Below are 114,712 nucleotides of genomic sequence, written 5' to 3'. Positions count from 1 at the left end.
ATCTTTCTGAAGGTCAGGCGTGGAGAACACTGCCATCTAGCGGCAGAAAGGTGGAACTGCCGGGTTCCTCCTGCAAGGTTCTCACTGTCTTCAGGACAGAGGGCTTCCATGTGGTACAAATACACGGTAAATATAGGGATCCAAGCTTTTTGTGCGTTTTATTATATATATATATATATATATATATATATATATATATATATATATATATATACATATATATATATATTTTTTTTTTTTTTTTTTTTTTTTTTTTTTTTTTTGTCGCATGTTCCACCAAATGATTTCCTTCCAAGATCATGTAGGCTGAGGTTGGAGCGTCTGCTGCTTGTGAAACAAAAGTCCTGCTGTTTTTGTGACGATAAATCAGAAAGGTTAACCGTGTTATTACACCCCCGCCCCGGCGCTCCGCATACTTGTCCGGCCCGGGCAGAGCCGAGGAGGCGCCCGGGGCCCCTGCAGACAGACAGACCGCCCGGCTTGCATTGAAAGCCTCTGCAGCGCAACTTCTCTGCACCGCGCAGGATTCCTCTGCAAAAAAAAAACATCAGAACGAACATAAAAACAAAAAAAAAAAGACATACGGAGACTCCATGGCGGCGGAATCAGGCTCCCTGCTGAACCCCATCCGGTTCCGAGACCAGGACTTCGAGACTCTGCTGAAGGAGAGCCTGGAGTCCGGGGAGATGTTCGAAGACCCGGCTTTCCCCCCCGAGCAGAAGTCCATCGGCATGCCGGAGGAACCGGAGCCCGACAAGGCGATCAAGTGGCTGCGACCCAAGGTAGGCCGGTACTGGGTTCCGATCCGCAGATCCAAGACCTCCCTCCACACTGGCTGTTTGTTTGTTTGTGTATTTCCCTCCACCTAACAAACCTGACTTTTGCCGTTAAGTATATCAGCTCTCACCGTTTTATTGTTCAATTTTATTTTATTTTATTTTATTTTATTTTATTTTATTTTATTTTGTTTGCATTTTAAATTAATTTAATTTTAATGTAGCTTAATTTAACTTTATTGTGTCAAATTCATTTTATTTTATTTTATTTTATTTCATTTTATTTTATTTTATTTATCATTTCATTTCATTTTATTTTATTTCATTCTGCCCACTCAGTGGTTTATTTCGCCTGAGAAAAGGCAGAGGCTTCCTCATCTGAGCTCGGGGGTTGGACACAGGTGTTAACCTGACTCATCCAGGTGTGGTTGTGGGTTTCAAACCGAACTGTGGGATGTTGACAGACAATAAGGAGGTGGGACACGGAGAACGGTTGAAAATGCGTGTTGCTTAACTCCAGCTAAGCGGAGCGTTGGACGCTGAGTGTGTGTGTGATCTCGATGCCTTTGCCTTGATCCTGTTTGTTTGGACACGTCGCCGTGACGGGGCAAAATGACAAAGAGGCGGTTGGTGATGTTTCAACGGTTCCCGCTCACACCTCGTCCTCCTCTCTGTCTTATCTGAAGGAAATCAGTGGGAATGCAGTTTTCGTGGAGGGGACGACCGGCACCACAGACATCTGCCAAGGCCAGCTGGGTGAGAGACAACGGCCCGAACGGAGGCCCGGGGGGGGAAACTGGATCCTACCATTGTGTCCTCCTGGCTTCTTCTACTTCTTCATCATCATCTCCTTCTTCTCGGGATGACACATTGGCTCGACCAAACGCAGACTCCCTCACACACTCAGCAAGATCTGTAAAAGACCACGACTATATTTCTATATTTTAATCCCCTGAAGATCTGGTGGAAAGAACAGGAACGCTGTCGTTTCCAGAGAATCATTAGGGCCGTGAACGCATCGTAAATCTCATTTTTTAATGAAAGATTAGTTGCAATACACAGGTGTGTGTGCGTGTTTGTGTGTGTCAGGGTTAAATACCTCCCTCTCTTTAAAGTCCCTCCACCAGTTTCGACACACACACACACACACACACTCACACACTCACACACTGTATCGTTGCCAGAGATGCAACATGAACCAGATGTTTGCCTCTGGAGTGGAATGTGGCTTTTTGCGTTTTTACGCGTGCGGCGGCCTCACCCCATGGAAAAACTCAGATAAAAACAAAGCTGAACTTGTATTACATTTACAAAAAGAAAGGGATTTCTCTCATTGTCCCATGTTCTCGTCTCCCGTCAGGAAACTGCTGGCTGCTGGCGGCCTTGTCCTGTCTCACCATGCACCCCGAGCTCTTCGTCAAGGTGGTGCCTCCTCAGCAAAGTCTGAGCCGCCGTTATGCGGGAATCTTCCATTTTAGAGTAAGTGCAGGAAAATTAGATTTTGCCGAAGCAGCAGCAGCAACATCCTCCGTCATTTTGCTAATGGGAGACACTTAATTACGTCCCTCGCTCCAATCAAGCCAGCTGAGACACACACCTTGTTACGCACTTACTGAAACACGCACACACATGCATGCATAAGCAAAAAAAAAAAATTTTTCCACCATGTGACCGCGCTCTGCCTGGACATGTCGGTTTTGCAGACACAACCGAAGCAAATACTCCTCCTAAGAACCAATGCGGCCGCGGGGACGGACCGTCACCTGGCCGCGGAGCCAGTCGCACAAACCTTTGACGTTCGCAGGAAAGGGGTGGAAACGCACAACAAAAAGCAGAAGTTGTATATGCGGCTTCTTATTGTAGTTTTAACATACACTGCTCATAAAAAAATAAAGGGAACACTAAAATAACGCATTCTAGATCTGAATGAATTAAATATTCTTATTTAATGCTTCATTAAATTCATCATTGAATGTGCTGACAACAAAATCACACAAAAATGATCAATGGAAATCTAACATATCAAGGTCATATTGGAGTTGCACTTATTTTGGCTGGCAGGCCTCATTTCTTATTTAACTTTTATGCACGGGCATTTTATGCGCAACTAGGTACCATGTAAATTGAACAAAATGAAAATTGCAGTTTGAATATTTAATTTTTTTGGCATTTTATTTCAACTTTAAAATCATTAATGATCATATATATGTATTGACATTATTTTGTATGTTATCATCCATACAAAATTAAACAAAAGGGAAAAAAATAAGGACTTTCTAAATTCAATGCTGATTGAAAATACTTCAATATACTTAAATACTTAAAATATTCAAAGAAAATAGTTTTTCGGGCTGGATAAAAAAGCAAAACGGGCCGGATGTGGCCCTCGGGTCGTAAAATGCCCCGGTCTGATATATACCCTATTTTCTGGACTATTGAGCACACCTGAATAAGCCGCACTGGCTAAAAATAACAAAATAAATATATGTGTGCATATATTATGTACATATATTATACACATATATGTAGGCCTTAAAAAGTTGTCAGGACCAAGAAAATAGATAGTTTTTTGAGGAGATAGACTAAAATAAATAAGTACCGAATTATTGAATATAAGCCGCACCGACTAAACTAAAAATAACAAATAAATATATATATATATACATGTATTATTATGTACATATATTATACACATATATGTTGGCCTTAAAAAGTTGTCTGGACCAAGAAAAAAGAAGGCTTTTTGGGGAAATAGTCTAAAATAAATACGTACCGAATTATTAAATATAAGCAGCACCGGTTAAAAATAACAAAATAACAAATAAAATAGAAAATAACAAAAAGATAAGACAATTCATATTTCATTGTATTCTTATTCTTCCTCCTTTCTACTATTATCTATTACTGTTATATTTTTTACTTGAAACTCTGGCACAACAATTTCCTTTTGGGATAAATAAAGTTGTTCTGATCTCATCTCATCTCAAAATAAATATACGTGTACATGCACTTGTCTAGAAGCCGCAGGTGTCCATGTTATAATATGAGATATTTACACTTAGTTTTTTTTTTTTTTTACTTTTAATGAAAAACAAACTGGTAACATCCACAAATACTTACTGGAAATGCTTTTTTTTCAGAACAGACACAAAGATTAATAATAAATAACAAAAAAAAGCCCATTATCCATCCATTTTTTATCTCGGCTTTGTCCATCTCCATCTGATCGCTCTCTCTGCGCACTAAAACCATTAAAATCCTCTTCTTCGGTGTCGGAATTGAACGGCCTCAGAATTTCACGCTAATTTCATCTGTGCGATGTGACGAGGCTAAATGTTTTGGCGGCGTGAAGCTTGTTAGCCCCCCAAAAAAATCCATAAATTAGCCGCATCGCTGTGAAAGCACGTGAAAAAAGCAGCGGCTTTTCGTCCGAAAATACTGCACATTCAGTACGTCCAGGATGTATAATATACACACATGCAAGTACGCTCATCGACAATACACAAAGTCGATGGAGACGATACACTTATAATGCTACTGGGCAATGCAGGAAAAATGTTTTAGTACGGGGAGGTTGGTGGGAGACCGTGTACATTCAGAAAGTCAAGCTTGTATTTGTAGGGCAGCTCAGGCCCCGGGGAGGCCTTTCATAGGACTTTCACTAAACAGGTCATTGCTGATTCATAAACTGCCGCTCTGTTACGACGCTGAGCAGTCATGAGACGGGAACACGTGACACGGCAGACTATACATCGTTTTATTTTATTTGTGTTTATTTTTGCTTCGCCGTTATCTTCTCCCTTCTGACCTTCCGAGAAAATGTGACATGACTTGACACGCAGGTCGACGGGACTGGAACTGCTTTTGCGCCGTAATAGCGAGGAGAGAGAGGTCCAGACATGCAGGCCGTGACTATCCCTCCCCTGGGACGGGGACACACACACACACACACACACACATACACACTTCTACAGCCCGACGCAGGCCTTTTTAAGTCATGACCAACAACCACCGCAGGGGAGGGTTTCATCCAATGGACTGAGAGAACCCAGCTTTGATTATTTTATAACTCGGCCATGTGACGGGATCATCCTGAACGACGTTCTTGCTCAAGGAGAACGAGTTAATGTTTAAAGCAGACTTCCAGTCAGCAGGAAATCAAGTGGTATTCACCCCGATGGATAATTACAAGGCGCCTGTGTCCACACACACACACACACACACACACAGAATATTCCATGACGGAGGAATGAAAATACACATATATAGATGGATGCCACAGCACAACTGTTTGAAGCGGCCTATTCCGTCTAACGCCGATTTTTTCCAATATGCATTTGTACATATTTTTCTATTCATACATGTGCATATATATGTATTTTTTTTTGATTATTTTTTCATTTATTTATTTTTTCTATTTTGTCACTGTTATTGTTTTTATTTTCACAGTTTCCTTTAAATCTGTATTTTAAGGATGTGTCTGTATGGTTTCCTTGACGGTCAAGTAAGGCGCCTTCAATAAAATGTATTATTATTATTATATTGTTGAAAACAAGAAGCGTCTCTCTCTCCCCCTGCAGTTCTGGCAGTATGGCGAGTGGGTGGAGGTGGTGGTGGATGACAGGCTGCCGGTCCGCCAAGGCCGTCTGCTCTTCAGCTACTCTCGCACCCGCAATGAGTATTGGAGCGCCCTGGTGGAGAAGGCTTACGCCAAGTCAGTTGCCACAAACGGCATATGCTTCTGGGTTGAAATGTCTGAGATCACACACTTTTTTTGCTATGAGCGTTTGTGCACGTGTGAGATTCCTCACCTCTCGTGAGTAGATTGGTGGGATCCTATGGGAGCCTGAAAGGGGGGAACATCTCCGAAGGGATGGAGGATTTCACCGGCGGCATCGCGTACTCCGTGCCCGTGTCCACGCGCACCCCCCGCGTCCTCTGGAGGGTCCTGACCGCCGCCCTCGCCCGGGGCAGCCTGCTCAGCTGCTTTATCCAGGTGGACACACACTCCGGCGCGCTCCACACACACACACACACATATGAGGACGCTAATGGGGTCCCCTCTTTGCATCTTCAGGCTGGCAGCTACGCAGAAGTGGGTAAAGTGACGGGAGACGGGCTGATAAAAGGTCACGCGTACGCCATCACCAACACCGAGCAGGTCAGTTACACACACACACACACACACACACACACACACACACACACACTGTGGAGGGCTGTCCCCATGTTGTTTGGGTGTGTGTACATCTACATCTAGAAATAAATGTGATGTAAATAAACTGCTCTCCAGCAGTACAGATAAGAAATGAATGAATGTTACTAATAATATATGATGCTGGATTTATCTATTAAAGAAAAACTCATAAATATCTCACATAACCTCATCCCAGCTCTTCCAATCCAAGTCCAACTCAATCACATTCCTCGTGCTCTCATCTCGCCGGTAAACAGCCTCCTATTATTTTCAGAGTGCTAAACGCTGGACGCACACTTAAATGTTCGCTTTTGGTCATCCATCCATCAAAAGTTAGCAAATACAAAACTCATCCAACCAAAGGTAATCTAGATTACTTATGATTTAATCCAACCTGAAGAAATCTGCAATTAATCCATACATAGAATCAAATCTTGTGGAATAAAATAAAATAAAATAAAATAAAATAAAATAAAATAAAATTAAATTAAATTAAATTAAATTAAATTAAATTAAATTAAATTAAATTAAATTAAAAAAATGATATTAAATATCAGTTTTTGAAAGTCATGATGTAATGTTAAGTGCTTGTTAGCTAGTAATATTATAATACTTACATACAGTGTGGTATTGAGATAACACTGAATAAAGTCTCTGCGTGTTTGGGAAGTTTCAATTTTAACACCAACATTCTCTTGTCATTCCAGCTGAAGAAATCCTTGGATGAGGTTCTGTTATTGAGGCTGAGGAATCCCTGGGGCTTTGTGGAATACCGCGGACCCTGGAGCGACAAGTGAGGGACCCTGAATTGCACCGCACCGCAGTTTGTGCGAGACGCTTCGACATTGTGTTTACGTTTGTGTGTGACTGCAGGGGGAAAGAGTGGGATGACGTGAACGAGGAGGAGAAAACGCGGCTTAAGATGAAAACTGTCGAGGATGGAGAGTTCTGGTAAGAAGCCTGCTTTGAACCAGGACCTCGTGAAAAACGTGTCAGGTCCATTTACAACCTCGTGGCGGATCTTGTGCTTCAGGATCAGCGCCGACGACTTCAGCGGCCGGTTCGACATCGTAGAGCTCTGCAGTATCAATCCAGATCTGCTCCTTGGAGGAAACGCCCCGTCCAAGTGGACCATTCGGGACCACGAAGGCTCCTGGGTGTCGGGGAGCTCCGCCGGCGGGAGCCGCAGATACAACCGTACGAATCAGTCGAATCACAAGAATGGAGGCAACCTCGTCGTCTGTGTCATCTTCAACTTTTTTTTTAAATCCCCTCAGGCTCTTTTTGGAAGAACCCTCAGTTTGGGTTAGTTCTCACAGAGCAGGACCAGCCAGACGAGGACGACGAGGACGACGAGGACGACGAGGACGACGAGGACGACGAGGACGATGAGGAGGAGATGAAAACGGCCCAAACAGAGAAGCAGAAGAAGCGGGAGAAGCAGTGCACGGTGCTGGTGGAGCTTCTGCAGAAAGACCGCAGGCAGAGAGATAAAGTCCACTTCCTCTACGTGGCCTTCCACATTTACAGGGTGAATCCAAGTTCAGCCGCTGAGTCGCATCATTACTGACATCTGCACCAGAAACTCACCTGTCCTTGTCCTTTCTGTCCCGCGCAGGTTCCTCCTGAGGTGATTGTCTCTCGCGCAAATACGTCCATTTCTAACCTCTCAAACTACCACCCTGACCTCTCTCTGACCCGAGCAGCTCCGGGGAACGTGTCTGGACCACCAGTTCTTCTTGAAAAATCGCCCTGTTGGGCGTTCTGGAAAGTACAAGGCTCAAAGGTAACAGCAGAATCGAGCTGTTCACTTGTTTCCTGTTTTTCTTTTAGATGCAAGAGTGTCTGAAATTAACTCACGTTTACATGCTGAATCGAGTAATACCACTACCTGCACGGCACCATCACGCATCCTTTAAAAGCCCTGCATGAATAAGCGGGTGGTGCATAAAAGCTGTTGATAGTTTCGTAATCTCAACCGTTATCTGATTCAAAACAGTCGGCCGGGTGCTCGGGGAAACCTAGGTGGATTTATCTCACAACATTTTACGTGATCTTTTCACGACGTGCTGCACACGCAGGATGACCTGCCTGGATTCGTATCAATAAAAATTATAAAAAAAATCCACACCAAAGATCGAAAATAACAATAATAAATAATAAATAATAAATAATAAATAATAAATAATAAATAATAAATAATAAATAATAAATAATAATATGCAGGGGTTGAACACAGGTGTTCATTGCAATGATAATAAAGATAATAATAATAACAATAATAACACGATTACATGATAAGGAATCATACACATGTTAACAATAATAATAATTACTACTTATTTCTTCATATGTGTATGTATGTGTTTATATATTTATATTTACATAAATGTACATATATATATTTCTTCCCTCTTTGTCACTTTTTTATTTTTATTTGTCTTGTATATGTCTTTACAGTATCCTTGCTTGTCAAGCAAGGCATCGTAAATAAATTATTCTTATTAATAATAATAGTAATGATAAATAATGACGAAGGTGATGATAATAGTAATAACAATAATCATAACTGTTTTTAGTGTCATTACATTATTCTCGTCGTCATATAGTTATTATTATAGTTATTATTATTGTCATTGTCATCATTATTATTTATCTCCTTTTACGACTCATTATCATGTCATTGTATCGTTAGCAGTATTGTTTTAATTTGTAACATCGCCATTATTACTATTATTATTATAATTATGGTGCCTCCTGCTGGGCGGAGGAACTAACATTGTACTGTAACTGGGATCCACGTGCTCTGGTCCTCTGAAAACTCCACAGCATTAAATCTACTCGTGACTTTCACTCTGAGTCACAGCATCAGGAAACAGGAAATGTAGTGTTTAACGCCCGGACGTGCTGCTCCCCGCCGGGCCTAACACCACCCTTTCAGATTCGGCCCACCGTGTCGATATAAAATTTGGTGAAAAAGTGCGAGTTCTTGACGAGCCTCGGCGTGACGAGACAAGACGGGGTGAATTTCACATTCCGCCAAACACCGCCGCACGTCCGCAGCTTCACTTTCTTCATCGGATCTTTGCTTTACTTCTCACATCTAATAAGACCCTTGACCCGATATGAAAGACATGATTCATCTGGACTTTAAATATCATTGGGTTTCTGATGTTACTGAAACAACGTGAGGGCTCATCGCTGTCACGTGATTATCTTCTATGTGAAAGTGGAATTCTCCAAAACACCTCTTTGCACACAGAGGCGTGTGGAGGAAGATGCACCTGGACCCCGGTCACTACGTCATCGTGTCATCCACCTATCGGCCCAACCAGCCCGGGGAGTTCTTCCTGCGTATCTTCTCGAAGACCGGAAACATTTCTGGGTAAGAAGTTGTGATGGACACAGCGAAGGGCCTGACGCCGCAGCGAAGCCCGGCATCGGAGGCCGCCTTCGGGTTGGGCGGATAATATAAACGTCCTCGCGCAAACGTAAAGAGTGTGAGCGACCATCTGGTAGCATCTTCTGCCGTCAGGGCTGTTTTGTTACAGTACAGACCCGTGACACTTCCTAAGGGCTCCTCGGCGAAAAACACCCCCCTCCGATCGCCTCCCACGGCGCCCCCGCTCGCCAGCCTGGTTGTCATCGTCCGAACCCAATGTTCCCAACACTGTTTCACACTTTCTCCTCTTCCCCGCAGACGAGGAACTCTTATGCCTCCAGGGGAGCAACAACAACCTCTCTGTTCACCAGAGAGGACGGTTTTAGTGTCACTATTTACTGTTACTATGACAACTGTATTTTTTTTCTCCTGGAAGCTCTTCACGCATCCAGCAATCTTGAGTGCAGATGGGCTTGAAAGCAAAAAAAAAAAAAAAATACAAACAAAAACATTCTACAGAAGAAAAAACTCACCAAAAATATATGGATCCACTCTTATAAGAATTATTGAGCTGCCAGCTGCTCATGGTTCATGCATGATGGGTTAAATTCAGAGACGGAATTTCCTGCAAGGGATTAATAAAGTATTAATTATTATTATTATTAAATATTTAGCAAAAATAACACATCAGAGTTCATACTGAATTTGCAATCCACTCAAAATGTATTTTCAAAGCATCACGCTGACATTGTGTTTTTGTTATTCCAGCGCTCAAGACTTTACGTGCACGTCCCAATTTCTCCCAGTGAGTGAAGAAAACATTCTTAAACCTTCGTGGCCACCGGCGACGGCAGGATCAGTGACTGGTTTTGATTTGTCCCGACAGCTTCTGGCTGCCCCTCTTCCCTCCGAAGATGCGTTGAGAGTCCGGAGGGCTTTTGACGAAGAGGCCGGACCAGTAAGAACAAGCGCGTTAGCGTAGAATCGTCCTAATAATAATAATAATAATCACGCCAAAGCTAGCGAACCTTCTCTTTCCGCTGCGCAGGATGATAGAATTGATGCCAAGGAACTCACCAAACTGTTCAACTCAGGTAAGTCACATGCTCTTGCTGCATCTGACATCTCCACAGGAAGAAGCAACACCACACCAGCTTCCCTGCTGATCTTTGACTCTGCAGTACCTAAAACCACCGCTAGATGGCAGCAAAGCGTCAGTTTGCTTCCAGGGGTCGGAACAGTGGAGTCATGGAGGTCACTTGTCTAGACGAGGCTCATTGCTTCCAGTCAGGAAGAGTAAACTGTGCTTGATTAAGTAATAATAGTGACTAAACTTGTCCTCGCCCTCACCTCGTCACCGGCCTGACCCAATTAAAGCTCTTCTCCTTTTATTTTTATCTCGAATCAGCTCTGGACAAACATTACCATCTGCCACTGGAGACGTGCAGACAGCTCATCTTTGGAGAAGAAGTATCCTTTTTTTTTTTTCTTTATTCGTCTAGTTTTTGATTCTTTTGGCTGTCGTTGCACTGTGTGACATATTTTTAGCTTATAACCCACACACTTCACCGGCCCATGACGTGATTTGACTCCATAAGGACTTTGCAGATTAGGCGTCTCTTCAATGTCCCCTGCATTCTTAAAACGGTGCAATGCAGCGGTTTAAAAATACTTTTGCATTTTTGATACGAAGGAGGGTTTTGCAGACGGCGACCCCCTCGCTGCTCATTAGCTCCCTCCTGTCGAGATGTCCTGAACTTGGCTGACAGACAAAAGGCCGGTCGAGTCTCAGCCGCAAACAAGCAGAGAGTTTGCTGTCCACTCTGCGCAATCTACAGGTATGATCCTGCACGTGTGTGTGTGTGTGTGTGTGTGTGTGTGTGTGTGTGTGTGTGTGTGTGTGTGTGTGTGTGTGTGTGTGTGAGTGTGTGTTGGCAATTCAAATAAGTCATTTTAACTCTCTTTGTCAGTCCATCTTTTTCCAGTTTGATGAGGATTCTTCTGGAACCATGAGCCCTTTTGAACTGAGTGCAGCTCTGCAAGCTGTCGGTATATATAAGCAAACACACACACACACACACACACACACAACAATCTGCTACTGTTTGTCTTCACACCTTTGTTTACTCTGATGTTTCCAAGGAATTCAGTGTGACAGAAAGGTTGTCCAGCTGTTGACAGAGCGCTTTGCATCTGGAGAGCGTCATCTGCCCTTCCATGGATTTGTGTCATGTGTCACCAGGCTGCGCAAGCTTTATGGTAACACACACACACACAGACACACACATTCTCACACACACACACACACACACAAATCCACAAATAATATATGCATTGCCAAGTTTTTATTTATCCGCTATTTTTCCTCACCCCACCACCAGGTGCTTTGCTTTACAACTAAAACTAGAAAAAATACCAGCATTGTGAATAATGTTTGTAAAAGAATGAGCTGATTATCCTTATCTAACGCGACCATTTGAAGAATTAAGAGAATTAAGAAAGCCTGGGTTAAGTGGGAGTCCATGTGTCTGAGGAGAAGCGCCAAACCGCCCTTTTCTTCCTCGTACCCTCAGCTCTGCATCAAGCGGAGGCCAGTCAGGAGGTGAAGGACGCCGGTATCAATGCTGTGAGTATCCGCGTGTCTCGGCTCTTAGGTATCCGAACACGGACTCTTTTTCCGACGCTCCCTTTTTCTTCATAGTGGCTGCTTCGGTTTCTGGCGCTGTGATGAAGGTCTCCACATGAACCCTTCACAGCAACACTGAGACTCAGACACTTTCCAGATGTGTGGCATCTAAAGAAACCCTTCCCTAAGTCCTGTTATATATAACGTGCCTTTAAACAACAGGTTTTGTAGCCATTTCTAGTTTTTATCTTCATTAAACACTATTTTATTCCTCCTTTTTTCATCAATAAACTCCATATTAATAAGCTGACAGTGATTGTGCTTTCTTTCCTTGCTGATTGTAAAGGATGGAAACGCCACATTGATGTGTATTGATTTAAATATTTGGTATTTACAATTCATTTGATTATTCATCTCTACTTTCTTTTCAAAAGGATTAGTTGACGCATCACCAAGATTGAGATGCACAGCTCTTTAGCCTGGTGTGTATCGGGGAGGTGTTTTCATAAAAGGAAACGATGCTAATGTTAGATACGGATTAGGACAGAAAGGGAGTTTCTAAATAAAAAAATGTAAAAACTGGAAGGGATTGGGATGCAATTATGCAACTCAAAACAAAAAAAACACTGCTGCCCCAACAGTTTACTCATCCATGTATATATGATGGCACACACACACACACACACACACACACAGAGTGGGTACCGTCTACCTCAGTGAGGGTGCGAGGGTGATGTCTCAGCAGCTCTATACGCAAAATCTCTATTCTTATCGCACTGACGCCACGTACAGCGTCAACACGTACTCACCCCCTCCTCCTCTATGTTCCCTCGCTCCCTCCTTCCCTCCATCCATCCATCCATCCCTCAGCCTCTCTCCCCCTCCTGTCCTCTCTAGTAACTGAGTCTCACAATCTGCATTCACTTCCCGCTAGCTCCCTTACACACACACACACACACACACACAAGCACTTAGATGTGGGCACACGCTCACACTCATGCACACACACACACACACACAAACACACAAGTACCAGCAAACAAATGTCCTTTCTACACATGCCGCTATTAATAGCCCCTTGGCTCAAACACCACCTCCTGTTCATCGTTAGGTGAGTACACATAGGTTGCCCTCGGCAACCATCCATCCACATTGTGATGGAGGGTCGAGGAGCGACAGTAAATGGTTTGTGTCATTTCTCCCGGTGCCTGGTCACTTCAGTCCGTATTTCCCTTCATTTGGTCTTCTTCCGCAGCCCTCTGTGCTTCCTCTTGCCCACAGATGTTTGATAAAGTACTTGATAAAGTACAAAACCAGCGATAGAAGCGCGTTCAAAGGGCAAAAACACACATCGGGTCGGTGTCGCTCACGTGGAGTGAATGATTTGGATACTTCAAAATATCTCTCACGGTAGCGAAGGAGTGAATAGGGTCAAACGGGGTCGATACATTTTGCTTCTCGTCACTTAAATCAGAAATTTCTGTCTTTCCTGAAACATATTCAGGAACTCTTTAATATTTTCAGTCCTCATTCGCACTTGACTATTTTAAGTCAGACAAAAGTGCAGTCCTCCTCTTTATTTCATCATTCCAGTCTCACAGAAGCGTGAATATATTTGCTCCTACTGACTCATGATATTTTTCGCTCTATTTTTGTTCTTATTTCTGCTTTGTTAGCGATAACAGCAAAGTCCCCGGGGCGCACTGCTTAAACTTGCCTGATTTAACATTAATATGTGTAAGAATGAATGGAATTAGACAGGGACGGGGGGGTGAAATCTGTGGACTCGCACGGTCCAGATTTGCAATTTCAGCCAAAAGAAAGCGAGGTAACAGTGAAGTTTACCTCCCGAATAGGAAATGCGATAAATTACGCGGGAGATGGAGACGGAGCTGGCTGATGCAGCGCGACAATATATCTTTCCAAGAGTGTATGAACAGCTACGATAAACACCTAGCTGAGAGACATCATTCATCAGGTCTGGAAACCTCACACGTAGTCGTGCAGGGCTGAGGCCCGACGTCACCCCTTCGGCAAACAATTAGAAAGGAACAAATTGGCATTCGTGACTTGATTACAATTATTCGGAAAAAAAAAAGCGGTGGATATGAAGCAGGGTGGACTCTTGCGGTCCGACGTCTGAACATGGAGAAATTACTGCTCGCGACTTGGAAATTGGACGGGACAACCGACGCCGGTTGTCTCTTTTTTGGCATTAAAATCATCAAATGTTTGGACGTACCTCGTTGTGAGATCTCAAACGTAAAAAAGATCATTGACAGTTTACAGATACAGAGGAGTAGACGAGAGTAAATCATAGATCTGAGTGCCTGGGATGGGAGGGATAACCAGCAGGAAAAGAAACCACTTGAAACAACAACAAAAAAAAACCCAAACCCAGCTTGTCAAAGTGGACAGTAATGGACACAAATAATTTGCAAGGGGCTATTTTTACCCAACCAAATGGCGCAGGGAGGAGATGAGAGACCGAACAGACTTTTAACCAGCAGGGGGGGTAAATGTAACTAACTTACTGGGACTTGCCAAACAGTGACTTGATCCCCTTCTGGGGGCCTCTGCATCAGCACAGCAGACGGATCTCCTCCATTGCTTTGTTGAAAAGTCCAAGAGCTTTTCTTGAAGGGAGAAAATATCCAGAGTCAGACGTCCAATAATTTCATGAGACGAAAAACGATGACTCGAACTTGACGGTTCTATATTTTACATTTATGCATAAATGTCGGTGATACGTAACAGCCGGCCTAAGAGACGAATACCTTGTGTGACACAAAACTGTCAGTGTGGAAGTGACATAGATTTAAAAAGAAATGGTGCCGTGGTTTATGCGTGGTTTTTGTTTATTTATTTTATTCATTTCTATTTATTTATGTCACTCTATTTATGTAGTTGTTTAATTCTAGTTTTTCACCCTCACTGTTCCTCGATGTTGCCCATTGTCATCCCTGATGTTGTTGTTGTCTGCTGTCTATTTAACTGTGGATTTTTTTTTTATTTGTCTCGCTATCATCTATCTTCTGCCTTTCTATTATATTTATATCAATATTTATTTCCCTTTTTTTTGACATTATACAGGACTGTCTCAGAAAATTAGAATATTGTGATAAAGTTCTTTATCTTCTGTAATGCAACTAAAAAAACAAAAATTACTTTTTCATGATATTCCGATATTTTGAGATAGGATTTTTGAGTTTTCTTAAGATGTAAGCCATAATCAGCAATATTAAAATAATAAAAGGCTTGCAATATTTCAGTTGATTTGTAACGAATCAAGAATGTATGACATTTTTGTTTTTGTAATTGCATTACAGAAAATAAAGAACTTTATCACAATATTCTAATTTTCTGAGACAGTCCTGTAACTGTTTCGCTGCTGTGACAAAGGAATTTCCCCAATGGGGGATCAATAAAGTTTTGTTTTTTTTTGTATCTTTCCACTATGCTGATCATTTATCGCCATGGTTCCCATAAACACAGCGATGTGCCACATGTCCCCGGGCTTCCTCACATCACATGAGGCCCGACGGCAGGGATAGAACTAATCTGTGTCCCTTCACTCAAAAAGAAGCCTCTTTATTCCCTCCCTGTCTGTTGAGTCCCCCTTCCTCCTCCTCCTCTTCATCCCTCCACCTGCTCCTCCCTCCTCACACCATCCTCTTCCCCCCCAGCTGTCCCGTGGGATGTGATGATGCTTTGACAGGACCCGGTGTCTGTTCTTGGAGGTTCTGGTGTATTTGTTGCAGCAGAGGCGGGGGCTGGCTACAGGAATAGCGGCGGAGTTGTAGCGTACAGTGTGGGGGTGGGATCTGTGAAGGGCAGGGATGTTTGAAACTTGAGGGTTTTTTTTTTATTTAATAATAAAAAATAAAAAATAAAAAATACACAGCATTGGCCGAGAGAGGGGGGGTTGCGTACGCGGCTGCAAATTTAGCCCGGTTCTGCTCACGCAAACATCTGATGAGTTGTACCACCTCGGTCGTCAGAGCGCGGGCAGTTGAAGATGTGTGTATTCTGGCATGGGCTGAAAACATGGACATGACGGATGAGCTTTCGAGTGGCGTCAGACCGATTGATTTTCTTTAACTGAGACAGAATCTGCAACTTTCCAGATTTATGTCATTTGGAACATGTTCAGAAGCTGAAGCTAAATGAGTTTGTTTACTTGTAGACTTTATTTTTCCAATCCGCATTTTATACTTGTGTGAGGAATTTCCAAAGCATTAGTTCGTTTCTTTAAACCACACTGCGTTTGTCAGTTGTCTTTCCTAAACCTGTTCAGTGAGTCAAGTTTTGACAGGAAATTTGCTTAATACTATACTTTTAGTCCTTTTATTCCACATGGAGCCATTTGCATGAGTGGGTGTTTTACACTCTGTGCAATAAAAAGTCAACCTGTGCACCAGAGCATGTGTAGATTTATCGTGTAATCACAAAAAATAGGAGGATATGGAAACTAACTGCACAAACAGCTTTATAGAGGGACCTAATGGGCCACTTTAAAAATGCTCCTGGGAAGCCGTGGTCGCAGCAAGACCTCGAAGCTCGGCGATCGTAAATTTTTAAAAACAAAGAGAGCCGGCGGAGGATGAAGAACCTCGCTTCGTACCGAATATCTTAGCTTCAGCTTTTTTCATCTTGTCCGGTATCCCGGTCAGAATTGTCTTCGATCAAATTGAATATAGAAATACAAATTCAAATTTTTACACGTCAGCATGCTTTTTCAGAGTCCATGAGTGAACACATCCTAGTCTTGGCAAGGTAAATATTTCAAAGGGAACTGATGTCAGTGGAGAGTTTCACTGCACACTTTACTCAGAGTAAACCCTTTGAGGCAGGTTTTAAAATCCTCTACAGCCTCTCCTTTTAAATATCGCAGACTTGACCCTGGCAGAGCAGACTGATTTCATCCTGGATTCATCTTGACATGACCCAGGTCAGCGCAATATGCAAATAGAAAAATACTTTACTGATCCCTGAGGGCACCACGAGTCAGTTGTATTTCTAATGTTAGGGGTAAATATACAACTCATATGTAAGGATAAAGAAATATGTTGAATTAAGGGAAAAAAAAAGAGAAAAAAAAAAGCTGTGAACATTTTGGGATCAAAATGTTGGGATGCAAAAGGGTAAAAAATTAGTAATCGCCTCCCTCTTAGTTAATATGCAACAACTCTTTAGTTTAAAAAGTTTATGCGTGTAGAAGGGAATGGGACGGTGCACTTGAACTGGTTGCCTTCACCGAACATTGTTCGATGAACTCTTGAACGTTATCTCTGTCACTTTCAGCAGATTCAGGTTGAGACTGAAGCAATGTGAACTCTGGAATATATATACTGCTCATCACTATGCTTTTGTAAATCCCCTTAAAAGCCATGTCTTAGCTGTGGATTAGCAATATTCAAACCTGGGAATTTATAATGAAAATGTCTTTGGACTTTGTTTTGAGCTCAAACTGTCATCCCTAATTGTCTCCACATCTGCACGTGGATCACCGAGCGAAAGCGAAGGCCTCACTCCTGCTGGCGCTCGCCACCTTGGATTCATCCGCAAAAGGAGATGCAAAAGCTCCCTTCCAATAAGTGTGGTGTTTTCATCGGGATAACAGGGCTTTCATTATTTCTTACCAAAAGGTTTTGCATACCGTGGTGACAGCGCCGCGTTAGGGACGGTTTAATTCATGAGGAACCTGAATGGGTGAGCTGTCACTGTCGATGTAACACAGACACGCCTCCGGCACAGAACATGTAACCCATTGACTGCTGAGCAATAGGTCGTTCTGTGATTGCATGTCTTGAGAAAAGGTCTTGAGGAGTGACACATGAGGTCTTATTTTAAATCAACCCTCAGAGGTGACAAATGGATACAGACATGTAACCCTTTTTTTTCTGGTTGTTGCCAAAGTAATAACCTGCAGAGATGAATCGTTACTTAAAAGTTTGGAAGTGAAATTAACGGGGAGGAGAAAAGTAATGTTTCAAGGCATCACATAAGAGTAACAGATGTGTCTTTTCACAGCATGATCATTTTGCAATGAGATTTTGACAAAGATGATAGATAAAAATTAGTGTATATCACAAAAACACAGACAGATAGATGGGACATAATCCATGCAAGTGTTGGTGGAGCAGGAAAGGATGAGGATCAGAGGCTGAGGAGTGAGAGAGCATGTGTGGGCAGCAGGAGCCCTGCGAGGTGAAGGGGATGATGGGGACACATGCAGCCTTGTATTTTCTTGGCATGTGCACCCTCCATCAGTCCCTCTCCCTCGCCTACTCACTCCTTTCATTCCTACCTCTTACTGGCTCCTGAAAAATAGGGCAGTCCTTATGTAAGGAAAAGAGGAGGGAGGCAGCAGGGAGGGTAATGGGGGGGGAGTGATGAACCTCACATCCGTATGTCTTAGCAAGGTGGAGGGAATTTTCAGATGTGTAATATTTTTTTACAAAGAGTGACTTGGGTGCTCGTCACAGTCGGGAAAACATCGTTTTCCGGCCGTGACAATTTATGTCAAAAAAAGTTTTCAATTTATGTCTGTGGATACAAAATCACGGGGTTAAATGCGGCACATTGGATTTGGTGGATGGTGCATCTGAAGCTGCTGGATATTAACTGACACCTCGGATGAAGCGTCACCATCAAGTGGCAAGTGAGTCCCAAATCACTGTGCTGAGAATCAAGCAAGCCCAGTCAAGTCCCTGTTAAAAGTCACAAGTCAACCCTTGTGAATTTCTGAGGATCCGGTACACATACAGTTCAATTCAGCAACAACAAAAAAAAGAGGTGAAATGTTCCTGTCTCTTTATCCACATTATTAATTTGCGGGTAGAAACAATGAAGTTAGGGGACTATAACATTAAAACAGTTTGATGACCTCAAAAGGACCCTGAAAATACATAACAATGCTAATTGTCCTCCTCCCTTCAGGTTCATATTGGATTTCCCCTTGATTTTTATCAGGCATCTGTCGACAGCCCTCCATGTAAAACTGAACGATTCTCCGGTTGGATACCATACCGAAATCGGAATATTCATTATTGATACTCGGAGGCAGGAAGACACTAGGCCGGTCACCTGTCAATCCCGGGGACACATGCTATCATTCACACCTACGGACAATTTAAAGGTCTGTGATTAACCTACTGCATAATTTTCCGACTTTGGGAAGATGCCCACACAGCCACGGGGAGAATACTGACTCTCAGCACAGGAAGATCCTTGTCAGCCGCTGGAGCTGAACCAGGAAACCTTCTCGCTGCCATGCAGGAGTGCGAACCATTTCGCTACAGTAACGCCAGATCAGAGTATAAACAATGAAAACATATTCCAAGTAGTCATGTGGTTTTCTGCATCATAAACCATGTATTCAGCGTTGTAGTTTCCTTTGGCTCATTCATAATACAAGTGAGCTGAAAGAAGGAAGAGTTTTAGCAAGCAAAAGAAGCAGCCAAGTGATGAAATTGTTTTTAGGAAAAGGCATTTTAATGGAAGATAAAGGGATATGGTGGCATGTTGCGAGGAGGAGCGAAGAGAGTATAGAATTCACAAATGTTTGAATGTTTAATCTTACACGCATATTAAAAAAATCTAAGAATAAATGGTCATGCCATCTAAGGAGACAAGAGAAGAATACATTAAAAAAATGAATTTTTAAGAGTGTTTTTTTTTATTACATAACATATTCTATTCTTGTTATCTGGAACCAACAGAATTGTAATTATATTTGATTTTTTTGTTCTTTGCAACAAAAAAACATTTAATCTTGCATTGATCTTATGATACAACACAACTTGGCAAATATGTAATCAATGGTTCAATTTAACAAGCTACTTTTCGGCCTGACACAAAATTGAATTTGAATGAAACACATTTTTGAACGCAAACCTGTTTTCTCCTCACATTAACTTTACTTTCTATTTCTATTACAGTACCACTGTAATCGAAAAATGTATACAGTTATGACACATGTCACATTTATTTAATAATAAGCACTTGTATTCTGCAAATAAGAATTTCTAAGTTCTACAATGTTGCAATCGAATTCTTGGACTTGTTTTTCCACAATTTAATAATATTTTAAAAAGATGATCTGACCACTTTGTGTTTATCCTTGAGGGAATGAATGTGAGAAAGGCAACAATCCCTCTGTAGCTCGTAAAATTAAAGCTGACAACACTCACTTAAATTTCAATTACGGGTTTTTGAATTTTTTAAATCCGAGGATAGAAGGGAACAGCAAATGCACATATTAAATCAGACTGCGCCAGGCATTATCATACTGTTATACAAATGAAAATGCCTTTTCCGAAGCTTTTTGACAAGTAGCCGGGGAGAAGAAAGGGCACGGGTAAATAACATGTAATCTCAGCCTTTACTGAGACGTAATAATGTTATGTGATTTTTGACAACTTCACGTTTTCGGCTAAGACATGTCAACAGCACAAATGTGCCATTTAGTAAAAGACAAGGGGAGGAGGGGTAGGATTTTGTTGGAGTAACAATTACAACTAAATCTATTCTCTGCACTGAATCCACTCTATTCAAGGGACTGGAAGTCGTTTTCTACATAAATGCTCAAAACGTACATAACTGAGTCAGTGCCTCAACAATGTATTTAGTTGACTTAATGTACTGAATTATTTTCCACCTCTGATCTCATCCCCATTCTCTCTCATGCTCTTGCATTGCTCCCTCCCTCTCGCTGGCACTTTGCCTTACTGCATGGCAGTGAGCCTGTTGAAAGTAGGCCAGGATTGACGCTCTGCTTGTGTCAAAGATCCAACTTGGGCCTTCAAGTGAGCTGATGGCATCTAGGGAGTGAACCTGGGATGCTGGGATTCACTGCTGAACTCTCTGGAGATGTCGTGGGCCAATCAGCGAAACATCCATGAAGGAGAGTGCTCTCTTGACAACCCTACGGAAGCCATCACTCTCTTGAACCCCACAGAATCTCATCGTGCCTTAGGTATGCTTTTATCGAGGGATATCAACACCTAGTCCTACACAACAGATCTGAGTCACACAGAGCTGTGAAGCACTGAATCCCACTGATTGCATTCAACTTCAGGGGTCCAACTCCCAAGCACCACGTACTACAATAAAGCATCCACTCTGCTTCCTGCTTTCCAATGCCTCAAAGTTGCAGACTTGAATATCTATTTAATCCGCATCTTTATATCAATATCTGGCCAAGTTCTTGGAAAACATGTAACATATTTGTACCTTTGATATTGCTTTTGATTACATCTAAAATAGTGATCTAATTTGCCACACAACTGATTACTGAAATATGCAGGATTATTTTTCTTAGTCAATCATTGAAAGGCACGTATGTAAACAACTTACTGCTTTGTTTCTTTTGTGCATATGTAGAGAGATATGGATATTTCTGTTCAAAATGGTGTCCTCATGTGGTCAAAAGTCCAGATTCAGTTATGACCTCACTCAACTTTCACGCTGACCAAAAAATGTACAAAAAATGTAAGTGGCTAGATACTTTGGTGGTGACATAAAATGCACATTTTTGTCTCACAGCTTAGGCTATGACGCATGCACAATTGAATGTTTTACTTTCTCCACAGAACCATTGTAAATAATCGCTGTGCTTGTGCAAGAATGTGTGTAAACACAAAAGCTTGTTATTTAACTGGAGAGCCACAGGGATTATACCATATAAACACAAGTGCATTAAGATAAACAGAAGAGAGGGGAGCTGCGTGAGAGCCATGTTTCAGAATGGAACAAGTAAAACTGGAAATTCAAAAGTTAAGTGATGTAACTGCCTCCTCGCTCTCAAAGACTCTGAGAGGGTCATGGGAATCTTCCTTTGGAATCAATACTGGTTTTTGGTGATCTTACTGTCCTGTAGAAGCCCCTGAGAGTCTGTGGGAGTCTGAGTATGAGAGCATCTATTCCTTGTAGAGCTGATGCATCAGAAAGAGAAAACACATTACACAAGCAAAAAGTCAAGCAGGTTTTGAGTTTGACAGTGTGTTGCCGTGTCAAGCCGGAGAATGAAAATGTCTTTGAATCTCATTCACAACACAATGGGTAGGACAGGATGGTCAAATGTTCAAGCTAAAACGAATGAATATTTCATCTTTGACAGAAGTCCAGCGTTTAGCTATTGTAGGTGGATTTTGTGAAATTACCATGGATGATATATTTGAATGAAAAGAGTAAAAAGTGTGCTGTTATATTGTAAGGAGTGGATCTGAACTTTAACCTAACAGATCATGTAGAAACAAGTTTGCCATATTGAGCCAGAGGACCACTTGAAAGTTTTTCTATTGAAACAACAGTCTTAGCTCACACAAACCTCTTACATTCCGTTTTATTTGTTGTAAATCTTGAAATTCTAACATGTTAGTGCAGCTCATACACATCAAATTGTGCTGGCTGACCCATAATTAATAAATGCCCAATATCCTGGTGAAGTAACATGATAAAAAGATATCACGGACAAATACTTTGTTTCTGTTCCTCTCAATCGCTTTGTAGAATTATTTAAGCAACATAAATTTTCAAGTCCAACAGAAGGTCTCATGAAACTGCAATTGGTGAAGCTGTTTTCATTTTTCGTGATTGAATTGTTGACTACGACCTGTTGGCAATCTCTTGTGCTCACTGAATGCGGCACCAACAAACATCCTAGATATGGAACTTACAAATCGATCACCTAGTTAAAAAAATTGTCACATGCTTACTTACTGTATTAGTGGAAACACACGTATTCAAATTGGACAGGACTACGTGGTTTAAGTGTTGTTCACACTGTGGCACGCGTAAAAAATGCACAGGAAGTGGATTCTTCGTAAAGGAATTTTATTACAAAACCTCACAGCACTACATTACACCATAGACCGATTCCAATCGTAAGTGTGTACAATTTCCACGCCAACATGCAGGGTGTGCTACATTTGTTCCTCACTCTTAACCAGTGCTTGCCAGTGTGGAAAAACGCTAGCGTTTAGGAAATAATTCTCACATCTCGACACGATTTGGTACACAAGCACTGACCGAGATACTGTGTCCTTCATAAAACCAAAAAAAAAAAAGCTCATTTTACACATTAACATTCCCTTTGTTCGATGATTGCAACACAGCTACCAAGTAAAAGTATAAATTTACATATATGTTTAACTACCCAAATGCATCGTTAGAGCAGAGCTAACACTACTAGCTTCCACAAACAGGAAAGAAACAGCTGAAATGTCAAGTTAGCTAATTAGCCTGACGTCTGCTAACAGAAAAGCAAACTTACTTCAGAGGGGAATCACAGACTTTCACTGACCAAATTAACCTCAGCGGCCTGGCTATTACCGAAACGTCTGGATCGGCTCATACTGTTGCGGCAAAATAAGAAACTTAACAAATATCAAACAAATGTCGCATCTCAGAAAATCCGTCCGGGGCCGGTGACATTTCGACTGAACTCCGCTACAATGGAGACTAATTGACAAGCCATGTAGCCAATAGAAACATAGTGTGGGCGGGTTTTAAGTAGAAAAGGCGGAAAAGGACATGAGGAATATTCTGGAAGTGGAGACGAATATTCTTATTGTTACGTCCCGGCTCGGAAAAACAACCTATAACCAAATGTAATATCTGTTTAAAACATTTATTATGAAAGCTCAGAAATTGCTCAAAACAGTCTTCGCAAGAATAATGCAGCACCGAGGTGTCTGCAAGTAGAACAAAGGTAAACAATCTCCTTGTTAGCTGAAACACATCAGAATCAGCAACCCCAATACCCTCACAGAATTTTGCCTGGTATTTGGGCTCACAAACCACATTAAAAATTAAATCTAACTCGTCATTGTCCCCTGACAAATTATATTTCTTTGAACTTTTGCACCGTGGGTCTTGGAGTAATGCTATTTCAATGCTCTGTATGTGTGAAGGTATGGCAGTATTGACAATAAAGTCGACTTTGTATTGGCCTTAACAAATCGTAGGCCACATTGTGTGTCGTCCGCTCTATCGTGCTGCACGTCAGCAGCCACCTTGAATTTAATAAATCACACAGCCTCAACAACACACATGGTATCGGCTTTCGCAACCCACACGGTAGGACATAGCATTTAGGCTCACAGACCACACAGTATCAGCCTTAGCCACCCGCGCAGTAGGACATGGCATTTAACAGTGTGTAGGCTCTCAGACCACACAGTATCGGCCGACCACATGGTAGGCCACAAAATATTTCTCCCCCCGCCCTTGGCGTGCTGCACATCATTCGCTCTGAAAACTAGTTGTGTCCGACTGTAAGGAAGTCAGCAAACAGTGATTGGTTTCGGGTGTTCTGATTGACAACACAGAACATCTGCAAGGGAATTGCGGCTGTTCATGCACCCCCAATATGGGGTGCAGGCACTGGCCGTAACACTTATAGTCTTGCATTTTCACATATGAAGCCGCTGAAATCTCTTCCTTTACCACAATTGTTCTCACTGTGCAGTTTTGGACTAACTGAACTTGATACGACACATAGATAATGTTACCTGCGTGTATGACCTGTGTTGTGGTTTGCCAGGGTCGGAAAACCTCCATGCTTTTATGGTATTTGCAGTCAGACGCATTGCGTTTGATCACTGATCAATGACAGGATGGAAAAAATATGCGAGCAATATGATTTCTGGTGTGTGGTTTGTTGTGTGGTTCTACTCTGTCTTTGGCCCACGTGTGCGCTCCAGCCCAGGACGCTTGAATAAACCACATATTGAGGGGAAGAAAGGGGGAAAGAAAAACACAATGCACTTTTCCAAACTCGAAGAATATGATTCGTCCCGTAGCCAATTTGAGCCAAAGACAGCTCTGAAGGAAAGTTTGGCAGGACGTGAGCCGAGCAGACAAAGACCAAGAGAAACTATGGCATGAGGAGTGAGACATTTTGTTTGGCTCGGGAGAAAACGGCCGATCGAGTTTCTCTCACTGATGTGGGGAAAGCCTGTGAGAGTTATGTAAGGCTGTTGGATCTGGAAGGGGTGTAAACAACACCACTGTAAAGTGGGACAGGCCAACGCGTTGCCTAGTAACAAATATTTTGGGCAGGGAGGCCAGGCAAACACGGCCCGCCTTCCAATAGGAAACAGGGGCTGGCCTCATGAGCTGAGTGCAAGTTAGTGGCTTCCCGAAAATATGCTAAGAGACAGAGGCAAGCAAAACAAAGCACACGGTGGGATTCAGACAACACTGTTTTATTTTGTTTCACCTGTCTGACTGAAGCCCTGGACCACCAAGAGTTTTAAACAAACAAACTCTCTAGGAAGAACTTCTCACGGGGTGGGGCGTATGTGCTTTGCTCCCCGTGGATATCTCGTATTGTATTGCTGCATAAAGAGAACTTATTTTAAAATCAAAAAACAAAAAATAAAACCATACATTTACACACGTTTTAAAGGGATACGTCTCATAAATAGCGGTACACTGTTAGTTTAAGACAAGGGGGGGGGGAGACAGGAAGTATGGCGGCGAAGCGCTTCCGCAAAACTTACCGGAATAAACAAACAAACGAGCAAAAAATATCCCCGCGAAAAAAATAGTCTGAAACTGTGCATAAAAAACACACAAAGTGCCCCTGTAGCGTTCGCCGGGTGAGCGACCGCCGTACAGCCAGCGCCGGTAACCACGGAAACCGGTTGCTAGGGGGAATAACAAAAAAAAAAAGGCGAGTGGTATCCATGGCGACGGAACGCTACACACATGCCGCAGCCCCGTGGACAGCACATGGTCTCAGCCACGCTGCTTTTTATTTTATTCAAACCAGCATCACTATCGCCTATTTACGGGGAAATAGTGATTCTTTGTAATGTAATCGGGGATTATCTTGTCATTCTGATATGTTACGCTTTTAAGAGAAATAAACGCGCACTAGTAAATAAGTCTGTTTTACGTCAAATCCGGTAGCCTTCAATGCGTACGGGTGGACGAGGAGTCATCCCGGCGGCCGCTGCAGCCCAGACGGGGCCACAGACACCGCCGTGGTTCTGACTAATAACGTGTGATCCACAACTTGTCCCGTTTTCACGGCTGTTCGCCCCGGTGAGTGTCTCAGACGCCCGCCCCGCCACATTGTTTGACATCACGACCGTAAAAAAAAGCTGTTGTATTTAGGGCTTTTTTTTCTTCTTTTTCATTCATCATCATCATCATCTCCACAAATGTCATGTAGTCTATAATAATGAATCACGTTCAGCTCGGTGATGTTTGCAACGGCAGCCGCCGGTTTCCGTCACTTCTGCCCACTGCAAGTCAGAGCTAAAAAAAAAACAAAAAACTGCTTTCAACTAATTTGTATTTGCTGTCTCGTTTTGGGGGTTGTGTTAAGTCTACTGCTTCTGTTTTTTCTTTTTATGTCGACATGATGTCATAAAACCCATTCACTTCAGTAACCCATTTCTCATTTTATTGGCCCTATGCCTGTCATACGAGGTTTTAGGAGTGTGCACACACACAAATGAAAGGCTTCCTCCTATTATGAAGCTTTTCGCCTCCATAGGAGTCCCGAGGGCGTATCCTGAGAAAGCTCTTTGCTAGGATTTCCCCTCAATCCAGGGCGGGATTCCGAAGTTATGACTCGAGGTGTTGCCCTATAAAATTCATTAAGAAGGTTCTAGTTCAACATCATCACCCATAACAAAAACAACAGTAATAATAATGATAATCATATGACCTCCTGACTTTTCCACACGAGTGAAACTCATGATAAGATAAGATAAGATAAGATAAGATAAGATAAGATAAGATAAGATAAGATAATTTAAGATAAGATAAGATAGTACTTTGATCTCCAATGGGGAAATTACAGTGCCACATTAGCACAGGGCAAAGCTATCAAATAGACAGACAAAGAATAAACAATAGATTTAATATGACGGAGGCAACAACAAATGATATGTTAAATAGGTTAACAAGATCAATTCTCTCCACATTTATCACTCGAAAAAAGTTTCTTAAAATTTCCTCTCCGACATTGTCAGACGGTGAGAAATATCTTTCGCCTGTGAAAGTAGTGAAGAAGAAAAAAAAAAAGGAAAAAGAAAAAAAAAGGCTATTATTATCCGTCGGCGAGGTGAGGTCCGTTTCAGTGGGAGAGGGATTCCCTCAACGTCACCAAGGATACCAAACACAACAGCACAAGGACAAATATGGGCATGTACGTCAGCGGAACTCCGAGGCGGGACTTAAATGTTGGGGTTGTAAGCTCGGAGGATGGATTCATTCATAAGACAAGATCTGCTACTGTGCACGGTAATAATTAGTTACGAGCGGACTTTATGGATGTTTCGCCTCCGACCCGACGCGAGGAGAAAGTCGAGGATTTAACCGAAAACCCGAGGACTTCTTAGCGAATTATTTGGGACGCTTCGCCGCCCCCTTCTTCCAAGCAGCAGCAGCAGGAGCACCGGCAGCACCGCCACCCCTCCATCCCCTCCCCTGCTGAACACGGGGTTACGGATTAAGCGGCTTCATGCAACTTTTTTGGAAAGACACTAGGAGCATTTCACCCGGACATAACAAGAAAATCAGGATCGGTGAGTACGCGGAGTGTTTTCATTCTTCGCTTGTATTTTAATATCACTTAAAAGTAGTCTGCGTAGTCCGCCGGCGAACTCCAGCAGGAATTAAAAAAACAACTTCCTTGTCGGGTAGATTTTATACAAACTACCCGAGCAGTGTCTATCACCAGAGGGAAGCTACATTTCAATCGTGTACCGCTTCAGGTGACACCGAACACACTCCGGTCACTGCGGGTGTTACGTTCACGGTCGGCCCCTGCGGGGAGATGTACCAAGGGTTCCCCGGCGACCCGGACAGCGGATCCCGTGGAAGCTCGTCTCCATCCATCGAGTCGCAGTACCTTTCCTCCGTGGACTCCTTCGGGAGCCCGCCGACCACCAGTGCTCCGCAGGTAGGACGCTTCCGGTGTGAGCCGCGACGCTGAGAAGACGTGTCACATTTAAACGGGATATTCATACGATCGATCGAAAACGCACAAAAAAAAAAACAAGAAACATAACTTAAAAAAGATAAGATTTAAAAAAAAAAAAGGAAAAAAAGAAGCTCTAGCTTTGACAACGTGCTCGCTTTACGGCGGAGTGGGTGACACTGGAACTCTCTTACGTCAGCACCGAAGCCCCGCCCCCTCACCACTATTCCTCCACGCGCTCTCGCCCCTCCGCCGTGACGTAAATGGGTGTTCTATTTTGGAGCGCTACGTCGCGTTGCCAAGGGGAACACCGGGGGTGTGACGGGGTTGGAGGAAGAAGGGAAGGGGCGGGGCCGACTCTCGCGGGATCTGATTGGTCGAGAGGCTTGTCCGTCTCGACGCGCTGTTACAAAAAAAAAAAAAAAAACAGAATAATAATGGCAGTCGATACTTTTGTCCTCGCACAAAATGCTGATTTGGACTTCCTGTCCGTGTTGTGAGGCCGACACGCCTGCTGCACGGCACAGAGAAGTAAACAGGATCCAAACTAATGAATTCAAGACGCCGCTGGTTCTCTCTTCACCAGAATGCTCCTTAAAACAGAGCTTCTCTGTGTTTTATTTAAGAGACATCCCAGTTTTAAACTAGATTAGTCTTCTGTACAAACATCATTGTACTCAATCGCGAACATCGCCTGCTCTCATTCTGTCGGTTTCACTATATTTTCCAAGCGTGTTCCGACGCATTTATTTTATCTCATCAAAAGCAATCGTGGGCAGATGTTCTCCACGATGTTGTTTTCGCAACCTTCGGATCTGACAATTCAGTCATGAAGTAGTCTGTAAGCTTTTATTTTTTGCTCGTGGAAACATTATTCAATCAATCCACCCCCGTTTTCAACATTTCTGATCCACTATTGTATACACAGCCACCCCAGTATGCTTTCATTTTGGAGTTGCGCGCTTCAGTTTTTTTTTTCATTTTTTATACACGTGGTGTGTCTTATTATATTCCAGTTTCTATTTCTTATTTGATTGTGTGTTTGGGACTGTCCTTATAAATGACACACCTCTTCCACCCACATTTGTAACTTCTCCATGAATCCATGTACTGCAATCCCCTGAACAGAACATTTAGGGTTAGAACATTTAACATATCATTTATTTACATGTGTGAGCGTTAGTGAGCGGCCCATTTGTTATAATCGACTCTGTAACGGCTGCAATAGATTTTACATCCTCCTTTTGCCACCTGCGGTTAGTAAAAAGCGTCCAAAATGGCAAACCCGTTGGTTTTGTTTGTTGTCAGATTAACGCAGCGCGGAAGAATCAAACCGTTCATGTCTTTTGCACAGGAGTGTGTGTCAGCGGGAGCTGGCTTGAGCATTGCGGGCAGCGGGCCGGGAACCAGCGGCGGAGGTGAAATGCCCGGGTCATTTGTGCCGACAGTCACGGCCATCACCACTAGTCAAGACCTGCAGTGGATGGTTCAGCCAACCCTCATCTCCTCCCAGGCGTCTGGGCAGAGCGGGTCCACCGGCACCTCCACCATGACACAGTCGGTGTCACTGGTTGATCCATATGACATGCCGGGCCCCAGTTATTCCTCCGGGTCTGGTTTCACCCCCCCGAGCTCAGAGACACCCGGGCCGGCGCCGGGCCCGATCCGCCAGTCCAGAACCCGCAGTCGCCGTGCACGAGACGAGTCTGTGAGTGAAGATGGAGATGTTGGTGTGTTAGTAAGTGTGTGTGCTCGAATGGTTTGTTTGGTGGCTCTCTCACATTACACATGCAGTGCAGGTCTTTGTTTTTTTGCACGTCACTTTCCTGAACTGTACACAGAAACTGTCACGGGCGCAGAGAGAATAGACGGTGTTGCTTATGAAACATAAATCTACTTGACAGGGAGAGCAAGACAGAGAAGGTGAACAAATCTAGTTCCTTTTTTGCAAAAAATACATCATTTACCAAAGGAGAAATCTTTTACATCCACATATATATATGTTTATATGCTTCTTTCAATGGGAAAACACACACACACAAACACACACTAGACCTAGATTTAGAGCAAAGTTTAATTTCTTAAAAATCTACACCACTTCCACTTCACTATTTCATCCACCCTTCTTACCAAACCATATTACAATATTATCACATTTCCCAGTGCAAAGAAAATAGGCTTGTTTTCTAACTCTGTGTTTGGTTCTCCTCATCCCAGCTGACGCCAGAGGAGGAAGAGAAGAGACGCGTTCGGCGAGAGAGAAACAAGTTGGCCGCCGCCAAATGCAGAAACCGTCGACGGGAGCTCACAGACAGACTGCAGTCGGTGAGCTTGGCCTAGTTATAGGTGCCACACAGAACAATGAGCATAATAACATACTGTACATTACCCCACATAAAGCGGAGGTTTGTGTTGAGAAATGTGTGTGTGGGTGTGTTGAAGGGGAGGTGATTACAATAATGGGCTGTTTAGCCGTAGTGAAGCCAATTATAGAGCTCAATACATACAATTACTTAAAATATTTATGGTATAATTAAGGGCCACTAATATAAGCCGCCTCACGGATCCAATTATAGCTGAAGAAGGTGTTTGGGCCTATAATGTACACTGAGTGACAGTAAAGATTTTGTGAAATGGGCTTAAGAACGACTCAAATTTCAATGCAAAAAACAGAATAATGAGAATAAAATATTTCATTTTATTTATTCCTTAACTGAATACGTTGTGAGCTTTTTATTTCACCTTGTCAAAAAGAGCTGAGCACAGATCGCAACCCATCTCAGCTCTAAACATATTGGTGTAGAAAGAGCTCCGGCTGAGTGTGTATAGAACTGTTAATGACACCAGGCGTGGATTATCTCAAAACAGACGTGCTGAAAACGCACACGTGCACCTTTACGATCATGCCGTTGTACGTCAGCTCGGCCGACATGTTAATCCATCGGCGGTCCATCCACTCGGCGAGTGCTTCGTCGATATGATGTCACAACTTGCCATTTCGCAGACATGTATTTTTTGATCACTTTTTTTTTTTTTTTTTTTTTGATGACATTTCTTATTCAATGTTCAAATTGCTCTGGAATTCCTCTTAAACCGTCACACACATCGTACTATACGCTAAAAAGAAACATTTACAGATAGTCTAAAAATAATTTTATATCAAGGTGGAACTTTTGTGAGAAAAATTTGGCAAGCGGCACTTTTATTCTTATCATTTTTTAAGGTGTCTTTATCTAATGCAGTTACAGGACTGTCTCAGAAAATTACAATAGTGTGATAACGTTCTTTATATTCTGTAATGCAATTAAAAAAACAAAAATGATTTTTTCATAATATTCTAAGAAGATAAAAGAACAGAAGATAAAGAACTTTATCACAATATTTTGATTTTCTTAGACAGTCCTGCATATATGAATTGCACAGGATAAGTGCATTAGCGTACTTTGAACGTAGCGGAATAGAACTGGCGGTAAAGACCCGTATCCTCTTTGTCGCTGCCGCATTGGTACTCTTGCCCCGCGCCTCTGCCCGTAGGTTTTGCTCGTCCCTTTCCCTTTAGTTTTTCATTCTCTGTTTCCATCCACAGGAGACTGACATCCTGGAGGAGGAGAAGGCGGAGCTGGAGGCCGAGATCTCTGAGCTGCAGAAGGAGAAAGAGCGTCTGGAGTTTGTCCTGGTAGCCCACCAGCCGAACTGTAAAATCCCATACCAGGACCAGCCCCAGCAGAGTTCAGCGCAACTCCCACCCCAGACCTTACAACCTCCTGCCTCCATTGTGGGCTTGGTGGTGAAGGAAGACTCTTTCTATCTGCCTCCTGCCTACACAGCTCACCCGGCCTCCACACAGTCCCAGCCTCCGGTTCAGCAGCAGCCGCAAGTCCAGCAACAGCCAGGGATAATGCAGGAGGTAGAGTTTTCTAGTTCTTTCTATGGCTCCGGTGAGCCAGCACCTGGTGGGCCTTGCCTCATGGTCAGCGACAGTGGTGGTGGTAACCATGACGATGCGGCCATTGGCAGCCACAACACCTCATACACATCTTCATTTGTGTTCACCTACCCAGAGGGAGCCTGCGGGGTCAGTGCCAACCAGCGGAACAGCAGTAGCGAGCAGTCATCTGATTCCCTGAACTCGCCTTCTCTGCTGGCGCTTTGACTGACCGACAAAAACACACACGCGCAAATCAGCACACACGTACCTTATACATGCTGGAGGTAGAGACCGATCCGACGCTTAGCACGAAGCGGTCTGGCAGATTGAGAAAAAAACAAAAAAAACAAAACGACGACAAAAAGAAGCGACGAATGACATGTTTCGAATAAACTTTGCACAAGTCGGACTGCGTTCCGGCAAAACGGCCACACAAACAGTGATTGCTCGGGACTACAATTTCACGGCGAGCTCAAAAAAACTCCAATATTTGTCCATTCACGTGGATGCAAGCACAAGCAGATAAAGTTGCCAAACCCAAGTGTTCAGAATTGAACAGATGAATTCAAAACGAATAATCTCGTTCGCACCGGTGCCCCCACCTTGTTCCCTCTGCTGGTGGCCCCTTCTCCAGTGTTCCTCTTCTCATCCGTTTCCATTTCTTTCTTCCTACTTTTTCTCGCCGAATGTATTTGTGAAAATCAGAGATGGGAGCAATGGACATATCGATCAGGGTCTTTTCCTGCGGGGGGACAGACTGCTGATGTCTCACTCACCTCTAACCCTCCATCCGCTCGGCTTCCCCTCGCTTCTTCATCCGCTGCTTGGACTTGGCAAGTCGGGGATCCGAGAATCGCTGCCTCCACGTAGTGTTGTGCTTTCCTCTCTCGTTTTTACGATTCCTCTGCCGTCCGCGACTCATCTCCACCCATCTCTGTTACTCCTCTTCTGTCTCTGTTTTTCCCTCTCTGAAGTCCTCGACCCCCGAGAGCCCGAAGACCCCTTCCAGCCCTTGGGACCTTGAGTGAATCCCGGCACAACTAACACCCCCTTTTGCACCCTCTCACACAAGGAAAATGGACACAACAATACAGAAGATCTTTTTTTTTTTTTTTTTTTTTCCCCCAAAGCAAATGATTTCAAAGCGGATCCTCAAAGTGAGCAGCAGCTTCATATTTTTGCAAAACACACATACAGAAACGTACACTCTCACACACACACGTACACGCACATAGATGCATAATTGATGCAAAATGCAAGACGGACGCCACTGTCTTCTGCTGAGCCATTTGTCAATGTTCACATGATGAAGATAAGACACATCTAATGTGATGAGGCTGATTAAGATCAAGGATGAAGAGCGGGTTAGCGGAACGGGAGGCAGGAGGTCCAAGATGGACTCAAATGGAGGTGCCTGACAAAGGATGACTCCCTCCCTAGCCATAGATGTTTGCAGTTATTTGAACACCACAGGGAGAAAAGCCCAAAGTTTATTGCAAAGCAAAAAAAAGAAAATAATAAAAAAAAAAAAAAAAAAAAACAAGTGACAAACTCCTGCTCTTGCTGACCATGAGGAGGGGCGACCTCAGTAAAAACACCTTCACCCCACAGCGACTCATCGCCCCGGGCCTTTGTGTGCATATTCATATCATCGTTTTCAAGTCCGTGGACTGAAGATACAGATGTTTCGTGTTTTTCCAGCCTGTTTGCTCTCGGTCCGTCGGATCCGAGTCGATGCCTTTATTTAGAGGAGTTTTTTTGTAGAGATCCAGACAACCTCTAAACATTGGGCTCAGCGGTCTCCGCACCTCCCCATGTCTCTCGGCGGAGACGGGCCGGGGGTGCGTTTATTATGAGTGCACCCACTCAGAGGCGCCTGGCCTGTTTATTTCTTTCTTTAGTGAGGTTGAAATGGCGAGACAGCACAAAGCAAGATCCCCAAACAGAAAGGGAAGAACAAGTGGGCTGATGTCGTGGAGTAAGCGTCCCTTTATTTGCCTGTGAATTTGTACAATTTGTTTTTCCTGTGTGTTTGAGTGAGAATTGTTATATATTTTTGACGTTTGTGAGTTCAATTGTTTTGCATTGACCTCTGCTTTTACTTGTACTGTTGCCTTTTTTTTTTAACGTTCATTTGTTCTTTTTAATCTGGACATTTGCTCTTAACTGTTACTCTTATTGTTGCATTGTAACTATTGTTTTGTTATTTTATTGTATTTTTATTTGGTAACTTTGGAGGCATGTTGTGCACTACAAGGTTTTTCTGTTTCCAAAAAAAACAAACAAACATATATAAGGCTAATCACATACACGTATATACAGGTAAATTGTATATATATAGGTGTATGTTGCAAAGTATGAATGTTTGCAGATCCAAAGGGGATATTTTTGTCAATGAAGAACTTTAAAATCAATATTTTTCTAAGGTTACAAATACATATATATATATATATATATAAATATATACGTAATAGATTTAAGATAATTCCCTGTCCCTCAACATGAAGCACGATGTCACTGCCTCTGTGTGTGCGTATGTGTGTGCGTATGTGTGTGTGTGTGTATTTGTTTTATAAACAGTATAAAGCACTATCCAAGACAAAGTAAATGTATGTCTATAACTATGATACTAGAAGGTTGTATTAACACCTCCGTTCTGTGTTTTCTCTGTGAGGTCTGTCCCAAAGCTACTGACGCCGCCATTTGGCCCTTTGCAAAATGCAAAATTGTCAAAAAACTGACAAGAAAAACCTCCAAATGTGAATAAAATCTAATACACCCATTAAAAGTGATCAGGCAACTACACAAGGAACTGTTTAATTTAAGGATGGAACATGTTCTGTATGAATTTCTGCCAGCTATAAACATTTCATTTGATGATATCGTCATTCCCTGGCTGAAAGGTGTATTTGAGGATGATCCTGTTCATGTACTCCTATGTGTTGTTGAATTTAGAGTATTAAAAAAAAACAATACGAGCCTGTGTTTGTCAAAGAGAATTAAAAAAAAACTTTATTTTCACTAAATAAACACGTTTAATCCAAGCAATGGATAAATACATGGTATGATTTTGCTTCAAATGAGACTCTGGGTGGTCAGAAAATGGGCAGACCTCACATTGTAACTGGTGAATAAGGACTGTACTTATACAGATGTTGGAGACGCCTTTTGATTTATCTCCAAAAATGCAAATGTGATGAGAATATGTTCCTGTGTCATGAACATATAAGCATAAAACATATTCAATAGTTCTCATGTACATAGTCTTTTGTGGTGCTACTAATAGTTTACAATAATGATGACGCGGCAGTTACACATCGTGTGGTGGAAGTTTTGCTGAGGCTACAGACAAAATAAACTGCATGCTTATCAGAACGTTTCGCTCTGATCAGCGGCGAAAAAAAAGGTGAATTACAAGCAGAAGGAAGCCCAGTGTTCACATCGCATTTTCACCACTTCTGCAGTTTGGAGTGTGCTATAGGCCTCGGAGGGCCCTCGTACTGTACATGCACCTCGCACCTCCGCCCCAGATCACCACACAACATGCTAGACTCATTCTGTCATCGAACATCAGTTTTTTTTCATTTATCGCTGTTGATTTTCTTTATTGCGCCGATCACTTGTGGGTTGCCAGAAGGCAGTAGGTGGAAAAGGATTGGTATTTACCAACCAGCCAGCCTGCACTCGCCTCTACTGTAAGATGGTTATCATGGCTTAGAACTTTCCTATTTTTTTATGAAGGCTGGATTCTTATTTTTCCACAAGTCTCCTCTTGCTCTTATCGATGTTCTCCTTGGTATGAAATGCAATACTTATTATCCTCTTGGATAAACAAAATGTAGCAAATCATGCAGTGATCATACTGACTGCTACTTTATGTCCAGTGTGATGATGTATTGCTATGCTTATCACTTTTTTTGCTGTTGTTTTTTTTTGTTGGAACTAGTAGAGGGTATTCATTACTTTCAATAAGTGACTTTTTCACAACAGCATCGCAGTGATTTGAAAAGAAATATTGTTTCTTTTCTTTTTTTCTTTCGCAATGATGTGCGGAGACCCATCCGAGGCTTATTTCATTCCTCGTAAGTCATTTCTTTTTGTCGATGTTCATTCCCGGTGTTACATCTGTTAATCCTCATCAGCTTAAAATGTATCCTTGAGGAAAAGGCTGTCATTTTATCATATTCATAGCCAGAAGGAAATATGACGTATTAACTTATCACATATAGCCCCTTCTTATCATGGTGCTCTGATATAGACTTTGCTATTTTTCAGTGCATTCCTACGTAACTGACTAGATTCCTGCACATTACTATAAAGTGCTCTTTGCTTATTTTTATAAGTTGGATTTCAATGTTTCTAATGCTTGAAAATGACCAAAGTGTGTGATAAACTCGCCAGTTTCTGCTCTCTGATTATCTCTATATATTTCAGCCTCTGGCCCTATTTTGTGTCAATGTTACGATGTTCCACGTGATACAGTCTCAATTTTCAGACTGCAAAAGATGAGTGGTTTGCCTCTTCGTGATGTTATGACCAAATTTAATTATTTTCCAACATGTGAAGAAACTGTATCAATAAACATCATATACCAAAGTGTCTCGTGTGTATTTTCTTCCGTGAGCCGTTGTCACATAAGATCCCGCTTACTTGTATGTTCAAAGAAAAGAAAATTGATTGACATATCGATCACTAGATTTTAGGTTACAGGTTGACTGTCAGGTTTCAACAGGGTTTCAGTTAGGAGGTTTATATATATAGTACAGCATTTTGCAGCAAGTGAAAAGTCTATCCTGGAAGTCAATGTGTCGGAAGCGGGCAAAGTGGCCGAGCGTAAGGCACTGAGTGATTTCGGGAAGGGCAAAATTGGTGTTACAGAATCTCCAGAACTGCAGCTCTTGTCGGGTGTTTCCGGTTTGGTGGCGGTCAGAGCCTCCCAGATGGGGTCCGAAGAGGGCAAACTTGGTGAACCTGGTGAACTTTGGTCCATGCTGACCACTGTTCTGTATTGAAAGCGCATACAATAGGCATCGGAAGTGGACCGCAGACTAATGGAGGAAAAGGGAAAATGGCCTGGTTTGATGAATTATAGCTGCTTTTACATCACTTAAATGACCGTATGCGCTTGAGCCGCCTACCTTGAGAAGATATGGCACCAGGATGCGCTATGAGAAGTAGGGCAAGCCAGTGGGAGCACATGGAGGCTTTTGACAATGCTCTGACGGAAACTCTGGGCCTCGCAATGTTTGTAGAAACTACACCCTCGTGGAAATGGTGTTTTCGCAGCACCTACACTGCTACACTGTTTGAGGAAGCCAGCAATGAGCTGGGGGTGTTGACTTGGCCTCCTAAATCTGCAGAAGTCGATACAATGGAACGCCTGTGGGATGTGCTGGTCAAGAAGGTCTATCGACATATGCACCTACTCAGAACCTCCAGGATTCACTGGATGTGTTGCTAATGTCTTGGTTCCAGCTACCAGCACTGCAGGGCCTCCCCCCATTGCCTCTGAGCTGCAGACTCACTCCTCCTCCCATACGTTTCACCCATTGGTCCCAAACATCTAAAGGCAGTGGGGGCAACAATGGAAACGCATCTGTACCGCCCCCTGGAGCTGGCCCTTGGTCAATTGCATGTTCCACTTCTTTCCCACTGAGCAAAAGCCAGGAACTCGCCTGCTCCGCCTCTTTCAGTTCTTAGAATGTCTTACTCTGCTTCTGCCCAGACATCCGAGAGCCTTCTAGAATCATTGGGCGTGTTTTCCAACAAAGCCTCCGCAGCCAATTTCCATGGAGTAGTTGGATGCTTCCACTCTAATTCTGTACATGCACAGTCAACTCATTTGCAAATCTGCTTCTTTCTCACAAAGTCTCGCACATTCGGTTTACAATTATATGAAACCAAAAAGAGAAACAAGTTCTCATTCAGAAACTAAAAATTGATTTTGGATCAATTAGTCTGATTTCCACCACCGTGAATTTCTGTATTAAAAGACCAATCGAATAATGTTAATGATTATTTTGACCCAATCAGGCCTATTATGGTTCAAAGATGATGTATTCGCTTTTTTTTCCAAAGGGCACATTCAAGACCGTTCATATAGACAACTTGCATGTTTTATTATGCAGGCTACTGGCATAATATAATACACCCAGAGAAAATAAAGGGTATTCATAAAGTAAACGAGGCTATAGTAGAATAAAAGGTTGCATTTTGACTTCTTTTCAGGGAATGGTTAGAAAAAGCGTGACGTTTAATGCCCCCTTATATAGTTACATTTTTCCTAAGCCAAGCGCTCAGGCTTTGCGTCCTGTGCCTGTAACGCCCTCTAGCGTTCAAAGATTCCGAAGTAAAACCTTCTGAGCGGATGTGACGTCGCTTGAGGATGTGACGTTACCCAACGTCTGCGTTAACATGGCGTCCGTGACAACAGGTGAGAGCATAAAGGCCCGGTTACCGTGTGTCTATATTTTCATTATTTCCATTCATAAATTCGTCCCTTAGACGAATTGGAAGAAACGTCTCGTTGGTACCCAACAGGCCGCTTCTCGAAAACTCAGACCACGGCAGTTAACAGTTTTAATTGGTAGCTCTGGGTACCGCCAAGTGAGGCTAACGCAGGATGCTAACACGAACCGGCTTCCATTCGCGTCTGAATGACCGTTATCACGTTTACTGACAAAAAAAACCCGTTAACAACGAACCTCAAAATTTGTTTTTGAGAATGTACGTCCCTTGGAGGAATTCAGCGTGGCTTGTCTTTGCGTTGCGCTTCCGTTAGCCAACCGATTTGAACTGATTTGGGGAAGAGCACCATGTCCCACTTTGATTGACAAAATGAATGACCTTAAATCGAAATCGATAATCGAACATTAATGTGCTTGGATTGATTTACAACTTCAGGCACCGCATGAGTTTAACCCGAGTCGGTCATTTCATTCAGAGTCAGCGGGGCTGAGCCATTGTTGTGGCAGCTGTTGTGCTCCCGTCACTCTCGATCCTGTACTTCAGCCACAAGACGTGTCATGATCGCTATTAAAAGTAACGTCCAGCTGGCCCCGGTCAGCCTGTGTTACCGCCCGGCATGCTGCTGTCTCATCAGGTTCACGTCTGCAGCCTGCCGGAGCTCCATCATCACTGGAGCTGTGTGTTTACGTAAGGCCACATTACTCTGACTGTGGTCACAAATAGAGCAGAGGCCAGACCGACTATCTCCACACATACCAAACTTACAAGACCAGTCAACCTTGATCACTCTCACATGAGTATATTACAGTTTAGTTATTAACTCTTTTGTTAATACCCTGATGCGGTCAATGTAAGTTTGTCTCATAATTCATTTAGGTGTTGCTAAACCTCACAGAATTTCTCATTAACCATATAAATATTGCTCTTGTGGTCTGGTTTCTTGAAAGTCATTTGAACTGAATAGTTTCTGAACAGTTATGTATCGTGTTTCTCAAGTACAGTGAGTTTAATGACAAACTCTTTAACAAACTGTTTAAAGTGTAGATTGCAACATAATACCCGATTATTCTCAGGTGGTTTCTATACTGAAAGCTGAGAAGATCTTAATATTTTCACTTTGACTGAACAGTGCAACGAGAAGATGCATATCACTTGTTTGATTGGCTGGTATATTTCTATTTGTTTTTTTCATTTATAACTGCACAAATTAGTATGGGGAAAAAAGGGCTTTGCCCATTTTTTTGTGTTGCGAAACTTGTGATTAACATTCTAAAATGTTAAGGCATCAATCAATACATGTCCGCAATGCAATTGGTCTTAAATATGCTGAAAGTTTGACTTTTTTTCTTCAGCCACCTCAGAATGGATTCAGTTTTTCAAAGATGCAGGGATCCCACCTGGCCTCGCCGTCACTTACGCTGTCTCCTTCGTGGACAACAGGTAAATTGGGGACATGTTTTGACACCAACAGAGCGGTCGACAGTCATTTTTGTGCTGAAGGATCAATATTTTAGTCACATAAAAAATAAATAAAAAGAAAGTTTGTGCAGTACCTTACTTCTTTGATGCGAAGGAACACGGGTGCACAAACTGTTGTACATCTTCTCTCCATCCCTGCAGAATTCAGAAAAACATGCTCATGGACCTGAGTAAGGACATCATGATGGACCTCGGCATCACTGTCATTGGAGACATTATTGCCATTCTTAAACATGCCAAGCAGGTCTACAGGCAGGTGAGACACGACTTTGAAAGGTTTGAAGTGAAAAGGCTGTCTTATGAAGTGTTCAGGCATGTACAAACCAAACACCCCTGAAGACATGGGCTATTGTTTGTTTATGCCCTCGCACTGGCCTCAGCGGAGCTCATTGATGTGTTTGAATGTGCACTGTTTACTATCAATTAAACCTTAACCCTTGTCATGCACGCCTTTCCCTTCATCTTCAGGACATGTGCAAAATGGCCACAGAAGCTATCTCTTTAGGACAAACCAGTGTTCAAGCAGAACTCAGGAGAACGGCCAATACGCGTATGTTCAATTTAACTTTCCTCCCTCCTCAGGACTGTATTTAGATCATCTTTAGATACCATTGGCACATTTTGTTTTCATTTATTGTCAATGTTAAGGATCCCATCAAGCATTTCTTATAGAGTGGTGAAGCTACGGGTGAATGGCAGTATATGGTTAAACTATTTGAAATTGTTCTTGTTATTCAGCAGGTAAGCTTGTTTATTGATACTCTATTTCATAACTGTGATCTAAATGATATATGTGTGAATGAAACACATTTGTTTGAAACATTTATAGCATTTTTCAGAACACATTGAATAGAAAAGCCCGTCTTTATCACTCATGGAAATCCTGCTGTTCGAAATTGATGGTAGATCTCATGGCTGTTTTTATATTTTACTGCAATGTCTCATAAGTTATACTTGTGTGATTTGGATACATGTCCTGTGAAAAAATAGTGTTAGATTTAAACTGTATTTACTGCAAAAGAAAAGAGTTGCCTGTGCTTCCATACTAGTCCAAAATCAGCCGAGGTCCTATGAAGTTTACATTTCATATTGTGAGATAAATTTGTTTATGTCCACAGAACAGCAGCTATTATTTTTAAAAGTGAGAAAACAAGGTCAGAGAAAATTGCATATTTGAGCCAAAGGATGCATTTTCCTGTATTTAGAACCACAAGTTAAATCACAGCTGGTTAAGACAATTTCTGTTTCTCCCCAGCTGCTACTCGTATGATTGCCAACGCTTTGAGCCACGACTCCCCGCCGGCCACCCCAGCCCGTCGCCCTGACAACCGCCTCTCTGTCACTGTATCCAACATGCAAGCAAACAAAAGTTGCAAAGCAGGTATATGTTTGCCCTTCGCCTTGCACACGTCGTGCCCTCTTTGTTTATCGGGCGTTAACGTCGTGTTCGCCCAACCCTTTTCCAGTCACAAATCAGCCGGCCGATGAGGGGAATGGGTTGCCATCAGTGAAGCGGCGGCGTGTAACAGCTGAGATGGAAGGCAAGTACATCATCAACATGCCCAAAGGCACCACGGCACGCACACGCCGCATCCTGGCCCAGCAGGCCAAGAAAGGTAGGCCTGACCTTGTGGTTCGGGCGCCTTGCTGATAGTTCACGCCATGATGCTGCTGCCCATCCCGACTAATCAACACTAAAAAACTCTTCCTGGCTTCTGTTATACTACACCTGCATCAGGACACTCACCTGTCTCTCTGCTAGGCCTTCATTTATTTACCATTTGATTTCACTAATATTTCACATACTGATACTCCTGCCCTGCTGTCTTTGCTCAGATCAGCTGCCGTTTGCATACAATAAAATCCGTCACAATATGAAACTGAAAAAAGTGTTGTCCACATATTTACTAACTTAAATAGTTCTTACTAGCATATCAAAATGAATACGTCACACATGATGTGTAAATAATGCCATGGACAGAGAAGTAAGCAATAAATGATGCTATTATTTTTTTCTCAAATCTTTTTTTTTTGGAGGTGCTGCTATTTTTTGAGAACGCTGTAATATTTCTACATTACAGAAGTCACTTTCAAAATTTGAAACCAAATAGCAAGTATACAGTGCTTTGCAATTTATTCGAAAAATGACATTATTACTACTTTCAAATACACATTCTGGTCTCTCAAGTCTATTTCAAATCATCCTTAACTGAAACCAGTTGAAGCCCTTGTCATCACTGCCAGGGTTACTTTGGCTCATCAAGAGAAAGACTCATTTGGCCTTTTACATAAACATTTTACATTTTATATAAAGTGTTTCCACCATTCTGCTGTTAGCATGTTCATACAGTGACAAACCAGCTTTCCGCTGAGAAAGGGTTAATAAGCAAATCAAATGATGAGCGCTGTAATTGTTTATTGCCAAGTCAGTACTGGGGCAACACGGGGCCTTTGAAGAAACATGTATGTATTTTTAATCAGTACATATCCTACTAATCCTGCATGCACGTGGTATGATTTCATCGTGTCTGTCTGACTGTGTCCTTTAGAATCAGCAAGTATGTGGTTCATTTCCTTTTTTTTTATGTTGCCTTCTGCACATGAGTTGTCATAACAGGAGCCAGTCATATGAAACCCAACTTTCTTTCTCTTTTTTTTAATTTAATAAGGTTTGAATCGCACCTCAGTGTTTGCCAGACTCGGGGCCGAATCGAAGGCTGACACGACAACAAGCAACAGCAAGGTGAGAGTCATCGGCGGGTTTCAATGGCTAGAGAAAGAAAATGGCTTCTTCGCTTACAGCGCTTGTGTTTTCGGCAGCCCACTGGTGTGTTCAGTCGTCTGGATCAAGCGAATGAAGAGGAGGAGGGGCCCAGGACAGGAAACGTCCAAGTGGATGAAGAGGACAGTGATGGCGAAGGCTCGGTCCTGCAGTACGCTGGTGTTCTCAAGAAAACCGCTTCCGCGCAACGGAAGGAGCCTCCCAAGAAACGGGCCCCAACCACCCTGCGGCGGCTGGGAGGCAAATTCAAACTCCCCCCCAGTGACACTCCAACCTCCTCCTCCTCGTGTAATGGCCTCCCCCCTGCCAAAATGAGTGTGCTTCAGAGACTGGGCAAGCTCCCAGCCACGCACCAAAGTGCGGCCGTGGCCCCTCAGCCCACCGACACACAGGACAACAGGGTGACCAGCACCAAGCCCAAGGCCCAGGAGAAAGTCAGCATAGCAAGCCCAAAGGTGAGCAGCAGCACCAGGGCTGGAGGAGCAGCGGGAGCGTTAGCAGGAGTGCTAGCGGGAGCAGGAGCGGGGGATTGTGGACTCGGGGCTCAAATGGACTTCAAGGCTGTCAGTGTTTTTAAAAGACTGGGTAGCAAGAGAACCTAGGACCTCCTGTGAAGTCACTCAGACTGTTCCCCGAAGTTATTACTGAAAAATATGAACACAGCCTTTTTCGCATAAACCCCTGTGAACCGGCAGGGCTGCAGCTTGTTCCCGAGTGTATGGAAGCTTCTGATGCTGGCCTGGGGATTCAGGCTTTTCCTTAGATAGAACTAAACCTCACTGAGAATCACTTCCTCATCGTGTGCAATTTTTCTCTCACTGTTGTGTTGCTTCACCAAATGCTTTTTTTTCATGTCACCAATATCATATCTGCCAAGATTTTAAGACTATATATTATAGGAAATATGAGCTTAAGGCATGAGCATGATATCAACCACACTGCCAGTGATGGTGGTTTTAATTTTTTCCCTCAATCCCCACATAAAAAGGTATCTCCTGCCTAAAAGTCCCTTCATTGAAATTCCTCCTTAGCTGGAATTAATGGCCTGTATGTTAAGGTGCTTTATGTTGACATTTTATCAATATTTGCTTAGAAGTTCCTCTCAAAAATAAGTAACGGAAGAGCAAAAAGGACAAGAAAAAGGCAAAATGTCTGCATACTTCCTCTGCTTCCAAGCAAGGAATCTATTCTTATGACAGAAATTTTATACATATATTATGTATTACATTGTTGCATAACTTCAGAGAATAAGTTTTTCTTTAAAGGGGAGCAAAAGCAGCGTACGGACCCCCATTTTTTCCTGTACAAGTGTTCATGTTTAACTATGGGTCCTTTTTCAGAGATTTTAAGAGACCTCAGGCCATCTAGTTCCAGTGTTTGTCGGTTAAAGAAACCAAAAATCCTACTTTATTTATTGGCTAAGAGTCCAATCAGTATCACTAATGGGACTGTCAAAAATGTCTGTTCAAATAGCCGAAACGTCTTTTTTTAAAAGTCTAGTTTGCACCTTGTTTTAAAAGCAACATAGTAACTTGTCGATAAATTACTTCTGAATATCTGCCTCAAAAACACGTGTAGAAGAAGACATTAACACAGCTCCACAGTGACCTCTTCTCACCCTCCACAAAGCAACGTACTTCTTTCTCCGTACTTGTGGAGTTGTAGTTTACCCCTCTGGACGCCCGAGTCTCACACATACATACACACACACAGACACACACACACACAGACACACACACACACAGACGTGCATACACTTGCACGCTACTGCAAAGCTGAACACTTTCTACAACCACCTACTTGAAGGCTGCATCCGTAGAATATTGTGATTTTGAGATGCAATGTATAGATTTGGTAGACTTGATCTCACACAGAACCTGTTCTGTTGGATATTTTTCTATATGAACACTTGTATCATGTATCGACGTAAAAGAGATTGATGCCAATTGACTGGTTGTCGAGCTACTACAGGAAGGCACACCAGACCTTTTTACAACTGTTAATTGTTTATAATGTTTAAAAATGACCTTGAAGAACATTTCTTTTTTTGAAGGGAAAGTAGATTGAACATATGAACCTTTTTTAAGTTCTGAATCTGAAAAAGAAAAAGAACAATGCCTGGTAAAACAATTAAAAATATATTTCCCAGTGTCCTTTGTCGTCCTTATTCTTTCCTTTTTTGAAGGCACCGTATCGATACCGCATACTGCACTTGGCAACTCTTTTAGTGTTGACATTACGGAATAATCAATATATTCCCCAAAGCATAATAGGAGGCTAATTTATCAATAAACCTGTTGGAAGTGCTCCTCACAAGCTGCATAAATCTGTCTGAATTGCAAAGCGTCTGTATAATCAGACGATGACGGCTTTGTGAAGCTGCGGCCTCTGCCTCGCATTTTCCTTCATATTTTATTGACGGTCTTTACTTTGCACTGTTTGTCTTATACTCCTCAGAACAAAGATAGCAGACTTGCTAATTTGCGATATATTTAACTCGAGGCTAATCTCCCAGAATCACATATTAATGACGCTCCATAGTCTCCATGAATAGAAATAGTTCACACAACGGAATTGCTGGGAGATAAAATTTGGCTAACTTGCTATTAATAACATGGTGACACCATTTGATAAGTGCCTTTTTTTCTTTCTATAACCTTAAAGATATGGCTACCTGAAGCTTTTGGGTCACAAACATTTAGCACAACTCCTTTACAAATACAATTGAGGATAATCTGTTTATACCCTCGCTCACCCGGAGCATGGACACAGCTCGGAAGCGGCACTGCGAGTGAATTGTGAAAATGTTTTTTTGTGTGTGTGTGTGTGTGTTTACCTCCCCTCTCACACCTGTACCTTCAGTTGTGCCGTGATGAATTATCCATGAGTGCTTGTAGAATCTGTTGTTGAAGTATAAAGACAGTGATAAATCACATCAGCAAATATTTACCGACCGTCAGACAGGCTGCGTTCAAACTGAAAGCCAAAGTGCTCTGATCTTTTTTGTTCTTTTTAATGCCGTAACATTTTTTTACATCCGTGTGGCATATTATGTAATATCTGATTTTCCCTGTGGTGGAGCCCTGATTTTTCTTACAATTTTCTTAGATGTTTTTGGTAATTTTTGGACCATTTTCTTCTAAATTGTCTCCTTTTCTGAATTCTTCTATCCAGTCCCATGCTATTGTTTTACTTTTTATTTTTCTTTAATGATTTTAACCAATATCTTACTCATCTTTGAGATATTCTTGCTCATTTTCGGGTCTCTTTCTTAAAGATGCCACAGTTCAATGATACAATTGTTGTCTCGCAAAATTTGAGGGAAATTCTCCTTGACTGGGGTTTTTCTGTTCCACTAGACGTATTTGTTTCATTTCAATGCATTCAGAAAGATTTGAAACAAGAGCAGCACCTTCTTGACTCGCATCTGCCGATGACCTCACTGCTGTTCTTTGGGATGATCTGATGAGAAAAAGATTCCACGGACACACATTCAAACTGTTCTTGCAGTCCTTCCTAAAAGAGTGGAAGCCGTGCTGGTAGCTAACATGGAAGGCCATTAAATAAAATATCCTTTGAATGTTAAAACCAATGCCTTTGTCCATGCTGTTGTGGGGAGATTCCACAGACTGCAGGTTAACTCCGCATTACATCAGAAAGTTGTGTAATTCACCTTATGTCCACCAGAGGTCGCTGTTTCACCCATCCGGCTCCCGCTGACCGTCTACGTCTCCTTGAATGCCCAGCAGCTGCGAAATAACAACCGAATTAATAAATATCAACCTATTTAGTTGGTGTCAGCGCTTTTCTACATGGTAGCTAAAATCACCACCAGGGAGAAATGTAAATAAACGTTTGAGTTTATGTAAAACACGTGATATAGCCGTTTAGCTAGCACAAAAAAAGAAAAAAAAATCGATTGTAAAAAAAAATAAATAAAAAAAAATAGTGATACTGCCAGTGTAAAACAAAGTAATAATAAAGAAAATCCTCTTCGAATAACGATATTTTTTTTCTTTTCTAATTGTATTTTTTAAACCACCCCTCCGCCGGACTGCAGTAACGCCTCACGACTCTCTTACCCACAATGCCGCGCGGCGGAGCGGTCGCGTGAGCGCTGTCCGCGGTGCTGAAGCTGCGCGTGCCTCCCGAGCTCGCTCCGGCAGCGCGAGCATCCCTCCGCTAGACCATCCGCGCGCGTGTGAGTGTGTGTGTGTGAGTGTGTGTGAGTGTGTGTGTGTGTGAGTGTGTGTGTGAGAGTGAGTGTGTGTGTGAGTGTGTGTGTGTGTGTGTGTTATTGTTTTGATTCCCCTCCTCTTTAAACTCGCGTTGTTGCCGCCGTGCGGTTTATTCACGCGTGTGTAGCTCCGGAGCGTCTCGGCAAAGTTGCTAGGAAGGAAACGGACGCAATTTCCGTGTCCGTGTCCGTGTCCGCGTCCACGCCGGGTCCACGCCGCGTCCACGCCGCGTCCTATATGCACAGCACGCTGCTCCGGTCCTCCCCGACGAAAACACACCTTCGTGTCCGAGCACCATGGCCCGCTCCCACTGAGAGACATGGAAGCCAAACAACACCCCATAAAGAGCCTGAAGAGCTACCCGGAAACCGGCGGCCGGAGTCTAGCGGCGGCCGCCGGGGGGGACGGCGGCCACCGAGCCGCTGACACGGAGATGGAGACCAAGATCCAGAAAGCGATCAACTTCAAGGCGGAGGGTCACCGTTGCTACAAGGAGAAGAAATTCCGGGAGGCGATCGGCAAGTACCACCGGGCGCTGCTGCAGCTCAAGGGGGTGCACGTTGTCGACGGGACGACGGGCTCCGAGGTGAACCTGCTCAGCCAAGCCGCCGCCAAGCTGACCGAGGAGCAGCGGAGAGCCGTGGAGAGCACCGAGATCGAGTGCTACGACAGCCTGACAGGTGAGCCGCCACCCCGCATCCCGCATCCCGCATCCCGCACCTTTTGTTTTACCCGCCCGGGTCATCCGGTTCACGCCGTCCCTGCAGGTGCGTCCCTGGACGGGATCACGTTGTAGCCTGGTGGAAAACGGGAGATGAGATAAGATTTTTTTTTTTTTTGGTCTTGCTATCCCCTGTCTTCTGCCTTTCTATTTATATTCATATTTATTTTCTTTTTTTGACATTATAACTGTCACGCTGCTGTGCCAGGAATTTCTCCGATGGGGATCAATAAAGTTTCCCTTCCCCTTTTCCCTTTTCCCTTTTCCCTTTTCCCTTTTCCCTTTTCCCTTTTCCCTCTTCCCTTCCCTTCCCTTCCCTTCCCTTCCCTTCCCTTCCCTTATCTTATCTTGAGATGATCTTTACTGAGCCCGACCATGAGGACATTCAACTGCCACAGCAGCGTTACAGGCTAGAAAAAGTGTGCAAATGGTAATCATTGGAAAAAAAATGCATGTAAGCATGTAGATACCAATGAACAATTTACAACATAAGGAGCAGGAAAAAAAAAATATATGAAAGACATAGACATAGGGGGTGTGGGTAGTAAAACAGAATGAGTAAGGTGTCCCGGAGGATGTGTAAATATAATACAGATATAAATATTGCACGGATAAAAGCGATACGTAGAGGTGGAGGTAGTGCAAAAAAAAAAGGGTGATGTTCAAACCCTGGTGCTTGCGTGTCATTTAGCCTCTCACACACACACATTTTGTAAAGGAAAAGTGGTTGTGATTCAGTCACACAAAGATGTGGGGGCTCAGTGAGAAACACAAACATGATGAATTAACAAAAAAGATGGGATGCCCTGACAAATCCTGAGGTGAGAAGACACGCACCATCTCACGGATGGTGTCGAAGGGCGCCTCAGAGGGTTTACTGAGCCCCCGCAGATCAGGCAGACAGCTAATTTTTCCAAACTTAAATCATCAGTTCAGATGGCAGACTTCAAATGCAATTGCTCTCAGTGGAAATAATTGAAAATTATATTTATAAATTGGTGTTGCACCAATAACCTATGGAAATCCACCACTAAATACGTATAATTTTTCTGCAAGTTCAAATGATTACCACCGACTCCTCGCTTTTCAACTACGTCACATCAGCGGTCCTTCTCAGCCACACATTTTGAAGGGATCACTGTGCAGAAGAGGGCCTCGATTTTCACACACACACACACACACACACACCCTCAAATACCCAACGGCACAAACAAGAGGGTCCCTGGTTGCTCTTCCCCCAGTCTGCACCGGTTTCCTTCAACAGTCCAAAAACATGCATGAGGTTGCATGGTTGCATAGGTGTACATGTGGCCCCGTGATCCGGGCTGAACCCCACATCTGGCCCGATATCAGCTGGGACATGCTCCAGCCTTCCCGTGACCCTGAGTACAGGATAAGCGTCGTGGATAATAAATGAATGAAATATTAGTCATTAAGGCAAGGTTCTCTTGCTATTTTCCTGAGAATTACAGTGCACTTCATCACAGAAGGATATGTAGATGCGCACAATTTTTTTCAAGGCTAAAGATGTTGGTATGAAGGGTTACCGGCTTAAAGTGCCAGTTTGGGGAGGATCATGTTTTTGTACTGCAAAAGCCTCTCCTCCATCCTTTCACTTTGTCTTCCTGCGTTGCTTCTGCTGTGTCAGAGTAGACTGTTAAACCACCCACTAAGAAATAAACACAATCTCATTGCACAACAAGATCCTTGTTAACAGCGAAAAACATGTGACCGTGACAACAGCACGTGCTCACTGTGAACGGCAGGTCACGGTGAATAATGACATGCTGGTAGAAACGGTGATGGTGCGTTTCCATCGCAGTCACCCGCATGAACGCCGCGATTCGAGCTCGCCAGCCAGCCAGCCAGCCAGCCGCCGCGACAAGCTGAAAGTCGGCCTTGTTCTGAGCAACATTCAGAGCCCACGGGAGGGGGGGGGGGGGGGGGGGGGGCTGGGAAAGATGGGGAGCCTGTGGGGAGCAGGGTGAAGATGGACAAAAAAATATTTAGGGGATGAAAGTGACGGGAGATAAGGGGGAGAAGAAAAGGGAATTGGTTTGTGGCTGTCAAGAAAAACACGCCTGAGAGAAAGAGTAGAGGAGCACTGGAAAAGGATGAGGGTAGGGGGGGAGGTGGGGCTGCTAGCACGCGACAGGGGGCCATATTTACCATGGCAACCATCACCGGGCCTTTTCCCTGTTGTTGTATTAATACTGCTCATACCCTCCCCTCGCTGCTGCATACTGCTACGTATACGCGCACACACACACACACTCACACACACACACACACACAAAGAGACCTCGCTTTAACCTGGCTTTGCCTCAGTGAGCTCATTTCCATTCAAAGTGTTTGCTGGTGGTAAAACATATGCATAGGTTGCCTTTTTTTTATCATGTTACATCATATTTATGTTTATTTACCGACAATTTAATGGCGCACGTACTAAGCCTCCTCTGTCTTGTTGTCATATTATCTTCATGCATTCCACTCTATCAATAAATCTAAAGAAAATAGGCTGCCAAATGTTGCATAAGACGCCGCCCTGTTTCTGTTGCATCTTTGAGTCTGTTGCTCCAATCCAGTGGGTGTTTCTTTTCAAACGAATGCTGGCCGTATTCCCAAAGCGGCTAAGAGGAGAGGTGACGGTGCAAAGGTTGCGGAACATGAAGTCTTACTTTGCAGGGTAGAACCGCACATCTGAGGTGATGTCAGGGCACTCTCGCAGGCGCCGCTCCGACTGGAGCCATACATTATCTGTTGAATAATAAATCGTTAATTGTGAATGGCTTGAAAAAAACAGCGTTTAAATGCAAAGTTGAATTATATGTGCATTTCTATCTACTGCACAGACAACACTATATTGTATATTCTATATACTCTCAATTCTGTGAATATATATCTATATTCACTTGGTGTCCGGCTAATACAGTAAGTTAACCCATAGATCTGCAGTCTAAAGGTACATGTTGATGTTGACGTGTTATGAAAGCAAAAATGCTGCCACGCCAGGCTTTTGTCTCCCTCGCCGTTCCACATGCCGCTACCTCCTCCTCGACGCGAGTTTCCTTGAGTAATAGCCGGGATGATCAGCTCTCAGGCTGCTGCCTGCCGAGTGCTGACTCAGTGGGAGGTGGAGTATGGAATACAGCAATCAGTTTACAATAATGCGAGGCGAAAGAAATGACTGGTGTATTAAATAAAAGTTTGGTGTTTCTGTCAGAAACGGCAAGTTAATTTCATGCACATAGTGATTTCAAAGAACGCATTGGCGTTCCAATCAGATCGCAGATCTTTTTTTTTTTTCTTTACCAAATAGGAAGAGAAGCTTCAGGCAGAAGGAATGCTCGCTGTCTTTCTGTCTTAGTGGCAGAACCTGACAGTTAGCAAACAAGGAACTCATCAAATCCCACATAGACTTTGACCATCAGATAAACGGTGCAGGATCAGGGGTTCAATGCCTTTGAATGGAGGTTAGATGGCAGGATATTATCAATATTATTGTTGTTGACCCTTAGAGAGAATTGAACAACCTTGGATGACACAGACAAAACAGATGATAAATGAAATGAAAATTAGCAATAAGTCATGAGGTTTAATGACAAATGCTACAGGAAGTCTCCATCATGCATCAGCTGCCTTGAGCTGCCCTGTGATTGGTCCACAAAGACGCACCATTGGAGAGCAGAGGCAAAACCAGAGTCTGCTTTGTGTTTGAGTCTATGTATGCAACTGTGTTTGTCGGAAAAAAAACAGCTAGCCAGGGGCACGAGTGTGTTTGTTTGTTTGTGTGTGTGTGTGTGTGTGTGTGTGTGCGCAAGAGAGAGCGATTGCTCTCGGCGCTGCTCATCCCTGATGTTCTTTGCGTAGCTGCTGCTGACATTGCTGATTCTCTTTAAGTGGGGTGTTTTAGTGGGACTATGTGATCGAACACAGGCTCGAAGCTGCTAACCTGATGTTTTACCATCTTGCTGACCTTGTCGTGTTGAGAAAAACTCCCGCTGTACCCGCTTTCCGCCATACCTTAGCATGTAAATCTACTTAAGTACATTTTGAAGCACTTGTTTAAGGTATATATCATTTTATTTGCGCGACTTCATCGGCAGCGAGAGGGAAGCATTACTTTTTATGATACTTCAAATTAATATCTCTTTACAGTGATAGTAACTAGGGGCTTAAATCATCACAATCCAGCCACCTATTCATCCTTCTAGCAAACCTCCCAGTGATTGTCGCTTCCTGAAATATGACTGCGATGTAATTCAGTTTGTCAGTAAGGACTCCAGAGGAAATTGAACCTTACAACCGTACGCCTTTCAGCCTCTTCCATTTCCATAAAGTCAAAGTAATGCAACTGACATATCATTGAACATTTTCTTTGTGAATGTCAAATGCAGCAGTCAGAAGTACACCAACCCAAGTTATCACTGACTAGCATTACCACCACTGACTACCTCCGTGTCTTCACCAAAGGAAGACACCAACAAACATCCGGCTTTGGATTTGGATGGAAATATCTTTTGTTAAAGATTTCTAGAAAGCTCTCTCTCAAGCGTGCAGGACATTGTTCAACACGAAGGTGCCTTCAGAAAGACAGAAATGACATGAAGGATGCATTTTCAATCGCGGTGGTTGGACTCTCTGTGCCAAATGTCTTAGATTTGATAGCACCAAGTATAAAGACTGGTGCTGAGATGCTCCTCAAGAGATGCAGGGTTCTTTTCAAAGCAGTGCTTATGGTTCTGGGCTTTGGGTAGAAGCTTTGGACAAAGCCAAGGCCGTGAATCCTTCCAGATGTCACGCCGTGCGTGCTGATCATTTTCCAGCTGCTCCGCCGCTGATGCGAGCTAACACGTGACACGAGGTATCCTCCCGGAGTTGTTCAATGCCCTTGAATTGGATCCTTGAAATGGAACTCATCCGTTATGAAATCGTTGATCTCCGAAGGGACTTTAAACAACGGCAGCGCTTTTGCCCTCGGTGGCCTTGATAATTATCCTCCCTGCGATGTTTTGATGATGTTCTCCCAGACTTACTTCGCTGAAGGGGGTTGTTTTTGCTGTTGTTTGCTGCCCATACTGAGGACATCTTCCTCATACGCTCCATTTTTAAGCCTTTTCGTGATGAGTCCCATTGCCATGTCGAGCCGGGAAGGACCATCCAAACAACCGCAGTAGGTTTTCAGTCATGAAGCTGTGTGTGAAACTGCCTGAATCCACCCAAGCCTGTGACACTTGATGCAGAAGTGTTTTATCGTGAATGTTAAAATTGCAAGATGACATGTTTGCATGTCAAATCGAAGTGTCGTGTCTAATTTCGGGGTGGTTTCCTCACCTCGGTGTGGCGTCTTTTCAACCGCACACGGGGCCGAACAAGAAACCCGTCAAACTCCATATTATACAACTGGAGTCAGATAAACGATCGGTCGGGGTTCGATGCCTTTGAATGGAGGTTAAATGGGTTCTTAGTGGGATATCATTGCTAATATTATTGTTGCCCCATAAAGAGTATTGAAATGGAACAGCCTCGGGTATTTTATGTTGACAGATCAGGTCGTAGGCCGATCCTGGTTTTGGCTCGCTAGATAAACGAGACCGTCAAAATCCTTTTCCTTCTTTTGATGCAGTTTGATGTGAGCTTCACGTTTCTCTGGTGGAATTCCATCATGGCATTGCACCGATGCTGATCTTGGCTCCTCCGCCTCGTTCTGCTCGGAAGGGCCGGTGTCAGATGGCTGTTGTTGGGCTGAGGTTGGAGGAAGAGTGTTTTCATTGCTCATCAGTGTGAATGTTTTCTGAAAAGTTCCTCTGATGCTTTTCATGCCGCCCTTTTTTTTCCCCGCTTGTTTTTCTCCTCGTCTTCCTCAAGGCCTCTTCTTTTTTTTTTTTTGACAGGTGGTTACATTTCCTGGAGACGACACCGTATCTCCCCTGACTTTTACCTTCACTCCTGTTTCACCTTTCTGTAGCAGTAGACTAGGTCACCCATCAACTCCTGAAAGTATCTTTAAGAAGACACCAAACTTGTACGTGCAAACGCTGCATTCTGATATAAACCAATGTTTTCTTTTCAGTTCATTTTGTCGTTATCTGTACCGCTTCTTCCACATGCAGGAGGTTCTGTACCACCAATACAAAAACATTTCTTTGAGTGTTGAAGCATCAGAATTTTTTTCGCACTACCCCACTACCTCCAAGTCTACTTGCCACTCTCATCCGTGCAATATTTATATTTATACTATATCTATACATTCTCCAGAACACATCACTTCTTAGCGTGTCATTTTTACAAGCCACATATCTTACTGCACGCCCGTTATTTCTATAACCATTCCCTGCACAAGGTATTTCTTTTCATTCTTTTTATGCATATATTGTACAAAGTCTTCGCATATTCTTTCTGTAGTTACCATTTCACACTTTTCTACCCTGCAATGCTGCTGTGCACATAGAGAGGCGTACAGCCATTCACACGTCTGGACAATTAAGGCTCACCAGTGAACCTCCTGCATGTTTTTTGGAGACTCCACATAGAAAGGTCCGACCGTGGATCTTCTCACTATGAGGCAGGAGTGCTAACTACTGTAATCATTGAGAATTTCTCTATATATGCTGATTCCTAAGCTGCTGTTGATAAGAGCAACCTTGTGAACATCGACGCGGGGCGTCTGTCTAAAACACAAGCGATGAAAACGCAAAGAATCAAAAGCAGAGCGGGTGAAAAACAGGTGGAAGAAAAGAAACAATAGCAATCGTACGGATGTCGGGAAAGAAATCGAACGGAATGGGAAGCGGAATCAACAGCTGCCTCGTTCTGTCTCAGACGGAGATGGATGACAAATGTCCTACTTGCTGGCCTTGTTAAGGAGACAGTCTGTGTTCCTGAAATGGGTTACACCTCCACTCCTGTCTGTCTGTCGCCTTCCGCTCCGCTGCAGCAACCTGTCCAGAGGCAGACGGCCTCCCGAGCCGCCTCGCTCACCCACCGTCACCCGCCACCCACCTCCGAACCGGGAGCACGGAGAAACCGCAAATGTCGGGAGTCGTCTCGGCTTTAAATAGAACCGAGGTTAAGTTGATTTATTTGTTCCAAATGTAAACCGGAACGAATGAAACAAGAGGGGCGATGACGACGGAGATCTTTCCCTCTGCTTTTTCATTAACTCCTGCCTCGCTCTTTGTTTGTTCCCCCTTCCCGGCTCGATTCTCCGAATGAGTCACGGCCTTGGTGGAGACGCAGCGGGAGGGGAATGGTGTGTTTCGTAACACGCACCACCTTTTGGTGCAGCTGCTGTGTGACTGCCTGTGCTTTTTTTTTTTTTATGACTGTAAAAAGATATTACGAAAGATCACCAGTAAACTAACATGTTTTTTTTCGCAAGTTCAGCTTGCCTGTTTTCACTTGAGAGGCAACCTGATGCCTCATCCAGTTTGTCCGGGGCAGATGTTGTGACTTTGGACAAAGTGTCCTTTTCTAGCTATCAGATCTGGTTCAGGATGCCATGTTGACTGCAGCGTTTTTGAACTTTCAGAGATTTCGTGTAGTGTCTGAATTCCACGAGCGCATAAAATAGATGATGTGGAAAACAATGTCAGACTGAATCTGGCCAAGCGGATGAAAATGAATGACCGAAAAGGTTTGTTTTAGGCCGATCCCTAAGAACACCGGCCTGACGCCGGCAAGGGACCTCTGACGAAGGTCACGTTAGAAAGACGGGCGACTCCTCTGACTCCCAACGAGAAGGTCCGCGGTCGGACTTCAGCAGAGATCCTTTCTGTATGAAGTCTCCCTGTCAGTGGCGGCTCCTGACAAAGTTACCAGCAGGGTCAACTTCAGCGGTGATGACTAAGGAGACCCATTGAATAGATTAATTAACAGATGACGAGACAATTGTCGCAATTTGCATGGCGCAGGAGGTAGAGCAATCGTCTTTGAGACATCCCTGGTTCGATTCCCAGCTCTAAGTGTTGTTGAGCAAGACACCGCGCCCCTGCTCATGGGTCATCCATGATGGGTTAATTGCAGAGACTGAATTTCCCCAAACAAAGTATAAATTATTATAAAAAAAACCTAATATTCAAATCCTCTTACATTGAGTGTGACTAGACGGAAGTGATGGCTTTCTTTTGCCTGAGCAGGTTATGTAAAGACGAAAGCACGAATGTGCAAGTCCGCCTGCAGTCCCTAGGGAAAGCAATGAAGTGCCCGTTTTATGGAAAAAGAAAGATTTCACATGAGAGTCTCGGGGGATTTCAAACCTGACTGAAAATCGCCCCGAAAGGGTCGGCTCTCCACCGAGCTGATCGGACATGACGTTCAGTGGCGGCTACAATGGTCAGAACTGCGATTTTTAAATTCCCCTCCTTTGGTGGTACGTTGCGCAGATTGCCCTTGTGAGCAAACCGTTCATGCACAACTTCCACAAAGGGTTGGAAGCCACGAGGAGCTGAATATCCTGATATCAGTGAGATGTAACACCACAGAAGGCTCGGTTTTAGCGAACCGCTCAGACCACTGCTGGCGCTCGCGCGAACGCCGCACAGATCAGAAAACTCCTCCCTTTCATCTCCGGGCAGCTTCATCATCGGGGGACGTGGCGAAGGCGATGATGAAAAGAGCGATGAAAAGAAACCGGGGGAAAGAAATGTATAGATGAGGGGGTTATGAGAAGGAAGGGTGGCGTAAGCGGTGGGTGGAAGGGAGGGGCGGTTTGCCCGGTGACTTGGGAAAAAGAAAAAAAATGAGTGCGCTATGCTTGCAGGAGGCTGAGAAGAAAGCAATGCCATGTAAGGGTGAGAAGGGGGATGGGGAGGTTGGTGTTTGTCGCTCCTTCTGTGTGCGTATGTCTGCCGTCGGAGGGACTGGACGCCGCGCAGCCAAAGCAGAGGGAACGTCGTGTGCCAGGCCTGCAGATGGCGTGGCTACGACTGGCACTCCCTCTACTGTACCGCTTCCACTGTACCGTCCTCTGCGGAGACCGGAGAGAGATTTGCAGGATGTGGGGGGAGGAGAAGGGTCAGCGAGGCGGGATTCAGATTCCGGCGGTCTAAGAGGCTGAACGCCGCTTTTTGTGTGATAGGAAAGGTACTGCATCGGCAGAGTGGGCGGAAAGAAACAGCTTCATGACCTCAAAAGACTTGAAAGGACGGCGTCCGGAGCCGCGTTTGAGTAATCCCGTCCGGGCCGAAGCGCTTCGTATCACAACCCCGACAGGCCTGCAAGTGTCACGGAAGTAAATACGATTCGGTCGGCTGTCAGGAAAGAGGGAGTTTGAGCGTGTATGTTTGAAAACAAAGGGCAAAGACGAGTCAAATTATAGCAAGATCATCAGTCGATAGCGCTTCGGGGTAGAATATTAAAACTGAATGGTTCAACTGGCACAGCGTTTCCACACCTTTCAGCCTCAAAGCACTTCAGACTTGGTTATATTCAAACATTCAGGCCAACAGAGCTGCCCTGCAAAACCCTTTGACACTTTGGCGCGCAGACAGAAGGAGCCGGGAATCGAATTGGCAACCTTTCGACGGAAGGGACGCCAACCGAGCCGCAGCCTCCACATTGTTGACGCTTTCACAGCGACGACATGAAGATGTTCTCGGAGTGTAACGTTTCTCATCCAGCACGTGCGCGTGTGACATCAATCGTCCGTTATGGCATTTTGAAATATACCTGACAGATACGACGTTGCAGATTGACAGCACGAGCGATTTATCAAGCCAATAAATCGGACCCGGGCATTATACGGCCCGAGGGCCACATCCGGTCCGTTTTGCTTTTTTATCCGGCCCGCCAAACTATTTTCTTTGAATATTTTAATAGATGTTTTCAATCAATATTGAATTTAGAAACTCCTTATTTTTTTCCTTCTGTCTAACTTTGTATGGATAATTACATACAAAATAATGTCAGTACATTGAAATGATCATTACCGATTGTAAAGTTGAAATAAAATGCCAAAAAGAATGTCAATCTTTACATTTCAATTTTCATTTTGTTCACTTCGTATGGATAGTTACATACAAAATAATGTCAGTACATTTAAATGATCATTAACGATTATGAAGTTGAAATAAAATGCCAAAAAGGATGTCAATCTTTAGATTTCAATTTTCATTTCGTTCAATGTCCATGATACCTAGTTGGGCCGTGCATAAAAATTGGAAAATTAAAAGTGGCCCGCCAGACAAAATAATCGCCCACCCCTGAAATGAATAATAAGGTCAATTCTTGTTTTAATTTATTTTGTTTTAATTTGCTCCCATTTAATTATATAAGTTAGAAACACCAGGAAGTCCTGGTCACGTTCTACTGACAGGCTTTTGATGGTGTCTGCGGTGGCCACGCGTGGCAAGCGTGCGGTTTTACTTTTCGGAAGTAATTCCCTTTGTGTGTCAACCCACGGACAAAACAATAAATAAAATGAACGCGTCTGTCCGAGCTATTTTTAGCGCGCCAGTGTCAGTCATGACAGCTCAGCCGAGAGGAGGCCGAAGCAGATGCCTTTCCTTGACATCCCGAGATGAAGCCAGATCCAAGTGCGAGCAGAGGACAGAGAAATAATAATATTCGGCCTCTGTAAGCCGTCGGTAATGAAAATTCGCCGAGGCTATTTACGCGTATCTAACACCCCGAGCTTCCGTGGACGATGCAGAGTAAACCAATTGGCTGTTTATATTTATCCTCAGAACTGCATGCTGATAAAAAAAAAAAAAAAACAAGCTCTTCCTGGCGCTGAGTGCTCAATCACATGCCCCGCATGCCCGGGGGTCACATTGAAAACAGCCTGGATGCGATGGTGTGCAAATCGACCGGACCCGTTTTGCTGATCCATCATCGCGGGTGATCCTCTCTGAGAGAGGCTAATCTCTGAAATTGGACTCTGACGTTAAATAAAGACACGGGGGAAATTGAAAAACGTGGAGTGAAGGTGCGCATGCTGTAAGCTTCTTCATTCATTCATTCATTCATTCTCTATACTGCTTTTTCCTGCACTCAGGGCTGCAGGGGGCGGCTGTAAAATCGTCATAGAAAGACATACAACCATTCATCCGCTAATTTGCGTGCCATGTAGAGGCAAACAAACATTCACTGTCTCGTTCACACATGGAGACATACAGTCATTCAAAGGTGGAGGTCGCAGAGATGAAGATGCTGAGGTTCTCTTTAGGAGTGAAGAGGATGGATAGGATCAGGAGTGAATCCATCAGAGGGACAGCGCATGTTAAACGTGTCGGAGAGAAGGCCAGAGAAGGCGGACTGAGACGGTTGGGTCATGTACAGAGGAGGGACGGTGAATATATTGGGAGACAGATGCTGCAATTGGAGGTGTAGAGGAAGACCTAAGAAAAGATTTATGGACGTAATGAGAGAGGATATGTAGGTAGTTGCTGTGAGAGAGGAGGATGCGGACAATTGGGGTTTGATGGAAAAGGTAGTTTTACTATGGTGACCCCTGAAGGGAAAAGCCCAAAGGAGAAGAAGAAGAAGATTCACTCATTCACATTTCATATTGAGACATCCAACCATTCACTCACTCATTCTCCTGTAATATATTGGCATACAAACATTTAGCCTCTCTTCACATGTCTTTTAGAAACATACAACTATTGCCCTTTCATTTTCACCTCACAGAGAGGCATACAAGTCTTCAACTTCCTGTTCACACGCCATACAGGCATGCAGATAATCCCTCTGTCTGGACAATTAAGGGTCTCCAGTGTATCTCCTGCATGTCTATGGAAGGTAACCTCAGAAGGAGAACACCCAGAGAAGGCAGAGACACCACACAAGTAGGAGTGAGGTGGTGTGCTAACCTCTGCGCCACCCTGCCAGCCCTAAACGTCTTCACCGTACAGCATGCACAACATACAGTAGCTGTCAAATGAAATTCCCTGCAGCAAGGACACTTTAGAAACATTTGCAGAGCCAGTTTGGTTTTGTTCAGAAACAAATGTTTTATCACATCCAGAGCGCCACGTCGCCCGCAGCCTCACCGGGGCTCAGACGAACGCCCGCGTGCCGCCGAGATTTACCGCCCCGCCTCTGACGCTTCCGTCCGAAGCGCCATCTGTGTGATATGAAGAGGCTGAAAGTCAAACGCTTTTGTTTCCCCGTCACATCCTGATGGGTTTGAACGGCTGCCGAGCGTCGGGTTTGTTCTCTCTGACTGACGGACGTCGGCTCCAGTAAATGTCCACAAAGGAAACATTTCCGAGCGCTCGGTTTGCACTAGAGGCTCACAAAAAGCATACAAGGGCGGTTCATGCGAAAAGTTTGTACAGCGCAGAATATCTTAGACCAGGGGTGTCGATTCATTTTCATAATGGTCGCCCTCAAAGGGCCACAAATGGCACACAAATGGTAATGTTAACAAATGCAACTCCTCCTCATTCAAATCCAAAATGTTACATATGCATTTGCATAAATGTAAAAGAAATAATGTTTGCTAATTGCTATGTTACAAAGCTAGCTTTCAACGCTGCCGTGTTTTTGGATGCGGCTTTCGTGAACACATTCTGCTGTCATCGTAGTTTGGCTTTCAATCCTTGGACAATTTCTTCGTTTTTCTGGAAGGCTAATATTGGCATACGTAGCCTCGTGTTTGGTGTCAAAATAGCGACGTCGATTGTCCTCTTTGACTACCGACGCTGCCTCATAACACAAAAGACATACCGCATTTTCTCCTCGAAGCACAAACATGTATTTGTTTCCCAACTTTCTTGAAACAGCCTCCCGTCTGCATCAACGTTTCTCTTCCTGGACATTTAGGCATCATTTGTATTTCTCAATTCCGCTTGTTAAAAATGGTATTGATGTGGATATGCTTCAGTCTAATGGAGGGAAGCCGTCATTTCGCAGCTAACATATTCGGGAAATGTAGTTTATGGTCAACGCACCTTTTGACTTCTTTGTTTTAAGACAATCGGATCTTTTAAGACGTTCTTGCGGGCCAAATAAAATGACGTGGCGGGCCACATTTGGCCCACGAGCCTTGAGTTTGACACACGCTTTAGACGTTTTTTACATCCGCTGTCTTCATGGTAAGGTTTATTTTGTGTGCCAGTGTCCTGTAGTCCGGCACAGACTGCCATGACACTTTGGAATAATGAATTAATCACGTCTTTAACAATGGATTAAAAATGACATGTTTAATTTATTTAATTTATTCAATTTTCCATGTTGCTCGTTTGCAAACGAAGCCAGAGCGCATTCATTATCGTGCGTCATTTTCAGCAAACAGAGACAAACATGACCTCTGATGCCCGCTCACATCCCACAGGATTTGAAAATAAGCTGTTGTTCTTCTCCAACGCCTTCAATAAGTTCTTGGATTTTTGCTGCTTGGCCCAAGATAACAACATTTGTTTTTGGTCCGTTACATGTTTTTCTTTTCATGTTTTTCATTCATTCTCTATCCTACTTATCACGCACCCGGGAGCCTATCCCCGCCGTCATCGGCCGAGAGGTGGGGTTCCCCCTGGATCCATCTTAGGGCCACAACCGTGCACCCTGTCATTTAAACGACATACAGAAACTCAGGGTCGTACAGATATTTTACGTCTCACGCTTTGAGATTATGCGCCCGAACAAAGTGTCGTGTTTTTACCGGTGATGCAAAAAGCGTGTTTCTGCGCTTGGGCGGCATCCGGCCAGACCGAGCCGGTAGAAGCTGTGCGTCGGACAGACGCAGAGCAGAGGATGTAGCCGAGGGTCCTCTGAGCGAGAGGCAGGAGTCTGACCGGCGTCCGCAGATGAAATCACCCATCAGATAGCGGCCCGGCTAAGAGCCGCAACAAAGTTATGTCTCTGCCAGTGATTTCAAACACATATGACCTCAATAAACGTCCGCTTTGAGCTTTATTAAGCTCCATTTATGCGGTTCGAATGCCTGCTTTTACTCACAAGACTAAATGCAGCACAGAAAGTCCTGGATCCTGTTGATTCTTGGGCAGCAGGAGAAATAGAATCATAACTACATTTTCATGGACTGCTTTCCATCCTCCTCAGAGAAACTTGAGCCTGACACAAGACCCACGAATGCATCCTGAAAGCGGAAGTTTTATTACATGGAGGACAAAAAAAAAATGCCGGTAAAATGAGCAAAGGGGGAGTATTATGGGGTTTCTTTTTGTAGCTTTCTAGGTTACATAAATATTAAAGCGGACGAACATGATCTCGAGCCTGCGACTATTTTAGGAGGGCAGAGTGATGGAACATTTGTAAATTGATGGCGTGATTTAGAAGATGGTCACGGCCAGGATTGATCGGCTCCGCGTAGGAGGTTAGGCGGTGCCGATTCAGGCAAATCTTGGTGGAGGAGTGAAGCGTGAGCAAATGAAACACCTAAGAACAGGGGTGTCAAACTCATTTTCACAGAGGACCACATCACCATAATGGTTGCACTCAAAGGGGCCACATGTCATGGTAACAGTATAAATGTAACTAAATATAACCAAATGGAGTGGAAAATAAATATAACTACTCCTCAATGTGAAATAACTGACTTTATTACTCATCCAAATCCAGGATGTTACATAGGCATTCCCATCTTTCTTGAAACTTTTCTCCTTCTGGACATTTAGGCATCATTTTGGATTTCTCAATTCCACAAATGTAGTTTATGGCCAACGCACGCATTTGACTTCTTTGTTTTAAGACAATCGGACCTTTAAGACGTTCTCGCGGGCCAAATACAATGACGTAGGGGGCCACATTTGGTCCGCGGGCCTTGAGTTTGACACGTGCCTTAGAATTACAGCCAGGGTCGGCAGCAGGAGATGCAAACCCAGTTAAATTCTTCTCCTTTGTTATAACTGCAAGATCGGGCCGCTCAGCTCCAGCTCCGGGACCGTGTCATCATTATTGTTGCTTAGGAGGCAATCGCTTGTTAAAACTAGAATAATCCCCTAATAGATGATCTTTGTAACCTCCGGAAGGAAAAGCGCATCTCCCGCGCTGGGAGAATACATCATTAAGAGCGCAATTTGTCGCTCACACATATCTGACTCCTAATGAGTAGAAGCCCCTGAGAGTTCAGGCTGCCCACCCCCCGGGAAGAAACGCTCTTATTTGTAGATTTACTTTTCTGACGCTGAACTCTAACAAGAGATGTTATCGCAGGGTGAAAATTACTTCGCCGGGTTTCTTTTCTTTGCATTTCTATGTTGGTCGCCATAGCGCGAGATGGCTGACTCTCTGACCGCACAAAAGCCGGTTACTGCGGCGAGCCAATCTCGCTCTCACGCCAATTTCTTTGGAAGTATAAGTGTTTGCCATGATCCCGAAAGCAAAAGTAATTGCTTATGTTGGCACAGTGGTCTCTAGATTGTTAGCCTACCTCCGCGGAAGTCACCCCAGGCTCGTTCCGTGCTGCTTTTAATAAAGTCGATCAAAAGACGGAAACCCTCAATCCGGGGATCTGATCGAATGAGAGGGAAAACACGACGAATCAGCATAACACTTTTGTTTAGGAGGCTGAAAGTTACCCCGCCCCGCGCCGCTGTCACATGAATATGTATCAAAAGCAATCGCTTTAGATGATTAACAACCCCCGAAGTGAACATGGAAGCCTGTGAGACACACCGCCGAATGAGAAGCACTCAGGTGTGTAATTATTACTTTCTGATGTTTACTGGCGCTGCTTGAAGCCTCCCCGGCATCGAACAGTCACACCAGTTCTTGCTAATGTTAATTCACTGCGGTTGAGTGCGCCGTATTTCGCAGACTATTGAGCGCACCTGAACATAAGCCACACCGGCTTGAAATAACGAAATAAATATACGTGTACATATAAAGACCATGGGTGTCCACGCTGTAACATGAGATATTGACGGAAACATTTATCTTTTACTTTTGATTAACTACATGGCTGTAACATCCCTAAATACGTCCTGAAAATGCTTTTTTTTTTTTTCCAAACAGTGCCTGTAACACGGCTGATGAAAAGATGAATAATAAATAACACAAGGAAAAGTCCATCCATCCATCCATCCATTTTCTATCCCCGCTGCGTCAGACTCCAGCCGATCGCTATCTATGTCTTCCTCCTGCGCACTAAAACTATTAAAGTCGTCTTTTTCATTGTCAGAATTGAACAGCCTCAGAATCTCACCGTAATTTCATCGGCCCGACGTGACTAAGCTGAATGTTTACGCGGCGTGAAACCCGTTAGCCCTCCAAAAAATCCATAAATTAGCCGCCTCATTGTTTAAGCCGCAAAGCGTGTTAAAAAAGTAGCGGCTTATAGTCCGGAAATGACGGTAGTTACTGTATCTCTTCCACAGCTTTAGACGCTGCAGAAAGACCTTACCGACACAGATGTAGTCACCCCGCAACAGCCACAAAGAACTTCTGGCCTTTCTGTTTAATCTCTATTTACGCACATCTCTGTAAACTCCTTTGCAGTTGCCTTATTTACAGACTCCACTTATGAGCGGAGATGTCCTCTTTCAACGTGTAAAGCGATGTTACAAAGTCATGTGAGTAAAGGGCAAACGTTGAGTTAGTTTGCATAAATGAGAAGTGTTGGTCTCTACCTGATGGGGAAAAGCCTTTATCAGTAACTCACCGTGACTGAGATGTAGGAAGAGGTTGTTGCCGTCGGCGATGTGCGCTTTCAAAGAAGCTGCAGTCAAAACGCGCACTGATGTGGCACGACGGCAGAGGTGTCTCGGAGCTGCAGAATCTGCTCAAAGGGCATTTTTCTTCATGATAACGGTCCTGTTCGACAGGAAGGCGGGGGGAAGATAAAATTAAGCGTCGACACAGAAAGGAACGGCACAGTTCGACAACAAGTCCCCGAAAATACAGCGGCGCTATGTTAATCAAGCCCATCAAACGGTGGTTTTTAATTGCGCTGCAGTCCTGCGGGTCACATCTGAACTACGCATTGAAACAGATGCTCCGCAGTGACCTCACTGTGAAACCATAACCTATTTAACAAGGCCCTGACAGCCCATCAGATACGCCTCATCTTCCTCCATCAGGTTTTACGGTCACTGGCATCCACGGAGTGGCATTACCGGCTCTCAGCTACCCTCGCGATCGTCTGCAGAATATGAATGACATTTGATGAGCTTCGTGTTGAGCAAAGACCCCTTTTTGGGCCGTTTCTCTCAACTCCTGGAAAATTCCCTTGTTCTGTCGCTGTATTAAAAACACCCAAAGGGATCTAATGTCTGTCATTATGCCTCCATCTCTTGCTGTTCTAGTCTTTCTTGAATTTCTACTTCCCACTCTTAGTTTTAAATATGTATATATATACTGCTCAAAAAAATAAAGGGAACACTTGAACAGCACAATGTAACTCCAAGTCAATCACACTTCTGTGAAATCATAGTGTCCACTCAGGAAGCAACACAGATTCATTTTGACTTGTTTTAAGGACATTACATCAAAGTTGGATCAGCCTGGAGTTTGTTTTTACACTTTAATTTTGAGTGTGATTCCTAATCCAGACCTCCATGGGTTGATACAATTGATTTCCATTGATCATTTTTGTGTGGTTTTATTGTCAGCACATTCAACTGTGTAAAGAGCAAAGTATTTCATAAGAATATTTCATTCATTTAGATCTAGGATGTGTTTTTTAAGTGTTCCCTTTATTTTTTTGAGCAGTGTATAAACCTAGGCCATCATCTGCACAGCACAGTCCTCTTCCAGATTATGCTAAGACTGCATGCTAACTAGTTGCAAGGCACCAGAAATTAGTTTAGTGCAAATTTACCAAACCAAGAAATGCAACGTGACTCTCAAACAAATTCAACCGGTAGGTTTTCTTTTTTTTTTTCTTTTTTTTTTCTGAATTGAAACAATCTGCAATTACCTGCCGCTTCTGGTGCAATGGATTACCTTTAACCGCAATGTAACCCAAAGCTTTATTTTTTCCCAAATTAGTTTAAGCAGACGCACGACCTGAAGCGCTCAGTATTAGAGCGTAAACTTGACGGTGAAGGGAACGGGAGGCGAAACAGAGAGGCCGAGGAAACGGGTGGCGGCCGGACCGGACCGCTGTGTCACGTCAGCGCAGACGAGCCGGCGTGATGAAGCCAGCTCGGGAGTTGCGGCCCTGACCCTCTCAATTAGCACAAACGGCATTCACTCTGGGCGGACCTATTCTTAGCTTCCGCTCCGGCCGAGAACCGTGACATCGGCGCGTTGAATCACGTCGCCGATGACTGCGGGAACCGTGTTCGAGAGTGACGTCCGCGGGAGGGGGAGACGCCGAAACCCGGCGAAAGGTGAGAAGACGGGAACCGACATCTGACGTGTTGGAGAGGGGCGGCCGGGGAGAAACGGAGGGTGAAGGACGAGGGCCCGGCGCGGAAATTAGGAGTCCGCCATGTGAGGAGGCATCACGGAGACTGATGCGCCTCTTCGTTTGCCATTATCTTCCACAGAACTAATTACAAGGTGATGGACAGCGGGCTAATCACCAGGGCCGGGAGTGGCTTTAAATCGGTGTGATGAGCCTGGGGGGGAGAGCGAGGTGACCGGGAGAAAGAAAAGGAGTTACTACTGCAAAAACGAGGGGAAAGATTGGGCTCACTTTTTTTTTTTTTGCTTCTTAATTCCTTTTTTTTTTTAATCACAGCGCCAGACGGGCCGGTGCCCGGCGGCGTCCACCTTCGAGGGTCAAACCCGTGCATGGAAAAGGGTCTTACTGATGTCATGGCGTTCAGTTCGGTGCTTCTTATGTTCCAAAACCGGTCTTCCCTTATTTTCTGTTTGGTTTTGCCGTTTCAGTCTCGCCTTATCTGTCTCGTCTTGTATCACCATCCTGCCTTTCTCCCTCCTCTCTTTCTCTTTTCCCTCTCTATCCCCGATTCCCCCGGGCTTCGGAGCTCTTTCCGCTAAATGAAAACGAGTCTCGATGCAGGATCTGTTTTTTTTTTTTTTTTTCCCGAGACATGGCGCTTCAGGCGATCCGGCGAGGTTCCTGAGCATGTGTGAACCACTCCCACTCACTGCACCTCTCATTCAGCATTCATGCCACGGAGACACGTATGCAATTATATAGCGATCGGCAGACACACACACGCACACACACACGCGCAGGTGCCCACGCTCACATGCACACCGTTGACAGCTGTCACTGCATCTGGTGTGTTTTCTTAAGAAGGCTCAGCGATCCATTTACATCATACAATACAGTCTGTGCCGCTTTCCTCCCACTCTCTGTGTTATCGTGCCTCCGCCGAAATTTTTAGAGCCCGAAACACCGACGGCTACTTTCCGCGCTGAAAGCCAGTGTTGCGCCGTCCCATTAAACCCCCGATCACTCTTCTGTCCCTGCCCTCACGTGAGGCCTCTCATTAAGACAAATCTATCTGCCTTGTCCGCGCCGCTTGTTCCCTTTGTGCGGCTTCACATCTCATTATTCTTCCTCATTCATCTCCGACGGGCTCATAAAAAGCTACATTATTAATGAGAGAAAAAAACGGATCGGCAAACCGCATTTGGTATTATGCTGCTATTAAGGAGATCATCTACCTTTTATCCAGGGGTCAAAGTCTGAGCTAAGCCAAGCAGCAGATCTTGCTTCTAGATGCAGCCATGCATTATAGATGTCAGATTTTCCAACTTTCAGCTTGTGTCGCTGGAGGAAATGTAACTAAAAACTTTCATTCATTAGGTAGAAAAGATAGACAGACGAGCATCCGCCCGCTAATTCACACATCTGGGCGGTTCAGGGTCTCCACTGAACCATGTTTATGGACAGTGAGGCCAGAAACGTAAAGCAGAACCGCTAACCACCGCGCTGCCCCGCGACTCAAAACATTTACTCAATCACCTGGTAATCGAGTCACAAAATAATAGCAGTCTTGATAGCCGTCATTGAGGAAGGGAAAATCAAATTCTAAAAATGTAGGTGTGAATGTTGAGCAGTTTGGACGATCTTCTAATTATCACGATGGGGGCGTCGCAAAGATTCCTGAGATGCAAGTTGAACTACTGAGGTTTTGCGGTGGTTGCAGTCAAAGTTGAATCAATATAAAACAATAATTACATCTATATTCAAAAATAGCTGATATATATATATAAGAATAAGAACAACTTTATTTATCCACGAAAAACTGACATGTTGAGTAAGAAGCCGATTCAGGACAGAAAATGTCTCAGTTATTACAAAATTATAAATTTATGCCTATGAAGACAAACAAAATAGGTGATAATGTTCAGTAAACGTGATGAAGTCGCATCCGTTAACGGTTGAATTATTGATTGAAATGTAATTAGATTTAATTTAGACTCACCGAGCACCTCGGTTGAATAATGAACGCTAACTTCTTGCTTCTAGCCAGACCGCTTTGTGTAGAAAGTGCCCGGATTGCTTTACAAATAAACTGACGTGGTCAAAGTCAAGGATAAACAAGAATAAGTCAAACTGCTCCACCGGCCATACCCATTGATTACCGATCATATGGTGACATGTCAATCGTCTGAGAGGATTTTGGCAAGCGCGAGGGACTGGTGTCAACATGAAAATACCAGCTGCGGTGAGATTTCAGCCTCTCTGGCAGCCGTGAGCTTGTCAGCATCGATGCATCCCGAGGGCAGATTCTAAAGTTGGATTGCTGCATTTATTTGCAGCGTCACTGCTACCTTTGTGCTTCCTTACTGCCGCTACGCTCTGATCACCTGCTCAGCTCTCGGGCTGTTTGACTCCCACGCCATCACTCCACACACCTCGTAACAACTCCCAGCGGCTCGAAACCTGAATGTCTGGGACAAATCGCAATGAAAAAGACATAGAGAGGAAAAAAAAAAAGATAGACGCCCTTCTGGAATTGTATGCACTTATATTGTATAAAAAAAAAAAAAAAGAAAATATATACACATGAAATAGATTAATCCAGATCACAAAGAAAGGGACGAATAATAATAATAATAAAAATAATAATAATTATTATTATTATTATTGTTGTAATTTATAAAATGCTAATACTACTACTCCTACTACTACTACTATTAATAATAATAATAATGATAATGATAATAATCATTATTATTATTATTTATAAAATTCTAATACTACCAAAACTACGACTACTACTACTACTACTACTACTACTACTACAACCTACAATAATAATAATAATAATTTTATTATTATTATTATAATAATTGTTATTATTACGATTATTATTATTATTATTGTTGTTGTTATTGTTATTATTATTGTTATTTATAAAATTCTAATTCTACTTTGACTACTATTACTACTGCTACCACTACCACTGCTACTACTACTACTGCTTGTATTAACAATAATAATAATGATATTAAGAATTATTACTATTATTTATAAAATTCTAATACTACTACAACTTCACCTACTGCTACTACTACTACTACTACTACTACTACCTACGATAATAATCATAATAATAATAATAATCATTTTTTTATTATTATTATTATCATTATTATTACAACTGTTGGACATTATTATCATTGATGAAAATAAAGGGGAAAAAATCCAGTCTGCAATGACATCATCTGCCAATACGTGAAGAGACCTAACCATTTCATTTCCAAGGGAAATAAAATGTCCTCTATTTTTTCATTAGCTTTATTCATAATGTTTACAACAATAAAACCGTCAAGTGAGTAATCGACGGCAAGAAATGAAGATTTGGCGACAGAAATACATTTCCTCGGAGCTCTCCTCTCATGTTAATCAGTTCAGGACCCCATTAGATTTATTGGCGAGCGCTTGCTGGGGCAGGAGAGGTTGGGAGTGTCTGCCAGGACTCAGACCCCCAGACTGCCCGTCTCCACGGATGGGACACCTTAGGTCAAGGAATATTGCTCGGCCGTATTCCGTCCGACGTCCCTGCCCGGCCCCCCCGCCCCCGATAATCCTGTCATTATCGCACCCCTAATGCATCTCACCGCATCGCGTTTCCTCGGCCGTACCGTCATCCATCTGCCTAATGTGCCTGCAGGGCGCGGCCGGCCAATCGTCGCCCGCGCACAACACTTTCGCGTCTGAATTAATGCACTCGACTTCATTTTGAGTCCCACCCGAGTCTCTTCAGCCTGCTTTTAAACCAATATTTGTCTGTTTGACCCACGAGTTACTCAAGTGAAACGTCACGTATCGGATCGGATCGACGCGAGACGCCGAGCAGCACGGGGCAGAAATGTTCGGCAATGAGAGGCGCGTCAGTCACAATCAACTCTAACTGCATCAGCCATTAGGCCATTACGGCCCGTAACTGGATCCTCCTAAAGCTCTGCTCACGTCCACCGCTGAAGGGCAGTGATGGATGGGCGCGCGTCGAGATGAGAGACCCGTGACGCGGCTCGACGAAAACAAACAGAAGAGCCCGTCGAGAGGGGGTTTTAGCCGAGGACCCAACGCGAGCGGCGTCCCGGACCTAATTGCTTCTCAGGTACTTGGATTTTCCCTCCAGCCATGTGGACAATTCTGAAAAACTGGAGAGAGGAGCGTCTTACTCACAGCTGACGGCTGCTCCGTATCAGCCCTCTAAAATGACTCGTAAGCGGATGGCTGAACATCTGATAATTTCCGTCCCTCGAATAAAGATGTCCGACCCCCCGGCTCTATTTCCACGGTTTTTCCATATTTGCACTCCCTTCCTCTCAAACCCTCTCCTGTCCGGTACTGATACAAAGGAAAACTGATTTTATTTTGAAATGGGTGGAACATCCACACACAAAAAGTGCTTCAAAAATAAAGATAACTTATTTTACAAAATGTAAACTCGCATGACGTTTCGACCAAATAGGCTCCTCCTCAGACGCTTAGAAGAAATATGCGTTAAAAAGCATATTATTGCTGCGCCATTTTTTAAGGAGATGATCATGTGATTGATTCCCTACCTTTTTTTTGCACCTCTTACGGGATTTGTCAAATTAGCAGATTGTTAATATGATATATTTAACAAATGTCATGCAAGTTTTCTGTATGTAAAATAAATTATCTTTATTTTTGGAGCACTTTTGGTGTGCAGATTTTTTTCAAACCTTTATACTATCAACTTTTTTTTTGATCAATTACCCATCCCTAACCGGGCAGCGGATGTGCGTATTTTCTTTTTTCAAGCTCTTGGATTCTGTTTGACCCGCAGCACCGTTTTGGACCGTGAGTCACCGTGAGTCAATGACTTATCATGAGACTCTGACGCCACTTTTTGATAATGCATGTGAATCATCATCAGATTAATATTTTACTTCAGAGCCGGTAAACGCTGTGGAAACTTTTAAAAGCATCCGGTTCAGTATTTCGGACAACAATTGGGATAATATACCCAGGTAGGGAGATTTTCCCAGCTCAAAGCTGCAGGTGTGCTGTTTTCAGCATTTACCGTCGCAGACAACCGGGTCGTGGATTAGAGCAAAATCACCGCCGAGGCACAACCGAAGTGACGCGTTGAAGATCAGACCGGCCGCTGGCGCCAGGGAAAGCGGTTAAGATGACGCCGGAGCTATTAGAATTATCTATGACTGTCAGGTTCGTGGCGATACGCGCACGGATGGGTTCACCTGTCCATCTAAAAGTCGCGCTGAAGGTAGAAACACTCATATGTTCAAATCGATAATGTGGAGAGATGTTGTCTTCCGTGTGGAGTTCAGACCCCAGGCTGTTCCACTGCCAGACAACACTCTGAGCTTAGAGTAAGAAATAGCCAAACACATTGATTGTTCTCCAACGGCTCCGTCCCCTGACGCCCACCATGAATTATTCAGTGTTTTGCACTCGTGTTGTTGACAGGGTCTGACTATCTTCACGAGCAGGCCTCCGTCGTGGGGCGGGGGGCGGTTGGAACGCGGGTCCGTTTGTCCTCGCTGCGCCGCGGCTCGGCCGCAAACGCGCAGGTCTTTTTCACGCGTGATCGTAAATCCGTTCACATCGCGAAGCCGCAGGAAGACCGGAAACAAGCATTGAGCCGTTAAGCTCCAGTTCTGCGCTTTGGCCTTCACTTTTTCATTTTATGGGAGTCGACTTATTATTAGACTTTCCACGCCCTCAATATATTTAATGAAGAAATATGGCGCGGCGTTCAGCGCTCTCACCCCGTGGGGAGGAGGCTCCCTCTTCGATTCCAGCGTGAGATCTCCCCCGTCCTTGCAGACGTTCTCAAAAGCCTCCTCACTCTGCAGCTGACAAAAAAAAAAAAGGAGAAAAAAGACCCGTGGAGATCAAAAATATATCAGATTTTAACAGATTCAACGTCAACTCGCCTTTCGGAGCCGAGGATTTTGAGGATCGGGCCTCATCTATTAGAGTAGAGTAGTAGAGGGAGTGTTGCTTGACCTGTGAGGGGTTAAAGGTCAAAGTTAGAGGTCATGGTAAGTCAACGGGACGCCGTCATTTCTGGACTAAGCCACACAGGCTAAAAATCTCATCTTTGTTGTTGTTCACTCTGCTGTCTGTTTATTTGTGGATGTCTTTTGCTATCTTTTAATTGTCTCTATTTATGTTTATACTCATATTTATTGATACTTAAATTGTTGCTTATCTTATCTTAAATAAACAATTAGTGCGTATATAAAGCCCGCACTTATCTGTAAGCCGCAGGTGTCCATGTTTTAATGTGAGATATTTACGAAGAAACCTTTGTTTCTACTTGGAAATGCTTTTTTTTTCCAAACAGTGCCTGTAACACGGCTGATAAAAAAGATTCATAATGAATAACATAAGGAAAAGTCAATGCATCCATCCATTTTCCATCCCCGCTTGTCAGACTCCAGCTGATCGCTGTCTCGGTCTTCTTCCTGCGCACTGAAACCGTTAAAGTCGTCTTCTTCTGTGTCGCAATTGAAAGTCCTCAGAATTTTACGATCCGATGTGACGAGGCTGAATGTTTTGGCGTCATGAAGCTCGTTAGCTCAAAAAAATCCATAAATTGGCCGCATCACTGTTTAAGCCGCAAAGCGTGTTAAAAAAAGTAGTGGCCAATAGTCCGGAAATGACGGTAGTTACTGTATCTCTCCCACCGCTTTAGACGCTGCAGAAAGACCTTACCGACATCCACTAACATCTGGCAGTCGTCACAGATATAGTCACCCCGCAACAGCCACAAAGAACTTCTGGCCTTTGTGTTTAATCTCTATCTACGCACATCTCTGTAAACTCCTTTGCCGTTGCCTTATTTACGGAGTCCACTTCCGGGCGGAGATGTCCTCTTTCAACGTGTAAAGCGATATTACTAACGTACGTGCGTAAAAGGGCAAACATTGAGTTAGTTTGCATAAATGAGATGTGTTGGTCTCTACCTGATGGGGATGCTTTTATCAGTAGCTCACCGTGACGGAGCTGCGGGAAGAAGTCGTCGCCGTCGGCGATGTGCACTTTCAAAGAAGCTGCAGTCAAAACGTGCACTGTTGCTGCCTGACAGGTAATAAGAGGTGGCATCATTGTTTAAGCCGCGAAGCACGTGGGGAAAAAAAGGAGCGGAAATTACGGTCGGTGCACCGGACGAGGAAACATGACCTTGTGTGACTGACGGCTCCGTCGCCCATGACGATCTTGACCTTTTTCTGTTGGCACGCACACAAAAAAACCTATGTAACGCCTCTGAGTCAGGGCTTTTAGCAGACTCCCCTCCCCTCCTCACCCTCCGGCCTCCCACCGGTCTCACCTCCTCTGCTTTACGTTAACCCTCAGTAACGCCCCCGCGAACCCCCTCCACACCACCGCCTCCCACTCCTGACTCACTCTTCCTCCCGGCTCACAGTCCCTGACTCATGTTATCACAGAGCTGTCTGTGTGTCAAGGGCAGATTCAGAAAGGGGGAGGGTCGAGGCGGCCGCGGTAATTTACGCGTGCGCTTGCATCTTTACTAATGAAGTTATTCACGTTTTAGCCGCGGGCGCGTCCCAGCTCGGGAGAATAGCTGGAACTAAAAGAGAGAAAAATAAGTGGGGAGACAAACAGCGTGGTCCCGCTTGGCCCGGCAGACTCACGCTCACATCCCGAAGGAGTTACGCCGTGTTTTCTTTCACCACACACCTGCACAGGCAGCGAACCCAGCGCCACCCCCAGATGAATTCCCTTTCTTCAATCCCTCTCCTGTTTCTTTTTTCCGTTCGGCAGCGGCACGCCGAGACGCGGCTCTCCCTCCCGGAGGCTCAAACCGCTTACACAACCGTCCGGGCCTTATTTTACAGCGCCAGCCATTCAGTGCGGGGTATTTATAGTCCGGGAAAAGAGAAAGCCGGACACCGGGTTTTGCGGGTGTGAGATGTCAGCAAAATGTGTAATTCAATCCTCGCTTAATGAGCTGAATGTTATTATCTGCGGGATTAGCATCACTATTCTTGCTATTTTGTGCAAGATGCTAACCCCCTCCCTCCTTCTTCCTGCCAGCGTGTCTGTTGCAGTCTGAGCTGGTGAACTACGAGCGGGTGAAGGAGTACTGTCTGAAGGTGCTGGGACACCAGAGAGACCATTTCAAGGCCATGTACCGCGCCGGCATCGCCTTCTACCACCTGGGTGACTACGAATGTGCCCTGCGCTACCTGCGCGACGCCAAGAACCGCGAGCCCACAGGTGAGGATGAGAGCGAGGAAATCCGTCGAGGAGGCAGAAACGAGCACCGGAAGCGCTTCGTTTGGCCGTTCGACAAGAACCTGATTATCAAAATGAAATTTTCCTCGGGTTCTCGGACGCAAATTCGGTCCTCAACTTAATTCTTATGAACGATCTTGGCACCGCGCTCATCTCTATTACCCTGGAATAATCTTGAGAATCAGGTAAAATGCAAGAGAAATGTCTCAGAGAGTCTTAAAAGCAGGCGAAGATCAGCTTTGTATTATATTGTTACCGCTATTCTATTTTGTTAGCGCTTCCCTTGCACAGCACGAAGGTCCCCGGTTGGATTACAAACAAACTGAATGTTATTGTAATGTGACGGTTTACAAAGGTGGAAACGATCCCTTCCTATATTTCTCTCCGTGACTCTAAATAAATGATCATATTTAGAAACAAAATAATACTTGCGCTTGGAGACATTTTTTTTTAATATATACCCTCTCAGCTGGAAGTCCATCTTGCACCCCGGCGACGGCCGGGCCGTTTTCGCACAAACAGCAGAATTCCCTGTCGGCGATGAGCGTCTGTAAATCATAACAGATGATCGCGACGGCGTGCGTGAAGCGGCGACCGCACAGAAAGGCGCGATGTTACTCGGAGCGAAGAGAGTCCACAGCAGAATCTTAAAGTGCACGATTTATCTCGGATTGCTTTTGTGGGGAAGATTTCAAAACCTCACCTTCATCGCTTTCAACACCTTCTCCACCCTTTTCTTTCAGACACCAACGTGCTGCGGTACATCCAGCTGACCGAGATGAAGATGAGCAAGAGCGGACAGCGGGAACGGGAGAGCGGCAAAGAGACCCAGGGCTAACCTTTGACCTTTTCACCCTCCCAGCTCCTCCCAGTCCCGCATCCACCCCTGCCTCCTCCTCCTCCTCCTCTGCCGATCCACGCCGGAGAGCCGACCAATCGCCCGCCGGCGATTTGCGGGAGACATATCAAGCGCCGTCTGCAGAAAAACACCCTCCTATTCCATTCCCTCTCCCCCCCCGTCCTCCCATCTTCTCCCTCAGGTGCTGCGGTTCCTCTTCCTCGACTCAGACAGCCGAGAAAAATCTGAAAAAGAAAAATAAGAAGTCGCCGAAACCTGCTGTATTATAGTCGTAGAACGCCGCCGGATTTAAGATTCAAATCACAGAACCGATTAAGGGACGCTCACATGGTTTAGTAAACGTTTGCTACGTTCTGTTTCCGCCTCCGTCCTCTCTCTCTCTCTCTCTGTCTGTTTGGATCTCTGGGAGAACGCCAGGGTTGCGTGGGTCAGCAGAGGATCCTTAGGGGTGTGTGTGTGTGTGTGAGACACATATCAAGACCATCGCCCAATGTGATTGTACACAAGACTGTGGGATTAATGAACACCAGTGATCTTTAATTAAGTCCAAAAAAAAAAAAAAAAACGCAACAAAAAAAGCCGCCTCTTTACTTAACTTCTCTTTTTCTTTTCGGTGGATCTCCATTTCTGTTTCTTCAATCCAAGGGCTAATTCAATGTTCGTCATTTGTTACCGAGCTTCTTTTCCTTTTGCTCCCGCCGTCCTCAAGAACTCTTTAGCTGCTGAGATCATTCTCAGCCGGTAGACAAGCTCCTGCCGTTTGTGGAAACTGGTGTGTCCTTATTCCGTCTGAAGTCTCTCTTGGGTCGTGTGTCGTCGTCCTCGCTTTCCGAAGCCCCTCCTTCCCTCAATGATGTCACAACGGAAAATAGCCACTGGAATCGGAGTCCCGTCAGCCGCCCTTTACGAGACGGGAGGTTTCTAGAGCGGCGTTTCTCTCGAGGAAATCCTAGCTCCTGTCCGTTTAGCGCAGGGAAAACCATCACACCCGTCCCTGCACTTCAACACGCCATCCCTCCCCGCCGAGGAGCACGAGCCTCAGACGTCGCCATCGGTCGTTCGTGGACGTTCAAAACCGGGCGGCGAAGGGGACATCCATCGTTCGCCGCCGCTCCTCTTGTGACTCGTGAAGCCCGCTCGTCGATGACGCCGATATCGCTTTCCTTGGTAGCTTCAGCATCGGCTCGGACCTTTTTCCCCCGCAGGCGGTCCAACCGCCGGTTTGCGCGAGCATGACCTGAATTTCCCTTGTCTCGACCCCGGGAAACCTCGCCTACCGCTTTTCCTGTGTACAAGTCCCATCTCCTGCATGTAACGCGTGGCTCCGGAAAGTTTATCCGAACGTACGGGACGGGGATCCGATCTATTGCTTTCTGTCATGGCATGTGGCCAAAAGAAAAATGAAAAAAAAGAAAAAAAGACAAGAAACCGTCTTCTTGTGCCGCTGTTTCGTCCATTCTGCCCGTCGCTAAACACATGGGACGGATGAGAGGGTCGTTTCGTGGATCGGCCGCAGTGAGAATGTGGAAGGAAAAGGAAGATTTCCCTTCCCCCGACGGGCTCCTCGGTTCTGGAGAAACCACGTCATCGTACGGAGGAGGCCGGCATGATACGGAGAGGCCAGCGCAAGAAGTAGGCCAGATTGTCTGACTTCAGACATCAGACTTTGAGTATTTACCCAAATGTAACTGCGGGGCGTCTGATTTTAACCCCAGATGGGCCGCTAATAAGCTTGAGGCCAAGCGAAGGGGTCACAGCAGAACCAAAAGTCTTCGGGAAAAAAAAAAAACAACACAATCCGACGATCCTCGGGTTTAAACTTCGAAGAAGAACAAGAGAGGAGGCGAAAGGGGAAAAAAAAAAAACAACACAAAAAAAAAAAAAAAAGCTTGACGACCTTTGAAGCAAAGATACACGGACGCTTTTTCTGGGGCGCTGGAAGAAACCAAACAGTAATCAAACACCCGCTGAGCTCTTTGAGTTTCACGCTCTGGCAACACTGTTTCGTCAACGCCGCTTTCAAGTCTGGGACTAATTGGACCGATAGTATTGCTATTATCACGCGATGAACAATAATGTGATTGTGAATCATTTGCTCGGCGTGGAAAAGACCATTGATCTGCGACGATTCCTTCTTCGTTTTTGCTGCCGGATCTCGTTCATTACTTGAGATCTGCCGGCGCACGTGTTTCTTCTTTTTCCGCGCAAACAAACCCATCGCCTCGGGTTACTCGTCCTCGGCTCTTTATGATCTGCCGGCGTTCGATCAAATCGCCGCGCAGTAACGTGGAGATCTCAAATCCACAAAAAGAAAAGTCCTCGCGGTTAATATTTGATTTGTTGATACTCAAAGTCCAACACGTCTCCAAGGTAAATCGTAAGATCGGTGCGGTCGACCGCTGCGCCGGCCTCTCGGGGATCGGCCTCCTCCCGCAGCCCTCTCTCCAAAGCGCCAATCCGCCATTTTGTTTATATGTGTGTATGCGTGTGTGTGTGTGTGTGTGTGTGAGGGCGTGCTAAGTCATTTCAGCTCCACGTGTAAACGCAGTCTAGGGGGGAAACTAGTTGCACGGCGAACGGCCCGTGCAGGCAGACACGCGGTAGGGACGGGCGATCTCTGCCTCGGTGTAGCTTTGAAAACAAAATAAAAAGCACAACTATAAAAAAAATGAGAAAAAAAGGAAACTTTTAATTACTGGCTGTTCTTTTTTTGCAATTTTTTTTGTTGATGTCATTTGAGGTAAATGTCTGTCAGATGTCAGAGTAGTTTTCTTTTTGTGGATTATATAATACATATGTACAAAAAAAAAAAAAAGTTTTATGGTTGTGAAAAGCTTTACTGAATTACTTTATCGACAGTGAAAAGAAAACGCAAGAGGTAGAAAAAGAGAATTTTAAAAAGCTCCTCCGCGGAGCTGCTTCGTGACAGTGTCTGTATTTGTTGGTGTTTCTATCCTCCCTTTCTCTGCGGGATCCGGGGGGCGGGCCGCTCCCGAGCCGCCCGACCTGCTTCGACCAGAAACTCCAGATTTGTTTTCGGGTTGTTTTGTTGTTTTGTTTTTTTTTTTTTCTTCCGTTCCACGTCCGAACACTTACGGGCCTCCATCGCCGGTTTTACCGAACTGCTAGCCCGGGGAATGCACTATCGATTGGAAGATGAAGATTATGAATAAAGTTTCAAACAAACCCGGATGATGTGGTCATTCAGAACGGAGAATTAGATCTCAACCGTTCCAAGACGGAAGGACGGGGGTTCGATTCCCGGATCCTCCCGTCCGACGCCGAAAGACACCGAAACCCCTCCGCTGACCCCCGATGCCTATTAGACTCCATAAGAATGCGACGCTGCAGAAACTGTGCATCGAAGCGGAGGGTGGGGGGGGGTTTGATGACCTCATCGGGGTAATGTTCTCTGACAGGACAAAGCTGCACACACACACACACACACACCGAGGTGGATTTACAAGCTGAGCTGCAAGATACGAACCTGCGGTCTTCACATCTGTCCTGGGATTGGATAATGACGGCGTTGCAATGCAGATTTAAACTATCCTTTAAGTATTTAATGGGTTTACTTTAGGGACTTAATGAAATCAGATTCAGGCTAATATGGAGGAGGCGAGGGGGAGAGCTGGGGAAACACCGATCCAGGTCTTCACCTTCATCAACATTTACGCCCGCTCGATGAAAGAATGGCAGAAATACAGTTCTTGGGCAACGAGAAAGGATGGATGGATGGATGGATGAGATGGGACGCCAGCAAGACCTTACCACTGGAAAGGAGTGTGTGTGTGTGTGTGTGAGCTGTGAAACAACGCTACCGATTCCTCTGCGCGAGCTCTTTTAACGCCTCTTTCTCTGACACACTTCATTTCCAGGCCCATCATCATCTCCCCCCCCCCCATTTTTTTTCTCTTCTCTTTGTTGTTGCTTTTAATAGCATCGCCATGGAAGTGAGGAGAGGTTGCTAGGTAACTGGCTGGCGTCTGGAGGGGTGTTTGATTGGTGGTCACACTGACAGACACAGCAGTTGGAGTGTGTCTGGATGTGTGTTTGTGTCCGCCGATTGTCGCTTGTGTCAGAATGCGCCGTTCCACCTGAGGGTGCAAACGCGGTGCTTTTACGATTTTATCATTTCCTTACAAACACCGGGCGACGACGCCTCTCCGTCTGCTTTCTGACGGTAACGGCAGTGTCAGGGAATGACAATCGGGATGCGAGGGGGGGGGGGGAGATGCACACAGCCGGGGAAAAGGTATGACATCATAGGGCAAAGCGACGCCACCTACTGGATCCCTTCTGCTACTGCAGCAGGGATCTTCTCTGCAGGTGACATGCATCCAATCTGCTAACAACCCGGAGCAACGGGCCGCGTTTCCCGGAAGCGGGGTCGGATTTACGTTAAAGAAGCCGATGCAGAACCGACAGCCGAGCATCTTTCTTCGTTTTCGTTTTTATTCGCCTGTCTGGTAGATCATTCATCACATGACAAACTCCTCATTTCACCCCGAAGAGTCACAGGTCGGGACCGGAGACGACAGGGATGTTTCATCGAGCTGATTCATTGCCTTTTCCTCAAATTTTCCTGTTATATTAACAAATATATACAGATATCCCAGGAAAAAAAAAAGAAAACAATATCATAATATTTCATTATTTCCAATAATAACATTAAACTTAATAAATACTCAGTGTTTGTACCCACATGAGGAGAATGACTTTGGACTATCCGTGTGTGGGATAGTCACGATCCCACACAAATAATAACACGCAAACGCATATCTGCACGCACACACACACACGCACACACATATACTGTCACACACACACACACACACACACACACACACACACACTCACCAGGAGAAAGTGAGGTTAAACACCACCTGCGGCCAAGATTGACTTTTCCTTTAGCTGTTCGCTGCAGTAAAACCACTCAGGAGGGGAGAAGGTGTGACCGGAGGTCTGCAAGCCGGGTCCAGGCGCTTAAAGTCCAGCCGACGGTGCAAGCAGCAGGCGAGGAGGAGATATCCAGATTTCCTGAATGAAAATGAGGTCAAAGTTGTTGTTTTTTTTTTCTTTTTTTACCCAGACATCAGGTAGAATTTACATCCCCGAAGTTCGATGAGTGACTTTTGCATCCCGGGTGAGGATCCTCCTGAAGCAACACGGCGAGGACTGCGAGAAACCAGAGAAACGGACAGAAGAGTGTGTGTGTGTGTGTGTGTCTACATGCACTGGAGGAAAAAAAAAAAAAAAAAAAAAAAAGCACCGGCCCATGTAGTTCATCCACATGTTGTAGTTAAGACACACATTCATACAGAGATACACACCTGGTCTGTCGACCCCATAGAAAAAAAAAAATTTTTTTTTTTTTTTTTTTGCAAGGAGATCACAGCGGGGATGGTGTGAGCACTGAGAAAATAAACTCTGTTTTTTTTTTCTTTTTTTTTTTTTTTTTTTTTTTTGGACTGTACAAGGCTGAGGAAACAACCAGTGCACCGAAAAAGGCTTTTCCCCGCCTCGGCGTAGGAGGGGAAGGTGGGGGCCGGAGAGGAAGTAGAGAAGGATGACCCCCATCGGAGCAATGACACATTAAGGATGAAGGTTTTACAGCTGATGTGTTACGGAGCTCTGACTTTGGAGTCGAAGGAGACGTTAGTGCGCCGACGGGAACGATTACAAGGACACTCTCGTATTTTGAATAATTCAGCTCCTCCTGTTTCACCGCCGAGACGACGGGCCGGAGCCTCTTTTTTGGGAGCTGGACGCCGGGAGAGACGCCGCTCCGGAGGAAGTTAGCAAAGTTTCAAAAGTACTGGAATGGCTTTTCGGATGTTTTAGAAGGAGACGCCTCCTGGGGATGATGGGGGGAAAGGGGCAGGCAGCGGCGCTTCCTGGAGGAGGAAAGCGACTGGGTTGCATAGGAAGGGGATGGGGAGAGGCGAAGCGTCAGACTTGTCAGTGAGCGCGCTCAGAAGCTCCAGCCTCCTCCTCTCTGCACGTGGCTGCAGAAAGCACTACGAGTACTGCTGTCCGCAGAGAGTGGCGGGCTGCAGCTGCCCGCACAGAGGAACCGTGTGGTCCGAACTCTGGCCTTCCACGTCCATGTCCATCAGGTTGGGCCGCGCGGCGCTGGCGCCGCTGTCCCCCGAACCCAGGGGGCTGTCGCAGCTGCTGCCGGGCGATGAGCTCAGGGTCCGGGAGAGGGAGCCCAGCTTCCAGGGGTCGGGTCGCATCTTGGCCGGGGTGGGTCGCGGCCTGGGGGCGAACTCCAGCGTCTTGGGTCGCTCCGGGGGGCTGATGAGGCACGGCGGGGCCGGCTCCGGGATCGGGGGAGCGGGGGCTTTGCGGCGATGCGGGACCGGGAAGATGGTGGAAGGGTCGGGGAGACGAGGAATATCCAGCATGTCTTGCCCTCCTGGATGACAGCAGATCATATTAAAGTGTTTGAAGCATCTCTATATATAATACACTGCTCAAAAAAATAAAGGGAACACATAAAAAACACATCCTAGATCTAAATGAATGAAATATTCTTATGAAATACTTTGCTCTTTACACCGTTGAATGTGCTGACAACAAAATCACACAAAAATGATCAATGGAAATCAATTGTATCAACCCATGGAGGTCTGGATTAGGAATCACACTCAAAATTAAAGTGTAAAAACAAACTCCAGGCTGATCCAACTTTGATGTAATGTCCTTAAAACAAGTCAAAATGAATCTGTGTTGCTTCCTGAGTGGACACTATGATTTCACACAAGTGTGATTGACTTGGAGTTACATTGTGTTGTTCAAGTGTTCCCTTTATTTTTTTGAGCAGTATATATATTTACTATTTGATCTACAAATCTCTCTGGAAAGAAAGAAAGAAAGAAAGAAAGAAAGCGAACAGTACGGTTTTATTTCCTCTCAAAAAGCAAACTCTTGCCATGTCGTGTTATTTACTTGGCTATTCCCAGACAGCGGGATGAGCAAACTCGGGACGGATTCCGTGAAATCTCGGGTCCACGCGTCTCCTACCTCTGCCGGCCGTGATGCGCGTCGCTCCTGGCGGAGGAGGCATGGGCATGCTTCCGTCCGACGGCGACCGGTGGTGCGCGAGGGTCTGGGCTCGGGGCCGTATGGCGCCGTCGGAGGGGGTGCGCCTGTGCCCCCTGGTCGTGGCCATGGCCGCGGACACGTGGGTCGGGGTGAGCGACTGGTTGGGCTCCTTCTTGAAGCTCTCCGCCCGCAAGTCTAAGAGCGGGTTCAGGGAGGGGGCCACCTGCGCCGCCGGCGTCATCGGCGTCAGCGGGTACTCGTCGGGATCGGAGGGGAGGAGGGACTTTGTGGAGTTGCAGTCGGACAGCGAGGACAGAGAGAGGAGCGTCACGGAGGGGGAGGGGTCCAGGCAGGGGAGCGCCGAGTCGTGGTGACGGGAGAGGGACAGGGACAGGGTTCGGCTGGGCGGAGACGTGCTGCGACGGAAACGTCCCGTCCGCTGGAAAAGGCTCTCCTTCTTTTTACGCTGCTCCTCTCGAAGGTCCTGCTCGTCCTGGAGCACCTGCGGGAAATGGCGGGAGGAATCACACACCGCACCTCCAGTCGCACGCTTCACTTTTTTCCCCTAAGCGGCTAGCTTCTACAAACACGCTTACCTTAAAAGCTAACATGTGTGTGTGTGTGTGTGTGAGAGAGAGAGTACCTTCCTGCAATGGCTAAGTGGCTAGCTTCTACAAACACGCTTACCTTAAAAGCTAACATGTGTGTGTGTGTGTGTGTGAGAGAGAGAGTACCTTCCTGCAATGGCTAAGTGGCTAGCTTCTACAAACACGCTTACCTTAAAAGCTAACGTGTGTGTGTGTGTGTGTGAGAGAGAGAGTACCTTCCTGCAATGGCTAAGTGGCTAGCTTCTACAAACACGCTTACCTTAAAAGCTAACATGTGTGTGTGTGTGTGTGTGTGTGTGTGAGAGAGAGAGTACCTTCCTGCAATGGCTAAGTGGCTAGCTTCTACAAACACGCTTACCTTAAAAGCTAACGTGTGTGTGTGTGTGTGTGTGTGTGTGTGTGTGTGTGTGTGTGTGAGAGAGAGTACCTAACTGCAGTGGCTAAGCGGCTAGCGTCTACAAACACGCTTACCTTAAAAGCTAACGTGTGTCTGTGTGTGTGTGTGAGAGAGTACCTACCTGCAGTGGCTAAGCGGCTAGCTTCTACAAACACGCTTACCCTAAAAGCTAACATGTGTGTGTGTGTGTGTGTGTGAGAGTACCTACCTGCAGTGGCTAAGCGGCTTGCTTCTACAAACACGCTTACCCTAAAAGCTAACATGTGTGTGTGTGTGTGTGTGTGTGTGTGTGTGTGTGTGAGAGTACCTACCTGCGGTGGCTAAGCGGCTAGCTTCTACAAACACGCTTACCTTAAAAGCTAACATGTGTGTGCGTGTGTGTGTGTGTGTGTGTGTGTGTGTGAGAGAGAGTACCTACCTGCAGTTTTCCCAGCTGCAGCAGGTCTTGCCCGAGAGCCACAGACGCCAGCAGCGAGGCGCAACCCAGCAGCAACGTGTCGCTCTTCTTCCTCTGGCTGCAGCGGCGCAGCGAGTCCTGGTAGCCCACGCCCGACCCCAGGCCCGAGGGCCCCTGGCTGGACATGGACAGGCCCAGAGCGGGGCCGGGCCCCAGGCTGCTCCACAGGGAGCCGGAGTCCTCGGCGGCCCCGTTGCTGCTGGTCTCCGAGGGCTGCAGGGAGCCCGGCGACTCTTCGAACTCGCAACACTCCTCTGGCGACAGGCGGGGAAAACGGCACGGCGGTTGGGACGGGATTTCGAGCCCGAGCTACGGCTTGAAGCGGACGGGTCGCACTCACCCATCTCGTTGAGGCTGGAGAAGCCGGCGGTCATGGGTGCGTGTTTGGGCGACTTCCCCAGGTTGGGCGCGCTGGAGGACCACACTTTGCATCCCTCGCCCAGTGACTTCAACCTGAAAAACCCGCGTTTGATTGATCGTCAGAATCAAATGATGTTTTTCGCAAACCACCGCTTCTCCACGGCTTGACCGGACACCCGATAGATCCTAGAATTCCCTAGGCGAGTTTTGACCAGGTGTGAAATAATGTCGAGATATCTTTTCTCAACTCCCGACAATGAGAGGTGGCAAGGCAGTGTTCTGGTCACAGAAAGCCACCCTTGATTTAAGATATTTTAACACTCAGAAGATCAGAATGTGAAACCTGCATAAATCATAAACACCTCAGCCGTGAAATTTGACAACATCTGTCTCATTCACAAAGATATCATTCACCTCATTCAGCCAAAAACATGATTACCAAAGAAAACTGGCATTTAAGTCTAAGTTCAAGAGCAGCTCGGGGCGTTAAAATTAAAATGTATATGCAAGCAAATTGCAAAAATGTCACTTTATACCCCAGTCCAGGACATGAGACTCACAGATGACTCCATGTGTTGTAAAATAAATCCGAACAGAATTGCAAAACAAATTAAATGAAGCGCTGCCGCACGTACTTGTCCTCCCCGCCGACCCGCTCCCTCTGGTGGGTGGAGCTCGGCCCCCAGGTGCGCCCTTTCTTCTTGCTGGCCGACAGGTCTTCCTTCTTGCAGACGGCGCTGCGGCCCCAGGTCTTGCTGCCGTCGTTGGGCGTCACTGCATTTACAAAAGAAAAAGAAAAGAAAAGAAGGCCGTCGGTGGAAGATTAAAATCCAGAGCGCTCTGTTTGACGGGGACGCCGACGCTCACGTCTAATGGCTCTCAGCCGGGGTATGACCCCCGGGCTGGCCGGCGGGGTGGTGCTCTCGCTCCCCTGGGTCTTCCTCTTGTCCACGCTGGGCGATGCCTGCACGGTGATTTTGTGTTCAAATCCTAACGGAGAGAAAACATTGTAGCTCAAATAATCTCCCGCTAATCCCAGATAAGTAATGACACCTTCCCGAATTAAACTCTGTTTCTCTTCCTTACGACGGGATGATGGGCCGATTTAACGTCTAACAATAATAAAGATGTAAAAAGACAGTTCGTGGGTCTGTCAACGTAAAATCCACCTAATTCGAATCTGTATCTTCCATTGCGTGGATTATATTAGTGACCGCGAGTGTGTGAATCTCCAATCACACACACGTTGAACACATTGAACACAAGGATCCCAAGAGCTTCCCCCAACTTGTGTGAGATGATCTTTCTTTTCCAGAGAGCATTATAAATAAAAAAAATTGGATATGATATTGAGGTTAATTTTACAAAGTCTCAGCTTTCATCTTTCCTTTCAACATAACCCATCAAATTGAAAATAATAATTAAAAATAGATATATATAATACATAACTCCATCAAAATAACTTGAAATTAAAAAATAGATGTCCTGCAGTTCCCCTTTCCACCCACCAGAGGGCAGGCTGATGCAGTTGCTGTCCCTGCCCAGCTTCAGCAGCCTGCTCTTCTTGAAGTGGCCCTTCCTCTTCTTCACACTGGGTTTCTCCTGGTACATCTGGTGGATGATGATGTTCAGCTCCCGCTCCACGATGTCGATCTCCCTCTCGGCCAGTTCCTGCTCGCGCCTCCTCAGCTGCTCCTCCTGCTCCCGCTGCTCCTCGGCCGCCCGAGCCAACGCCTCTTCCCAGGACCTCAGCTCCTGTCGAGGGAGCGACGGAGGCGAGGGGGGGGTTGTTAGCGTCGCAACACCCCATCTGACACCTCTCCCCGCGAGGGGACGGTTGCTAAGGTAACTCTCATTAGCGGAAACACCTCAGGTTACGGGTTTGTATCAACCGGGAGTCGACGAAACGCTTTCTGGATTCTCACCTTTTCTTTGGCCCGCAGCTCATCGAACATCTGCTGGATCTCCAGCCTCCAGTCTTCTTGTAAGGAGTGGAAGGACTCCAGGGGCATCTGAAACATGGCCGACTGCTCGATGGCCAGCAGCCGCCGCAGGATGCTGATGAAGGAGGGTCTGCTGTGAGGGATGGGGCTCCAGCACTCTGGAAAACAACAGAAAGAGAGCGTGACCCTGCTGTTCAGAGGCAAAGTGTGCAGTACTTTGTGCCGTGCATGCAGGACATTACGCCAATAAATTGGAATAAAAGTTTTTTCTGTTTGCAATCTTGTTTTGAAATCGTCTGCATTTTAACTTAAAGCTCATTTTATTCTGCATGGAAAAAAAAAAACTAAATATGTATCTGAATATAAGCCGCACTGGCTAAAAATAACAAATATACAGTATTTTCACGACTATAAGGCGCACATAAAAGTTAAATTTTCTACAAAATGTGCAGCGCGCCCTATAGTGCAGTGCGCACTGTGTGTGCTGTTGTTATAAGGCGGACGTAGAAGAGAACATCATGAGAACGTTAAAGGGGGAAGTGTGGGCGTTGATTGTATAAAAAAGAACGGGTATGTGCGTTATGCAGAACATCGCTGTTTTAACAACTCTGAAAACATCGCCGACAAACACATCCAGCTCAGCCGCATCACTAACATGGACTGGGTGCCGCTCACTTTCGACGTCCCGGTGAGTCACGCTGTGGAGAAGAAGGGGACCAGCACGGTAGCGATTCGCACAACGGGGTACTAAAAGTCTTCTTGGAGACCACGGTTTCACTAAGAGTGGAAGGCAGCGCCGGGCGAGTTACGCCGCAATTTTGCTCGGGCTAACGTGTCTGCCGGCACTGTTGTTCCGGCATCATTTCCGAGGAGCCGCGCAGCACGGAAAGCGACTCTAAGAGTGAAGAAAGTGAACCTGGCATGTTGGATGGAGATTTAGCGCAGCTGTTCAAATCAGAAACAGAGGATGAGGACTTCGATGGGTTCGATTGATGACGATTACCGGTAAAAAAAATGTGAATACCAAACTCAGTTTTGCTCCCGCTCTATTTTTAAATACGCACACTTGTAAAGGGGAAAGTGTGAGCGTGGATCGCATATAAAACCCGCGCCCTATAATCAGGCGCGCCTTATGTGTGTGTTAAATACAGTAATGCCACACATCACTGAGACTGTGCCTTTAAGTGCGATGCGCCTTATGGTCGTGAAAATACGGTATGTGTGCATATATAGGACACACTTGTCCAAAAGCCACAGGTGTCCATGTTGTAACATCAGATATTTACACGGAAACTAATTAAATACATACCGGTAACATCCACAAATACATACTGGAAATGCTTTTTTTCCCCCAAACAGTGCCTGTAACACGGCTGATGAAAAGATGAATAATAAATAACACAAGGAAAAGTCCATCCATCCATCCATTTTCTATCCCCGCTTTGTCCGACTCCAGCCGATCGCTATCTCGGTTTTCCTCCTGCTCACTAAAACCGCTAAAGTCGTCTTCTTCTGAGTCGGAATTGAAAGTCCTCAGAATTTCACGGTCATTTCATTGGTCCATAAATTAGCCGCATTAGCTGTTTAAAACGTGTGTAAAATGTAGCGGCTTACAGTCTGGAAATTAATGATAGAATTTACATTTACAAAAATACTTTCCCTGAAAATCAGTGTCATTCATTTGTTTTGACCTGAGTTTGTGTTTTTAGTAGACGTGGAAACGTCCAGCTTGACTGTTGATTCATACGTTTGTTATCCAGACGGCTGAGCCTATCGCAGCTGTCAGATTCCACACGGTTTACATTTAACCGATCAATAACTAATCAATTTAGTTGGTGTGAGAGAAGAGGATAGAGAGAATAGTGCCGGGTGGAGGAGGTTGATTCGGTCTGGCAACCCCAGAGGGGATAAACCCAAAGTTAAAGTAGAAGAATAACGAATCAATACACGACAATTCAGCTAATGAATCCAGCTTTTTTTTTTTCCTTTTTCCAGTTTTATTCCTGCCTCTGCTGTTTCACTGGCTATGACAAGCATAAGTGTGTGTGTGTGCGTGTGTGTGTGCATTGCGATGGAGGCCATTTAATTGCAAGAAGTACTATGTGTTGTCTTTTATTTTCACATTGAGGGCGATTATGTTTGTCTTTTTGTGAGATTTGAAGTTCAACAGGTTAAATGATGCATCTTGCAGGCGGTCGTCCGCGTCGTATTAAATATAAAACCCCATCCTGGCGTCGGATGAGGAAGGAGGGGAAGCGGTGGAACATATGGCTTCGACCGCCGGCCAAACTTTGAACGGCAGCGTTGGACAAAAAAAAAATGACGTGCACGTCGGCGTCGGCTCCCAGCTGCATTCGCAGCCACAGACAAAACTAGGATAGCACAAAAATAAGGTGCATGTTCAGTGGTTGTTTGTACGCTCGGCCGCTTACCTCCCAGAAGCTGAGCGAAAGGCTCCGGGCAGGTGGAAGGGACAGGAAGCGTCAGCTTGTTCATGGCGACGCCGTAAGCGACCGCCAGGGCGTCGATCTCCCTGTAAGGAACCTCGCCGGTCAGCAGCTCCCAGAGCAGCACGCCGAAGCTGTGGCACACAGAAACACACCGTTGGAGGGATTCATGGATTTCACACGGTGACAGCGGACGCAACGGCGACGGCCGCTCACAAGGCCTGAAAACACACACACACTTTAGGTTTTACTCCAAAGAGGAATTGGTCATTTGAGGTTGATATGAGACCAGGGTTCAGTGCAGGGGAGGCATCACTCACCGCAAAAAGATGGAAAATCAGTCAGTAGAGACTGAAAGTCATTCTGACACTAAAGATAGACAATGAGTCAGATGGACAGACAGGCCAGGATTAGGGCAAAGCAACACAATAACAACCACAACAACAATAATAATAAAAATGCTAATCTTCTTTTTCCTTTCAGCTTTTCCCTTCATGGGTCGCCACAGCAAATCAACCTTCTCCATCAAACCCTATTTTCTGTATCCTCCTCTTGCACGCCAACTACTTTCATATCCTTTCTCGCTACGTCCATAAATCTGCTAATAATAATAATAACGACAATGATGATAATAATACTTTATGTTTAAGGCACCTTATTTAACACTCGAGGACACCGTACAGACATATATGCAAAATTCAGATCCAAAAGAAACAGTGAAAATAAAAGCAATAAAACAAAGAGGTTGAGAGAAAAAAAGTGTGCCTGTGAGAGGGAAGGGGCCGTGGGCGAGGATCTCCATCTCTGGAGGAGAAGCATCACATCAGGAGACGTCCTTGAGCACTTATCAACACGCGCCTGACTTTCCCTGCATCGGACACGCCGCCCGCCGCCGTCTCCGGCCAACAGCTCCGTATTTCGGCGCTCCTTTTTTTTTTTGTGGTGTCCCTCGAGGTTCCTACCTCCATACGTCGCTGCTCTTGGAGAACAGCGAAAGCTTGATGACCTCCGGCGCCATCCAGGCGTAGGTGCCCGCCGCGCTCATCTTGGTGGTCTGGTGCCACTCCCTGGCCAGGCCGAAGTCGGTGATCTTCAGCGTTTTTCCGCCCAGGTCGTCGCGCTCCACCGGCTCCAGAATGAGGACTGAGGGGGAAGAGGAGGAGGAACGTTCAACTTCAAATCTGACATCTGCTGCTCAATCTGCAGGAAAAACACCAGAGCACAGCTTCCGCACTCGGAGGCGCATTTGTTTTCTCTATTTGTATCACATGCAGTTTCTGTCTTATTTACACAACTAACAAATGTATTTCTATGTAACTCAGCCGTGAGCTACATTATATGAATGATGTGGTTGTTAATTATACATTTTATTCCATAATTCAGGGTCTTTTACTTTCACACATTTCACTGAACCCCATCTGAATGAGTTACTGCACTGACTGCTCTTCTTTTTTGTCCTCTACAGCAGATACATATCGTTTCGGGGCAATTCTGCCTATACATATGTTTATTATTAATGTCTCCTTGCTTTGGGCAAGGTTACACTGCTGCTACTTCTACTGGGAATTCAACAACAAAAAAAACAAAAAAGGTTGAAAAGATGGATTTCTTTAACTGACACGCTGCATGGCGAACACGTGACCATGTTCTTGCCGTTTTGGGTTTTTCCCCTGCAGAGGAATATCCGTGTAATTCATGAAGGTGTCCCTCTCCTCCTGCAGATGTCACCTCCAATCAGAACGGCTATCTTTGTGCGCCGTCGACCATTCATCCTCTCATTAACAAAAAAATAAATAAACATTCACTCTCATTCACACAGCTGGGTAATTCAATGAACCTCCTGCATGGTGCATTTAAAGTGTATTCAGTGCCTCACCTGCACTGCTAACACAGTTGATATTTATGATCATGTTTACACTACCTATTTATTGTCAATACAAATCCAAAGTGCTTATTGTCACATGTACAGTGTAGAGAGGTGTTTCCCTGTACAGTGAAATTCCTCTTTTGCTTTCCGCTGTGCATTTAGGCTGGTAGAAGAGTGTAAATATGATTATAAATAGGATTATAGATACGAATATGAACATTGCATGAGAAGAGTGAGTAGAATAAAGTGCAATAAGACGTTTGAGTGCAGCTTGGTGTGCAACTCAAAAAGTGCAGGTACAAGGATGAGTGCAATTTGAGAGCAGATTTAGTGGCATTAGACTTTACATGTACAAAAAATGAGCATTTTTTCCTATTTCCAGTTTTATTACCGTCTCTGCTGTTTCACTGGCTACAACAAGCATGTGTATGTGTGTGTGTGTGTGTGTGTGTGTGCATTGCGATGGAGGCCACTTGATGCATGAAGAACTACGCGTCGCCTTTTATTTTCACATTAAGGGCGGTTAAGTTCGTCTTTTTGTGAGATTTGAAGTTCAACAGGTTGAATGATGCATTCTTACAGGCGGTGTACAGGACAACCGGGCCGTATTAAATGTAAAATCCCTTCCTGGCGTCGGATGAGGAAGGAGGGGAAGCGGAGGAACGTCCAACAGCCAAACTTTGAGCGACAGCGATGGACAAAAAAAATGATGTGCACGTCGGCGTCGGCTCCCAGCTGCATCTCAAAGTGCAGAGTGCAACTCAAAGTGCAGGTGCAAGGATGATTGCAATTTAGTGTCAGTAGACTTTACAGTTGCAGGGGGAAGAACGAATGTCAGTTGTTTACGTGTCTGATGCCAGTCGGGTAGAATGAGTTCTACCCAAACGACTTCACATGTCAATAAACATTTTGAATCTTGAATGTTTTTGGACTCTGGGAGGCACCTGGAGGAACCCCACGCAGGCACGAGGAGGGGCCTCACAGAAAGACCCCCTCGCCGCCCCCTTGGGAATCCAACCAGGAACCTCCTTGCTGCGAGGCGGAAGCGCTAAACGCCGCACCGTCTTGTTTGAAATATAATTTTTCACATTATCTTTCCTCCACGTCTATATGGCACTTCCTCCTTCGTTTCTTTGTGAGCGCCGGCTATGGAAATATTTGGAGTGTACACACTGGGAGGCAGGCGGGGGGTGACTCTCTCTTTTTCTCTGTCTCTGTCTGTTATCTATGGGCATATGCAAAGGGTGGCTGGGCGACACACACAGGAGCGTCTTTGTTTACACACATCCACTCCAGAACGCACGCACACACACCTACACACACGAAACCCTTCATGCGACAAAGGTGTGTCTCTTCACGTTCGGCCCCGGTCTGAAAGTCTGACTGGATCTGGAGCCGCCGGTCCACAGACAGATTTCCATACGGAGAACAAGCACAAGCACTCAAATTAAACAGCAACAGCGACGTCACGGATAAAAGCAATTCACGCACTGACTTGCAGCATCGCCCTTTCCGGTCATTACAATGTTATGATACTGATTTGCGGCGGTGCACTGTGGTCGGGCTTAGTGAAGTCGAGCGTTTTTGGATAATCGTCGGGGGGGGGATTACATCTCCACACTTATATCACCCGTAGGTGACACACACACACACACACACACATATGTGCAATTCAGGTTGCATGGGAGTTTGATGCTGCAGAAAATCGCAGTGGGTAAAACATACAGTCATTGTATCAACAGAATGTATGTGTGTGTGTGTGTGTGTCCTTCCTCTAAACAAGTGGGAGATGGTGAATGAGAGCAGGATGCTGAGAGAAATAATAAACACTGCCATCCTCCGGACATCTTTTTTTATCCAACCCGGGCTCTGAGGGACAGCCTGAGAATCGCTGGCTTCCCCTCTTCTCTGCAGAGGAGAGAGGAGCAGGGTAGTGTTTGCATGCTGGGATGGGTGTGTCCGCCTCGGCTGGTTTGTTACGCCATCGCCGCCGGCAACCGCAGAGCACGCAGAGGATCTGCTCCGCAGGCCCGGCTGGAGACGCCGACGGAAGCCGACGGCAATTTGTCGACAGAAACCGAATGTGTGAGTGAAGCAGAAAGTCCACCTGCTCCGCTCCAGATATATCATGGAACACGCCCTCCGTGTTGTTTTTCACACCCCTTGGAACATCTCGAACGCAAACCCGCGCACGGTTATTCACGTCGCCGCTGCTCAGTCACTTCGGCTTACACGTTCAAGATGTTTCGTGCCGAGAGCACGAAATCTGGGATGTAACGACACAAATAAATAAAAAAAAAAAACAACCACAACAAATATCCTGAGTGTGCCAGTTGCATCAGAGCGCATTTGCAGAAAATACATCCTGAAGGATGATGTGGCTTTTAAGAGCTGTTGGAAATGTTATCCACAGCGCGGAGGGCTGTCGGAGAGCTCCGTGATTATTAAACAACCAATCGCTTCACATCCTTCACCTACACCGCATCGCATCGAGACGTTTCGTAAAGGGGGAAGCTCCTGAAGGGCCTGTTTGCGCTCCTTTCCAACCGAGAAACCGAAAACAAAACCGCTAAATCGGTTGCGTGAGATTTGCGATTGCGCTGTGAAAACACATTCGCGGTGACGATGATGATCAGGGAGATGATGACGAAGAAGTTCACGCATGGAAAGCAGAGGGAGGGACGGCCTTTCGAAACAACCTTTAAACACCAGACGTCCGTTCCTCCGCCCTCGGACCCTGAACCGGGTTGAGAAACTCACCTGACTCACTGTTCAAACACCGAGCAGCCAGACTTTAACCTGACTGATGGCCCTCCGGGCGGGTTTGTGAGTACATTAAACATGGGCTGCACGCCGTCTGCAACTCCAGGAGGAATGCCATCAAACACCCTGACTTCTGATGGACGCCATTTCCATCAGGCCCACTCCCACCTTTATTGCAGAGCAATAAAGGTGCATTTGCTGTGTTTAGTTTGGGGCAGGGGGGCTTGAAGAAACATAGAATCTGCTTTTCCCACGTGAACTAAAAGCAAGATACACGTATTTAGAGAACAAGGAAAACCAAATATAACAGCTGAAGTGGAACAGGAGGGCGAGGAGAGACAAACAAACAGTCTGGGTAGGGTTTATCGTTAGTGCTAGGCTCGTCTCTTGGTTTATCCATTTGGATATCCCATGATGCACCTCTCTCATTCCTCCCACTCGTCCCATCACGGCCGCGTTCACGTCCCTTCATCGGCGCGTGATAGGAACCCGAGATCTGTCGCAGGTTCCCTGGGGGCGGGGCTTGATCTGTTGCAGCATCTCGCCAGGCGCCCGCCATTGCTATTTCTTCTATGAATATTGCGGCTGTTGATGTATTATTTCGGTTATTGCCGTTCGGCTGTCGGCACTGCGGCTGTTATTAATAAGAGATGACGTGCGTCTGTCCCTCCCCGACCTCATCACATTCTGGCTTTCTCTCTCTATGTCCTTCTCTTTCGTTCTCTCTCTTTTTAGCCCAACCGGTTGAGGGAGAAGGTCGCCAACGCTGAGCTGCGATCCATCCAAACTTTCTGCACCGATAAAAGACACCGGAGGAATGTTGGATTTCTGTAAGTCAGCGTGGTCCAGACCTGCTGGATATATATATATATATATATATATATATATATATATATATATATATATATATATATGCTTTATATACATACATATACACACATATATATGTATACACAATATATATATATACACACACACACACATACATACATATATATATATGTGTGTGTGCGTGTGTGTATATACATATACACACATATACATATATATTTATATATACACACATATATATACACACACACATATTATTCATATATATATACACACATATATATTTATACACACACACACACACACACACATATATATATATTCATACAGACACACACACACAAATATATATATATATATATATATATATATATATATAAGCACACACACACATTTATACATATATATTTACACACACACTTATATATATATACACGTATACAGACACACACACACACATGTATACACACATATATACATACATACATAATACATACATAATTAAGTTGTTCTCATCTCATATATTTGTGTGTATGTATGTATACATACATATATATTTGTGTGTGTATACATATATACATACATATATACACATACATGTATATACATATACATATATATATACACATACATATATATATATATATATATCATCCACGCTCCAAGATTCTAAAGCTGAGTCTGTGAACAGCTCACGCATTTCCTGCCTCAACTGTTTCTCCGAAATCCTGTTTTTCAGAGACGCCGCTGTTGACAGTTCATTTCATAGTCATATTTCGAGTCTCATGACGACCGCATTATGAGAAATTCGGGATAACTGGTAAATTTCCCACCGTGCAGTAGTACCACCGCCGCCATCTGTTTTGGTGACTTACGTGCACAGTGGGTTCTGGAACAGCATGCAAAGCGGAGCAGCTTATTTTGATAACACATTAGCGACTGAAACCCACTTTTGTGACATTTTTACGATTCACAATTTGAACAGTCGCATGTGTTTCAAATCGCAGCTACGCCTGCCATTGTCATTAACCATCTTGAGCTTCACCTAAACTAAGACAGCGCGAGCTTGGAGGAGCCCATTTCCACTGCAATTCTGTTTTGCAGCAGGAGATGTTAAGGATGAAAAAGGCCGGAGCGAAATCAGCTTTGCTTTCCCTCGAAGGAGTGCCTGTGAAACGCGTTCGCTTTCCCCTCATTATTTGCAGAGTTTTTTATTTTTGCCGCTGAGTCTCACCGTTCTCTGTGTGGTGCCCTTCCTTAAATAAACCGCTTTACTCGAGGCTGAGTGAGTTTCAGGGTGGGGTCGTCTGAGCTGCGGGTGGCGCGGCCTGTCAGCTTCAATCGATGCATTTCTCTTGAAGGTGCAATTTTAGCATTTTGGTTTAAGGAGGAAGGGAGGGTGACAGGATGCAGCTCGGAATAAGCGTGTGACCAGAAAATTCATTTGGATATAGAGCTGAATTTTGAATTTTAGGAGGAAAAGTGTTGCAAAGACAACATTTATACATTTCTGTAGTTCATCTGTACTTTTAGGCATCCGGGAAACACGGCAGAAAAACAATTTGGAGTTACAAAACTCACAATAAGAAGCGTTGCGAAGGCAAACGGTGTGTTATTTCGGTTCGAGCATTCGCCGATTCATATCTGCTGTGTTATTTTGGTTAAAGCTCACCTCAGTCTGCTGCGCCACTGACTCGTTCTTATACTAACAAGGTCATAAGGTCAGAGCTTTAGGAAAGAACAGCCACATCCGAGAAGTAAACCCTCGGTTTTAACCCTTTATTGCCCTTGATTACTCAGAAATTCTATTTCATTTGGTAATAAATCAACTATTACAACAGTACCCTGATGAAACACTTATAGCTGCTTTATCTTGGTGAGAAGAGGAAACTAAAAAAAAAAAACACTAAAAATGATTATGGAGCAACAGACCAACTGTAACCTGAACTTTTACAGCCCATGATTTAATTCAAATGTATTACCTGCATTAAAAACCTGATGCTGCGCCCTTTTTTTTTCTTCTAGACACAAACAGGGCGATGGAAGTGAACCGGAATATAAAGCAAATTGACGACAAGGTACTCGATGATTTCCGGCGGCGTTCTGTTCGCTGACGAAGCCCGATCTTTTTGGATTATCTGATGGCAAATGTGTCGATGGAAAAATATAAATGCTCGGTTTGCTCTGATGTTACTACGCCTGCTGCTGCAGAGACAATACAACATTCATGTCACATGTTGCACGCACCGTCACGAGACATTCTCAGGTCATCTGGGGGCATTTAAACCAGGTTTAGGTACTCGGACTGCAGCTTAGCAACCGCTATCAAACCTACTGGACATGTGAAACTAGCTATAGGGTATAGCGAAGACAATTTTAACAATGAAAATGGATGTTTGATTCTTCTGGAGCACCCAGACCGGACCAGTTTCTTGACACCAGAAAGGTCAGGGAAGATGGAGCTGCAGGCTTGTTTACGCGCAAGGTTTGGTCGGCTAAGCCTCTGCATATGAGCAGACACACGAGTATGCACCTTGAAGACCTGATTTCTCTATTTGTTTTCTTCTTATTTAATGTAATTCAACCCAGCTCTGCTTTCAGATGCTGAGGGCTCGTCTTCAAAAAGCCTCCGTTCGAGGCCTGTTTTTTTCCGAACTAAAATTTGCTGGTGTGATTTTTGATCAATTCAAAAAACATCACTTGCATGAAAACATTTGTTTTCAGCACGGCATTACGCAAAGTTGCTAGGCATCCACGGTCGTATCAACACCGTCCTATACTACCCTGGACAAAAATCTATTGCACTCTCCTGGATAACTACTACACCAAAGGACTCTTCCAGGACACCTTGCAGGGTACTTTTCCTCCCTTGTTGGATTATTTTTAAAATTATTTGTTATATTTTTCCCCATGCTAAGTGACTGGTTGTATGTATGGCGATGCGTGCAATATATGTGATATGTGCAATGTGTATTATGTGTAGGCTGCTACACACCGTCATTTCCTTCGGGATCAATAAAGTATCTCGATTCTACGTACAACAACCCAGATTTTGCTCCCGTTTACGTCACCCGGCAACAAAATACAATTAATTGCTGATGCTAGCGATTAGTTCTAAGGTGTAAGAGAGTTAAGAGCCCAAAACTGGACACGGGTGCACTAATAATTCCTCCAGGTCAATGTAGTTTCTGTCACGAAAAGGCTGATGCCAAGGTTTAAAATCTACAATGTCCCCACTAGAGGCCGCTTCCCACCCAGCTTTCACACTTGAGTTAAAAGTAAAAAGTAGCTAGCTAGCTAGATATATACAAAAAAAAAAAAAAAAAAGCTACATTTACCTTTGCATCAGGTGAAAATGTCAAGCGAGTTCAGTTTGGACGTAACACACGGTGAGATGTGGGTCGAGAGCAAATCAATGGTGTTTAATTATTCTGATCCGTTCTTTGCATTTTATTACATGCACAGATAAATAACTTATGCAACTAAAGTGATCATCGTCTGCGTTCTGTGGCCAACCTCAATACGTATATATTGCGTATTCTTTCACTGTTGTTCCAGGTTCACTCTGCGCTAAAGTAATAATTCTGGGCAGATAAACAGGCTTTGGTGCTTTTAATCTTTTTCTTTTTTTATTTCGCATTTGACGATAATCTCTCTGACAGAAACTGACCATGTGGAGTTGAGGTCTTCACAAGAACCCACTCTCTTTCACCCTGCAAAGCAATTCATCCTTTTTACAGGAGCAGGTGTTGCCATGGTAGTAAAACAAGGCATCAACCCTCTGCAGCCTCCTGCTAACGCCCAACACCTCCACACTTGGAGGTGGTGACGATTATGATTCATCGGCAGCCGGGAAAATACCTGCGAACGATTTCGGCTGAAACTGGTTTTGGCACTTGCCACGCTCGCGATGCCGGAGGCAACATTTCAGAAACGAAAGACGCCCGCTTTTATGTCTCTTAGCTATCCTGAAACGCAGATCTGAAACATCCAGGGTGGGTCGGCCGATCGGACCGCTGCAGAGACGTATCGGGAGTTTGAAGCCTCGATGGGATTTGTTGAATGAGCAACACCAAGCAGAATTAAGAGCGGTTATGCTGGGCTTCCGCCTAAAGATTTTCACTGTCGCAGGCTAAAAAGTGAAAGTTGGAAGAAAACATTAGGAGTTTTGCTGGAGTCACAGCTCCTGTCATCTCAGGCGGTAATCTGAGCTGTTTTAAATCGGTCTTTTCGTCGTCTTAGATGTTAGATGAACTCTAACAAAACCAGAAACGGGAAACCCGATAGACAAATAGTCCCCAGAGCGGTACTGGCGGCAGAGACGGTATTTGTTGGCGGTATGGATGAACGCCGGGAACAGCGAAAGACGTCCCGATCAGGAGGGGGCGTACAGAAAGACGAGCGGTCGGTGACCCGGTAAGATTCACGGTTTATAAAATCTCAGTCTGAAACGGCTTGAAATTCTAAAAACTACCGTAAATTCCCGCATGTAACATTTTTCACGTGCTTTGAGAACTACGGCTTTTACAACAAAGCGGCTAGTTTATGGATTTTTATAGGGTTATTTAAGTAGCTTCCTTCGGCCAACACCGTCACAGTGGACAAATGAAACAGTTTCGGCAAACCCACTCGCATTTATGATCGTTCTTCAAATCGCTTTTTGCACACGACCCGTCGTGAAAAAGACGTGCAGAGATGCATTTGATGCGGATTTCAAGTTGAGAGCGACCAGTCTGGCTGTCGAAGAAGGAAACAAAGCTGCAGCACAGAATTCTGAAAAAAAGCATTTGCGTTACGTACTGGTAGTTGTCGATGTTACACTCGTTTCCCTCATTACAAGTTTTCCAAAAAAACCTTTCCTGTAACGTCTTGCTGTGTAAATATCTCATGTTTCAACGGGGACACCTGCGGTTAATTTATGTACAATTTCTTTTTTCTTCTAAAAGTTAGTAGGTGCGGCCTATAGAAAGGTGCCCTCTATAGGCTGAAATTTACAATAGTCTTTAGATGTGAGCAGGCGTGAGATGATAGTTTTGTCTTTTCCAAATCTTTCCAAAGTAGTCTGATGTACTAATATTATTATTATTATAAATTCTAAATGACATACAGGTAGTTTTACACTCACCCATTAAGGCTGGGTTACAGCTGATAAAACAATGTAATAACAGCAAAAACGGTTGGTTCAGCGTTAACAGGAAAGGATGCTATTAGCCCGGAAAATTCGGGTGTTGTATCTCACACCCTACTTGAGTTCTAGCGGCCAAACAGTGGCTTGCAGCGCCATCATGCATCAGAGCTCGCCAAGAATCACAGAAACCGAGCCCCTTTAACCCCCGCCGCCTTTCTGCCTCCTCATCCCCCCCCCCGTCATCATCCGGTCTCCCTGGGCTCCGCCGTACCCGCTGCCTGTCTGCCGCGGCAGCTGTCGCCGGCCTGGCTATGAACACAAACGCCAGGGAACGGAAACTAAAGAAGGGACGCGAGAAGAGCGCCATGTCGGTGTCGGCGCGGGGCGGAGGATGTGAGGCGGCGACGTGGGATGCGGGGTCGAGGAGGACGGCTGGGGGGAGGGGAGACAGGAGATGAGAGGGCGGGAAGGAGACGAGGGAGGGACAAAAATGATGGGAGGAAGAAAGCTGCAGGAATTAGGGCAAGAGATGAGAGTGAAATATTGGGAAGAAGCGGCTGAGGGAGGGGGGGGAGGTGGTCGAGGAGGGTGAGGGAGAGACCGGAGAAGGAGACGGGCAGGCTCACTGGAAGAAAGACGGGAATAATGAGAGGATGCAAAAAAAAAAAAAAAAAAAGCAGATTGAGAGGTAGAGAGAGAGATGACTGGAGGGTGAGCTTTTGTTATTTCCCTGGCAGCACATACCAGATGTCTTTGTGTCTCGAAAAGGTTTTTCTTTGCCTCTCACACGTCTTCCTCTCCCATCTCGCTTGAGATTTCCGGAGCGGGAGGACGGCGGGCCGCGCTTCCAGCTCACGCGCGGAAATACAACTTACATGCGAACGAGGCCTCGGGCGGGTTTACATGAGGGGGGTTGAAATCAACATGTGCAACATCAACAAGGGCCGGCTTTTCGCCGCGTTCCCCTGCTTTGATATGGAGGTTGTGTGTCATTGATACCCCAGCTTGGCTCCGCTTGTACCACCACAGGCCACCGGGGCTCTAACACTGAGCCACGCAGTCGCACAGTTCCACCCTGCAGCCATTCACTTTGTCTCCACACAAATGCAGCTGCCGGATCCGTGTGACCGGGCCGCTTCTCCCCCGGCGCAGACGTAGGTATGAAATGAGTCAGCTTTCTCTCGCCCCTTTTCTGCATGAAGACTGCGTCGCGGTTTTATTTATGCAGCTTTTATTTTACACGCGCGTGCGCGGTGAAAGCTGATCAATTCCCGAGAACGGCTTCCCAGCACACGCAAGATTTTCTTTTTACTTCTTGTTGGAGCCGCGGGTAAACATACATGATTTTAGAGTGTTTCAGTTTCAGGGTCCAGGAAAATGGTTATTGTTTCTTTGGACCATCCCCTCCGATTTTCCACAAACCGTGACCATTAAGTATGACGGGCTGCAGATATGATCAGTTGAGATGATAATCGGCCTGCAAACGGCATCCGCCAGGTTTAACGGTGCATGTAACTGTATTTATCGTGTACTAATACACACTCCAGAGGCATGCTGATAACAAAGAGGCCGATCTTAAAATGCATCGCGCCGCTCTCACTATATCAGAGCAGTTACAGCCGAGGAGAAGTTGCGGCTCTAGATAATGACTACTTCACTTAAAATGACTCTTTGTCAATGCTAAACTGTTTTCACTGAATTATTAATTTCCAATTGCGATGCATATTGATTTCTTTTGCATTTTTAATACGCAAGTGCTTTTTTATTGCGTGAATAGCTGATGACTGGTAAACTTGAGGTCAAGAAGAATTTTCTCCCTGATGTCCACATCTGTGTGTGTGTGTGTTAGGATGAGCGTAAAATAATAGAATTCACTTTAGTTTCTTTCCATGTGAGCTGGTGATGAACTATTTTTTGCGGCGGAGAGTTTTTTTTTTCTCTTGTTTATTCAGAGATGAGCATACTTACTGAGTCTGAGTGTTGCACATAGCGAGTATTGAGCTGGCTTAAGTTGAAATCTGAACACAAGTAATGTTTATTTGTTGCGTCCCGAGTGTTTGCCAGACAAAGAGAAAAACCTCTTCCATTAGCGGTTCAGCCCCGGACGGTCGCAGACGCGTGGGGGGACAATTAGCAGCTTATCTTCGCACAACAAGTCATTATAAAAGCACAGCGGGGGAAATTCAGGACTCAACATGGCATTTTCTGTCGTAAAGCTTTCCGTGTCACACAATGCAAAAATGGTCATCTGCATCTGCTGAAATTATATTTGTATGAATTTTGACCCAGCGATTTTCCCGGCAATGGCTTTATGAATGTGTTTAATGTTATCGGGTTAAGGGGCAGCTCAGTAGGTTGCCAGATCGAATACCACAGCCCGGAACAATACGCCCACGTTTTATGAGTCAGTCTATCCCAACCGCAAACGTAAACGGGAGTAAAAGATTACATTCTGGTGTCATTCCTCAGCTCTGGACGCTCTCGACCACCGTCTGGCCGGAGCGTCCTGTACTTGACCCCACGGTAAAAGCGGGTGAAGGACCTTTGGCTGGGTGGACGTCCAGCGCCTTCTCTGCCGGCCTGACTCTCCACGCTCCGTGCCAGGCTGCTGGTGAACAACAATGACCCTCTAATAGCCCAGTCAACACCCTCCGAAACACACCAACAGCCTGGGAGGTGCCCGTGTAAGTGTGTGAGGGGCATTTATTAACACCTTCTAACTGCAACGGTGTGTGTGTGTATATATAGAGCTCATTGTAAAACAAATTACCGGTAATAAAAAATAAATATTTGTCTCTTGTACTGAGTGTTTCCCCTCTGTTGGGCCTTGGGTCCTTTGTCATCTAAACTTCAAAACTTCAATTTCAGGACAACTTCTCATGCAACGCTTTTCAGACACTTTAATTCAGCGAAGGGGGAATTTGAGGCACTTCTGAGGAAATTCTTTAGCAGCGGCTCGACTCCGCAGCTGATTGAAAGCCTCCACGTAGCTCAAATACTCTTTAGGCCCCCTTTCAACGAACTAAATACACCATATTTCAGTTGTTTTGCTTTCTTACTGTAAATACAATGCAAAATACACACAAAAATTCAGACCAGAGCTTCATAATACCTCACATGCCACAATTAACACAACTACAGCCATTTCGATACAGTCTGTATTTCACGAATAAGGGGTGTCCCAGAGCATCGGAGTCATCGACACACCGCAACTCTCACTGAAGCAGTATTATCTTTTATGGCAATTAAATCACAAAAGATATGAAATGAATTGCAACTTTTCAAGCAAACATGCAATAAAAAGTTGAGTTGTACTATTAGGGTGTTTGGGGTCAGTGGCATCAGTGATAATGTGCTCCCCCCATGTGACCTCATACTTTTCCCCTTTTCACAGACAGGCACAAACACGTGTGCGACACACACACACACACATTCCCCAGTGCACCCATGAGCACGCAACATACAGAGTGAGGATGTTAAAATGTGTACCAGTTTACTGAGGAGCCCCATGGAGAGCGGGGACTCATCTCGATTTATGGGCACAAATCAAATGTTTATTGACCAGTGGAGAAAATACTTCTGTGCACGTGTGAATGCGTGTGTGTGTGTATGTGTGTGTGTGGTCATCAGCGCTCTCACAGCCATTGACCGGTCTGTGTTAAATCCCATGGCTGCAGCTTTCCCCTCTGTCTCTGTCAGTCACCGAGGCAGACCGAAACTGTGTGAGGTGTTTTGCGCTTCTGTCAACAGTGTGGCCACGTTCACACGCTGCCAGACCAAAGTCCTTCAAACAATCCCTGTTGATGATACTGCGACACTTGTAAAAGCCGCTCGTGGATTTCTACAGGCAGACCTTTCGTGTATCCAAGTCATAATATGAAGACTGATGACAGACCTGCATTGTGAGCTGGTCCAACCTCTATTTCCAGCCGGTGCTCTGGCAGCAATGTGGCAGTTTATGTTTATCAGAACTGACCCACAAATTATTTAATTCAATTTAAATAATAAAAACAATTTTATTTATTGTAATTTTATATGAATTTAACAAAAAAAAGGGAATCTATGATGCAAAAAAAGGATGAGGATAAATTTCAAAAAAATATCCAAGAAATTATCTTAAAAACATTGAAGTTGCATGAAAATCAAGTTATCTGTATATCAACAAGAAGTTGCCTGACAAAAAAAAAAAATCTCAAAACATTTTGGTCAACAGTTAAAGTAATTGAATTAGAAAGTTAGAAACACATTGGGTTCATGTTCTTCTCAGAACTGTGACATTCTCCACGAGATTTCGTGTTGAGAACGTGACTTCTTTCATACTGTTGACTGATGTGAACCTCCGATCACAACGGCGTTCAGTTTTCTTTCCACTCCATTGCCTTTGCACAGCAGTGTCGGCAAATGCATTACAAATATTAACCGATTATGATGATTGAAACGTCTGTCTTTGTTTTCCTCAACACGTGGGCATAAAGTATATTCAGGTACGGTTGTATGTTAAACAAAAGAACAGAAAGTAGAAAGCAGAATGAATGAATGATGGCTATTTGAACAATAAGTGGGAGGTGGATAAACACTGACTGGAAATAAGCATTTATTACGATCACTGCCTTCTTATGGTTCCAGTTATCATTTCGAGGTTTGATGTGAAGCCGTGTAACAAAAAGAGCAGGACAGAAACTGGCGCCCCATCAGGAAACTTAGCCTTAATCTGTAGCTGGCACACTTAGAGAGAGAAGAATTGCTTGACCTCCTCGCAAACTGGCTTTGTGCATCCCTCTATTCCTGAGTTCATGCCGCCCTCCCCCATCCATCTCTCCATTCCCTTCCCCTTCAAGCCTCCAGGGATTTCTCCAGAGCAGAGTTCCTCCGCTGCATTCCTGCGTCGCATCCATCCATCTCTCCGCTCTCAGTCACGGCCTACGGTTGCGTCCCCCCACTCCCGCGCTGACTCCTGTCACTGCGATCCCTGCTCTCGCTCTGTCTTGGGCCGCTGTGTGAGAATGGGGTCATTGTTGTTCTGTAACGACGTGCTCTTGTGTGTGTATATATATATATGTGTGTGTGTGTGTGTGTTACAGATTAGAGTTCGCTGCCACATCGCCAGCATGCCCCGCTGGCCGACCTCCATACTCCCTGCACTTGCACCGAACTTGCAGACACGCCCAATGAAGCAGACATGTAAACACAGTCCCGTTGTGTAATTGCTCTATCACTCATTTTCCACTTTCACAGTTTCAGTCCACCTCCATTTCTAAAAATAATTTCCCTTAGTGTTCAACAGATGGTAGCAACATTGTACAAAAGCACCTATATTTTTAGCATTTTCTTATCGCTACAACCAGATGTCACATCTTTTTCACCAGAAGAGGAAATCTGCAATAACAAACCATTGTAAACTGCGTATTTACCCACAAATTGTTTAAAACTGTAGAGGTGGGTTTGTTGTGTAAATAAATTTTTCTCAGCCTTCTACTGAGGCTTGAGAACCAAATATAGGGATTCAACAACAAGAATCCTCCAAACCAACAGGTGACAATAACCAGGATATATCCATCACTTTTTAGTTTCAGGGTATTTTCAGGGTGTCGTGAAAAACTACAAAAATCAACACGTTTCCCATATTTATTTAAACTGTTCTGACGGGTAAATATTTACCTTTAAAAAATACAAAATATTTCAAACATTTCATCCCTGCATTATAAATCAGTCAAAGTGCTGCCCGAACCTTTTCACAGATGAAACCGATACTTGCTGACACGTTCCCTTCTTAAAGTGGACAAAACAAAACCAGTTTGTCTGCAACGGGGAGCGGGACAATGTTAAACAGAGTAAACACGCGTCACGTACGAAGAAAATAATTTATATGCCCGCTGTGACGCCTTGGGAATCTAGGTTTTATCCGGATTGAGGTAGAAATGTATGGTAGGGCCAGACTAGAGATTCATGCTAAATAGCTGCTAGCATCATGGAAGCCCAGTGGCAGCGAGATGCATTCGTGACAGAAATGTCTTTCCTTCAGCGGAACATACATTCAACAACCGCAAAGTAAATATAACAAACGATTTCACAAAAAATAAGTGGGCAGCTTTATTCATTCTATATTAGCAAAAAAGCTAAATGTAACTATTTATTTACGTCTGAAACCATGTTTGAGCCTGAATCATTGTTAGTCAAGTGTTTCAGTTAGCTTGGTGGTTAGCATATGACCGCTTTACCAATCATTTTTAAGCCAAACTGGAGAAATTTTGATGCTATAAAAGTAACAAGTAGGAGTCTAGTAGCTACATTTGTCTACTGTACTATTCATTTTTAGTCCAGAATTGGAACACTGGGTTGTTCTAATACTTGTTAGTCATGTGAACCATTTCTATTAGCATAGCACAGCATTTAACTTCTTTACCATTAATTTTTTTCCCAAAAATAAGAAAATTGTGTTGTTCTAGAAATGAGTAGTAGCATAAATGATCTGTACTAGCGTAGCAGTTACAATTGACCTCTGTACTACTCATTTTCCCCCAAAATGAGGAAAACCTGGGTGATTTAAAAGCTAGTAGTAGCATGAATTGGTTTTTTTTAGCCAAGCAGTTACATGTGACCTCTGTACCATTAATTTATACCTGAAATGGGAGACGTGAGGTGTTTATAAAGTCACTGGTGGTATAAACTGTTTATATTAGCCTAGCAATCACATTTGACTCCTGTACCTTTCATTTTTAACCAAAATTGGAAATTTGGGGTGTTCTATGAGCTATCTGTAACATGTTCCATGTTTCTTTTAGCTTGTCGGATCACTTGACTTCCCTACCAAAACGGAGGTGTTCTAAAAGCTAGCGTGTGATTAGCAACTGAGGAAAATGAGAACCCGCCAAAGTGATATCCACACAAATCCTGTGGCCGAGGAACTTAAATCCGGGGCCATTGGACACTTCGACACCTCAAGCTGAAACACCCTGGTATGATACTGGTCTCCCGTCTGTGCCACAGTCCCCACATTGCTATCTCGCCCTGGACCAGTTAGTCACAGTCTCGCCCTCCGTCTCTCTGAGGGATTAACGGCCGGCACTGGCCACCCCTCTAATCCTTTCCTCAACACACTCGCTCTTCACACAGCCAGACGCAGGCTTTTCAATGACAGGCACTCTATGCCGTATCTCGCCTTGCTAATCTGCTAAGTAGCTATTACAGCACTTAGGTGTAGCGCTATTGTTGATGTTAATGTAACACAATGGCTGAAACAAAAACAACAAAAAAAAAAAAAAAAGAAGAGGATACCGGCAGTAAATTAATTTGTCCTATCTTCTTTTGCAATTTAAACCATACGCACACTCGACGAGCCTGTTTCGAGATGCAGGGCTCACTCTATTCAGATGTTTGTTGACTGTGTAAATATGGCTCCCGCATGGAGCCACGGCAGACAAAACAGCAGGGAATGTCAGCCTCGCTCCATCTTTATTTGTGTCAGCCTCTGTGTCCACCGTGGAACAGCACAGAAATTAGTTGTACGATTTTAGTAAGCGTGGACAGGCTTTGTCTATAAATATCCAACATGACACACACGACCGAACATTTATTTATCATTCCGTTATCGATCAATATCCTGATACATTTACGAATAAACAATGTTGTTTTGCCTGCATTTCAACTCATTGGCTTTACGGCAACACTTGAATGAAATTAGTTTTGCAGTCAAACTAAAACAGGACTGCCATGTATTCAGTTTTTTTTACTTCCTTTAACCACAAATAAGACTGATGGCAATTTCCCTTCTAGGTGTAGGTGGATGTGTCAATCCACTGATGAAAACTGAGATGAAATTTACGGTGACTCTTGAATCGTTTTTTTTGGAAGGAGTCATATATCACGCGTTAATACAGTGTTTTAATTATGAGGGCTATATTTTCAACATCAATTTATTCTGCCAGATTTCCAGCCGCATTACATCAAATGTATTGGATTGTCTGCAGAGTTGTCGGAAGTAGAGAGGTAAACAGTCACCTTACACACCATCATTTTCACAAAATATTCTTAAATTGAACAGTCTCCTTGTAATGGTCACAACATAAGTTGTTGTCGGGATTTGTTTGCTTTAGTGACTTGATAAACTTGATTCTAAAAGCAATGATCACTAGCAATACATTCAGATAGACTTTCTAAAAGTTCAACTACAAGAATCCAGAGTAAGAAATAACACAAATAACATTGACCTTGAGAAGATCAATGAAGGCTTTGACAAGACCGGGAGCAGAGCTAAGATGCTGGCAAAACCCTTGGGATCTTTATCCAGCTTTTGATATTGGTCTGTCACAGAAATGACTTGATAATGCACGAGGTGTAAAACTAGCATGGGGTTGCAAGCAGATGATACAATTTCTAAAAACGTTAACTGGGTTCCATGTATTCCATCTTTTTCTACCTTGGGAGGTCCTCAAAGCTTTTTACACTCTTCTCTCTGACCAATTCACTGGCACAAACACGTGCACGGTGCCAACAGCTCTTCAGGAGAAATGAGAAATTCAGTATTTTGCTCAAGGACACTTTGACAGTCTGCAGAGAGCAGAAGGGTTTGACCAACTAGTCACGCTACCCACTGAGCCATGAAACCTGATAAAGGCATTACGAAGGACAAAATTGCTTTAAAAACAAGGTTTGAACTTGTTTTAAAAGGCATCAAAAATGCTTAAATTGTCACCCACTTTATCCACCTGATTGAAAATACTTAAATATTTAGCGTTTTGGTGGTTCATGAACTGCAAGCGATGGCAAGAATTGAAATGAAACATGAAAAATTGGGTATAAGGAGACTGCAAAAGGCATTTTGCTCACATTTAAAAAAGATGTGAAATATTAAAATATTATGTGATATGGCACGATAAAGAGATCAAGATTTTGTCGTGATCGACTTTTTTCTCGGATTCAAGCCGTCGTCGGTCTGGTCTCTCCTGTTTTTTTGGATGACGCTGCAACTGACAGAACACGACGGGTACCCAACGCCATCGGCACCCAACGCCTGATCCAGGATCTGAGCGACAGGTAACGCAGGACCACTGGGGCGACGACCTGCCAACCCGCAAACGTGCTGTGACATTACTCTCAGGAGGACATGGTAATCAAATGATCCAATTACACAGACTTGCCACTGCGCTTCATAACCACACTGCAGTTTAAAAACACAATACACTTGGACACGTGGAAACACACACACACACACACACCTTAGAAACCTTAACTGTTTAAATTTAGAAGGCAGCATCTAAGCGAGCCAAAAATAAAACCACTCTGTTGTAAGAAATAATGCGCTGCTTTTAAGATACTTTCACTCTATCCCGCAGTATCACGTTTTGCCTTCAAGAATCCTCCAGAGAATTGTGGGAGAATGAAGCGCTGGATTGTTTACTCAGTGCCGGGACCGGCTGATGGAAGACAGTAGAGGCTCGGGGGCCTCGGCTTCTCTGTAACCGCATCGATGCCAAGTGGTCGGCAGGTTGAAGAGGACACCTGAGACCGGCGCACCTGGACAATGAGCTGAGGTGTAACCCTAAACTGAGATGAACCTCTGTTTATCCCCTGCGCTCCCCTGCTCTTGTTCTTCCCCATTCGTCTCCTGTCTTTCCTTCATGCTTCTCTGCTCTCTCACGACCCCGAGCTTATTTTCCCTATTCTCCCAATCCTTAACTTTTTGACAGTGCCTCTCACACTCTCTTTGCATACTTTGTCCCCGGGGGAATTACAAAGCAACTAACACAAACAGAAATGTGGGCGTGAGTCATACGGCAATCACATACTTGACGATTAGCACCCACACATTTTCAGCGGGATTCATTTGGGCGAAGAGCGGGTCCAAGAGATTCCTGCGTTTCTTCCATTGCTATTTTCACTCGGACAATACTCTAAATTAGGGCGCTGACATTTTGCGCAGCAGCTGATAGCGCCAGGCGGCTGTATGACTCAGTGACACAGAGGCAGTGTCATGACACCGGAGAGAGGATGCGTTATGGTGTTGTTGCCAAGGCCCCGTTGTCCAATACATTTCAAATGCCCACCGACGCCGATTCTGGAGCGACATGGGAGGGGCGGCGTGTGAAGTGATGGGGGCCGGTTATGCATGTGTGGGCGAAAGTCACACGAGAAGGACTTTTCAGCAAATCATCGCGTCAAGCTTATGGGACGCTGCTGTCAACGTCGTTCGTCAGCGTCTCGCGGGCTCCACCCACATGTATACGCTTCATCCGCCGTCGCTCGTCCCTTAAGTCACAGCGTCCGACCTACACACCAGTGCCCTTACGTGCACACGGAGCGTTGTTTCTTTGATGCACCAACAACTGCAACTGCGTCTTTAAACAGCAAGTAGCACAAAAGACCAAAAATAGCACAGTGAGTTGCAGAGCAGAACTGCTCTCCTTGAAGAGGGGAGGAAGGAGGAGGATGAAGAGCAGGAGGAGGTGCAAAGAGATGACAGGAAAAAGATGGCAGTGGGAGACCGGTCCCCAGGACTCAGGCCTTCCTGCTGCGTTCAATTTACAGTTTTGTCATTTTCTCCAAACACCTAGAAATAATCACGTGTCCACAAGGAGCGAGATTATGAAGAGCGGCCATTATGTTAAGTCAAGGATAAAACTAACGAGAAACTCATTGGGACCACAGGCTGAGCAACACGTCAATATGAGAAGCATGGCATGGAATCAGAATATCATGCTTTTATCAGATGTTTTCCTTTGGCATTCTCGACGGGCTACTTATTGGCAGTTTTTTTGGTTTATTCTCCACTTTACAAGACAATGTCAGCGGATGACTGTCTCCATATGCATTATTAAACATAAAGTTATCATATTGCTATAAGCAACTTGAGAATAATAGATCTATATCTATTACTGAACAACAGAAACAACTTTAGAGGTTTTATCACTCTGAAAAATAGGAACGCGCTTTCCAGAAGGGCTTAAAATGGGTCTGTTTAACCTCACCCGCTGTCTCTGATCCCCAGATGTGAGTTAGATAGAAAAAAAATGGGTGAACTTGAAGGTCTGCGCACCCAGGGGAACCACACGACAATCGTGCCCCATTTCAAATGTCTGATCAATAGTTACAAGTCCCAGAATTTTATCATTTTGCAAACATGAGTATAGATTTTTGTCCTCCGCTTGCTTGGCACATCATTTTGTCTCAGTGTCTCCTATTATCATTATCATTTCATCTAATTAATGTAACAACTCGAGTCACTTCCATCATCACAAATTATGATTGGGACACGCCGCATCGCTAATGTGAAAGATTTTGCACGATACTGAGGAGGGAGCCGCTGCATCACACAACAGTCGGTGTTATTTACTGACAGTCTTCTGTTTCCAGGATTTTCAACGCCAGACTTGTTCATTTAAAGAGAAGCCATGAAGAGGACCCCATTCTGGTCAGACACGTGGTCACTTCCCTTCCCCTATTTTTTCCGTGGTTATTGATGTCTTACTAGCATTTTGTGTCCAAGGCATGACCTTGATATGACAATTTTCCTTCGAATAGGATCATACTAGCCGCCGGTGCGATGTTACAACGTTGTGATGGACCAGGTATTTCATGAGTTTTGACGAGAATCGTTCCACCTTTTTATTCATTCATTGTCCAAATTGCGTATCCTCAGGGTCATGGTGGGGCTGGGGCCAAACTGTGGGCGAGAGGCGGGGCTCACCCACGGCCGCCCACCTGTCAATCACAGGGCCACACATAGAGACATACAACCATTCAGTCTCCCAGTCAAACATCCGGGCAATTTAGGGTTTTCCGACTGACCTACGGCACGTTTCGGTCAGTGAGCAGGAGACCTGAGAGATGTGGAAGAAAACCCCTCACATGCAAACTCCACCCGGAAGGGCCCAAGTCGGAACAGAACCAGGAGCCTTCTCTCGGTGAGATCAACAATTCCTCCCACTTCTTGTTGAAATCTTCTCGTCTTGGCAACCGGACTTGAATTTCTTCACTTGAAGGCGTTTGGCCCCTCATCCGAGAGGCTTCTTCAATTCTAATGACCTATGGGGAGTTTCCGAATATAACTGCCAGGTTTTTGGGCAGGTCTAGATTACGACGGCTTGTTATGTAAGTGGAAGAGTTGATGTGCAGAAACTAGGAAGAAGCCTCTCGGATGAGGGACGAAACGTCTTCATGTGAAAAAATTCGAGTCCAGTTGCCAAGATTTCGACAAAAATTCACCGTGACCTGGATGACCGAGAACCCCCACAGACAAACCCACACCCCACAATATATTATCACGGGTCTAAAAGCGAACGCATCAGACAGACTTTTATCCTGTGTTCCGGTGTTTGCGGCACTTACTATTGCTGGACTTGAGATCTCTGTGGATGATGGGTACGAAGGCCTGGTTGTGCAGGTAGTCCATCCCTGTGGCGATCTGGACGGCCCAGTTGACCAGAACCCTCGGCGGTACCTTCTTTCCAGCCAGGGCTCGGTTCAGCGCTCCCCCTCTGGCGTACTCCATTACCAGGCACAGGTTGGGCTCCCGCAGACACACCCCGCGGAGTGCTATGATGTTGGGGTGGCGGAGCATCCAGAAGAGCCTGGCCTCCTGCCGCACGCTCTCCGCCGTGACACTGATATCCTCATCGGGGTCCTGCCTCGCAGCCTTTACTGCCACCTCCTTTCCCTGCCAAACACCTTTATATACTTTCCCAAAGCCACCGGCTCCAATCACCTCCTCCAGGCGCAGTTCGGAAAAGTCTATCTCCAAAGGACATTCCCCTACCCCGACACCGCCGGCCACCAGCCCTCCTGCAGTGAACTGCTGATACTTGGCAGAATCCCCCTTTGTGACGTAGTTGCTTGGAAAGATCCCCACCTTGTCCTGGATCTTGCCCGTCCACCAACCCTCGTCCCCGGACACCTTGGAGTCTTTGGAGAGAACCTCGAGGAGATCCCCGCGCCGCAGAGTCAACTCCTCATCGGCGGTGGCCTCGTAATCGAACACCGCCGTCCAGTAGGGGTTGGGGTTGGCGGCCCCGCAGCCGCGGCCCGGGTGGGAGTCGGGAGAGCCGGACGAAGAGTTCCAGCTGCTGCCGTTCTCCACCTGCATGATTGGCGCGGGACACATCGAAGGTGGCGGAGTTATGTTTGGGGGCATGGAGGAATTCGTGGAGGAGAGGGACCCGGGGAGGATGAGGCAAGGGGGAGGCGGGGAGCAGCAGCCCCCACAACTGCTGCAGGAAAGGGGGGCTGCTGTGTCGCTTCCTCTGGTGTACGGGTTCATGGAGGCCGGACTGCTGATTGAAGCCGTGGGCCTGGCCTCTGTCAACTCAGGCACAAAATCCATACGGGGCCCATTGACCGAGACGAGGTGTCCTCCACCACCGGTCGAGGGGGGAGCGGATCAAAGGATCACCGAGCTGCGACCGCTTTCCCCGATCCCGGCATCTCGCTGTTGAAACAGTTCCAAATGCCGTCGCCGGTTGCTGCCGCGCCGTCGCCACGCAGGCAGTTAAGGACCATGTAGTATTCCCAAAGGCGAGTTCATTCAGGAGCGCCGTACCTCGGGTCACTGACACAGATCTGTGAGCGCGCGCCCTCCCCCCCGAACCCCGATGGATCTCCTCCACGACACCCTCTTTTCGAAAGCTGCCTCGGACGCCGATGGCAGATTTGAATACGTGCTTCCTCCAACGTAGACCAGCTAATCGAGTGAGTTGCCCATTTTTGAAGGCTTCCTCTCGCTCTGGCGGGCAACAAGTCACAAGAGTTACATGGTCAACACAAACCCCTACATTCCTACTTCAATAAACCAACGCTCTCTAAATGTAACCAAAGCGGCGTGACAGTGAATCTTTTGTCAACATTAATATTACTGTCTCAACCCATTGAGGAGGAGTCTCTCCTCTGAGGCGAATTTTCTTTAAAACGGGGGCTATTTCAGCAGCAAATATATCTAAACTGCCAGTCCGATCTGAAGCTGGGCTCTTCTGTGCAGGGGTTCTGGTTAGGTTTCATCCAGCCCAGTCCAGACGCGCCTCCCCTCGCAGCCATCTCCACCGACGCGGGCTTGCTTGTTCACAACTGTGCAGGGGAATGTCCTCGGATATTCGTCCTACATCCCGGGCTAAATCCTGCATGCGGGCTCCGCGTCATTGCGCTGTTTTCCAAAAAAGGCCCCTTCCATTTTGAGACGGCCGGGGGAACGGGGGCAAAAACGCCAACGAAGGGGGGCGAGTATTCAATGCACAGCTGTGAAGCGGCGCCGTGCACGGCGTGCAGCCGCGTCTGGGAACGACAACCCGGCCTGCGAGTCCCTGCGGCGGCCTGGATCCGACGCCTGTGCCGGGCTACATGGGTCACAGTGGGGGGAGACGCCGCTGTCGTCCGCTGGAGAGAGAGAAAGGGGGTGCCAGCATTTCTCATCATCCCGACGTCCGCCGTGCACACATGGTCGGGGTTTTTTTCAGGAAATTCATGTGGAGGAGCGGATTACAAATGACTCCGCGGAGGGGAAGCCGGCCGCCGTCACACGCAGGCGGAAAAATACCGCGGTGGATGGTTGGAGGCAAGTGGACCGGAGGAATTACGCCGATGGATGCGTCCCGTTCTCCTCTTTATCACCCGTTTGCACCACGACGGTGGAGAGAATTGCTCCCTAATTAATTACTAAATATTCCTAATTAACGACAAAGAAATCCGACATGCGATTGGCTTCCAGCCCCGGTGTGCGTCCTCCGCACCGTCTGACAATGAGAGGTTTACGGCAACCGAACCTGAACGCAGCACGACGGCAGCGGCAGCAGCAGGAACGTCCACCGACGCCGTCGCATGGGCGTGTGTGTGGCCGCATCCGAGAAACCTTCAAGGTCCGGAACCCGCTTGGGAGAGGGGTGACAGATCCGCCTTCGATCAGACGGGTGTCGGCGTTCCTCCTCCCCGCCGACGTGACATACCGGGCAGCGGGCTGTCAAGTCTTTTGAGCAGACTTCGCATCCAAACACACCGGAGAGGCGTTTACGTACGCGCGGACAAGTGCGTTGCCCTGTCACTGATCTACAAACCGGAGTGCCGGTGCGGACGCGCATGCGTAGTCGCTACCTTACTCCCCCATGCAGATCAGGGCGGATTGTGGGTAATGTAGTTTTTTGACGCGATTCTACCCCCGCTGACCCACATCCGCGGGCAATAGCCAATCAATAATGTCACAATGGTTTTCGTATGGAGTGTTTACACGTTATGTCGGTCTCCTGTATAAATCTTGGGAATTCATCACAATAGGCCATACATTAGCCGAATTGTTGTTGTTTTGTTTGGTTGTGTTTTTCCAACATACTGAGGTCAAGGGTCAGTATTAACAATCCTGAATGAGACAGTATTACATGTTGTTGCGCAAGGACACCTATCAGAGAGGGGGAATAAAGCAAAAGTAGGGCCAGGGTCAAGAGGAGGGAATGTTACCCTCTGTAAAATGTTTACTATATTAACTGGAACCGACCTGCAGAATTAGAATGAACACGCAACGCAGCCTTTGTGTGAGGATAAAGAATATACAGAGGTACTGTATATATATTTTCAAAACGGTACTAATAAGCCAGCATCAAAGTAGAATCCGGTGGAGTCATAGTACATGATGCTCAATGGTAAAGTTAAAAAAAAAAAGCATAATATTTTCATAGTGTTTAATTTGTGTCATAACAGAACTCAAAGTCTGTACCAGTCCTAAAACAAGAAATGCTTTGATGGCAATTTTTTTCCAAATTGATTGCTAAAGTGATTGTGTATTTAGCGGAAATACAGTGTATTCGTGACTTGACAATTCATTGTTCAACCTGGTCACACGTTTTGAATTTAGAACTATAGTGACATCTACTGTCCACATAGTGAAGGACAACCTCTTTGCTCGACGCTCAGACTCCCTTCTTTTCTGTCTTAACCCTGAACCTCTT

The 114,712-nt window shown here is 45.0% G+C and overlaps 5 protein-coding genes and 1 long non-coding RNA gene across 11 annotated transcripts; 4 read left to right on the top strand and 2 right to left on the bottom strand.

The window, feature by feature from the left end:
- The first annotated feature begins 229 nt into the window (after window positions 1–229).
- On the top strand, window positions 230–12,277 carry capn12 (calpain 12). Its single transcript, XM_086164044.1, has 21 exons — window positions 230–782; window positions 1,463–1,532; window positions 2,137–2,255; window positions 5,357–5,490; window positions 5,601–5,772; window positions 5,854–5,937; window positions 6,681–6,766; window positions 6,847–6,924; window positions 7,007–7,170; window positions 7,251–7,504; window positions 7,680–7,759; window positions 9,236–9,358; window positions 10,124–10,160; window positions 10,242–10,313; window positions 10,404–10,449; window positions 10,764–10,825; window positions 11,125–11,193; window positions 11,326–11,404; window positions 11,498–11,614; window positions 11,929–11,981; window positions 12,057–12,277. Exons 1-21 carry the CDS (start codon window positions 594–596, stop codon window positions 12,081–12,083), a joined length of 2,115 nt encoding a protein of 704 aa, XP_086020170.1. The 5' UTR covers window positions 230–593; the 3' UTR covers window positions 12,084–12,277.
- A 13,169-nt stretch (window positions 12,278–25,446) lies between these two features.
- fosb (FosB proto-oncogene, AP-1 transcription factor subunit) lies at window positions 25,447–34,911 on the top strand. 3 transcript variants are annotated; one of them, XM_086164370.1, is made up of 6 exons: window positions 25,447–27,532; window positions 27,722–27,909; window positions 29,282–29,665; window positions 30,145–30,252; window positions 31,514–31,834; window positions 31,989–34,911. In XM_086164370.1, the coding sequence occupies exons 1-6, from the start codon at window positions 27,469–27,471 to the stop codon at window positions 32,052–32,054; spliced, it is 1,131 nt and encodes a 376-aa protein (XP_086020496.1). In that variant the 5' UTR covers window positions 25,447–27,468; the 3' UTR covers window positions 32,055–34,911. The 3 variants fall into 3 exon arrangements, with proteins under 3 accessions (XP_086020496.1, XP_086020495.1, XP_086020494.1); XM_086164369.1 differs by having other exon boundaries at window positions 29,282–29,635; window positions 31,514–34,911; XM_086164368.1 differs by having other exon boundaries at window positions 31,514–34,911.
- Window positions 34,912–38,252: 3,341 nt separating this feature from the next.
- Window positions 38,253–44,735, top strand: c18h19orf47 (chromosome 18 C19orf47 homolog). Of its 3 annotated transcripts, none has more exons than XM_086164038.1 (9): window positions 38,253–38,288; window positions 39,676–39,763; window positions 39,944–40,058; window positions 40,271–40,352; window positions 40,921–40,956; window positions 41,058–41,183; window positions 41,269–41,343; window positions 42,472–42,545; window positions 42,623–44,735. In XM_086164038.1, exons 1-9 carry the CDS (start codon window positions 38,270–38,272, stop codon window positions 43,184–43,186), a joined length of 1,179 nt encoding a protein of 392 aa, XP_086020164.1. In that variant the 5' UTR covers window positions 38,253–38,269; the 3' UTR covers window positions 43,187–44,735. The 3 variants fall into 3 exon arrangements, with proteins under 3 accessions (XP_086020164.1, XP_086020162.1, XP_086020163.1); XM_086164036.1 differs by having other exon boundaries at window positions 41,269–41,418; XM_086164037.1 differs by lacking the exon at window positions 40,921–40,956 and having other exon boundaries at window positions 41,269–41,418.
- A 635-nt stretch (window positions 44,736–45,370) lies between these two features.
- LOC147224469 (uncharacterized) lies at window positions 45,371–47,578 on the bottom strand. Of its 2 annotated transcripts, XR_015107432.1 has the most exons (4): window positions 46,667–46,949; window positions 46,258–46,333; window positions 45,997–46,046; window positions 45,371–45,484 (listed from the first exon to the last, which is right to left on the bottom strand). It is a non-coding gene; the product is annotated as an uncharacterized LOC147224469 (long non-coding RNA). The 2 variants fall into 2 exon arrangements; XR_015107433.1 differs by lacking the exons at window positions 45,371–45,484; window positions 46,667–46,949 and adding an exon at window positions 47,543–47,578 and having other exon boundaries at window positions 45,916–46,046.
- ttc9b (tetratricopeptide repeat domain 9B) lies at window positions 47,060–78,130 on the top strand. The gene is given in 4 exon segments (XM_086164042.1): window positions 47,060–47,080; window positions 47,082–47,502; window positions 73,885–74,067; window positions 74,829–78,130. Coding segments are annotated over 4 exon segments (720 nt in total). The 3' UTR covers window positions 74,924–78,130.
- Window positions 75,362–113,856, bottom strand: map3k10 (mitogen-activated protein kinase kinase kinase 10). The gene is made up of 12 exons (XM_086164033.1): window positions 113,540–113,856; window positions 111,120–113,153; window positions 89,169–89,349; window positions 88,192–88,340; window positions 85,742–85,917; window positions 85,325–85,571; window positions 84,684–84,806; window positions 84,452–84,590; window positions 83,797–83,909; window positions 83,418–83,710; window positions 81,974–82,496; window positions 75,362–81,365 (listed from the first exon to the last, which is right to left on the bottom strand). The coding sequence occupies exons 2-12, from the start codon at window positions 112,108–112,110 to the stop codon at window positions 80,965–80,967; spliced, it is 3,336 nt and encodes a 1,111-aa protein (XP_086020159.1). The 5' UTR covers window positions 112,111–113,153; window positions 113,540–113,856; the 3' UTR covers window positions 75,362–80,964.
- Window positions 113,857–114,712: the final 856 nt, after the last annotated feature.

Source organism: Fistularia commersonii, chromosome 18 (genome assembly GCF_037954325.1).
Source record: "Fistularia commersonii isolate RoL2024-O1a breed Wild chromosome 18, RoL_Fcom_v1.0, whole genome shotgun sequence".
NCBI lineage: Eukaryota > Metazoa > Chordata > Actinopteri > Syngnathiformes > Fistulariidae > Fistularia > Fistularia commersonii.
This window is presented reverse-complemented; position numbering and strand designations above follow the sequence as displayed.

Coding starts and splice junctions, on each gene's coding strand:
- map3k10 (XM_086164033.1), bottom strand. CDS start 112,110: ATGGATTTTGTGCCTGAGTTGACAGAGGCCAGGCCCACGGCTTCAATC. Junction 85,918..88,191: donor TTTCGCTCAGCTTCTGGGAG/GTAAGCGGCCGA, acceptor GTTGTTTTCCAG/AGTGCTGGAGCCCCATCCCT. Junction 84,591..84,683: donor CCGGCTGAGAGCCATTAGAC/GTGAGCGTCGGC, acceptor TTGTAAATGCAG/TGACGCCCAACGACGGCAGC.
- capn12 (XM_086164044.1), top strand. CDS start 594: ATGGCGGCGGAATCAGGCTCCCTGCTGAACCCCATCCGGTTCCGAGAC. Junction 1,533..2,136: donor CATCTGCCAAGGCCAGCTGG/GTGAGAGACAAC, acceptor GTCTCCCGTCAG/GAAACTGCTGGCTGCTGGCG. Junction 10,161..10,241: donor GCACGTCCCAATTTCTCCCA/GTGAGTGAAGAA, acceptor TTGTCCCGACAG/CTTCTGGCTGCCCCTCTTCC.
- c18h19orf47 (XM_086164036.1), top strand. Junction 40,059..40,270: donor CCAAGCAGGTCTACAGGCAG/GTGAGACACGAC, acceptor CTTCATCTTCAG/GACATGTGCAAAATGGCCAC. Junction 42,546..42,622: donor CGACAACAAGCAACAGCAAG/GTGAGAGTCATC, acceptor TGTTTTCGGCAG/CCCACTGGTGTGTTCAGTCG.
- fosb (XM_086164368.1), top strand. CDS start 27,469: ATGCAACTTTTTTGGAAAGACACTAGGAGCATTTCACCCGGACATAAC. Junction 29,666..30,144: donor ATGGAGATGTTGGTGTGTTA/GTAAGTGTGTGT, acceptor TCCTCATCCCAG/CTGACGCCAGAGGAGGAAGA. Junction 30,253..31,513: donor TCACAGACAGACTGCAGTCG/GTGAGCTTGGCC, acceptor TTCCATCCACAG/GAGACTGACATCCTGGAGGA.